At 36.3% G+C, this 144179-nt stretch overlaps 7 protein-coding genes, 1 long non-coding RNA gene and 1 other non-coding gene across 12 annotated transcripts; 5 read left to right on the top strand and 4 right to left on the bottom strand.

Annotated features, from left to right (window-relative positions):
* The first annotated feature begins 36785 nt into the window (after positions 1-36785).
* Positions 36786-58225, top strand: eprs1 (glutamyl-prolyl-tRNA synthetase 1). The gene is made up of 34 exons (XM_052580095.1): positions 36786-36952; positions 38705-38789; positions 38874-38973; positions 39062-39218; positions 39465-39598; positions 39784-39884; positions 39982-40108; positions 40322-40514; positions 40599-40770; positions 40867-41100; positions 41194-41278; positions 41680-41739; positions 44269-44379; positions 44492-44628; positions 45236-45443; positions 47481-47593; positions 47690-47807; positions 47898-48287; positions 48956-49168; positions 49344-49586; positions 49680-49931; positions 50012-50286; positions 50568-50619; positions 50717-50926; positions 51303-51375; positions 51467-51546; positions 51633-51734; positions 51824-51979; positions 53965-54162; positions 54244-54417; positions 54498-54658; positions 54751-54829; positions 54921-54985; positions 57770-58225. The coding sequence occupies exons 1-34, from the start codon at positions 36910-36912 to the stop codon at positions 57918-57920; spliced, it is 5052 nt and encodes a 1683-aa protein (XP_052436055.1). The 5' UTR covers positions 36786-36909; the 3' UTR covers positions 57921-58225.
* Positions 50341-50475, top strand: LOC127976863 (small nucleolar RNA SNORA47). Its single transcript, XR_008157984.1, has one exon. It is a non-coding gene; the product is annotated as a small nucleolar RNA SNORA47 (small nucleolar RNA).
* A 533-nt stretch (positions 58226-58758) lies between the features above and the next one.
* On the top strand, positions 58759-61996 carry LOC127976623 (uncharacterized). The gene is made up of 3 exons (XR_008157899.1): positions 58759-59089; positions 59220-59378; positions 60183-61996. It is a non-coding gene; the product is annotated as an uncharacterized LOC127976623 (long non-coding RNA).
* Positions 61997-62331: 335 nt separating this feature from the next.
* LOC127976174 (probable G-protein coupled receptor 132) lies at positions 62332-65964 on the bottom strand. Its single transcript, XM_052580411.1, has 2 exons — positions 65778-65964; positions 62332-64842 (listed from the first exon to the last, which is right to left on the bottom strand). The coding sequence occupies exon 2, from the start codon at positions 64827-64829 to the stop codon at positions 63870-63872; it is 960 nt and encodes a 319-aa protein (XP_052436371.1). The 5' UTR covers positions 64830-64842; positions 65778-65964; the 3' UTR covers positions 62332-63869.
* Positions 65965-66580: 616 nt separating this feature from the next.
* LOC127976172 (E3 ubiquitin-protein ligase UBR1) lies at positions 66581-100139 on the top strand. 3 transcript variants are annotated; one of them, XM_052580407.1, is made up of 47 exons: positions 66581-66664; positions 74081-74346; positions 74605-74683; positions 75247-75357; positions 76956-77083; positions 77166-77304; positions 77374-77436; positions 77534-77657; positions 78068-78175; positions 78285-78373; positions 78459-78557; positions 81116-81273; positions 81360-81459; positions 81537-81665; positions 82178-82358; positions 83232-83293; positions 83383-83493; positions 83868-83933; positions 84055-84156; positions 84338-84401; positions 84543-84667; positions 86114-86166; positions 86280-86382; positions 86467-86515; positions 86848-87002; positions 87231-87330; positions 88776-88879; positions 88959-89039; positions 89126-89307; positions 90281-90483; positions 90661-90754; positions 90847-90999; positions 91092-91189; positions 91277-91373; positions 91812-91960; positions 92094-92149; positions 92232-92328; positions 92410-92477; positions 95181-95328; positions 95419-95506; positions 95586-95719; positions 95892-96000; positions 96788-96844; positions 96940-97017; positions 97123-97293; positions 97646-97747; positions 98705-100139. In XM_052580407.1, the coding sequence occupies exons 1-47, from the start codon at positions 66623-66625 to the stop codon at positions 98844-98846; spliced, it is 5217 nt and encodes a 1738-aa protein (XP_052436367.1). In that variant the 5' UTR covers positions 66581-66622; the 3' UTR covers positions 98847-100139. The 3 variants fall into 3 exon arrangements, with proteins under 3 accessions (XP_052436367.1, XP_052436368.1, XP_052436366.1); XM_052580408.1 differs by lacking the exon at positions 66581-66664 and adding an exon at positions 71850-71933 and having other exon boundaries at positions 90664-90754; XM_052580406.1 differs by lacking the exon at positions 66581-66664 and adding an exon at positions 71850-71933.
* Positions 67595-71269, bottom strand: LOC127976173 (probable G-protein coupled receptor 132). Its single transcript, XM_052580410.1, has 2 exons — positions 71047-71269; positions 67595-70111 (listed from the first exon to the last, which is right to left on the bottom strand). Exon 2 carries the CDS (start codon positions 70096-70098, stop codon positions 69139-69141), a length of 960 nt encoding a protein of 319 aa, XP_052436370.1. The 5' UTR covers positions 70099-70111; positions 71047-71269; the 3' UTR covers positions 67595-69138.
* Positions 100140-101267: 1128 nt separating the features above from the next.
* On the bottom strand, positions 101268-105505 carry LOC127976002 (photoreceptor outer segment membrane glycoprotein 2-like). The gene is made up of 4 exons (XM_052580098.1): positions 105236-105505; positions 103869-104865; positions 103033-103279; positions 101268-102236 (listed from the first exon to the last, which is right to left on the bottom strand). The coding sequence occupies exons 2-4, from the start codon at positions 104447-104449 to the stop codon at positions 101970-101972; spliced, it is 1095 nt and encodes a 364-aa protein (XP_052436058.1). The 5' UTR covers positions 104450-104865; positions 105236-105505; the 3' UTR covers positions 101268-101969.
* A 7892-nt stretch (positions 105506-113397) lies between these two features.
* LOC127975877 (transmembrane protein 179) lies at positions 113398-118254 on the top strand. Its single transcript, XM_052579902.1, has 4 exons — positions 113398-113774; positions 115082-115219; positions 115607-115685; positions 115887-118254. The coding sequence occupies exons 1-4, from the start codon at positions 113473-113475 to the stop codon at positions 116067-116069; spliced, it is 702 nt and encodes a 233-aa protein (XP_052435862.1). The 5' UTR covers positions 113398-113472; the 3' UTR covers positions 116070-118254.
* Positions 118255-120139: 1885 nt separating this feature from the next.
* On the bottom strand, positions 120140-142215 carry cb17h14orf180 (chromosome B17 C14orf180 homolog). Of its 2 annotated transcripts, XM_052581148.1 has the most exons (10): positions 141768-142215; positions 140484-140514; positions 136825-136911; positions 132597-132708; positions 125513-125543; positions 125305-125413; positions 123377-123537; positions 122949-123078; positions 122232-122258; positions 120140-121705 (listed from the first exon to the last, which is right to left on the bottom strand). In XM_052581148.1, the coding sequence occupies exons 1-10, from the start codon at positions 141918-141920 to the stop codon at positions 121500-121502; spliced, it is 1047 nt and encodes a 348-aa protein (XP_052437108.1). In that variant the 5' UTR covers positions 141921-142215; the 3' UTR covers positions 120140-121499. The 2 variants fall into 2 exon arrangements, with proteins under 2 accessions (XP_052437108.1, XP_052437109.1); XM_052581149.1 differs by lacking the exon at positions 122232-122258.
* Between the last annotated feature and the right edge of the window lie 1964 nt (positions 142216-144179).

Genomic DNA, 144179 nt, shown 5'->3' with positions numbered 1-144179 from the left:
GTAACTCACTAATTCATTGATCCATTCAAATTAGTTAACAGTCCATTAAGATTATCATAGAAATTTCAAATTTCTATGTCAAATTTTAGTCTGATCATCACACAAAACTACTAAATGACTTCAGATAACATGCATGACTTGTATAAACAACTTTTGCGAATCTTTTATACTGTTTTTTTTTTTTTTTTGGCAATTTTCATGTGTTGATGCATTTATTACATGGCAAAAATATTGGCAAAGATATTCTTCAACACGTCACAATTTCTATGGAGGAAATAAAAACTGGTTGATTACGTAATCAAGCCAAAGACTTGAAAAAAAGGTTTGACAGTTTGACAGACAGTAAGGGATATAACTGGTTACTGCATAGGGACTTATGAACTCATGTTTTGATTACAGAGTTATGAACTCACGTTTTGATTATCAGTCAAAATAATCACCTAAACTGAAAACACAGTGGTTTTATAGTTACATCTGAATCTGTTTATCAGTGAATGGTTTGAATATTTGCATTAATATTCATGTATAGCTATCCCAAACATCTGCACTCACTCTGAGTATAATTCCGTTTGCTATCGCGGTGGTCGCAGCGCTGTCCATTCAGAAGCGCTCTGGGCGATGTGAGCATTCTTATGAAGCCAGCCCACTGTAATGAGCTCATTAAAGTCATGAAATCTGGTTATGAGGCATGACCAAGTTGAAATTGAAGAACATCTCTCTACTGGATTCTTGGCAAGCGAGCAGATTCAGATGCTGTTCTTCACAGTGACCCAGTCAAAAGTTTGGAAATGTTTGCCCTGGAGCTGTTATGATGTGAAGCTTGAGAAAGCAACCGCATAAACAGTTCTGATGAGCCCTTGCTTTTTGCAGGCGTCGGTGCCGGTAATCCTCTGTTCACAGAAAATGAGAGAGACACATTAGAGAGTGGAAATGTGGAGATACGATGTGTTTGAAAGGGAGAAAATAACCAAGGCCTGTGTGCAGCACATATTACAGCATTAAAGGCGACACATGACAGTAAACAGGATCTCATACTCTTTTACGTTTTTACAGTGGTTCATTTAACAGATGCTTTTATCCAAAGCATCTTACAAACGAGCAAAAGTACAACTTTTCATCTATTAAGCATTGTTTTTGTCTTGTTTTCTTCTTTATGTGAGAAGCAACATTTCTTGAATCAAGTTTTTACATGATTTGGTAACACTTTAGATTAGGGAACACATATTCTCTATCAACTAAGAGTTTTCCTTCAATAAACTCCTAATTTTCTGCTTTTTAATAGTTAGGTAGTTGTTAAATTTATAGATTGGGTAGGAATAAGGGATCTAGAATATGGTCAAGCAGAATAAGGCATTAATATGTGCTTAATAAGTAATAAACAGCAAATACACCAGTAAATGAGAAGAGTTAGTGAGGATTGGTCCTTAATATTAATTTATTGGTGACCTAATTGACTAAAAAAATACAAATAAAAAAGATTTCAGATTTTAATTTCAACTTTAAATTATAATTTTCTTCTTGTTTTCATTCATTCATTCATTTTACTTGAGAAACGAAATATCTTGAATTAAAGGAATAGTTCACCCAAAAATGTTTAAAAACGTTTTATGTTTATCTGCTTGATTACATTTTTTAAAAATTATTTGATAAAAGTTGCAAAATTTACATGTATAGGCAATACAACAGTGAAGCAACACTGAGACCATCAGTAATGAGTAATAATAATAATAACAATAATAATCAGCAGCAGTAGTATATCATTATTAATATTATTATTTTAAAATTACAGGACAAAAAATAGTATATATATATATATATATATATATGTATATAATTTTAGTGCAAGAAACATCATGTTGACTTCTGCACTTATTCGCACAGCAGTTCTGCTACAAAACTGAACTCTGCAGTGTTAAAATCAAAGGCACTCAAATTATTTTCTGTTATGAGTCTAATTACAGTGGTAGAACAAGTGTGTATGACATCCATGAAAAGAACCCTGACTGCAATAACCAGACCAGCTCAAACTGCCTAACCATGATTTTGTGTGAAATCATGTTGGAAATGCAGTCTCATAGGTATCATTACCACTGTATGACTTAAGAACTAAAAGCACTGAACCTGAAAATCAGGGTCCCTAAAAACCCCAGTCATGTTTCTCATCCACTTACCACGCCACAGTTCTGAGCTCAATTATTTACACCATTTTTATTTGTTGAATCGCATTAGGCACAGTTGTTGAATGCTAGCCTGCACTTATGACTAAATCTGTTAATGTTTGTCATTATGCAACTGAAGCTTTTCTAAAGTCCATTTTCCACAACTCCTATGCCGACACTCAACACATCTCTTACTTTGGAGCAGCTCAACTCAAAATTAATGATCAAGGCAAAGCATTTTGGTCTTTGTGATGGATTTTTTTAATTATGCAGTGGCCAAAACAGTACAGCAGAAGATTTGACATGTTTCTGGGATGATAAGTTCAGGATCAAAAGTGGGAATAAATGTGTTCATTGACATGTGACATGCTGAATAAAGTGCTGCTTTATACAGAGATATTTTCAGTTACTATTAACCCACACTAGTTGTTTGGCAATTTTAGATGCCTTTTGACTTTTTAACATTTTGAGCCGTGATATTGATCGCTCAGATCTTCAGCATGAAGAGGTTTTTCAGGAGTTTGGCCAGAGGTAGAGCAGCTCCTTCTGTGAATACACACTTTCTGTCAAAGTGTTCAAGAGGCAATCACAACAAAAACAAGTGCAATGAATAATATTGATCAGATCCCATCAGAAACATCACTTATCACATGACCTTAAACCATTTAATTTACTCCGCAAAGACCCTTTTCACAAAACACAAGGATTCAGTCAATAACACATAAGGTTTTTTTAATGGAAAATGTAATGTATACATCATGTGATGTATGCATCATTTTAGTCAAGAACATGTTTTAGTTTGTAAGACCAAGCTTTAACCACATTATATGTGTGTGTTATTTGTAATGCTGAAACATTTATCAGCATATACCAGCAGCTTTATTAGGTATACCTTTCAGGTTGGACCTCCTTTTGCGTTTAGAACTGATTTAATTCTTTGGAATAGAGTCAACAAGGTTTGACTTACTGTTGGCTTCCTATCGATTCGAACCAGTCTGTCCATTTTCCACTGACTTCTGGCATCAACAAGGCATTTTTTGTTCACAGAACTGTCACTCATCAGATATTTTCTCTTTTTCAGGCCATTCTTTGTAAACCCTAGAGATGCTTGCGCTTGAAAATCCCAGTAGATCAGCAGTTTTTGAAATACTCAGACCAGCCCGTCTGGCACCAACAACCATGCCACATTCAGGGTCACTTTAAGCATCTTTCTTCCCTCTCTGATGCTGTACTTCAGCAGACTGTCTTGACCATGTCTACATGCACACCATCCCCATTGAAATCAACGGATTTCAGCTTTCTGGCTAATGTGTAAACATGCACCCGAAGCCTGAGGTTTGAACTTTTCAATGTACCTTAACAAAACAGTCTACCTTGAAATGTATAAACAATAAGAAACATATTAATAGCCTGAGAGTGATTAAAGCTGATGTCATGTTGATGGTCCAGTGGCTTTTTCCCCACCCAGAGCTCCAGCTTTCATATTGAGATGAAAGTGTTTTGTGAAACGCTTCTGATCCCCGGCCTTTGCTTTGTGCCGAGAAGCTGCGGTTTGTTGTTCTCACAAGAAAGATTTCACCTTTCCAGAGCATATTCCACAACAGATTGCAGACTCCCACTATAACACCTGCAAACCAGGTGTCCTCCTGTAAAATATATAGTGGAGAACATAATGGAACGAAATCAATTTTATTTATAACAATGGATTTGAACAGAAAATTTATTTGACAGATTTTAGTGTAGTGTATTACAGAACTGCTTCCATTAGATGTGATTTAATCACTTTCTGCAATCTTAATAATTGCTATTCGATATTTTTGTTTTGTCATTTATTTTAGCATACATTTGCAGTTTATTTTCCTCTTTGCCTCTAATTGTACGGAGAGTTGGCACAATTATCATAATAATCCTCTTGAAAATGGGCTTGTTACAGTTCATACATATTTAACACCAATATTTTTACAGCTAGCTGACATAAACATCTCTGTAGCTGTTCCGTTATTAAAGGTTAAACTGTTATTGCCGTTATTACTGGTGTCCCAACAAACAAATATCTTGATAATTGCAGTATTCATGAAACAGTAGGCGTACAATACCTAATGAGATACAGAATGCTATGAGATTCTCAAGTGTGCGATTATAAACTGAAAAATAAGAATGACAGAAAACTGTGAGCTAAAAACATTCCACGTTTGTTTCTGATTCTTTGTAACATCCGTTTGCAGCTTCATTTTACTTGTTGACTGTATGGTGAGTTAAAAATGACCATAATTGCACAAGTGTTACAATTTATACAACTATATTTCTAAAGAAACTTTGAATCTGTGAAGTTGAAAATAACTAACACTTCATCCTTGGGTGTTGATGCCGTGCTTACAGCACTGAAGAAAAGATGCATTCAGCAGAGATGGAGTGTACATGTAAATTAGTTAAAAAAAATATATAATATATATTAGTACTGAATGCATGAGTGACGGTGAACTGTAAGGTCGATAATGATCGTAACCAGTCGATTAGTGCATCCCTACAGTTTTTGTCACTTCATCAGGGAGTAATAGACAACACTAGTGGAGAAGAAGTGGGAAGAATGGAAAACACTGCAGATTACAAAATGACGGTAACCGAAGGGTGCATACTTCTTTGGCTTCTTTTGGCTTAATTTCTTTACCACAGGAGGCTGAGGATAACAGAAACACAGTTTATTTAGGCACAAGCAGAGGAGCAAGCAGTGCTGGGTAAAGTGATGGTGTTGGAGGCAGTGAAGAATGGATCCGTTGATGAGGGGTAGTGACGCTGGAGGAAGAGGGTGTACCACACACATGCACGATTAAGAATGGGAGGTTTTGGGGATCGCTTGAGAGAGGTAAGTAGCGATAGCGTTAGTCCTTAGAGTTAGCATACAGGTAAGACCTTGCTGCGAACGAGACAGGACGCTGACTGAGTGCGTGTGTGGTATTTGTAGTGCTGAGGTGATTGCTGGTGGATGAGGATCAGGTGGGAGCGATTAGTATTCAGGTGAGGGTGTGCGCTGTGATTGGAAGGAGGTGGAACCTGGCGTGTCTGTAACAGTATTAGCAATACAGCATAGGACAAGAGTTTGTTTGGAAGACACATCAGCCATTAGAATCTGTTAAGAGGCTTCAAATGAAGAGTATAATTACTGCAAAGTTTGTGGAGTGTGTGATGTGCGTCTTTGGCATTAAAGGTGTGAAATTGTCCATAATGGAGGTCAATGGATGTCTTTTGTTGTCAAGAAGCTTTAAAGACCCTTCAGAATTGGAGTTAAAAGTGCCATATTAAAACTTTTCTACTAAAAGTTGATTGACTTTTAGAACTACGCTAGCGTATAGATAATCTTAAAGGTACTTCACACAAATATGATCAATTCCATCATCATGTACTCACCCACCACTTGTTCCGAACCTGAATTAGTATATTTTTTTTCTGTTGAACCCAAAGTTAACCAAAATGTTAATGATAGTCATCAGTTTCCATAAAAATCAGCTTTTGGCAGAAAAGTTTATGATACATATATCATGTGTGAGCAGAATACTCTTGTTTCTGTTGTAATTTTGTCCAATTGTAAAACGGTAAATAAATATAGCTACTTTTGTTTGCCATTGTTTGCTTTATTTTCAAACACACATTCGCACATTTGCACTTTCATTCTCTATAAGTAAATTTCAATTTTTATGTATTTATGGAAGTAAAAATATAGATTGCATTACATGTTAGAAAGCATGATCTATTAAAGTCCACATTTCATACAAGAAACATCTAAGAGCTGTAGGTCCAACCATACAACTTTACAAACTATCCGTGCATTCAAGTCCTTTTTTTAAAGTCTGTGCTTGAAATTATGACATCATTTTTGTTCTTGTCACTTTGTTCAGAGCAAAATGTGAATTTAGCATTCAACAAAAAAAATTAATAAAATAACAAAGAATACACATCTGATGGCACATCATTTTATTAAATTTATAAAAGCTGTGTAAGTCGAATAATTGCACGCATATATATATATATATATATATATATATATATATATATATATATATTGTACACTACTATTATAAAGAAAACTGCACTCTGCAATAGTGAGATGTGGAAAATAAATGGCATTTTCCATTTCAAATGATCACTCACTCCATCAACACATCTTACTAGTTTTCAAATCAGTACTAAGTCAGTAGTAAGCCTTAAAGAAATGGCTCAACTACAATGCAGTTTGTAATTATGGATAAAGAGCTTCAAAACACATTAATTTGCATGCATTTTCAGCTCCAGAGATGAAGTGAGTTATGGAAAGACACAGTGGCTTAGGGACCGATGAAGCAACCATCCCGTGACTCACTGGCATCAGGCACATCCATCGTCCCCCTCTGCATCACCTGCAGCTTCACCTACTGGGCCAAGGCCCCTGTCTATCCCCCGTCCATCATATCTTCACACACACGTACACACTCCCTCGGGGCAGTGCCACCAACGCACTCAGTCAGGGTTCACTGCATCCCTCTGACTGCACCGTCTGTCTGGCCCGGGCTGGAGATACACATACACACACACTTATACACTTCAGTGCTCTTCTTTAAAATACATCATGCAGAGAGCTTTGAGCAACATACCCTCTCTTATGACCCCAGCCAGCAGGAAGAAAGAGACACACGGGAGTCAGATGGGTCTGAAAGCTCTCCATCTCTGTCTTTCACAATCTCTCGTTCACTTTCTTTTTCTATTTGTGTGCTTACATTGGAGCTACAACAAATAATGATGAAGATAACTGACAGTGGATTTGATCATTGATTAAAATGTCTTTGTGATGTGCAGAAAGATCTTCCTTTCGGTGACTCCATTTTGATACTGTGAGAATTGTATTAATTTATTTTGCAGAACAGCACAAACTAATAGCAAGTGAGCACCGTGAGGAGCATAGTTATGACATGGCACACTGACCTTTTTAAAGTCACATTTATTTATATAGCACCTCATGCATATATAGATCGGTTCAAAAAGCTTCACATTAATAAAGAGGAATAACAGTGTTAATGTCATCAGGTATGAAACAAATTACATTTCAGCTGTAAAGCAGCTCTGCAGAAGATAATAGTCATTATTCAGCTCAGTTCAATGTTGATTTAATTCAGTTCAGTAACATTATTGATGGTGCAAGGGTAGTGTCATTATCAGATCAATTCAGTTCAAATTTGGTTCTCATCTAACCAGTGTCAGTGATGTTAAATTGATAATGATATTTGATAATATTACCAAATATAAATGGTCTTTTAAACCGAACTGAGCCGAAGGTGACAATAAAACATGAGGCAGAAATGTTTTTGTTGTGTGTTATTATTAAATTATCCAACATTAGGTTTCAAACCTCATCCTTACTGAGTGTTGACTTAGTTACTGTAGGCTAAATTTGTACATAAATTTAAAACTTTGCGTATTACATTTATTTATTTTAACTCAAAATAAATAAATAAAATAATTTCCTTTCAAATAGATGAATCCATCTGACATTAAACATTTTGTCAATTAAACATGTTTTGAAGACTGACATCGAAGAGAAGAAATCATTGAATAAAGTCAATATTTGTGTTCTTTGCACACAAAAAGTATTCTTTCAGCTTCATAAAAATAAGGTTGAACCACTGATGTCAAATTATCTATTTTAACAATGTCCTTACTGACTTTCTGGGTCATAAACACATCAGTTGCATTACCATTTTTGCAGGTCAGAAAGCTCTTGGATTTCATCAACAATATATTAATTTGTGTTCCAGAGAGATGAATGAAGGTCTTGCAGGTTTGGAATGACAAGAGGGTGAGTAATTAATGAGAGAAATTTCATTTTTGGATGAACTATCCCTATTAAACACTTTCTAAGTCCTTTAACAAGATTGGAAAACATGGATGTATTGCGTACATTACATAAACTTGAGTGTGCACATTGAAGTGCTTTGATGCAAAGCATTGGTAGTGACTTGAATATCTGATTAACAAAATTAGCTGACAGATTCATTGATTATCAAAATAGTAGTTACATTAGTTTCAGAGCTAGTCAACATCATCCCATCAGTGATGGGACGTCCGCACACATCTGGCTGTCGGACTTGTCAAGCTGGAAGAAAACGGAAACTTAAAAGAGAGCCAGAAGATCAAGCGTTTCAAAGGACCTTCCAGTCCCTCGAGAAATGACTGATGGCATGGTGGGAGAAAAAAGCAGAGATGGTTCTGAGGTAGAGCTCGAGATTCAAACCCTTCATCGGTGACACATCTTTTTTACGCTGTCTAGTGTTACCATAGCGGATGTCTGAGTCACTTACCCAGTGCATTCACTATTTTTCACATCTCCCTTAGCGGGCTACGTCAAGAGTCAAGAGCTTTCTGAAGTGCAGCTACAGTTTCTTTGACGTCGCATCCTCGGGGAGACGCGTGTTAACCTCCGCCACAGCCAACAGGATTATTTTAGGTATAGCAGCACGGGAGCCATTCACCCGAAAGTAAAGCCTTGCTCGACGTAGCGTTTAACATCTTCACAAGTAAGCCATGCGTGTGAGCTCTGGATAAAAGGGCACTTTGTGGAACGCTGTGAAGGAAAACACTTTTCAAAAGATTATAGGTGGGCAATCCGCTCCTCAAACAATGACAGGACACATTTTCCAAATGACCTTACAGGAGATGCAGTTAACAAAGCATTATACTTGCCCAAGAGAAACGAGAAAAGGCAAGCATGCAGTGAAATTGCTTGAGACTGTAAGGAAAACGTGAATTAAAGTCATTCCTTCTTGTAAAGCAAAGCTGTATTGATCCAGTTTCCATGCTGTGATTTGTGGTACTAAAACCTTCCCGTAAAAATCAATAATCATACAACATATATGAACTGGCTCTAATACACACCAATAAAGGTTATTTCCTCTCTACATGACACTTACATGGCAAATTCCACATGATCCTCAAGCACATTTCCTGTGGTGTATTTCCTATTGTTTGATTAACCGAATAGTTATCAGTTTGGGGCCAGTCGAAAAAACACCATGTTCATTTAATAGAATAAAAAATAAAATAAAAATAGTTTGTTGTGTTTGGACAGATGGTACATAAATGTTTGTGATTTGTGTAAGAATGTGTTATTTTTGTCTTTTTTCAGCTATTTCAAAGTATTGGTTGGTTGTATTACCTATTGTGGAAACATTAGAGAGTTTTGTGCACATTGTTTTGAGAAAATTCTTTGCATGATTTTTATTGTGTATAAAATGAATGAAAACATTCAGTCGGTTTAGGAAAATTACAAAGTATTCAGATCACTGTGTTACCTGTTTTGAGAACATTGAGCTGAGTTTGGAGAACTATATCAAATCGATTGAGAAAAACCGTAATGGGGTTCATACTGTTTTAAATCTCATCTCTACATATGTTAATTAGAATTAATTAATTCTACTCATCTGTAATGCATTGCCGACAGGCAATCATGTTGCATGGCAAATTATTCTTATTTTTGGTAAAAGCTCATTAAAAACAAATGGTAATCTATATATATATATATATATATATATATATATATACACACAAAATCTTAAGACCAGGGGATGAATTGCAAGTTTGACACATTTCACACTAGTGGATCATAACCGGGTTGTAAGTGCTGCTTCAAAATGCCAAAAGAAGAAACAGGAGTAAGAGACAAAAAATAGAGAGTAGCCAATTTATTGAAAACTGCATTTAAACTCAAACAGGCTGTTCATCAGCTGATCAAAAGTTTAAGACCATAGCCCAAAAATAAACGCACAACAGAACTAAAAGTGTCAAAAAAGGACTCAGTAGTGAGTAGCCCCATCGTTTGATCACTTTAAACACTCGTTTCGTCATGCTTGATGCGACTGTTTGCAGGAGGCTGGTGGGAACATTGCTCCATGTGGTGAAGATGGCTTCATGAAGGGCATCCACGGTCTGGAACTGACGTCCGTTTTGTAAACTTCCCGTGCCATCCATCAATGGGATTAAGATCAGGGGAACATGCAGGATGGTCCAAAAGAGCAACATTATTCTCCTGGATGAAGTCCTTCGTCAGGCTGGCGTTGTGAATTGCAGCGTTGTCCTGTTGAAAGACCCAGTCATTACGCACAGACGGGGGCCCTCGGTCAAGAGGGATGCACTCTGCAACAGATCCACATAGCCAGTCGCCGTTTGACGCCCCTGCACAACCTGAAGCTCCATTTTCCTATTGAAGGAAACAGGACCCCAGAGAACACATAGAAAATATGTCACATAGAAAACATCTCAGGTGGGATCTCCTTGCCATGCCAGTAACGTTGGAAGCCATCAGGACCGTCCAGGTAAAAAAATTTCTCGTCAGAGAATAAAACTTTCTTCCACCTTTCAGTGTCCCATGTTTGGTGCTCCCTTGCAAATTCCAAACGAGCAAGTTTATGTTGTGGGAGGAGACGTGGCCTTTGAAGATGTTTTTTGTTCTTGAAGCCCTTCTCTAGCAGATGACGTCTTATGGTTATTGGGCTGCAGTCAGCATCAGTAAGGGCCTTAATTTGGGTCGAGGATCGACCTGTGTCTTCACGGACAACCCGTCAGATCCTGCGGCTCAGTGCAGGTGAAGTCTTTTTGGGTCTACCACTTGACTTCTTTTGTCCCATAACTCTCAGGATTTTTTAAAGAAATGTCTTACTGTGTCCAACCTGTGCAGCGATGGCGCTTCGCGAGAGGCCTTGCTTGTGCAGCTCAACAATCCTGCCACGTTCAAAGAGAGAAAGCCTTTTTGCCTTTGCCAACAGGAGATCTTGACAGTATGACTGCTTGAAGAAAAATGAAAGCCATATTTTTGTGCAGATTTGATCTTTTTATGGCTATGGTCTTAAACTTTTGATCAGCTGATGAACAGCCTGTTTGAGTTTAAATGCAGTTTTCAATAAATTGTCTATACTTTATTTTTGTCTCTTGTCTCTCAATTTTCCAAACCATTAACACAGTTCCTGAAACAAAGACACATTTCTCAAAACTTTTAACACATTTCACCTGTTTTCACACTTGCTTTAGTTTGCTCAGTGTTTTCTGCAAAACTCCACACAAGAACGGCATCATTTTGCCCAGGTTTAACCATGCTCTCAGAAAACACAAACACACAATATAATGAACTCAAGCATCACAATATGAACTCAAACGGCGCACATTTATCCACATGTGAGCATTAAGTAGCAAAACTGATGGCACACCAGTCAGAATCTCAGGATAATATAAAAAAGGAGCACAGGTGATTATGTGATTTGGAAAATGAATCCTACTAGTGGAAGAAGAGGGGTAAAGAAAACTGAAGGGGATGGTGTAAAAGAACATTTATTCCTGATGAAATACTGTACACAGTGCTGTAGTTGATCATGTAAATACTGAAGCACAAGTTGTAAACCCTCAAACTCATACTGTAACTGTTGAAATTATTTGTAGTCAAGTACTTCTTACATGTACTGTATTTTTGCAGAACTAAGAGATGACTCTATATTCTGTTGTGTGTTCATATGCAAATCTTTGGTATTTGACCTTTTCCTTTCTAGTGCTTTTCATCTACTGTACTGAAAGATCTCTTTACAGCAGTGTAATTAAAATAATATTTTCTTACTGAAAAGCTTATTGTTGAACTTCACTGTATCTGCTATATATAATGTTACATGTATCTACTTTAATTATGTTGGATGATGTAAGAGATATTGTGCTGTAAAATGATACCCGATTGCCAAAAGAAGGTTTTTGGAACAGTGTTATGAATTGATCTCATTAGTGTGTAAGACTATGTTGTTGTGTGTGTGCTTCTGAAGGCTTGAGTGTCATGTCTGAGAGCAAAGTTTTTATTATTATTTTTTCAGCAAGATTGAATAGTTTTGAGTAGAGAGTTTCATTTTGACCTGAAAATATGGGGAATTGGGTGATAAGTTATGGATCTGTGTTTAGAGTTTCGAGAAAAGGAGTCACAATTTCAAGAAATGTGTTGAAAAACACAATCAAGAAAAACTGTAAACCTAATGTATTTTAATTTGTATCTATTGTATTGGTCTTATTGTTTGTCTTATTTGCTTCTTTATTTTTATATATTAAAAAAGCCTGTGTGTGTGTGTGTGTGCACGTGCACATTTTTGTGATTTATGAGGAAACAAATTTGTATAATGACGTGGTTATGACATAGGTATTGCAACAAGAAGGTGATTTATGAGGATATTTTAAGTATCCGCATACAAGGCTTATAAATCATTCATAATTTATAATTTTATTATTTTTTTAATCTAAAATGCAGAAATTTTTCTTACAAGGGGTAGGTTTAGGTTTAGGGCGATAGAAAATATGATTTGGACGCTATAAAAACCATTACGGATAGAAATATTCCCACAATTCACAAAAACAAACGTGTGTGTGTGCGTGTGTGATAAATCTGGTCACCCTATTTATATGTCAGTCAAACAGACCTGGGTTATTATTCTTAGCCAGGGTGAGCTGGACACAAAATAGACTCAAAGATACAGTTTACTGTTTGTATAAATAGCCCAAATTCTGCATAGACAATACAACAGAAATCCACATCATCTAGTGAGCTGCCTAATGAGACCTAATGAGGCATCACACTCCTGACATGAAGGCTTTTCCAAAGTTAGGCATCTTAATTATGTTGTTTTCTAAGGTTCCTTATTTGGCCAAATCCTAAGGATTTTGCAGTCCATAATGTATATCCTTCAGAATGATGGCAACCCCATAATGCACTGCAACAAACAAAATTTTACATGGCTGTGTACCTGTAACAACATTCATGATGGAAAGAACTACAATCTGGAATGGCTATAGCAGAAGCTTGGTTTTGAGCTCAGTGACCCATTTTTTTTTTTTTTTTTTTGTACGGTTGGAAGATCCAAACATGGCCTGTTATAATATTTCTAACAGAGTCAGTCACTTACTGATTTTTTATCCGTTGGTATTTGATAGAATCCATGATGCCATGTGTCTAAACAAGATGTCCAGGACCTCCAGCAGAAATATAGGCCCACAACATCAAAAAATACAGCAGTATATTTCATTGTACACATGGGGTAGTTTTTTTCTCTGTGTTCACCAAACCCATCCTGATTGTTTGCTGCTAAAAAGCTCATTTTTTAGTATCATCTGATCACAGTAGCCAGTCCCATTTGAAGTTCCAGTCATGTCTGATATGTCATGCCTAAGTTTTGCCAGGAAGACTCAATCACTTCGTCACTAATTAGCTTCATCATTATCCAATCACGTCTTTATACTCCCGTATAAAAGATCGTACTTACACATGTTTGAGTTCGCAGATACCGACGCGACAACAACCTCCACCCTCCCCACCACCACCAGGATGGTCCAGTCCTTACCTTCCAGGGGGGTCGGCTGCGCCCCAGCCTTCGTCTTCAGGCAGGAAATGCAGATTCGCTACCCTCGGATTACGAACCATGGACGGGGCCTTCCGCCAAAGAAATTTATAATTGTGCTTGCTGAGCTGTCAATAAATGTATGCTTCGTACATCATTTTATCTCCCAAGTCTTTCTGGTAGAACTGAATATGCTTTAGTTTGTTTTTGAATGAGCTAGGAGAATTTTTCTTGTAACACTCCCAAACAACATGTGGTGATGTAGGTTCTGTCTGACAATATTTTTAAAGGTTTTCTGAACCAGAAAGTCAACTATTTTCTGCAATTCTCCAGCTGTGATCCTTGGAGAGTCTTTAGCTACTCAAACTCTCCTTCTCTCCATGCATTAAGTCGCCGTCCAGGCACTTTTTTTTTATCATTTTCTGTTGATTGGAAATTCTTAATTATTGCCCTGATGGTGGAAATGGGAAATTTCACTGCTCTAACTCTTTTCTTAAAGCCACTTCATTAATTTGTGAAGCTCAATTATCTATTGCTGCACATCAGAAATGTATTCTTTGTTTTTTTTTCCCGTTGTGATGGATGATTAAAGGAATTTGGGATCCCCCCCCCCCCCTCCCTTTATATTTCTGTGAAACAGGAAGCCAGAGCTGGATAATTTCATGTTCATAATCACACTGTTTTTTGAGTGCTCAAAATTGTGTATACAGTATGAATACGAATATACTTCAGAAACATTTTACAGATAAGAATTTCTAGGGGTGCAAATAATTGTGTCCAATGAGTATTTGAGAAAAACATTAATTGCATGATATTTCCCCTCCGTTTTAAATTCTTATTATCCAATGAAAGGATACATTTTTGTGAATTTTTTAATAAAAATCAAAAGGATTAACAATGCAGATGAATTTTCACAGCCTTATTTGATCATATTTACCAAGGGCGCCAATATTTTGGGCCACAACTGTAACTGGAAATCTGCTGTTGCATATATAACATATGAAATAACCCCCATATATAGCAAAGGGAGGAAGGTGGAGGGTATTTGAATAGTGCTGCAACAGCTACAGCAACACTAGCTATGTTGAGCAGCTCATTGGCTGCTGGCGAGAAAGAAACCAATCAGCGGTGTAATGTGAATAATGATGCGATTATATCAGATTGAATTAGAACCTCATGGCCTACGCCATCTAGAGTTTCATGACAGAACTTCGTATTTAATTAGTTTGAGAACGCAGGGAGAGAGTGCCTCATGGGCAGTGCCTGAAGTGGAAAAAAAGAAGTGTTGGTACTCAATATGCGTTATAGCCTCCTACAGTTCACCCATGAAAACACAGAAAGCCTGAAATTTCTGTCAATGATAGGGAAGTGTTTACTCATAATTTATGGAAAATTATGTCAGTGGTGGGGAAAGAGTTAATGGTTGACAATCAATCCCCTGGTGGAAAAACATTAATGGGATTTTGGGATTGCACTCCAATAGAGCTTCACACCGTTAACTCTATTATCTCTAATGGAATCAACTGAAATGACAGTGATGAAGTTGCAATCTTGCTCAAACAGTGTAGAGCTTCATTTGAACTATGCTGTGTTGAGTATCATACAATAAATTTAGCAACATGCTAACACCATGTGCCTCCCATGTGGAGTGTTTCTTCTGTCTATGTTGAGTATTCAACATAGTGTTTGTATAAGCATGCTCGCTAAATTCTGGAACTGAGCCATCGGCTGGTCTGACATACTGTGTAATGCTAAATTATAAGGAGAGACATTATAACTGAGATCATTAGAGCACATCAAACTCATGTTCGCTCTCTCTTCCAGCATTTGCAATGTAGTCTTTAGGGATTTAGGAGAGATCCCACAGAGCTGGTTTGTCTGGATGCGGGGTGCATTCTTCATGCGTCCCCATGTAATGGTGCTGTAATAGAGTTGAGTCCCTGCGGGAGCTCCTGGAAGAGTGGAGCTGGAAGTTGGCCTAATCAGTTGGCATGGTGCGATGCTATCACCCCAAGTCACATGCTTTCTACAGTCACATAAAATCCTTCTACGTTTGCACATGACAGAAGGAAACCCATTTGTGTGGCTGAAACTATTGTTTGCATTCACAACAGATATCTTCACTGATTATGTCAAATGCATTTTCCACTTTCGTCTGTTATGTGCTATTTACGGTGGTGCTGTAGTGTTTAGAAACCTGTCTCCTGTCGTTTCCACTGTACTAACATTGATCATGCTGATGACACGTCTACATTAAAAGATAAAGATACTACACTTAACCCCATTAAGCCAGACACTCAATCAGCTGGGTGTCAGAAATCCTTCCTTGACAAAATTACACTAAAGGAAATGGTCTGCAAACAAAAAAGAAAAAGAAAAAAGAAAAGAAAAGAAAAAATAAATAAAAGAAAGAGAGATGTCAGTCTATGTTCTGTGAGGTTTATAAAAGTCAGGCTCACTTAATCTGGCTAAAGTGAAACCCAAGGTCTAATACAATACCTAGAAAAAGATATCTGTAACTCTACAGCTGAAAACCGCCTAAAGTTCTCGGTATTAAAATATATTATTTGAAAGAAGTTGAGAAGAAAACTGGTAAAAAATATTACCTATAAATGCAGTTTGCTCCTCATAAAAGCATCTGCTAAATTAATGTCAGCAATTTCAGGTCATAAAGGTTATGAAGACTTTGTGCAAAAATGCAAAAAGGTTAATAAAAAATAGTGCTGTCAAACGATTAATCGCGATTAATAAAAGTTTTAGTTTTGCATAATATATGTGTGAACTGTGTATATTTATTATATATATATATATATATATATATATATATATATATATATATATATATATATATATATATATATATATATATAAAGACACACACATACATCATATATTTTGTAAATATTTTCATGTGTTTACATGTATATATTTATAATCATAAAATTATATCACATATAAATATATTTAATATATAAAGGTAACACAGTTTTCTTAAATATATTCATGCATGTGAATGCATACATAATAAGCACTAGCCAAGTATTTATATATATATATACATATACATATACCCTTGAAAAAAACTAAACCAAAAAAGTCTGTATTTCCATATTACTGTATGCTGCCTATTCTCTTCTGTATCAGCCACACCACAAGGATTCTACTGTTTCTACGTGTATTTAGCTTTAATTTAAAAGAAAACAGTGCATCCTTGTGGCGCGGCTGATACAGAAGAGCATACGCAGCATACAGTAATATGGTGAGACACAGAGGAGATGGCTGACAAAGGAATTGTTGAACAAAGTTGTTATTTTTGTGTTCTTCCTGTACAAAAATTATGCAGATGGAGTATTCTGACGATGTCTTTCTTGTCTGGACCTTGAGAGTGTAATTTACTTGTCAGTCAATATGACAGTCAAAAGCCTCCCGGTTTTCATCCAAAATATCTTAAATTGTATTCTGAAGACGAACTGAGCTTTTACTGGTTTGGAATGACATGGGGGTAAGTGATTAATATTAGACTATTCATTTTGGGGTGGAGTAACCCTTTAAGCAACAGTTCAATAAACTATTTATATAAGACAGTCGCTTATATTTTCCCTTAATGAATCAACTATTTTAACCAAACATCAGAATAACAATTAAATTACTTATTATGGCAATGACTTCTTCTCTCCTACTTAGAGTCTTTTTGCCTCATAATTTCATATTTCTATATTTAAAATGTTATATTTAAAACATTATTCTTGTAACATAATTAATGCAATTCTAACCGCCCTACTCTGTATTATTATTCCAATTTAATTTGATTCGGTTTAAAATTTTGATATAAACAATTTGATGAAACATTTTCACAGGAGGGAGAGATTTTCAAAAGGAAAAGAAAATCTTACAAACTAATTCAAAAAAGTTGTGAATTAGTGTGTGTTAAGGGATTTTGTTGCATGGAATCCTGGATGCAAATTGTAAATTGATGGTGCAAGTTGACAATCAGAGTCGATTCCAATGTCGTCACGCCTGCCATTTTCATACACATTCTTATCTTTCACTATTCTCAGGATGAGAGCGGTCGGTGCATTTAAGCTGTTTACTTCACAAGTCTTTTGGCTTTACAGATAAAGGGCTCTGTTAGAATGGACCATCTCCAAATGTGCATGGTGGATATAGTAAAGCCCCTGAAAATGTACATGTAATGTGTCTGTGGGATGCTAGAGTGGTATTCGCTGGATTGGAATGAGTACGGCTGGTCATATGGAACTGACCCTGAAGGGATGACAGGGAAATATGCAAAGCCGTCCCATCGTGAGGGTGAAGAGCGTTCCTCTTGACACTAATCCCTTAGCTTTCCATGCAAAATAAACCATGGCTGTTCGCTGCAGGATTTTACAGTTTGTCAGTCTAATCTGACCCCTGGTAACAACATGCTGACCCAGCTGCCTGCATTTAACCACACGCTGATTGTGCATATAGCAATCACTATTGGTTTTAAGGTGATTGTTAGAAGATGTCAGTTCTTCTAGAGTTCACACAGGTGTCCAACAGAGTCACTAAAGGTTTACTCTGCTCGAACACTTCTAAAAAAAAAAAAGTCCAAATGAAGATATTCAGAAGATATTCATTTTTACACTAATATCAGAAACTTCACGTCATTTTTCTAAACTCTTGACTATGAATTGACAAATGCTTATCAAAATACACCGAACACTTAACACTTTTTCCAAATGCTTGGATACAATAGACATAAACCAAAGATCTTTTGTTCATTGAGCTAAACTGACCAGTTCAAAATTACACAACGTAACATCAAAGTATTGCTGTTTCAAAATGCAACTCACAGGACTGGGTATGAGGACTGAGTATGTTCAGGTATGACTCAGGTAAAACTCTATTAGCAAATTAGCATTTGTCTGGACTTTTTATTACAGTTTTTCTCGATTGCTGACAAACAACTCATGAAACTTCACCATTTTCTCACAACTATAAACACACTTTTAAAACTACACACCAACTTGTGCAAACTTCAGACTTCCAGGTCAAAATCCAAAACTTTAGTCAAAGACATGTTCTCCTTTGTCAGGCCTCAGATGACACACAAACCTGTCAAACACACAGACTACATCACTGCCTAGAGAACACTAGTGAGATCAATTCAAAACACTGTTACAAAACCTCCCTTTGGGAAACAGGAATCCCTTTGCTAGCCACTGACTTTTACAGTATACAACATAAATAGAGGGGTGAAGATACAGTTAAATTCTAATAAAAATTTACTTTCATTACACTTCTGTAAAGAGATCTTAAAGTAATAAAAAGCAATAAAAGGGGAAAAAAACAACAACTGATTATACCCCCCCCCCCCCCACCTTTCCTCTTTGTTTCCCACTACCAGGATTCATTTTCCAAAACACACAATCACTTGTGCCTCTGTGCATATCATCCTGAGATTGTGACTGGCCTGTCATCAGTTTTGCTACTGAATGTTCACAAATGGGTAAATGTATGCTTTTTGATACTAAAGTTGAGTTCATTATATTGTGTGTTCGTGTTTTCTGAATGAGAGCATGGTTAAACCTGTGCAAAATGATGCCGTTGTTGTGTGGAGTTTTGCAGAAAACACTGAGCAAATTGGAACGTGTGCAAACATGTGAAATGTGTTAAAAGTTTTGAGAAACACGTCTCTGAAAATTGGGCCAAATTAATCAGTTATAGTGTGTTAGCAATCGAGAAATACTCTAAAACAGCATTTTTTTTTCAATACAGCACTATATATATATACCAGTATATATAAAATCTAATATTTGTAGCATAATAAAAACATATTGCACATTGTAAATAATATGTCTTTTTTTAATGCAATGAAAGTAATGCAAATTTGTTGAGGATGCCACCAGAAAGGTCTTCTTTACATCTACATAACACACATCCTTCCTAATCCTATGCACTGAATCTCACACAAACACACTGAATCGCACCCTCTCCATTTGAATCATCTGCTCAGCCTCCCCTGGTTTTAGACAGAGCTTTTAGATTGTCTCTGAGGGAATGACACGCTTCCTCAGCCAACTTGATATTGAAAGCTCAACCATCCCTGCAGGCATGTATCCAGAGAGAAACCCCACTGTGGCAGAGCTGTTTGCTGTCCCTGGCATGTGCTTCTCTCACGACACACATCTTCAAGTCCTCCCCTGCCCTCACCAAAACAGCCCCTCACTTGTTGAGAACATATGTCTGTTTCCCGCTTTCAATTATCACCGAATTGTGAGAGATCTTAGATTAGTGAAACCTTTCCGTTTGTATCTAATGCATAATGAATGTTGGGCTTCCATTTTGTACTCCAGTAAAAAAAAAAAAAAAAAAAAAAAAAAAAAAAGATTTTCCATATGGAGACCAAAAATGTTCCCATAAGTACAAGTATTTTGGATATTGCATCCCTGTAGTGTTTACCAGGACCACAAACACACACATATGCAAAAATGTTTTGGGGTCTGTAATATTATTGTAATTATTTTGAAAGAATTATATTGTGCTCATTAAGACTGCATTTATTTGATCAAAACACTGTAAAAACAGAAATGATGTGAAATATTAGCACAATTTCAAATAGCTGCGTTATATCGGAATATATTTGTAAATGAAATTTATTTCTGATAACAAAACGTGTTTTAGCAAATTTGTGCTCTAGAAACATTTATTATTATTAATATTGAAAACTGTTGTGCTGAAAACAGAAAAGTAGACTTAACATCTGTACATCAGCTGAAATATATTTCACGACTCAAACTGTTTTATGGAGTTCTTTTCTACTGAACGTTTTTTCTCTCTCTTTTCTCTCTCTTTTCTCTCTCTCTTGCTGAAAGACGTTTATTCAGCTGAATAATTGGCATTTTGGTAAACAATAGTACAAAGCTGTGTTTCTGTCCTTAAGAGCCTTGTTATCATTCTTGTTAAAAATGAAATATTCTGCAGCCCTGACGATGGTTTATAGCAGAGCTATTCCACCTTCAAGGTGGAAATGAACATTGCACCTAGCTCAAGTTTTTCAGTCTCCAGGTTAAAGACACTCTCACTCTCTCTTTCATTCTTGAAATGGCATTTTCAAATGAACAAGACGAATAAAATGCATGAATACAATACCAGTGCACCTTGGCTTTTTTGTTGGAAGCGTTTCTTAAGCACACAACAGTGAGGCTGTCAGTTGTCCTTTGTGATAATTGTGTTCCAGCCCAATGCTTCTGTTCCTCCGCATATGAGCCCTGGAGACGATGCTTTGATCTTTTCATGTTGTGCCTGGTACACATGGGAGCATACCTGTATTTCATCACTTAAGCTGAGCAGTGGTGACTGAATCTTTACTGTGAGGAGTGACAGAAAGAAAATAAGGTATCAGCAATACAAAAGAACTTGGACCTGAATGCCAATCTGATGAACGCTGCGTTTCTGGGTTGTGTTATCATCGCTTCCTCATTGTATTCCTGGGTGCTTTTCTGTATCACTTGATGACCTGAAGAGAAATGAAGTAGTGACTTATTAAAAGGGGTCAAATACTTGTTTCGTCTGTGATTTACTTGTACTGTTAAAAAAGTTCATCATATTAACTATTTAGCATTTTTGCAAATTGATAGTCAATAATAAATATGAATTTCATTTGTATGCTTTCATAAGATCTAATTACAGCCGGCTGAAGGTTATTTAGAGGTGAAGCTTCATGCTCAGTTCATAATTAATTGAACTCATAATTAAAATCTCTTTTAAGATTGGTTTTGGGTCAAAATGATTCAGTCAAAAAAGAGTGTCCAAAGTTTCATCTTTTAGGTTTTAAAAAGCATTTTCCACTAACTGTTTAACCCATTAGCACTGGCTGTGGTTCTCTGTAACCAATTCATATTCATACCATGACTGATTCGTTCTGAAAGGCTTTTTAAAGATTCCAAAACAATATGCAAAATTTATGAGAGTAGAGTATTCAAATGAATCACGCAAGTTTTAATCATGTTTGCGCTCATCAAATTATTGATATTTGCACCATTAATTACTGTATGTCTCTTATTGCAAAGAAAATGCTGCTATTTTTACATAGTGTTAAAAGGATTGTTATTTGCTTTGTGTAAATATAACTGTAACTTAGTTTAAAATAGCATCTGTTGCTAAGAATATAGGCTATTTTTGCTTATTTTAAACATCTATCCCTATTCGCACTTAGAGCAAATCGCCGCCGTCTTTCAATTAACTTTTTGAGAGAGCCGTGCAGGACACTTTGAGCTCTGAAAGTTACAATATGTTTTCATAGCGCGTCAAGTTCTTTTATCTCAAAAGATCAAGGAAGATTAGATTTCTCATATAACCCCTTTAACCACAGGAGAGGAAGGAGAGTTTTTGCATTGAGCAGGTTAATTAAAAGTATGTTCAGGCTCTGATGACTGAATCCTAAATCAACTGTAGAAACTCGAAAAAGGCTTAAGAGAAAATAGCATCCCATCTCGACATGAAAACTCTCTTTCTGTCTTTCTGTAGCACTTCCTCCCTACCTTTATCCCCTTCGCCTTACCTTCACCTTTATTCGCTCTTGTGTTATCAATCTGTCTGACATGATCGACAGCCGGTTCTGGGGGCGGAGCTTGGGGATGCTGATTATGTAGGTCGAGCTGGGACAGTAGAGGAAAAGTGCTAATGTCAGTGAAACTGTCTGCTTCATTCAACCAGAACCAAAACAGTGGCTTATTACATAAGACTGATTGAGGATAGAGCGTTCAGGAGACCTTGAGGACCTGCAATGAAGGTAACAGGACTTCATACAGTAGAGTCAAGCATCCTCATAGAACGATCTCTTAATCGAAGGAACTCAATGCAAGTTTCGGACATTACTGAAAATAAAAATTATAATAAAAATGACTTGCATGACTCACTCCTTTCAAATGAGGAACAAAAATAAAGTGATTTCGGGCAAATGTTAATTGCACGCTGTCATCTCTGAATCTCACAAACCTAAAATAATCATCACAGTAACAGTTCCCGGGGTCATTTTTAAATGCTGAAATATGACACTCACATGACTCTCTTTCGTCATTTCTTCTCGGTAACAACTCTGAACGTTGAGTGAGTGTGTCTGATGCAAACTGCAAATGTACAAACAAGTGTGAGAACAATTTGTGAATCATTTGAAATAACTCATGAGAGATTCAAATGAACTAACGGCACCACGCACACAAGATGATATCTGACAAAACCGCATTTAGTTTCTGAGTCATTATTATTTTATTTTTTTCTGGTTTTGTTTAGTATTGAGAAGGTGAGTATTTTTTTAAGTCAACATGTTGCTCTGATAGCTTTGTTTGGAAAACAGGCTGAAATGTATGGATGTCCCTTTATTTATTTAAAAATAAATGAATAAAAAATATGCTTTGGAATATCTAAATTATTACATAAAAATGTAAAATTATGAGATGCTAAATCATAATTATAATTTAAAAGTGTCAATAATGGAATTAAATGGTTGAAATTATTCAAATAAAATAATTAAATTTTTACAGTTGACATTTTTTTGTCATAATTGTGACACTGGACCAAAAAAGTCTTAAGATTTATATTTATCTGAAAGCTGAATAAATTAGCTTTCCATTGATGTATTTATTAGGATTGGATAATATTTGGGAGAGATACAACTATTTGAAATCTGGAATCTGAGGGTGCAAAAAAATCGAAATACTGAGAAAATCACCTTAAAATTGTTCAAATGAGTTCTTAGCAATGCATGTTACTAATCAAAAAATATGTTTTTATATATTTACAGTATGACATTTACAAAATGTCTTCATGGAACATGATCTTTACTTAATATCCTAATGATTTTTGGCATACATTTATATATATATATATATATATATATATATATATATATATATAGAATTAGACTTTTTCTTTTTTTTTCTTTTTTTTTCTATTGCTAAAAATATACCCCAGCGACATAAGACTGGATTTATAGTTCACAGTCACAATTATGACTTTCTTTTTATGTCAGAATTATGACTTATAATTTTACCTCATGACACAATGTCATATCATAATTTCAACTTTTTATCTCACAATTGACTTAAATTGTCGTAATATTTGCTTTATTTTTGACTAATAATCTCATAATTCAGACTTTTTCAGTTGTTATTTTGACCACGTGTGTCATAATTAAGATATAGCAAAGCATGACTTTTCTCTCATGTGGTGAAAATGAGAAATGCCTTTTTCACACTGAATATGACGTGGCACACCAAGGTTGAAATGTGCATACATGAATTAAATTACAGATTTTTTTATTGTTGTTTCATGAATTATTCATAAAAAAGACATTGTGACAAGAATGTGCAGTTTAAATGCAGTACATTTTTTTAGAAGAAAGAGGATATTCATGCTTATACTAGAATTTATGAAAACTCACAAAGCAACATTGTTTGCATCGTATGTCCCTGGTTCAGAAAAATAACTTAATCTTCCTAAATTTTCATCTATAATGTACTGCAATCTTCAGACCAAATTATTCCTGTGAGAATGCTGTGCCTTTGCGGATCCCCCAGCAGGTTTAGCGGTTGGCGACAGATGTGAACTGACAGCACTCTTTGGCTGTCCTCAAACATAAACCCTTCATGGTGGAGAAAAGATGACACATCACACCATACTGGGCAATGTGATTTTGTTCTTTGGATTTGAATGTAAGCAATTTGCCGAATGGCAGCCCTGCCACAAATTCCCCAGCTCCATGAAGTTGACAGTGACAGTTTTAGATTCGGATGAGTTTCACGTTTCTATCAATCTGAAAGCATCTGAAAACTTCAAGCGATGGAATACAACATCAAATGTAAGGTGTGATCAACTTTTGACCTGCATTCTTTCTTTTTACTTAATTTGTTCATTTTTGCATGTTCTTTATTTCACGTGCTATTTTGTAGCTTACAATTTTAGCATCACCTTTTTACCTCGGTTCCTTCATGTGGTTTTGAAGACTCGCCTGTCACAGTGTTAATTGTCACACCTCTTCTGTTGCTCACATACACTAATTGGCAATCACTGTGACTGAACTTTGTTTGCCAGGTTAAAGGCATCAAATCTTTGAATAATATTATAAACTAGATATCCATAAGCAGATCTCTGTATTCCACTTTTTTATGTTGCCTGTGAAACAATCAGTATTAGGCTACTTTTAGATGGACAAAAAAATACTGATTACAAAATCTATTGTCCAGTATTTTTTTTATGTGTTCTCTACAGATTTTTGTGGGTGTGAATAATTATACATCAAGTAGCCATACATTAAAGAAATCTCATATGTGCAATCATGATGTTTGCTTAATATCAGAAAAGCTATGCTTACCTGCAGCATGGAGCTTTTATACAACAATTCTGCAAATAAGAATACAAAATACATTTTAGACCCAATATTGCCAGTACATTACATTTTTGTGACACCAACAAAAACAAAACCAAAGCTGATGGATGGGTCAATTCAAGGTCAATTTGGGTCAGATGAGCGAGCGATTAAATTAGTTTCTTTCATTGACTATGTTTACATGCACACGAAAAAAAGTTATTATTTCCAATAATCAGAGTTAGGACTTAATCACATTATAATGGTTACATGTCAAGAGCAAAGCTCTTCACTCCCATAATTTCCATTAATCTTGTTATTCGCTAAGAATTCAGGTTATTATTTTACTGCCATTATCAACATCCACTGCACAGCACAAATGACGGACACAGAAAGTGCAGGTGTGTTACTGGCTGCTGTTTTAATTCATTTGCGTCTAATTCAAAACACTTTTGAATAGCTGTATTCAATGCTTTTTCAACGCCATAGAACCATGATGGCAATTTGTTTGCCCACACTTCTGCTGTGTTCTACTCGCTGTATCTGGATGAGGTTTAGGAACAGAGACGGGTGGCAGCGAGTTGTGTTTTCCCCAGTAATGTGCGAGGCATTCTGCCCCACCATCATTTCTAATCTGCATATTATTGCAAGAGTGTGTGACATCGTTCATGTATGTCATAAGCACATCCACATTTTGATTAAAATCGGACACCTATATTCCGCTGTGAAAAAGGCCCATCAGAGGCTGTACTTCCTTCGTGAGCTGAGGAATTGTAACCTGCCATAGGAGCTGCTGAAACAGTTTTACTCCACCATCATTGAATCCATCCTCTGCACTTCAGTAACTGGTTCAGCTCAGCTTCTAAATCTGACCTCAGAAGACTAAAGAGGGTAGTCCCGACTGCTGACCGAATCATCGGTGCAACCCTCCATTCTATTCAAGAACCGTACTTATCCAGAGTGAGTAAAGGGGCTGGCAAAATCACTCTGGACCCCTCACATCCAGCACACTCCATCTCTGAACTGTCGACGCTACAGAGCTCTGAACACTAGAACGACTAGACACAGGAACAGTATCTTCCCTCAGGCGATACATCTTATGAACTGCTGATAATAACTGTGGAACACACTACACTATTTACATTTATATAGACATAATATACCTGTACATTCATAACTGCTTTTTGTAATATACTTGTAATACAATTGTCAATTTGTATATTGTCATTCCTTCCCTACTTATTTGTATTTTTTATTCTTTTATTCTTTTATTATGTGTTTTTTGTTCTGTTGCTATCATTCTGTTCTACTGCGGAGCTTCTATCATGAAAACAAATTCCTCGTATGTGTGAACATACCTGGCAATAAAGCTACTCGTACTCATTGATTAATGAATCAGTGTTTTGAATAAATCAGTTGAGTGAATGATTCACTGACTCACTCATAAAAAGAGTTATTTGTTTAATTAATAAAAGAATCAGAATCGGTTGAGTGAATAATTCAATGGCTTGGTAGTTTTTCCATTGATGAATGAATCTGTCAGACTCTGTTCCATGTTCCCATTGTGTTCTTTCCAGGTGTTCCCCATATTCAGTTAATTTGTCCCAGGTGTTTTCTATGACATTAGTCCCAATCAAGTCACATATAAATAGTTTTCTAGTTTAGATTTCCTTTGTCTGCTGTTAAATGTTTTATTTAAGTTCCTGCGGTTTCCACATCTTTGAATTAAAATTCCATGTTTAAGAGATCTCCTGCATCCCCCTGTTCTCGCCCTTGTGTAGCGTGACAGAATCAGTGTTTTGTAATTAATTGGTTGAGTAATTAATTCAGTGGCTAACTCATAAAAACAGTAGTTTACTTCATTGATGAATGAATCAGTATTTTGAATGCATTAGTTGAGCGAGTGATTAAATGACTCATTTATAAATTTGTTTGTTTCATTGATGAATGAATCAGTATTTTTAGGTTGACTGAATGATTCAAAGCTTCACTCATACAGTAGTTTTGTTTTATTGATGAATCTGTTTCGAACTAATCAGTCGATTAGTGGCTCACACATAAAAATGGTAGCTTGTTTCATTGATGATTTAATTAGTGTTTTTGAACTAGTTGGTTAAGTGAGTGATTCAATGATTCACTCATAAAAACAGTATCTTGTGAATAATGCTTCACTTTGAAAGACAAATTTACTTGGCACCACCTTCTGCCATATTAATGTTACCTCCAGAAAAATACAGTCTATCTGAAAACAACCAGTCAAGTAGAGTGATAGAAACATTGAGAAGTCCCAGAGCTGTCTGCTGATTGTGACTGCTAATTCTGAAAGAAGAAAAGTGCTACCTGAAAGAGTGACATTAGTCTAATGATGTTGGTATGCTAATTTTTCTGGGTTCTGGGCTTTAACAAAGAGGTTATAAGTTCAGCCCCAAATTGGTGTGAACCCGGGACTGAAGTTAATGAGATACCAATCCTTCTCCATCATCACTGTGCCCTTCGCACTCATTTAACCCTAGGTTACTCCAAGAAGTCTGCCAGTGCAATCAGTATATTGTCATTTTCATTGGATTAATTAAGAGAAAATAGCAATTGGCTGAATGCATGGTAGATAAGAGAATAAATGATACTGTAACTAAACTGTTTAAGGCAAAAGATAATGGTAATCTATCTTCTATTTAGTTTGAACAGATATTTGAGGCATTCAACAAAACAGACTACTGTCTTCTGCTTCTTTCATTCCACACTACCTATTCTCATTATATGTCAACACTGCCAGAAATAGAACAATAGAAAGATACACGTTTGTGTATCAAATACTTACTAAAGACATCAACAAATTCTAACTTTGGTGAAGAGTGAATTGAGAATATACGTCTTCACAATTGCTCCAGCTACTGAAGAAATGCTACATTAAATTATATATATATATATATATATATATATATATTCCAACAAACTTTAAAAGCAGCAGAAAAGTCTAGGCTCAGAACAGCTCTTGGATCCAGCTTTGATTTAGATGAATTTTGCAAATATAAGCTGCTCCATTTTTCTTTGTGGATGTTTCCCACGTCCTTTTACCCTTTCTGGAGCATGATGAAGATTAAGTTAGACAGCGGAAGAAGAAAATGGCAAATTATTGCTTCAGAGTAACTGATGAACACGGGGCTGCATGTCTGCTATCCTACTGGAGAAATAAATACAACCAAACACTGTTAATGGGAGAATTACATGCGTGCCAACAGCCAAGTCATTTAATGATATACACAACGGTAAAATATTTAAAATTAGACCCTAGAGAGTTGCTTATATTTATGGTCACCTCACATGAACATCACAGACATTCAGAGATCACATAAACCTAAAAATACTCAAGACATTATACACTGTGGCATCTGAACAGTTGCACAAGCAAAGGTGACAGACAGCTTAATTAAATTGCATTTTTCATACTCAACACAGAGACAGCCAAAGTGTTACAGATCAGTCTTGCATGTTACTAAAAAGTTTGTGTGGCTGAAAAAATATTCTGTTGAGAGTAAAAAAGAACAAAGGAGATAACTGTGAAAACACATATCTGCAGTTTTTAATATTTATATAAATACAAAGACATTAAAGCTGAAAAACTTGCATCTAACAATGTTGTATGGACAACAGCACAGTTTTGCCTGAGGATCTTCAGCTCTGACTAATTTTGAACTATGCAAAGGAAAACTGTATTTCTTAGACTTTGCTCTTATGTAGCTTGGGAGAATTAATACAATCCCATTTAAGTGTCTTTAAAGTATCGACTTTGTCTGAGATGTTACTTGCTAAAATACCTTTGGAGAAACAAAAATAGACTCAAATGAGATGATTGTTGACATACAGTAAGACTGATTAACTGATTAAGACTGAAGACTGTAGAGCTGATTAAGCATCAGAGGAATCTGATGAGAAATGTAGCAGCTTTTGATAGCAGTCTCAGTATATCGGCAAATCTGAGCACAGTGTTAGACGATATTGATCTTCTCTCTTACTCTAAAGCTGAGTCTTTTTCTCAGGAGATAAGTATGAGACGCAGATTTACGCAAATCATTTGTTCCTCCATTTAATCTTACTGCTGGCACAATAGAGATATAAGAGATTTCGTTGGTGGGTTTTTCTTCACTAAGAGTATAGCTGACCGAATCATTTAAAATGAGTGAATCTTTTGTATATCTGTCAATTGTGCAACTGAATGCAATTGAATTGAATTGCTATTTTCCTCTACCTACATCACACTGAAATGCATATAAGAAGCCATTCACACAGAGCGCATATTTGCATTTGAGAACAGAAAAAATGCTGTGTCATGCAAAACCCTCAAAAAGACAAAAGATGCATTGGTCAAAGATGACTGTATTGCACTGGTTTGCAGAGAAAAACAATGCACTGAAATAAAAAATGCAAAAATGTCAATAAACATTGAAAAGTTGAAAATTCCCAACAAAACATAAGCGTTTGAGAAAAAGGAGGTCTAACACATGAAGCAAGGTAGGCTATTACTTAGAATTAATCTCCCATTTATGTCAGTGTCACAATGGCTGCTTGGCTTGATCAATGGAGTTAATCGGTAAAGGCAACTGCCAATCAGTTAGTGCCTGTGTGAACAAACAGACAGTGTAACCTTCTTGGCACAATAAATAATTCTATTTTTTTTTTTTTTTTTTTGACCCCAAATACAGTGATTATAGCCTGCTAACACAGCCACAAACGGTACACACAATAGGGCAATATTCACTACTAACCAAACGCTTTTCAACTGTATCAGTAAACAGATGTTGTTTACGAGCATATTCCCACAAATATTCAGCAACCGTAATGTAAAACGGAAGGACGTCTACACTGCTTTGCAGAAAGGCGGAAGTTCTATGACGTCACTGTGAAAAGGACCTATTTCACGCATTGTAAACAGTAATGGTGCTTTGAATACACCTGGCATCCTAGTTTTCCTCATCTACATTGTATTTTGTGTGAAAACAAGGAGAATTTTGACGCCATTGATGAACTTGTGGTGGTTTTAGTGATGGGGAACAAATGTAAGCTATTAATAAGATTAGTATTGAACGGGTTCAGAGGCTGTCAAATGTGGATCAACTTTGTTGTGTATTTTCAACAGTTTCAATATGAAACCTTTTTTTTTATTTTTGAAGGGGGGGTATCAGTATCAGTTTTTATTATAAATCTTTGAAAATCTAAATCTGGATTAGAATGTTTCATGTTATTATAACCTAAAGATACTATGTGAAAGTTTTTTGAAACAGAAAATAGTGTTTTCATCTTGCTGCATTCTTGGTAAAGAAAACACATTTATACTCAAATGAATCAACATGGATTTATAACGGATGATGAGAAATTACTTAAAGCTGCGGTAGGTAACTTTTGACGCTCTAGCGGTTAATAAACAGAACTGTTTGCGTTTTGCGGAAGAACATCGTAGCCGGAACTACTTCTCTCTGTTTATGTCTATGAAGAATCACAAAGGTACTGGGTTACTCCGCCGCGGTACCCCCGAAGCAATCTGAAATAGTCTGAATATAAACACTTATTATAGGTGCACCCTAGTGATTCAGGGCAAGCTAAAAACACGGTTTGGAAAATGGATTCATGGTGTACTCGCTTATTATATACTTTTTTCTACATTTTGAACACAAACAAATTACGGACCGCAGCTCTGATTGGTTGTTTCTTAACGGGAGTGGATGACATTCTGCAAATGGCAATAGGAGCACTGGGAGGAGCCAGAGGAGCTTGATTTTTTCCACAGATTATCTGTCTCATATTCTACTGTCAGGACATAATGACAGGTTTAACAAATATGTATAAAAATATATTTTTACAAAAGTTATCTACTGCAGCTTTAAGTATAAATAAATAAATATTTAATATATAAATAAATATGTTTATTCATATAATACTGCACTTACACATTTATTTATTTATTTATTTATACTTTAGTCATTTCATGACCTCCATAATTAATAGTGTTTTAGAACCAAACTTTCCAAATACCATGTGAATAATCACTTAGACTGGTGATGTCATGACAAATCTGATTGGCTGATGGCACAACAAGTCCCATGTTTCTTCAATAGCAACATTACTGATCTGTGATGTGAAAAATACCAATTTTATACAATGTCCTTCAATATTAAAAAGCCCCCAGAATGAGTATAAAATATTTGCAATATGATGCTCGTGATATATATATATATATATATATATATATATATATATATATATATATATATATATATATATATATTCAGGTAGTATTTATCAGCACAGGCTGACTGATGCTAACCATCCAAATCTAGCCCATGAATGAATTCTGAAATGTACTATCATGCTTTAAAATTTAAATCTCCTCACTAAACAGTAGATGTAACAGTGAACAGGAGAAAGTCTCACTCTGTACCAAGATAAGTTGAGAGTTGATCTTTTAAGCAACTGACTTCTGAAATCCAGGGCTCATGTGATAGGCCTATTGCCAGGGCTTGGGCTGCATTTTTGTGTTAAACCCTGCTGTAGGCGACTGTACAAACTCAATGCGAGTCTCTTAACACCTCGCTGTCAGGCAGAATTTAAGTTTAAAACCTGTATCCGTGCCAAATAAAGGTCATGTAACCTGTAAAGTCAATTTTACTTTGCTTGAAATTGGATTACTGCAGCTCAGATGGATAGCTTTAAGAACACAAAAATATGTGTTTTTTTTAGGCCAATTAGTAATGTTTCAGGAGTTATATTTTACATTCTCACCAAGAGATTTGTGGGAGTTTTAGGTATTTGTTGTGTGTGTGTGTGTGTACACATATCGTCCTTCAAGCGATGCTGTAGTGTGAAAAAGTACCGCGAAAACCAACTGCCATACAAACAAAAGCCACACACCGCCATCTGCTGTTCATGTTTGAGGATTTCAATTAGGTCTGTCAAAACGAGACTGAAACCTTGTTCAATCTTTCTAAAAAAAAAGTGAAAACCTGAAAGTGAACAAGTGCATTAATGTCTTCGAGTGACTCTATTATTACCAGATGAGAAAATGACAAAGTGTAGCTGACAAAGCAATTTTTCTCTCCTTTCACACGTACCTCCCATCTGAATGAGATGACAAGACAATTACGGTGCCAAGATTGATCTTTCAAAAGGCTCTTCACTTCTTCTGTAATTACATACTTGATATGAGGTCTAATGAAGATGTTGTCAAGTTTGCAATGTAGTTAACATGGAAAAGGAAGGATGAAAGCAGCTCTTCCCACTTTTTATTTTTCTGTCTCACTTCTAAAATGCTTTTTTTATATTATTATGGAGTAATCAATACAACATATCAAAAGACAGATTACTTTTAAATAAGACATTTACATAATAAATAACATTTAGGAAAAGAAATAAGGAGAGCAAATATATTTTCCTTTTTCTTTAAAGCAAATTCAAAAATCATAGTAGGCTAATTAGGGATTAGCAAAGAAATAACATTGAAAATATTTTTTCACTGTTGTTGTTGTTGTTGTGAATAATAATCACTAAGGACTCTTTCAGTTACTCCATTTCTAGTAAATATCTAAAATTGTGTTATGCAGTTAGCAAACTGATCATTTGAACATATTAATTTATTCTGTTAAACACAAAATAAGATATTCTGAAGAATGTTGGTACAGTTGACTGACTTCTATACTACGGAAAAAAATATTGTCAACTGTTTGGTACCCACATTCCTTCCTGCAGAAAAACAAAAGACAAAACAACAACAACAACATATCTATAAAGAATATCAGGTTTTAGGCCTTTATCATAGCACAGAAACTGCACTTGTTAAAATTACAAATGACTTGCTTGTTGCGTCAAACCAAGGCTGCATCTCATAGCTAGTTTTACTTGATCTTAGTGCTGGATTCGACACCATTAGATCATGACATACTCATAGATCTATTACAAAAACAGGTATTCAAGGGCAGGCTTTGGTGGTTTAGATCCTACCTGTCCGATCCTTATCACTTTTTAAACAAAGAATCACCTCAATTAACGCCAGTAAAGTATGCCACAAGGATCTGTTCTAGGCTCTCTGCTATTTTCAATAAACATGTTGCACCTTGGCAATATTATTAGAAAATACAGCATTAGTTTCCATTGTTATTCTGTTGATACTCAAGTATATATTTCAACAAGAAACTTCTAAATGATCTAAGCTAAAAGAGTGTCAAAATTTTTTTATGTTGGATGACCAAATAATTTTTTTAAATTAATTTCAGATAAAACAGAGATATTACTTATTGGACCAAAACAACAGTAGACATAATCTCTAAGATTATAATTTGCATCTTGGATGTACTGTAACTTCCTCTACAGTCAAAAATGTGTGTCTTATATTAGACAGCAACTAAAAGTCATATCTCACATGTTACAAAAACAGCATTCTTCCATCCTAGAATCATTACCAAGCTATGGAACATGCTACTTGTTTCTGATGCAGAAAAGCTCATGCATTCATGACCTCTAGACTGGACTTTTGTAATGCACTGCTAGGTGGTTTTCCTGCATCTTCAATAAAATGCAGCTGCTAGTCCTTACCAGGTCAAGAAAATATGATCATATTTACTTCCTGATAATGTTTGGGGTTCAGACATACCCTCTCTGTTTAGATTAAAGAATCTCTTTAGCCAAGCATTCACATAATGTATCTCATAACCTTCAGTTATATCTGATCAAATATACATTATCATTCTTTTGCTTGGTTGGAACAGCAGCTACAGTATGCTAATTTTGTCTCTATTTGCTTTTCTGTTTCTGCCACGAGATTGGCATCCTGAGGCAACAAGGAATTACACAAGCTTCAGTCTGGATCCAACCCTTACAATGATCTGAGATGACGAACACATCATTGCTGTTAATAGTGTTCACCTTCTATTTGATTATATGTCATTAACTAACTACATGATTTTTACTTTAAATTCCTGCCATATGGACATAGTCACCACTGAAAAGCTATTAAATATAAGTTAGAAACGCTGATTTTCTGTAAAGCTGCTTTGCAATGATTTGTATTGTGAAAAACACTATACAAATAAACTTGAATTGAACAGAATTGAAATGAATGAAGAATCTTTTGTGCGAAGGAAATGTTCCTTGATTGTTAAAGGTTCTTCATGAAACCACTGATGATGATTAAGAACCTAATTTTTAAGCATGTGCGGTACATTTGTCCGTGAATAAGACGCTTCTGTCTTGCAGCTATTAGCTTTGCATTCATTACGCAGCAGTCTTGCGCAATTCAGAGGGGATTTTTTTCCTCTCTACCGCTTCTGTGATTTCACATATGGAATCGTTCAGGAGATTAATAAGCTTACACTGGCTTTATGTGTGAAAATGTCAGCTGCGACTGCAGACCTGACTGAACAAACAAGTCACATTTCCATATTTCATCAGTCTGGTGTAGCCTACTGCCATGGCATCAGACATTATTAAGATTTTGTGTCTCTGGCTTTTGGAAAAAAAAAATCTGATGCTGCATATCACCACCAGAGTCTCATTAGGAGTCAATGCAAATGCGCTTCCAACCTGTTAGAGCTTTGATGGTGGGAGTAAAGCATGTGCTGGATGGGCTCTAATGAAGTACGGCGTAGGAGAGACACTTTCATTGATGGAACTGACTTACCCACTTGCGTAAAGAGCACTTTATGTCTTTATCTGATTAATCTTCAACCAAAAACAATGGGAAAATAACGTCAGTTTCCCACAGAAGTACTCAGACAAATCCGTCATGATGGACATGAGAAGTAAGAGAGCTGGTCTGAGGAGTTATTGCACTGTCAGGTAGATTAATGACCACGGATGAAAACAAATCAGGTAGTTATGGTATCAGCTGGATAGAGGTTCAGCATCATGGCGTGCTGTTTTCTGACAGCTGTACCTAAGCTAAGCTCAGGGTCATTATGTCTTCATAGTTATTAAGGTAAAATCAATACAGCTAGGCTGAAAACAAAAGTAACCTGAAAACAATACAGTTGTAGAGATCGAAAGCTTTTCAGCAAACCATATTGAATCTTGAATGAATGAATGAATGAATGAGGCATTTATATTGCACTTTATAGTGTATTGCTGTACACTCAAAAATAGAACAATTCAATGGATGGGGATTATTAGGAGGCCATGATTGACATGGGCCAGTGGAGGGAATTTAAGCAGGACACTGGGGTTACACCCCTACTCCTTTACAAGAAGTGCCATGGGATTTTTAATGACCACAGAGAGACAGGATCTTGGTTTAATGTCTCATCTGAAGTCAGTGCTTTTTTGTAGTGTCCCCATCACTATGCTGCGGTGCTGGGACCCACACAGTGAGCACCCCCTGCTGGTCTCACTAACACATCTTCTAGCAGTTTACCCAGGAGGTCTCTCATCCAGGTAGCCTACTGACCAGGCTCAGCCCTGCTTAGCTTCAGTGGGCAACCAGCGATACTGTGATTTATTTGTTACTTTGCATATTATATATATATATATATATATATATATATATATAAAAAGAAAACTCCCAGAATCTATTTTAGAGCCTCTAAATGATTATCATCATGGTCAAAGCTTTCTTGAAAACCTGTTGTATGCTACACAGTTTACATTCCTTCAGTCATCTGACTGATTTTTAGCACGTAAAGGGCCATTTCGAATAATTCTAAAAATATTGTTCAGGAAGTATATATAAATAACTTTTATACTGACTTTTATTGATTTATTTACTTAATTATATGACTTTTATATTTATATTTTCAGTATTTCAAGATTAACTGGACTGTAGCAAAGTTATGTTTACGTGATCTATACTTTTTTCATGCTAAAATGTAAGATATACGTATCAAATATGATAAGATATTTATTTGATCTCACAATAATACATATACTTACATATATATATATATATATACACACAGTACAGACCAAAAGTTTGGACACACCTTCTCATTCAAAGAGTTTTCTTTATTTTCATGCTTATGTGTGTTTATTTTCATGAGTCACACTGAAGGCTTCAGGGGCTATTTGAGCAAGAAGGAGAGTGATGGGGTGCTGCGCCAGATGACCTGGCCTCTACAGTCACCGGACCTGAACCCAATCGAGACGGTTTAGGGGTAAGCTGGACCACAGACAGAAGGCAAAAGGGCCAACAAGTGCTAAGCATCTCTCGGGGAACTCCTTCAAGACTGTTGGAAGACCATTTCAGGTGACTACCTCTTGAAGCTCATCAAGAGAATGCCAAGAGTGTGTAAAGCAGTAATAAAACCAAAAGGTGGCTATACTTTGAAGAACCTAGAATATGACATTTTCAGTTGTTTCACACTTTTTTGTTATGTATATAATTCCATATTCCACATGTGTTAATTCATAGTTTTGATGCCTCCAGTCTGAATCTACAATTTTCATAGTCATGAAAATAAAGAAAACTCTTTCAATGAGAAGGTGTGTCCAAACTATAAAATATATATATATATATATATATATATATATATATATATATATATATATATATATATATATATATATATATATATATATACACATATACACACACATACGCACAAACGCGCACGCACACACACACACACACACACACACACACAGAGTATACAGGTATATATACTTTATTGACACTTTAAAATCGATCAATGTGTTTTGAAGGCTTATAGCGCCTCCCTTAGGAAGCATATTGATTTACATGTTTCTTTTGCTGAATTAGGCTTCATACAGGGAAATTCTCATACATGCAAATTTGTAACCATTTATATCGTATTTCTATTCATTTTTAACTTAATTTAATAGAAAAAATACAAACCTGATTTACAAAAAAATCATTCCGTGTCAGAGAGTATAATGTCCGGAACCATAGTTCCGGGGTTCAGTGTTTCCCGGATCATTCTCGCGCGGGACTCTCACAGCAGGCGGAGCTCAGCAGCTTTGTGGCTTGCGAAGTAGTTTGATGCTGAAAGTGTGACAGGGCCATTCCGAGCAGACCAGGAGGAACGACATGGCGCTAAACTTAACTATCAACAGCAGCAACCCACCTCTAGGTAAGTAAACCTGAGATGTGTTTAATAAACTCTAAAATACATTGCATTTTGCAGCAGCGCTCGCGCATCGGTTCAATCGACTGACATGCAGACTGTCCTCGTGCCATCGTGGCACATCTAAAATTACCTCGGTCCCTCTCCCACCGTTTAATTGACTTCAGCTGCTTTAATTGTGAATAGATTAAAAACTAGAGAGATGACAGTAGTAGTAGTTTGGTACTGCTTTAGTTAAAGTGATTCAGAAGTATAATTTGTGCGGGTTTTCGTGATTCTGGCGGCGTTTTGAAGGTTTGCAGACACATACAGGGAAAAAACGAAGAATTAGTTTAAGCTTCTTTGATTTATGATGATTTCAGATGCGTTTCATCATGTATTTAAGATCGAAAAATGCTAATAAAGCTGCTGAATGACCTTTATTGTTGGCCAGCTGAATTGTAGTGCGCCATCCAGTGCTGGAGAGCAGTGTCACTGGCTGATGCAAGTCATCTGAAAGATCTGAGTCTGTTTACCACGCACCTGTCTTCATGAAGCAGGATTATCACTCTCTTTTGGCAGACATATTTGTTTGTATATGTGTGTAATCGTTCCATGTGATGGAATAAAATCTGAAATTAAATGGCCTTGTTTTCTAATATTTGTGCAAAACCAGTGGGAACATGGCAAACCGAAATCAAAATGGGTGTGACTGGTTTAATGCCCTAATTGAGTGTCTCAAAGATGTGTGGTCAGATATTAATTGTCAAACCTGTTTTTCATCATAAATGAAATTCTCAGACCTTGCATTTATATATAAAGCAGAAAATGGGAATTTATGTAAGCGCTTTATGGAGGTTTCTCAGTACACTCTCAATTTTAATAAATATATATTAATAAGTTCTGTCAGCAGTGCTTATTTATACGATCCAATGCGGCTTAGTGTTTGTCATTTGACTGTATAATGCGATATTAATAATTCCTTCATGTTAATGCTGATACAGATTATAAATTAATACACGTAGAATGAGCATTTAATACCAAATATATAGTTTTTAATAATATCAAATTCAAAATACACATATAACAAAGCCTTAAACAAGTGGAAAATATGTAAAAACAGTGAGACATTTAAATGCTTAATAATATAAGAATAAAAATAATAATTTTAAAACCTTAATCTCATCATTGATGAAAGGTAAAACTTATGGTAACGTTTTCAAAAAAAAGTATGTATAATTTAACTTCTATACTTTAATCTAACTAAAAAAAAATCGTAAAGGTTTCTTCAGGGACACTGAACTAGATAAACCACACAAAACTAAGTCATATTTAGAGAATCTAGATTGTCCTGTTTAAGCAGTTCACTTTGATTTAATGTGATCTTATAATGAAAGCATTGCATCTGTTTTTGTTTCGTTTTAGGTTGGGCTCTTTATTTTAATTTTTTTCACAATTAAGAAAAAAAAGTGTACAGTATGGTTATAGTGTTTTGACAGTTTGGTTGCTGCAGTTTTAGGAGTATTTGTCGGCATGCTTTTTATTTATCCAATGAATTAGGCAATATTGTACACTTACGGGCATAGTTTTTTTTGTTTTTTTGGCAGTAGTATATTTTGCATTTATGTACAGTATACTATTAAGGGTTTGGAAATAAATTGGCAAATGCAGGAGCATGTCGTTTTCATTTTAGAATTGTTTGCATGACTTTGCATACAGCAGGTACAGAATTAGATCTGCATCGACGGTTTTCACTGTAATTGACCTCTCTGCCTGCAGGGGCGCTGTTGACTGCTGAACATGTGAAGGGCAGTGTCAATCTCTCTGTGAAGGAGGGCAAAGACACCATGCTCCATGTCTCTGAGTAAGTATATTGCCTTGGATACATACATGAATGCATATACATTCTGTCTTATTTCCCATTGCTGCTCTTCTGTGTCTCTTTCAGTCAGGTGCAGTTCAGTGATGTCAACTCCATCACACGTTATCTTGCACGCGTGGCTCCGGCGTTGGGGCTCTATGGTTCTAACATGATGGAGCAAACTGAGGTTCGATTTGAGAATCATGTACTGTGTTTTCACAGGCTGTCTATAACGAATGACAAATATTTAATTGGTTTATGTTGATGACTTGCAGGTGGATCACTGGCTGGAGTTCAGTGCCCGTCGTCTCGGTGCTCAGTCAGATCTCTCTTCTGCTCTGGGGGATCTGGATAAAGCTCTGGCACTGAGAACCTTCCTGGTGGGTCACAGTGTTACCCTGGCTGACCTCTGCGTCTGGGCTGCTCTTAAAGGTCAGTCATTTGGCTTTAAGATTTTTTAGTGTTCCTGTAGCTCAATTGGTAGAGCACTGCGTTATCAAGCGCAAGGTTGTGGGTTTGATTCCCTGGGAACACATGATAGGTAAAAATTGATAGCCTGAATGCACTGTAAGTCGCCTTGGATAAAAGCGTCTGCTAAATGCATAAATTTAATTTAAGATAAATTAGAAGAAGTTTTATAAATAATTCCCTAAAGTCTGTTTGCTGCTTCATCCACAGGAAATGGTGAGTCCCAGGCCAAGCCGAGCTCCTACCCTCATCTGTGCCGCTGGTTTTCGTTCCTGAGCTCTCAGGTGCCATTCAGTTCAGTGGGCAGTAAATGGGCTACAAAGATCTCTGCCATCAAAGCCACTGTGAGTATATCACCCACTGTAAATATGGTTGACAGGATTTTGCGGTTCAATGTGTTCTGTTCGGGGAAAAACATTTGAAATGTTAATTTCGCCATTAAAATGAAAGTCAGTCTGGCAAAAATGTTGAACATTGAACATACCGTTTGTTAATGAAGTTGTTAATTAGTCCCAAACTATATTTTTAGCCTGTGGAGAAGGAAAAAAAGCAGGATTTGGGAAAGTTTGTGGAGCTCCCTGGTGCTGAGATGGGAAAAGTAGTGGTGCGTTTCCCTCCTGAGGCTAGTGGGTAAGTAGATTTCTCTATGCAATGCAGGTCAGTCACAATATACATAGTCACTTATGTTCACCAAGGCTGCATTTTATGTATCTTGACAACTCCTCAGATACCTGCACATCGGTCATGCCAAGGCAGCTCTTCTCAACCAGCACTACCAGCTCAATTTCAAGGGCAAGCTCATCATGCGCTTTGATGATACCAATCCTGAGAAGGAGAAAGAGGACTTTGAGAAGGTATGATAATTTGCCCCCTTTTTATACAGAATTATGGTCTTTGTACTCTATAAGTGACCCATTACATAAAAAAAATAGGGTTATCCTTTCACTAATTGACAGAAAACCATATTTGAACCAGCATCTCTGGGATAAGCACCAATCCTCAATGCACGCCTGCAACATGCACAGTATCCAAATATCCTTTGGCTAAGCTAACACCTTTTGCTACAGGTCATTTTGGAGGACGTGGCAATGCTGCAGATCAAACCGGACCAGTTCACCTACACAAGCGATCACTTTCCCACAATCCTGCGCATGGGAGAGAAACTTCTACAGGAGGGCAAGGCCTACATAGATGACACTCCTCCAGATGTCATGAAACAAGAAAGAGAGCAAAGGGTTGAGTCTCGCAACCGCAGCAACTGTGAGCGTCACCAGTACTGATCTTATTATTTGTCTTCAGCACAGGAAATGTGATGAGCGCTGAACACGTTGTCTGTCTTAACAGCTGTGGAGAAGAACATGCAGATGTGGGAGGAGATGAAGAAAGGCACAGAGTTTGGCCAGTCCTGCTGCATGAGAGCAAAGATCGACATGAATTCCAACAACGGCTGCCTGCGTGACCCCACACTCTTCCGCTGCAAGAACGCTCCTCATCCTCGCACCGGCAATACTTACAAGTGAGTGAATATCACACTTGTAGCATGCTACTGAATATTGCCAATGATGGCTTTCTCTGACTGATGGTCCTCTTCTTCTTCACTTCCTCCACCCAGAGTGTACCCCACATATGATTTTGCGTGCCCCATTGTGGACAGTGTTGAGGGGGTGACGCACGCCTTGCGTACCACTGAGTACCACGACAGAGACGAGCAGTTCTACTGGGTAATAGATGCCCTTGGTTTGCGTAAACCGTTTATTTGGGAGTACGCCCGACTCAATCTTAACAACACTGTGCTCTCCAAGAGGAAGCTGACTTGGTTTGTCGACCAGGGCTATGTGGAAGGCTGGTTTGTATGCCCTACGCTTTATTGACTTTATAGAAGATAGCTTTTTTGGATTATATGGTTAAAGTTGTCTCTCCTTATCTTTCCTGCGTGCAGGGATGACCCTCGTTTCCCAACAGTCAGAGGTGTGCTGCGTAGAGGAATGACTGTCGAGGGACTCAAACAATTCATTGCTGCTCAGGTATGAGATTATTTTTTATTTTTATATTTATTTATTTTTTAATATATGTAGAATGGCTTTTTATCAAATTCAAAATCTTTATGCAACAAGGTTGTTACACACTGATTTTACTGTAGTAAGTGCTGTTCTTTGGCAGGGTGCTAGTGTATACACTGTAAATCCCACATTTTATTAACAGTACTGACAGTAATAAACGGTTATGTTTAACCATTTTAATTAATGAATTATTATTATTTTTAAAAATGCAACACTGTCTTTTAATTTGTAACTACACATTTTTTGATATATACATTTATAGCTTTATCCACTTGCAGTCTTTACACTTCAGGTTTGTTTATTTAATCAAACTAATTTTGATTCACATTCTTTTTTTGTTTTCGGCCCATTCCTCTCTGTCACAGGGAGGCTCGAGATCTGTAGTCAATATGGAGTGGGACAAGATCTGGGCATTCAACAAGAAGGTACATTTGAAAACTTTGCCCGGGCTCTTCATGGCTGCACCTGATCTCCAGCTGGTCCTTGTCATCCCATTCATTCACTAGTTTCAAAACCTTAAACTGAACAGCTGGGGCTAACATCTCTGCACTTCGCCAGTGATATTCTGTCGAGCAAAACTGAGTTTTGAAATGAATTTTCAAAACTTAAACCTCTAAACTCACCAGCCTCTCAGAGCGCTCACCTTTTGTGCTCTACTCTGTCTTTCCGTTTTACATTTGCACGTCTCCCTCTGTCCCATTGTTCTCAATCTCTGTGACTAACTTACTAAATGCACCTGCATTTGATTTTTTTTAAAGACAGAAAAATTTATATTATTTTCTTTAAATTAATTTAACAGGAACAACTGTTTCTGTGTTGCTTTTTATTGTTTATTCAAGTCATATAACCATCATCTTTCAAGAGCTGCACACATGTTTGTAATGACACTGATCATCTGCACTTCATTTCTTGCGTCAGGCATGTCCGGAGCTCTTTAACACTGTGCTCATTACGGCAAGCTTCAGCCTTCTCTTCTTTTCTTGCTTTGGCACCATTTATTGTCTCAACTTTTCTTTAATGAAAGAGTTCTAAAACAAACAAAAAATCTCATTTACATACATTATCATTTGAGGGTAAGTGATTCCTTAAAGGGATTTTTCACCCAAAATTGCTAGTACAAGTGTCTTTCTGAACCAAACCCCAGGACTTTTTCATCATCTTCAATGAAACCTGAGAGATTTCTTTCCTAACACTGACAGCACAGGCCACTTCTATGTTTAAGAAGGTCATGAAGATCATGTAAATATAATCCATATGAATCAAGCAGTTTAATCATAATTTCATTTTATTCACATAGACCTTGATCAGCACACAAACACAGTTCACAGAAACTCAAGCATGCTTGTTTAACATGCAAGAACAGAGTTTTTCATGTGTTTTTTTTTTTTTTTTTTACTTGTCACACAAGTATGGTACAACTTGTGTTGACCATATTTGGTGTATGTATGCGCATACTTTTTGAAGCTTGGGGTGGAATGGACTTCCAGTTTAGATTTAGAAGAAAAAGGAGTTTTATTTATACATCGCCTTTCCATAGCTCACAGTCATTTTACTTTGCTATACAAAACATTTGCACAAACACATAATGCCACATATTCAGGAATGAGGCTTCATTATTTTAAAGATTAACTAAATCTTGCGGGTTTGGAATGCCATGAAGGTTTGTAAATGATAACACTTCTCATTTTTGGTTGAACTTTCCATTAAGCACCATCAACCCTTTGTACAAATTTGTCTAAGAGCAGGAATGTTGTTGTTTTTATAGCCAGGATCTATAAAGCCTCTTAATTTGTTCAGAGACATTATAGCCATTGGTTTAAGGTTTCTCTAATAGAGTTGTCTTATGATCAGAGTGGCCTGATTTAGATAATTGCGTTATCACATTGAAACACTTTGCGTTCTGTCTGTCTCTAAGCTCTGTGTCCCTTGCTCTACATTAAAGTGCATCTCACTCTTCTGTTTACAAGCTGCCAGTTAGCTGTAAAAAGGTACTCCTACTCCTCTTCCTGAAGTTTCCCCTGCCCCCTGCATTGTCTGTTCCTCTTTTCCTCTAACTTTCTATTCCCTGATCTATGGCTTTCACAAAAATCCAGATTAATCATCTGGCATAAATTATTATTATTATTATTATTTTATCCCAACATGGATTCTATACTCAAAAAATTTTTAAAATATCTTTCAAATCTTAGAAGGAAAAAAAAACTCAAGTTTGACCTTACAGAAAAAAGCCCACAATAATGTGGTAGGTCTGTCTGCACTGAGAATCATAATTCTTTAAATAAAGACCAGGTTTCAAGTTAATTTTAGACAATGAATATGACACAGCATAGCTTGAAATCCAGGATTTCAAGTTTGTGGCTCGTCCTGTTGGACACCCTGGTCTGTAATCATGCACCTTCAAATCATCCAGACACTGATTTCTTTTTTTTGTCTTCTTCTTTCCCTTCTGACTTCCTCACCTATGCAGCTTGTTTGTGCTATCGCTCATTTCCTCCGCTCATACAGCTTCTGGCAGATTCTATAGAAAGTGAAAGTACATTTAGAACAATTCATGTTGTTCAATAAAACTTAAATTAGCTTTAGCACTCCCCACTGATAAGTAACAAACCATTTGCTTTTGATTTCTTTCTGAAACCCTGTTAATGGTGATCAATCCTTCATGTCCCACTCAGAGAAAATAAATACTTAGACTCTTGTTGTTGTAAACCTTCCTTAATAAGGGTTCTAAGCAGTTATGGGCATCAGTTCTGCACCTCTGTGGCTGTAACGGTCTGTTGGGTGCAGTGTTTGGCTTTCTCTGCTCATCATTTCACTCTTCTTTACCTGTCCTCACTCACCCGTTTCATCTGTCGATCCATACAGAGCAGTGTGACAGCAAAGAAGCTTTAGTGGTTTTATGTGGGCTGTTATCTAAAGAATTATTTTCTCCCCTCTCTCTCGCCCTCCCTCTATAGGTGATTGACCCAATAGCCCCAAGATACACTGCCCTACTAAGCTCGCAGGTCGTTCCAGTCTGCATTTCTGAGGCCAAGGAGGAGATGAAAGAGGTCGCCAAACATCCCAAGGTAATAAAATCGGCAATCACACACATGTAAAGACCTTGTCTGTGCCATAAAAAATATTTTTAATAACTGTCACATTGAGAGAAATATTAAGTGATTCACATCCTATCTCCAGAATGCAGATGTTGGAATGAAGCCAGTGTGGTACGGGCCAAAGGTCTTTATTGAGGGTGCGGATGCAGAAACTTTCACAGAGGGCGAGATGGTCACCTTCATCAACTGGGGAAACATCATCATCACCAAAATTCACAGGTAAAACGCTCAATTTAAATTTTTACAGCAGACAAGCATAGTTATAAATGTTAATTATTAGGGTGAATGAAAAACAAGCAAAATGCAATTTCCGAACACATTTCCAAAAATGTACATGTCCCCTTACTTTTTGTGCTCTGGCATCAACAGTTTTAAAATTCAAAATGACTTATTTTAATATGTATTTTAAAAATGTAATTTACCATATTTTCCGGACTATAAGTCACACTTTTTTTCATAGTTTGGCTGGTCCTGCGACTTAGTCAGGTGCGACTTATTTATCAAAATTAATTTGACATGAACTGAGAGAAATGAACCAAGAGAAACCATTACCGTCTACAGCCGCGAGAGGGCGCTCTATGCTGCTCAGTGCTCCTGTAGTCTACACAGAAGACATAGAGCGCCCTCTCGCGGCTGTAGACGGTAATGGTTTCTCTTGGTTCTAAATAAATGCGACTTATAGTCCGAAAAATACGGTATGTGTGATTGCAAAGATTAATTTTTAACAGCCGTTAAGAAAATGGTTTACATTTAGCTCCATTTTATTGTGTCATTGCTTTATAATTACTGATCCCAAACTGAATAATTTTTGTCTTTGTGTCTGCAGAGATGCGAGTGGAGTGATCACGTCTCTAGATGGTCGTCTGAACCTGGAGAACACTGATTATAAGAAGACCACTAAGATCACTTGGCTCGCTGAGTCCAGCCGTGCTCCATTTGTGCCTACTGTCTGCGTCAACTACCAGCACCTCATTACCAAACCGGTTTTGGGCAAGGATGATGATTTCAAGGCTTACATCAACAAGAACAGCAAGGTGTGGTACTCAAGTCTGTTGGGGTGTTGACTGTGTTTCTGTGGTAACGCATGCATAACAGTTGAGCAGATATTTAGTGCTGTGAAGTAGGACTGCACGATATTGGGAAAATATTACATTGCGATATTTTATTTTTCTGCTATATATATAATATAATATAATATTGCGATATGAATTATGGCTCATAAGAGCTCTCTCTCGCTCTCTCGCTCTGCCCTGTTAAACTGACAGGACTTAAAAACACATGCAAATGATAAACTTTCACTCTATGATGGTTAAGCTGTACAATTAATTCACGAATCACATTCGTCAAGGCCGGGGAGCAGCTGGCCCGTACAGTTAATGAATAACGGATCAACTACAACAGCCTACAACGCACATCCTGCGATGTGACTATCGTGGATTCGTACATCGCGATATCGATGCTTAAACGACACATCGTTTTGGACAATAATTGGTTTAAAACATTAAGAATCTATAGCAATGATAACCATATCATTAACGACAACCTTGAAATAAGAATGCAAGGTTTGGATGGAGAGGAAAAGTTCAATACTAGCATTTTATTTTATGTAAATGAGAAAAAGAAGTTTTTGCAATGAAAGAGAAGCGATCTCGAGCTTCTACAGTATATCTGCAGCTAAACTGAATAAAAAGCAGAACGAACTGTTGAAACGTTAAGACAATAAGGCCATCCTTAAAAATATTTTGGTTTGCAGTAACAGTAAAACATTTAAAAAAAAGGGTCTGTAGGTAGTTCTATTTTATTTATTTTTTTCAAGTTTCAATTTTGGTGATGGTGATTACATAGTTATGTATTTAAACAAATTAGCATATCGTGACATCACTGACTGGGTTTTCAACCCGTGCATTAGGGCGCATAATTGCAAACCTCATTTTGATGGAGGCTAAATAGACCGCAAACAAATTTTAATCTTTGTCAAAAACATCTTTATTGCATAAAGATCAATATTTCTGATGATTTATTGGTGTGAAGTTTCGTGCACAATGACAAACAGAACTGCAACATTCTCGAAAAACAATAAACGGAGTGGACTGCCATAATGAAAAACATTTACTGCAGGCTTCAACATGGCTGTGTTTACGATTTGAAATTTCAACAACAAAAAAAATTCACATTTCTGTTGTAAAAAGAGAAACATTGTGCAGAAGTATTATTTGCTTTTATGCGTGTGTGTCCGAAGCTGCAGTTGCTGTGTGACGCGCTCCCAAAAAAAAAAAAAAACGCGCTCCGAGAGAAGGTCATTAAAATCAATTTCCTATTTTCATTTTTGAAACTTGTGTTGGTTTGTCCAATAGATTCGTGCAATAGATTTTCGAACATAAAGTGACAGTCGACATGGTCACGGTTTTAGACTAGACGGGAAAAGGGATGGTAAAAGATATGGGCACAGTTTTTCCAGAACCTCGTGCCAAGTTAAAGTGGTGTCGAGCTGTTTTAATGAATTGTTTTGATGTATTATTGTGCCCGAACCCTTATGACTTTGAACGGTGACCGCAAACATTTAGTTTACTGCAGCCGCAGCCATCATTATCAAGTGCGAACCGTTGACTCTGACAGTGAATGAGAGGAGATGAAGTGAACGCACAGGCCATAGTGTGACATCCGTGTAAACACAGATGACGTCATGGGTTTTTTTTTTTTTTAAAGGAAGAACGAAATCTTCGTTTGTATGTAGGCCTAGGTAATTTATATATTTACAATACTAAAATATAATTAATATAATTTTATTGCTTTTGTATTAGTTGTTTGAGGAGTTAAAAAAAAGTGGTCGTTCTTAATGCAAATTTACAACCGGCAAGTCGGTCAGACTAAAAGCAAAAAAAAAAAAAAACAAACATTTTGAGTCGGTCCTAAATTGACAGGGTCGGTCGGGTTACGGCAAACAAGAATATTTTTAAGGATGGCCTAAATGCAATAAATAAAAAGTATAAATGATGCAGTGCTAATTGACATTTATTACAATACAAAAACTTTAATGTTGATGTGTATTAAAGTGAATATTTTGTTTCCAGATAGAGGAGAAAATGTTAGGAGACCCTTGCCTGAAGGACTTGAAGAAAGGTGACCTCATACAGCTGCAGAGACGGGGTTTCTATATCTGTGATCAGCCTTATGAGCCAATCAGGTTACACCTCTTATCCATTTACCACAACCTCTTATGAAAAATAAACTTTTAACTGTCTGTTTTGTGTTTAGTTTATAATATAACCTTTTTGTTCAGCCCCCACAGCTGCAAGGAGAGTCCTTGTGTCCTACTCTACATCCCAGACGGACACACAAAAGAAATGCCCACTGCTGGCTCCAAGGACAAGAGCAAGAGCCAGACAGCTGCTAAACCTGTGAGCACAAAACTGGATCATCCATTCATTCTCTTAATTCCTTTGTTTTCAGATGTTGAAGAAAATGATCACTCTATTCCTATTATTCAGGTGAAGGCAGAGTCTGTTCCTCTGAGCAAAGCCAAACAGGCCCCTGTCTCCAGCCCAGCGCCGGCAGCACAAGGAAACTCTTCTGCTCTATTCTCCAGCATTGCGGCTCAGGGAGACCTGGTCAGACAGCTCAAGACAGACAAGGCCCCTAAAGAACAAGTGGACGCTGCTGTAAAACAGCTCTTGGCTTTGAAATCTGAGTTTAAACAACTGACCGGACAGGAGTACAAACCTGGCATGGCTCCACCTCCATCTGCCCCAGCACCGAAGAGCTCCGCCCCCACCTCTGCAGCAGGAAGTCCAAGCCCTGCCTCCAGCGGCTGTCCATTCACTCGTGTTTCTGAGCAGGGTGAGGTGGTCCGAAAACTGAAGGCTGAAAAGGCACCCAAGGTCTGTTTCCCTCGCTGTTGCAAGCTGTCTACCTAGACTGCATTTTCTAGCTACACATCTGCATTTTAAGCATTTTCAGTTGCTTTTAAGGGTCTTCTTCATTGGCATGCTATCTTAGGGTGTGGACACATTCTCAAAATGATGCAGGCAACAAAACAAAAAAAAAAACCTATAGTTGTTGCAATTCTGTTCAGTTTCTTTCTTCTGTAGAACACAAAATATTTGAAAGAATGTTGGTAACCAAATATTGGGGACCAACAACTGTTTGCTTACCAATATTTTTCAAAGTATCTTAATTTTACAGCTTTGGAACAACAGAACGTTACTTTTGGGTGGGCTGTCCCTTTAAAATTTTGCCATCATCTAGTGTCACACAGAAGTAACTTTCATTGCAAGCTGCTTTCTCTCGATCGGGAATGTTGTTGACAAACTTGAACAGAAGTGAAATCGGTGTTGGGAACTTTTTCACCCTCACTCAAAAAATGAGATTGCATGGTTTTAAGCGATGGATTTTGCCACTGTATTTTCACAGCAGCTGTAAATGTGTCTGCACCTTTGAAATGTATAAGTAGTTTATACCATGGCATCGTGACATGTACGTTGGTAGTTTAAACCTGTCTATAACTGTGGTGAATAGCTAAATTCAATATGTCTTCCTCATTTTACAGGAGCAAGTAGATGCTGCAGTAAAACAGCTCTTGGCTCTCAAAGCTGAGTTTAAACAGCTCACTGGTCAAGACTACAAACCAGGCATGGCTCCTCCCACAGCGTCTCCCCCAAAACCCGCCCCTTCATCTGACTCCTCCCCTGCTGCCATATATGGGCGTGTGACTGATCAAGGGGAGCTGGTCAGAAAGCTGAAAGCTGAGAAAGCACCAAAAGTGAGACCATAGTTGCATTTCGTTTCTATTGACATAAAACCATTCTTAAAATATATCTTTAATATTCCATATGATGACTGTTATTAATAACGAAAACGGATTTTGCTGTGGTGATTTCAGGAAACACAGTGTAATCGTTTGTAAAGCAGCATGATTTTTTTTCTTTTCTCCCCAGGACCAGATTGATGCAGCAGTAAAGCAGCTTTTGGCTCTGAAGGCAGAATATAAGCAGGTAACAGGGCAGGATTACAAACCTGGAGTTCCCCCCGCTGGTGCTTCTCCATCAGCTCCAGCTCAGCCTGCTGCCACCACCCCTGCTGTGTCCGACTCCTCTGACAGCTGTCCTAAGGCTATTTACGATCGGGTCTCTCAACAAGGAGACCTTGTGAGGAAATTGAAGACAGAAAAGGCACCCAAGGTTTTAAACTTATATCACTTTTGCTTAGAATTTAAGTATCTGATGTTTAATCAATCAGAAGTAGTGTTTTACAAATTGCTCATGTTTTTACAGGATCAGATAGATGCTGCAGTGAAGGAGTTGCTGAGTGTTAAAGCCAAGTACAAGCAGCAAACTGGACAGGAATACAAACCAGGCGTGCCTCCATCCTCAGTCCCCGCCCCCGTACAATCCAGCCCCGCCCCACTCCAATCTAGCTCCTCCCAGCCTCAGTCCAGCTCCTCCCCTCAGGCTCAAGCGCTGTTTGCAGACATAGCCCAGCAAGGGGAGCAAGTGAGACGGCTTAAAGCAGAGAAAGCACCCAAGGTTGGTTTGCATTTGTTCGCAAAATGTAATTTTTAATGTGGCTTTGTTTTTGTGCTCATGTCATTCTAATCTGTTTTCAGGAGCAAGTTGATAAAGCAGTGAAAACTCTGCTTGAACTGAAGGGTCAGTATAAAGCCCTCACTGGAGAGGAGTACAAGCCTGTGACCACTCCGGGAACTTCAGGGAACACGGGAGGAGAAGACAAGAGCCGTAAAGAGCGGGAGAACAAGTCTGAGAAGCAGGGGGGAGGAGGAGGAGGACGTAAGCAGCAGAAAGGAGGAGAGAAGCCTCAACAAGGACAGGACTCTGGAGCAGGTGGAGCAGGAGACGGCCAGGGTCCAAAGAAACAGACACGGTGAGAGACAAAATCACAACTCTTGCTGTGAGATATATGTTGATAACTTTTGAATGGAGACTTGAGAAAGTTTTGCAGTTGTTTTTAGTACTGCCACAACTGGTTTTGTTCTCCAAGACTAAACCCTAAACGCAGTCTGTAGTGTCTGAATGTCTTTTTCAGACTTTAAGCTGTGTTTATGAACAATTCACTGAAAGATACTCAGTTTTGCATTAAGGAAATGTGGCATTCGCAAGCAGGGACAGTAGATTCACTCACTTATTTTGCGTTTCTCAATATAGGCTGGGACTAGAGGCAAAGAAAGAGGAAAACCTGGCTGATTGGTACTCGCAGGTACACTTTGTTCACACAATATGGTCAACCCTTTTTTTTTTTTTTTTTTTTTTTTTTTTTACAAAAATCTTCCTTTTTTTTTTGTTGCTGTTTTCAGGTGATCACCAAGGCTGAGATGATCGAGTATTACGACGTCAGTGGCTGTTACGTGTTGAGGCCCTGGTCTTACTCTATCTGGGATGCCATCAAAGAATTCTTTGACCGGGAGATCAAGAAGCTGGGTGTGGAGAACTGCTACTTCCCCATGTTTGTCTCTCAGGCTGCCCTGGAGAAAGAGAAGAGCCACATAGCAGATTTTGCTCCGGAGGTGAGGAGAGGGAAATAAAGGAATGGAAGGAAATAAGCAACACAATGCTACGGATACTTCTGATACTTTTATTTTCTTTATTAATATTATTCAGCGAGGATGCAATACATGGATTAAACTTTCCAGCAAAGACATTTATAATGGAAAAGGATCATATTTCAATGCTGAAAGACATCATTAGAAAATATATTTTTTTATTGTGATACTATTTCACGGTATTATTGTTTTCCTGCGAGTTTTAATTAACGCATTTTTTTATAATAGATTATTGGAATGAGATGTTATGGTGGATCGAATCATATATTGAAATATTTGTGGTTAACAGTGTGTGGAACTTAAACCCAGATTTGTGTGTTTTATCTTCAAATGTCTGTAGGTTGCTTGGGTGACTAGATCAGGAAAGACAGAGCTGGCGGAGCCCATCGCTGTGCGCCCCACTAGTGAGACAGGTGAACTACTGCAGCTGTATCTTACATTGACTGGTTTATCATCTTCTTATGATCTATTTAATAAATTAAATCCCTTCTTTCTTTGATGCAGTCATGTATCCTGCCTATGCCAAGTGGGTCCAGTCTCACAGAGATCTGCCAATCAAACTCAACCAGTGGTGCAATGTCGTGGTCCGTTATAGCCTCAGTCGTACACTTTTGCAAACACATCTAAATTAAGGGCCTGTGTCTTCACTATGCTTTTTGCTTTTTCTCAGCGTTGGGAGTTCAAACACCCCCAGCCCTTCCTGAGGACCAGAGAGTTCCTTTGGCAAGAAGGACACACAGCGTTCGCCACCAAAGAGGAAGCCGTAGAGGAGGTACGATGTGATCTATCACCGCATAACATCTAGAAGTAATTTGTACCATGGTTCAGACCCTTCTACTCTTTTATCCATCATGTGTGCAGGTTCTGCAGATTCTGGACCTGTATGCTCGAGTATACGAGGAGCTGATGGCCATCCCTGTGGTCAAGGGCAGGAAAACGGAGAAGGAGAAGTTTGCAGGAGGAGACTACACCACCACTGTTGAGGCTTACATCTCAGCAAGCGGCAGAGCTATTCAGGTTAGCCTTTAATTTACAAAACCTCTAGATACTCCTAATTTCAAGGGGTAGTTCACGTAAACATGGGTTATTGCTACCCTCATCTTGTTCCAAATAACGATTTTATTCAACAATTTCTTCCGTGTCAATCAGGAGTGTGTAATTAAAGACAGGATTTAAATTTTTGGGTGAACTATGCATTTAGAATAATAAAAAAAGAATAAGAATAAATTCCAATTTGATATTATTATTATTATTATTATTATTATTATTATTATTATTGATATTTTTTTCCTGACATTTCAATATGTATTTCAATATTTATTTAACACATTTAGTATTTTATACATTGTCTATTGATGTCCTGTATGTTGATTTGTTTTACAACTTTAAATATGTTGTATTTATAAATATTACATAAAATAATATAAAACATGTAAATAAATAATTTAAATAAAAAAATTTAAATAATAAAATAATTACAAAAGTACTGTTTAAAATAATAATTCATATAATTAACTTAAGTGTTTTTCAAAATATATATAGTAAATAAGGTAAAAACATTCTCATCAGGGGCCCGTTCTTCGTACGTCGCTTATTACATCCGAGATCAAATGACACATCCAAGATGATATCATCGTGCTAATCGTGATCCGGCTAATTGGGTTCTTCGAACACACCTGTAGTGTATGATTAGTATCGCTGGATTGAGTTATCGGAGATAATTGCGCGTTCATGTGTTGTCTTAAAAGGGGATATGTATCGATACTTGAAACCATGATCAGCAGTGCAGCGTTTGGCTGGTGGCAAGACGGCAATGTAATGACGTCATTTAATTTAAAATGACACCCGACGGAAAAACTTGACAAATTTCTGGACTTTTTTTTAAGGAAACAGCCAAGCAAACAAAACTACATAAATGTTATAATAGATACATGAAACAGAGAATAGATACATGTTTTATTGTATTATAATTTTTTTTCATGATTCCCAATTATTTAGATTCGCAATTTATAATAGTTGTGCTGTCTTTAAATTTTTATTTCAATGTAGAAATTATCTATTCATTTCATTTTATATTTGGACAGATTTGTTACGTGACAGCATTAATGAAAGTTTCTTAAGGGTTAATATCATGTTATCTGCATCTCCTGCGCTCCATCAAGCCACTCTAACAATAGCAGTCATTATTCAAAATAATGCACGACTCTATTATCTGTATAGCATGTGTGTAAGACTACAATTATGAAGTAATAATTTTATGACAAGTAAATATTTCAGTGAGTAAAACTGGCTGACAATAGGCTTTTATGGACGACACAGCATTTTTATATTATTTTTAAATAATTTTTTTAATGATTATTATTTTAAATTATTGTCCCTGGATCAGTACGATACTCTTGTAATAAAGTAGCGGTGGTAGCAGACATATTTTGAGTATCAGTTCTTGTTGAAAAGAAGCGATCGAATCCTGTTTACATGAAATAAGCTGCTCCCGAGCAGGTTTAAGTTTACGGACCTGTTGCTATGACAGCAGCTCCGGGATGAGCTTCGAAGAACCAAATGATCCAAGATCACGCCAAATCGTCAACATTCAAATCCAGCTAACTGAGTTAGCGACGTACGAAGAACGGGCCCCTGTTCACTAAACCCTTAAGAAAAAAACAGATGTTTATACAAGTTGCGCATCATACAAACATTTTAGATTTTTTTTTCTTTTCGTAAAGGACAATATAAAGCATGTGTCTTGAGCCGGGCTTCGTTTAACTGGATATGGCATCTTAAAAACACCTGAGACACAAACACAATGGTCAAAGTTTTCCACCGAGCACATGTACAAAAACAATGAGAAACATCTCTGAGTTAGACCATACCTCTACTGCTGCAGAGAAGTGGTTACTTTTTATTGTATCAATTGTATTATCATAACCTTAGCATTTAGGATTTATTGTAGCTGCATCGAAGTACTGCAATAAGATCTGAAACGCTCCTCGTCACTCTCACAGGGTGCCACATCTCATCACCTGGGCCAGAACTTCTCCAGGATGTTTGAGATCGTCTTTGAGGACCCTAAGAAACCAGGTGAGAAGCAGCTGGCCTACCAGAACTCATGGGGCATCACCACACGAACCATCGGGGTCCTGACAATGGTTCATGGAGACAACATGGGCCTGGTGCTGCCACCCAAAGTAGCATGTCTACAGGTGCGCTGGAGATTCATTATTTCTTCTCCCTGTTTATAATGGATCATAGCACTGTTTTCAAACTAACACTGTGATTCACAGGTCATCATCATTCCTTGTGGCATCACAGCCACTCTCCCAGAAGCAGAGAAAGATCTTCTGTTGGCCCAGTGCTCCAAATATCTCTCTAAACTACAGAAAGCCGACATCAGAGTCAAGGCAGACCTACGTGATAATTACTCACCTGGCTGGAAGTTCAATCATTGGGAGCTGAAGGTATGGAGGTTCTCTCTAGCTGCATTATCCCAACAAAGACACAATGGCTTTATGACTGACTTCCTGTTTTCTGAATGCAGGGTGTGCCCATAAGGTTGGAGGTGGGGCCAAAGGACTTAAAACAGGGTCAGTTTGTAGCAGTAAGAAGAGACACGGGAGAAAAGCTCACTGTGCCAGAGGCCGACACTGAGAAGAAAATCATAAATCTTCTGGAAGAGATCCAGAACAACCTCTTTAAACGGTACAAACACCCGCTGAGCTGGTATCACCACATTAAAGCTCTGTCAGTTCCATCAGATGCAGAATGACTTGAGATTTGTTGACTTGTCACAGGGCCTCTGATGATTTGCACAAACACATGGTTGTGGCTGATACGATGGAGCAATTCCAGAAAGATCTGGACCAGGGAAGAGTAAGTAAACATTGTGGATCCAGAGCTTTCTGGTCACTTGCTTTTTCCATCAAAACCAGAATTTTGACTAATTCATATGATTTTCTCGCAGATTGTGCAGATACCCTTCTGTGGAGGCATTGAGTGTGAGGACTGGATTAAGAAGACCACAGCCAAGTAAGAGATTTGTCCATTTCACCATGCTTTTGGGTTGTTATTCCTAGATGACCAGTATGTTGTTACCTACAGCATCTTGGTGTCAAGGACCATTGGGACATAATAAAAACATAATTTCCAGGTCTTAAAATATGGAAAATAAAACCTCAGTTGAACAACAACACATGACACATTGCACCGTGAATGGAACCAAAATGGAAAAGCCATGGACAAAATTAGGACACTCTTACTGTTAACATAAGAATTAAGAGGGTAAAAGTAGCAGTCTGGCACTGCTAATCAAAAGCCTTTGATTAAGTGATCATCAGCAAGTGTGAGCACCCGTTTTAGCTGTTTGCTAGTCTGGAGCCTTCAGGTGTGTGTTAACACAATGGCAAGTAGGTAAGACATCAGCTATGATCTTAGAGAAGCAATTGTTGCTTCCATTAATCTGAGAAGAGTTTATATGGTAATAAGTTAGTTGCTTCTATCTAAAAAAAAAAAAAAAAAAGCAAGGTTTAGGTTTTCAAAGTTTCATCTGAACAAACCATAAGACTTCTAGAACAATGACCTCTGAACAGATGATAATGGCCATAATGCACAGCAGCACGTTTGGTGAAAACCTAACAAGCATATCAGCACAAACACCTCATACCATCCTGGTGGAAGACTTGTTTTGTAGACACAGGACCTGGGCACCTCACAGTCATCGAGTCGACCATTTACTTCCTCCGTATGCCAAAGTATTCTAGAGTCAAATGTGAGGACATCCGTCCAACAGCTAAAGAGTGGCTAAGATTTGGTGATGCAACAGGACAATGATCCCAAACACCCCAGCAAATCTACAACAGAACGGCTGAAAAGAAAATAATCCAGGTTCTGCAATAGCCCAGTCCACATCCTGACTGAAATCATGTGGTGAGAGCCGTCTATAAACAAATACCCACAAACCTCAATAAACTGGAGCAGCGTTGTAAAGAAGACTGAGCCAAAATTCTTCCAGAACGACGAGTGACTGCTCAAGTCATACAGAAACTGACTTGCTTCAAATTATTGCTGCTAAAAGTGGATCTGCAGGCAGCTGAATCATAGGATGTCCTAACTTTGGCAGGACCAGATAATTTTTTTTATTATCTCCCGATATAGAAAACCATGGAATTCAATAAGGTGTCCTAACTTTTTCACATGACTAATATAGGGGTTGCACGACTACTGATTTCTACCAGTAGATTTTTTTAAATTAAAAAAATACTCGAGTTACTTGACTACTCGTGGTTCATGCTACTGTAAATAAAAAGACATAAAAACATTTTTTATTGCTTATTATTTCATAGCCTGCAACAATTACATATATAAATTGTCAAAACTATTATGACATTACATATTAAAATTTTCATGTAACAGCCAGTATTTGTATTTGTGTCTGTAACAATCACAACATTTTTCGTATCTGCATTCGGATACAACGTCGTACAGTACTTGATAAGACCGTTGTGGCTATCTTCTTTCATAGTTATCACTGAACAAGTATGCTGTGTTAAACTAAAATAATTATTAATTTCTAAAATAATATTTATGCAAGCAGAGAGATGTCAGGACAAACGTTTAGTGATCATTTGAACACGACTGAATCAATTCAATGCGCACATTTTCATTACATTAACTCTTTAAGCGAGTCTTAATGTTTAGTGAACTTCACTTGTTTTTTGAGAGACTGAGACGCGCAAACGCGGCTGTTTGATTGGTGAGCGCGCTGTGCTTATTCCCTTCATTCGTATCATATCATAGCCTAAATTTTAAAGCATTGCCTTTTAAATAAATGCAATAGAACGTGTATGATGTTTTATTATATGTGATTTTATTCTTGCCAATCTCTGATTTCTGAGAGATGCACAGAGAGACAACAGCAATGTGGTGTTTGATTTGCACTCTTTTCTCTCAAAAAGTTTACATTCCTTCACTTCACACTCGTGACTTTAGAGGTCTCCGTATAATACTGCGCTGATCCCCTGCCTCAGCTGTTATCAAACTCCGCACTGTGCCAGCTTCAGCCGAGTATTCAGGCAGAATTATTCCTTGTATGTTATTCATTTTTGAAGCCATTATCCGTGCCATTCGGAATAAGGTATTCGGCTTCAGACACACCCCTATTTACATATTAAAATTTTACATGCAAAATAGATAAGGTCATAGAAGTAACAGCTACACGCAATATTGTAATCCTAAAATTCACATCGTAATTGTAAACTCTTTATACGCATTATGGTTAATGCATGCTCGAGTAATCGATTGTTTCTGACAGCGCTGACTAGTGTTTGAAGTAGTCGATCCCTCAACTACTCGACAAGTCTGTGCAAACCCTAATACACACACATACACACACACAAATATCCCTTTAAATGTTTTAAATATTAAAATGTTGTTTTAAATATATACATTTTTTAAAGCTCTTTTATTGTCACTACTTAAGGCTAAAATGATAAAAATTGTATTTAAAAAAAATATTTGCCTTCACTGTATTCTTTTGGCACCATATCTCTTTTCTACACACTTTTAATGTTTTAATTATTTATATTGGTGTAAATGAATGACAATCTCATGATGATAGAACAGAGAAGAATTAACAGTACAAACCAATATATCAAATATCATATTAAAATTTATATATATATATGTGTGTGTGTGTGTGTGTGTGTGTGTGTGTGTGTATGTAAGAAAATGTTTGGGATTTTTTTGGAATTATATTAATTCCATTTTTCATGGGAGATGGGGTTACCATTAACACTCTCTTTCCTGTGTCCTCAGGGATCAAGACCTGGAGCCTGGTGCACCCTCAATGGGAGCCAAGAGTCTGTGTATCCCCTTCGAGCCCTTGAAGACCCTGCAGGCCGGTCAGATGTGCGTCAGCGGCAAAGAGCCTGCGCAGTTCTACACGCTGTTTGGTCGCAGTTACTGAGAGTTTTTCACCCCTAAAATAATGACTCCCCTTCTTGTCAAATGTACTTGCAGAATAACGAAGACATCCATCACCTCCTCTAACCACTAAAAATACTGCTTTTTACTATATTTTAGAGGAATCCCCTCTATTTTTCTGGTCACAGGTTTACTAGCTGACAGGCAGAGTGTTTTAGGCTGAGATTAGATGTTCTATGCGGCCATATCTAAACCTTTGCACATCTTTGTCCTAAATACATGTCTGACAATTGTAATGAACTAAACGTTATCTGTAACATGATCTGTAATAAAGGGATTCTTAATTTATATCATTTTTTGTGCTTGTCATGATTGTCGTGTCTGGTTTGTGTACATGGGGATTGGAGATTGTTTTCTAAAATCGTGTAACACTCCACAATCCAAGGCATTTTACTGGATGTGTATTTCATAATGCAATGCTGATTAACAATTTACCAATATTCTGAACTTTTTTTTTTTTACTCCAGAATCAATGTTTTTGACCTTTTGAGTTTAATTTTACAAACATAAAGATATATATATATATACTGAATAAACTAACATATATGTACATTAGTTTAATTATACTTGATGCAGATTAAGAGAAAAACAAGTACTACATTAAGTGTAGGTAAAAATATATATACTATAATCTGAAATAAGGTTTTGTAACATTATACACTGACTATACCATTCAAAAGCTTTTATATATTTTTATTGTATTTGTTCATTAATTCATAGATGGGTAGATGGTGTCTAAACAAAATACAAACTTCATGTTATTTTAATATTTTGCATTTGCTTCTCCCTCTCAGATTCCTCTTCCTGGTAATCGAAGTAAAGCTACTGAGGAAATGTCTTTTGTAGGAAGCATGTGTATCTGCCTCTGAAACACAATGGGTACCCACTGCCTCCTGTGGGACACAGAGAACAAACTGCTCACTGCCAAAAGTGTAGCTAAGTACAGACAGACTCTCAGGTTATGGTGAAGACGGTTTTCAGAGTTGTGAAGGCTTTAAGGATTGGTCCATGTTCTGCTCTGCGGACTGGACAGAACCCCAGCAGGATGGCAGTGGGTTTTCAGACTGGGGTGCATTCCAGGACAGAACCAGAAAAGAGGAATAATTAACGCTACCCTTGGCTGAAGCAGGAACTTCCGAGCTTCCTAAAAACGTATGTTTTATAGTTTTGCACATAGTATTTGTTTTCTTCTTCTGTGGTTGCATGACTTATCTGGCCTACGTTTAAACTGTTATGTCTGTGTTGAAGTGTTATTGTGGTATTTGATGCTTGTGTTTCACAGACTGAAAATGGTGAAAACGGGAATCCCCGTTTAGTTGTTAATGGCTGCTTTCAAGTTGGGGGGACCGAGAAAGACCCTGTCATGATGGAAATCCCTACATTTGTCTGTGCTACATCAGAGCACATTAGACAAGCCCTCTCGGTCTGCAGCGATATCAAGGTACTAGTCTATGGCTCTTCTTACTGTTCACTATGAAATAATGAATTCAGTTGTAATGAGATTGCATCCATCTTGGTAATGACTGTTTCTCAATCTATTCATTTTTTCATCAAATTAATTATGAATGCAATTCATACATTTAGTAACTAATAAATATTCCTTTTCCATGACTTGCTCTAATGTTTTATTGTTTTATGATTATTTCTTAAAAGAAGAAAGGTGAAGTAGTTTTGTTAAAGCATAATGAATGTTTGACATTATTTTTTGTAAATACTGATTAGTAATTGTTTATTATTAGTAGTCAAATTACAGATGCATACACACAAGGTGATGTATTTAAGGTGTATAGAAAATGTACTGAAAATGAAACCAAAAAAATTAATTATAAATAAAATAAAAAACTTGTAAAAGTACATTATATGACACAAAAAACTGTATTATTTACAAAATTCTAGTGGGCTTGGGTGTCTACCATGTCACTTGCTGTGAGAAAATTTGCAAGCGGAGTAATACAAACAAACTTTTATTGAAAACAATATGAATACACAGATACATTTCTAAAAACACAAGATTAGATATACACCAATAGGCATTCCCTTCTCTTTTTTTATAGTCACTCTTATTCATCATTGACTCTGTAACAGTGTAAGATCAGAGTTCTAGAATGTGTAATTTGTCAATTTTTTCCCCTGATTGAAGTGTGCTTAAGTTTGCACCATAAAATGTTGTGGTTTATAATTCAATCTCCGCGCACGAGTCTGTTTTAAGACTGAAAGACTTTCGCACTCTCTCTTTTTCCATCAGCGAAGCTGCAAATTTCTGGTGTCATCTACAGTCTGGGTCTAAATTTCTCCAGCTTCACCTCAGCGACAGCACTAGCCAAACGAGCACACAAACGGTAAAGATGACGAGGAGTTTCAATAGAACAACAGAGAGCTGTGGTCAGAGGAGATGTTGTCACTTGTCAGTAAAAACTAATTTTCCTGGCAGCTGTTATACTGCGTGTGTGCTGTAGCTTGTATCATTTCATATTAAAGCGCTAATGAAACTAAGAATATGCATGTAAGAGCCGCATCACATCACATTCAGGAGGGGCAGATCTTAAAGTAATAGCAGCAAAATAACAAACCAGCTGCTGGGATATCTGTTCATCAAAAAACAAAAGAAAAAAGAGGAAATCAGTAACTTAACTATTAACTGTTTGACCTTTGAAAAATGTCAATCTGGTTTTAAATCCTGTCACAGTACTGAGTCAGCTCTTTTAAGAGTTTTGACTGATACTATGGTAATTACTGACTCTGGGCAGTCTATGGCTCTGGTTCTGTTAGACCTTGGTTCTGCCTTTGATTGATTTAGTTTATCATAATACACTTATATCACATCTTGAAACGTGTTGTTCAGGGCACAGTGTCTTCATGGCACAGTGTTGAAGTGGTTTGTTCACATATCACTAATAAGAGGTATGTTGTTAGTATTGGAAACCAATCCTCATCTGAGATATATTTAAAGTCTGGTGTCCCTCAGGGCTCAATTCTTGGTCCGGTACTGTTGTCTCTTTATATGCTTCCTCTAGGATCTATTTTTTAAAAGTATGGGGCCTCTTTTCATCTGTATGCTGACGACACACAAATCTACATCCATTTGAAGCGCAATAACAAACAGGCTTTAAAGCCTATTTTAGTCTGGACACACAAAAACTTTGGCTTACAAGTAATTTCCTAAGCCTCAATGAAAGTAACACTGAATTTATTTTATTTGGCTAAAATGAACACTGTGTACATGATTTTGAATCTGAATCTTAAATTTGATAAGCAGATAAGTGTGGTGGTCAAGTCCTGTTTTTATCATCTTCATCTCTGACAAAGGTGAACCCCTTTTTTTTCTCTAAAGAAGTTTGAAATGGTTATGCATGTTTTTGTAACATCTCAATTGGATTACTACAACTCAGTTATGTGTTTCTCGCCTGCAGTTGGTTCAGAATGCACCAGCTCGGCTTCTTTATGGGAAGTGCAAACATGAGTCTATCACACCAGTTTTGATTTGATTGCATTGGCTGCCAGTCAAACAGAATTGATTTTAAAATGTTACTGTTTGTCTATAAATCTCTCCACAGTTCCTACATTATCTGATTTGTTACATCCATACACTCAGTCAAGAGCACTCAGATCTGCCGATTCTGGTTTATTACAAGTCCCCAGGGCACGTCTCAAAAACAGAGGTGATCGTGCTTTTTCTGTTGTTTGCCCAAAGTTGTCCCAATTCATATCAGAACTGCCTCAACTCAGTCTATTAAGTCTGCTCTAAACTTATTTCTTCTCCTTGGCATTTAATTTTTTGACTTGCTGTGCAATAATACTTTATTTTAGTGAACCTCATCCATTTCACAGTGTCTGTGTTTTAGAGTTTGTGTTTTATTGTTTATTAACTTTGCATTCTCTGTGCAGCACTTTGGTTGACTTTGGTTGTTTTAAATGTGCTATATAAATAAACATTATAATGCATTGTAACTTTTGTAGCTGTAAGGATTCATCTATATTTAATTTAGAATTTAGTATTTGATAACTTTATTAAATTTCTGTATATTTATTTCTTGCTGAAGGGCACAGGTAAATATGATATTTATCATAATGAGTACATATGAAGATTAAGTTCACTTAATTTAAGTTATTTTTGAAAAGTCTAATCAATGTTAAAATTTATAGCTCTCAATTATACAGTGATGTTGAATGGCTATAGTCAATTATTAAATATTGGGGGGGGGGGGGGATCCTATAGACATCTGTAATAATGGTATCAGTGATCGCCTTCAGTCATAAAAAAGATGCCATTAAATAAATATAAAAAAAAAATGCTGTCTTTATGTTGTTTCTACATTCATTTGAAGATTAAATATGAAATTATTCCAGTCTCTCTTTTTTGTTTTTGTTTACTTTTTACTACTTTTAAAACAATTTTTATTGATGTAATTGACTAATGAACAAACTCAACAGTGTTCTTTTTTCAACAGTGTTTCTGTTGTTGTTGTTGTATCTGATGCCATCATCACAATGTCCGAACACACAAGTGTTCTTTTAGCAGATCTCACACTGGTGGCTCAGCCAGTACAACATGAGCCTCCTGCTCTACCAGAACAAGAAAGATCCTCTGCAATAATCAGCATCACATGCACAGACACTCACACACACACTCTCTTACAGTTGCACTGACACACACTACTTCAGAAAACTGAACCTTTGCAAAAAGTACGAACTACTGCCTGCATTCATGTGAACGGAAACAAGCACAGGTAAAGTTCTCCAAGCACTTTTTATAAATAAATCCAAGCCTGTTAAAGTCTGCTTGACAAAAGCACTACTACTGAACTAACAAGTGTGTAAAAAAAAAAGAAAAGGAAATCACCATAAACCTCAAGTACAGGAAGTTAAATGCAGCCATTTACTTCTATATCCCACTGCCTGCTGCTACTGCCTAAGCTTAGCTGGTGTCCACTTTAAAGCAGTTTGTCTTTAAGTAATAAAAAGAGAAGTTTAAAGCTCTACAACAGCATATTTTGTTTTATTTGTTTTTCCCGTATGGCTTCTGTGGTATATCAGTTTATATATCTATATATAATTTGTCAAACACAATTTTTTTATGAAGATAGAATCTAACTTTAATTTCATACCAAGACCATTTAAATACATTTAATTTTTATCATCATTTTACCATCATACTCCTTTCCCTTATTGGTACATGTAGCTTTGTGTGGCAGTCCTGGTTTATGATTCTGTCAAACTTCCTGTCATTCAGTGTGTTCGCCTAAAAAAAAACAACAAAAAAAAAACAGACCTGCTCTATCTTTTATTACAACCAAGCAGGTAGCAAGTTCACAAACAATTCAAGGTCAAGGAAGGTACAAGTTATAAACATATTTGAGCATCCGTTCTCATGCTCCGTCATAACCACAACAAAACATCTCATGCATCAAGTCCTGATTCTTTACACTTACCTTTAAATCAGTACCAAAAAAATAAGCCATTCTCAAGCCCATGTGTGTAACTACGTGTCATAATGCAGGCACACAGTCCATAAATGTCTAGACTGTCACCTGCAAACAGAAAGACATCCTCTTGTTCTGCACATCAGCACCTTAACCTCTAACCATTTCCTCGTTACGTGTCTGTGGCTGCATACATTTCAAACCAAACTCAAAAACATCTATTTCACACTTGGACTTTACTATAATCTAAGATAACAAACTGATGAAAAGTACTGATGAAAAAAAAAATCAGATTATTGGAGAAATCTGCCATATGTCACCAGAGAAAAGTTGTTGATGAAAAATAAAATAAAATAAAAAAAATACATAGTGAACACAGATGAATCTTCCACAATAAGTTGAATAGCATTTCATTTTAATAAAAAAAGGATAATAGAAACATAACACATTTATATTCAAAACATTGAAATGTTGTACAGGCTACACAATCTCAGCTATGGAAACTAAATAAATCATGTAAAAGAAGAAGATCTCGAGCTGCTACGTAACCCTTGTAGGCCTTTGTGGATCTTCTTATGAACACTGTTGCTGCTAAGCACATAGAAAACAGGGTTTATGGCACTGTTGATGGTAGACAGACCCAGAGAGATCGTATACGGTGTATAGACACTTCTCTCAAAGTCACATTTCCCATTGGAGAAGTGGAAATTGATGGCACGTAGCAAAAGGATCACATGGTACGGTGTAAAGCAGACTAAGAAGAACAAGATGACGGCTAAGGCCAGGTTACGAATTCTGACCTTGGCCTTTGGCTTCAAACCAGTGCTAGCTCGAACTTTAGCTATGATGGCCAAGTTGGTGACTATTAAAATGCACAGCGGGATGAAGAAACCGATGAAGAAGCGGGAATAGTTGAGTCCCGTCACTACGACAGAGGGGTCACTTGGTTCGAAGCACCGCTTCTCCTCCATTAACTCAGAGTCGCCCTCCGTCATGGTGAAAACCGGCACGTGTCCGACAGCAACGACCAACACAATCACAACGCTGATGATCACGGCATGCCTCATCCTTCTCAGACCTCGAGACTCCACGGCGTAGACCACCGCTACGAAGCGGTCCACGGAAATGCAGCACATCAAGAAGATACTGATGTACATGTTGTTGAAGAACACATAGCCGGTGAACTTACAGGTCAAAGAGCCCCACTCCCAGTGGTGACCTCTGTTGATGTAAATGGCCCAGAGTGGAAGTGTACCTAGATACATCAGGTCACACACTGACAGGCTGAAGAGGTAGACTCCTAGGACGTTCTTCCGGCACACTTCGAGGAACGTGAGGAAGACTGTGATCAGGTTAGCAGGCAGGCCTAATGTGAGGACTGTGCTGTAGAGAACCACAAGTGGAATTGGGTTTTCTTCCTCGTAAAATGGTTTACAGCTGTTCGTGTGGTTTGTTGGACCAGTTATGTTCATGGTCACTGGAAAGCTGAGAGTGGGATCCAAAATGATGGGGGACAAAAACATAATTTCATTTAAAAAGCATGGAGAGGACCATGAAAAACAAAGGTAATGTCAACAGTAATGCTGGGAAACAATCCTCACGTGCTACTTTAAATACATTTATAGAAGTATTTTGTTCTCGTTTTCCACTCAGATTACTTCCTAAAGCCAAGTCAAATATTATAAAACACTTTGTGGGTGTTTTCATATTATCACATAGCCTAGTCTTGCTATGTTGGATACATGGAATAAATTGTAAAAAAAAATTGATGGACATTTTAAGATGACATTTTAGTGAACATTGGGATTTATTTTAGATATTTTATTTTAAATGTAATTTTATAGCTCACTTATAAATATGACGACCACCGCACCACACTTGCATACATTTTTTTGTAGGAATATCTGTCATATTTTACATTATTTGTGTTAGTTTAAAATGAACCAACAATAAAATACTTTTAATAATGTTAATGCATTAACTAACATTAACTAACGGGATCTTATTGTAAATTGTTACCATATCAGTATAACATGATATTTTTCATATAATTGTAATACTGATAGACCAGCTCGCTTATATATCAGGTTACTACAGGTTTCCCTTTCAAAAATTAACCATGGTTTTACTACAAATATAACAAAACAAAAACATGGTTAATGTAGTTAAACCATAGTAACCACACATTAACAATGGGTTTGCTACACTAACCAACCTTGGTATTTGTAGTAAAACTCTGGTTATAGGCTACAAATGGTGTTCATACATTTTTACAATAATAATAATAATAATAATAATAAATAAACAATGGGACAATATTCTTAAGGGTTTGACTTTACACAACGCAGCAATTTGTCGTTTCCCTCTAAGTTTTGATTCCTTAATGAAACTTTACATAATAAAACGAATAAAAGAGTTACCTAATATTCCAGATGCTCGCGGAATCACGACTCAGTATAAATGTTCATGTCGTCAGTCTCCGTATCTATTTGTCAAATCAGCCACAAATCTCTTTTTCATGCTCGCGAGCTCGCTGATAAACGCTCAGCTGCACGTGAAGGAAGTGATAATGTGTGAGATGCTGTCTGCTACAGACTCTTTGCTACAGACTCAGAGGAAACAGCAGTTACGTATAGCAAGACATTTTTGAATAACGTTACCATTTAAAGAGCGATGGAACGTTGATTTCACTTTTGCTTGGGGTGACGTCATATGTGATGTGATATTATTTTAAACTTAAGGGTTTGGGTAAAAATACTCAACTCTCCCTTAGGCTACTGTAAATACTTATGTGAGAGGCAGTTTTATTTGTTTGTTCGTTTGTTTGTTTGACCTTGGACCATCATGAAAAAGTGAGTTCCAGAGGGCGCTGCAGGGCAATAAATAAAAATAATAATATGCATAATTCACTGAGAAGGGGTAATTTACGGCGTCCCCATTATTTTCTTTAACCACAAACCAACTCCAAATCACAACATTGTCTAGATTATAAGAATATAAATTACTTTCCATGTTCACTGTTAATCTTCAGGAATCTACATTTATGCTCACGTCTCATGTCGTGATTAGTAATCAGTTGTTAATTCATTAAAATGTGTCCTATTATTTTATTATTTGTGTTATGTAATGTCTATGCACATGCTTTTATAATTTGCCCACAATCTGAATTACCTGTTATGAATCCATATCAAGCCAAAAGACTTTTAAACTGTTGCAAATCCGTCCTAGTTGTGTTGCTGTGGTGACACTTTACGGCATTTTGATCATGGCGGTGGCGGAGTCTCTGAACGGTTTACAGTTGAGCACGGTAAATACTTGGCTTTAAATCATTTAAGACATAAATTCAGTCGCATGTCACGCGTTTTGCAGTATATTATGATTTCGGGAGGGAAATGAACATGCTGAGTATGCGTGGTAAACCCATAGATTCTGTGTTATCTACGATTTGATGATGAACATATTGGTCAGATACTGCATTTTGTTTACAGGGTTGTTGATCACGATCAAGCACGCAGACACGAGCAGATTCAACACCCGCTTTCACTGCGTTTTCTTCTTGTTTTATTCGCAACACGAGCTCTTATTGTTTAGTGTTAACATGAATAGTTTCTTGTAAGTTACTGCAGGTAAAACGAGCAGTTTTTAATCTGAATATACGAGGTGATGCTTTAGTAAGTTAGGTTTGTTTACGAATAAAATCTTTCATTTATCATTTTTATGTAGATTGTGTTGAATACGACACAATTTCACCAGCTGTTTTCACCTTTTCATGCAGACCCTTCTATAATCAGAATATACTGTTTTTATTTATTATTATTATTACTTGTTTATATTTGCTAAATTGATACTACAGAATGTAGACTTGCGCAATATAACCAAAATTTGCGTTTAACCATTAGGTTTTAATGCTTATTTAATTTTTTTTCTTAAATAACTTTTTTTAAGTTTATATTTGTAAGATGCGTAATTTGAAACGCTAGCTTAAAATTTATAGCTCTCAATTATACAGTGATGTTGAATGGCTATAGTCAATTATTAAATATTGGGGGGGGGGGGATCCTATAGACATCTGTAATAATGGTATCAGTGATCGCCTTCAGTCATAAAAAAGATGCCATTAAATAAATATAAAAAAAAAATGCTGTCTTTATGTTGTTTCTACATTCATTTGAAGATTAAATATGAAATTATTCCAGTCTCTCTTTTTTGTTTTTGTTTACTTTTTACTACTTTTAAAACAATTTTTATTGATGTAATTGACTAATGAACAAACTCAACAGTGTTCTTTTTTCAACAGTGTTTCTGTTGTTGTTGTTGTATCTGATGCCATCATCACAATGTCCGAACACACAAGTGTTCTTTTAGCAGATCTCACACTGGTGGCTCAGCCAGTACAACATGAGCCTCCTGCTCTACCAGAACAAGAAAGATCCTCTGCAATAATCAGCATCACATGCACAGACACTCACACACACACTCTCTTACAGTTGCACTGACACACACTACTTCAGAAAACTGAACCTTTGCAAAAAGTACGAACTACTGCCTGCATTCATGTGAACGGAAACAAGCACAGGTAAAGTTCTCCAAGCACTTTTTATAAATAAATCCAAGCCTGTTAAAGTCTGCTTGACAAAAGCACTACTACTGAACTAACAAGTGTGTAAAAAAAAAAGAAAAGGAAATCACCATAAACCTCAAGTACAGGAAGTTAAATGCAGCCATTTACTTCTATATCCCACTGCCTGCTGCTACTGCCTAAGCTTAGCTGGTGTCCACTTTAAAGCAGTTTGTCTTTAAGTAATAAAAAGAGAAGTTTAAAGCTCTACAACAGCATATTTTGTTTTATTTGTTTTTCCCGTATGGCTTCTGTGGTATATCAGTTTATATATCTATATATAATTTGTCAAACACAATTTTTTTATGAAGATAGAATCTAACTTTAATTTCATACCAAGACCATTTAAATACATTTAATTTTTATCATCATTTTACCATCATACTCCTTTCCCTTATTGGTACATGTAGCTTTGTGTGGCAGTCCTGGTTTATGATTCTGTCAAACTTCCTGTCATTCAGTGTGTTCGCCTAAAAAAAAACAACAAAAAAAAAACAGACCTGCTCTATCTTTTATTACAACCAAGCAGGTAGCAAGTTCACAAACAATTCAAGGTCAAGGAAGGTACAAGTTATAAACATATTTGAGCATCCGTTCTCATGCTCCGTCATAACCACAACAAAACATCTCATGCATCAAGTCCTGATTCTTTACACTTACCTTTAAATCAGTACCAAAAAAATAAGCCATTCTCAAGCCCATGTGTGTAACTACGTGTCATAATGCAGGCACACAGTCCATAAATGTCTAGACTGTCACCTGCAAACAGAAAGACATCCTCTTGTTCTGCACATCAGCACCTTAACCTCTAACCATTTCCTCGTTACGTGTCTGTGGCTGCATACATTTCAAACCAAACTCAAAAACATCTATTTCACACTTGGACTTTACTATAATCTAAGATAACAAACTGATGAAAAGTACTGATGAAAAAAAAAATCAGATTATTGGAGAAATCTGCCATATGTCACCAGAGAAAAGTTGTTGATGAAAAATAAAATAAAATAAAAAAAATACATAGTGAACACAGATGAATCTTCCACAATAAGTTGAATAGCATTTCATTTTAATAAAAAAAGGATAATAGAAACATAACACATTTATATTCAAAACATTGAAATGTTGTACAGGCTACACAATCTCAGCTATGGAAACTAAATAAATCATGTAAAAGAAGAAGATCTCGAGCTGCTACGTAACCCTTGTAGGCCTTTGTGGATCTTCTTATGAACACTGTTGCTGCTAAGCACATAGAAAACAGGGTTTATGGCACTGTTGATGGTAGACAGACCCAGAGAGATCGTATACGGTGTATAGACACTTCTCTCAAAGTCACATTTCCCATTGGAGAAGTGGAAATTGATGGCACGTAGCAAAAGGATCACATGGTACGGTGTAAAGCAGACTAAGAAGAACAAGATGACGGCTAAGGCCAGGTTACGAATTCTGACCTTGGCCTTTGGCTTCAAACCAGTGCTAGCTCGAACTTTAGCTATGATGGCCAAGTTGGTGACTATTAAAATGCACAGCGGGATGAAGAAACCGATGAAGAAGCGGGAATAGTTGAGTCCCGTCACTACGACAGAGGGGTCACTTGGTTCGAAGCACCGCTTCTCCTCCATTAACTCAGAGTCGCCCTCCGTCATGGTGAAAACCGGCACGTGTCCGACAGCAACGACCAACACAATCACAACGCTGATGATCACGGCATGCCTCATCCTTCTCAGACCTCGAGACTCCACGGCGTAGACCACCGCTACGAAGCGGTCCACGGAAATGCAGCACATCAAGAAGATACTGATGTACATGTTGTTGAAGAACACATAGCCGGTGAACTTACAGGTCAAAGAGCCCCACTCCCAGTGGTGACCTCTGTTGATGTAAATGGCCCAGAGTGGAAGTGTACCTAGATACATCAGGTCACACACTGACAGGCTGAAGAGGTAGACTCCTAGGACGTTCTTCCGGCACACTTCGAGGAACGTGAGGAAGACTGTGATCAGGTTAGCAGGCAGGCCTAATGTGAGGACTGTGCTGTAGAGAACCACAAGTGGAATTGGGTTTTCTTCCTCGTAAAATGGTTTACAGCTGTTCGTGTGGTTTGTTGGACCAGTTATGTTCATGGTCACTGGAAAGCTGAGAGTGGGATCCAAAATGATGGGGGACAAAAACATAATTTCATTTAAAAAGCATGGAGAGGACCATGAAAAACAAAGGTAATGTCAACAGTAATGCTGGGAAACAATCCTCACGTGCTACTTTAAATACATTTATAGAAGTATTTTGTTCTCGTTTTCCACTCAGATTACTTCCTAAAGCCAAGTCAAATATTATAAAACACTTTGTGGGTGTTTTCATATTATCACATAGCCTAGTCTTGCTATGTTGGATACATGGAATAAATTGTAAAAAAAAATTGATGGACATTTTAAGATGACATTTTAGTGAACATTGGGATTTATTTTAGATATTTTATTTTAAATGTAATTTTATAGCTCACTTATAAATATGACGACCACCGCACCACACTTGCATACATTTTTTTGTAGGAATATCTGTCATATTTTACATTATTTGTGTTAGTTTAAAATGAACCAACAATAAAATACTTTTAATAATGTTAATGCATTAACTAACATTAACTAACGGGATCTTATTGTAAATTGTTACCATATCAGTATAACATGATATTTTTCATATAATTGTAATACTGATAGACCAGCTCGCTTATATATCAGGTTACTACAGGTTTCCCTTTCAAAAATTAACCATGGTTTTACTACAAATATAACAAAACAAAAACATGGTTAATGTAGTTAAACCATAGTAACCACACATTAACAATGGGTTTGCTACACTAACCAACCTTGGTATTTGTAGTAAAACTCTGGTTATAGGCTACAAATGGTGTTCATACATTTTTACAATAATAATAATAATAATAATAATAAATAAACAATGGGACAATATTCTTAAGGGTTTGACTTTACACAACGCAGCAATTTGTCGTTTCCCTCTAAGTTTTGATTCCTTAATGAAACTTTACATAATAAAACGAATAAAAGAGTTACCTAATATTCCAGATGCTCGCGGAATCACGACTCAGTATAAATGTTCATGTCGTCAGTCTCCGTATCTATTTGTCAAATCAGCCACAAATCTCTTTTTCATGCTCGCGAGCTCGCTGATAAACGCTCAGCTGCACGTGAAGGAAGTGATAATGTGTGAGATGCTGTCTGCTACAGACTCTTTGCTACAGACTCAGAGGAAACAGCAGTTACGTATAGCAAGACATTTTTGAATAACGTTACCATTTAAAGAGCGATGGAACGTTGATTTCACTTTTGCTTGGGGTGACGTCATATGTGATGTGATATTATTTTAAACTTAAGGGTTTGGGTAAAAATACTCAACTCTCCCTTAGGCTACTGTAAATACTTATGTGAGAGGCAGTTTTATTTGTTTGTTCGTTTGTTTGTTTGACCTTGGACCATCATGAAAAAGTGAGTTCCAGAGGGCGCTGCAGGGCAATAAATAAAAATAATAATATGCATAATTCACTGAGAAGGGGTAATTTACGGCGTCCCCATTATTTTCTTTAACCACAAACCAACTCCAAATCACAACATTGTCTAGATTATAAGAATATAAATTACTTTCCATGTTCACTGTTAATCTTCAGGAATCTACATTTATGCTCACGTCTCATGTCGTGATTAGTAATCAGTTGTTAATTCATTAAAATGTGTCCTATTATTTTATTATTTGTGTTATGTAATGTCTATGCACATGCTTTTATAATTTGCCCACAATCTGAATTACCTGTTATGAATCCATATCAAGCCAAAAGACTTTTAAACTGTTGCAAATCCGTCCTAGTTGTGTTGCTGTGGTGACACTTTACGGCATTTTGATCATGGCGGTGGCGGAGTCTCTGAACGGTTTACAGTTGAGCACGGTAAATACTTGGCTTTAAATCATTTAAGACATAAATTCAGTCGCATGTCACGCGTTTTGCAGTATATTATGATTTCGGGAGGGAAATGAACATGCTGAGTATGCGTGGTAAACCCATAGATTCTGTGTTATCTACGATTTGATGATGAACATATTGGTCAGATACTGCATTTTGTTTACAGGGTTGTTGATCACGATCAAGCACGCAGACACGAGCAGATTCAACACCCGCTTTCACTGCGTTTTCTTCTTGTTTTATTCGCAACACGAGCTCTTATTGTTTAGTGTTAACATGAATAGTTTCTTGTAAGTTACTGCAGGTAAAACGAGCAGTTTTTAATCTGAATATACGAGGTGATGCTTTAGTAAGTTAGGTTTGTTTACGAATAAAATCTTTCATTTATCATTTTTATGTAGATTGTGTTGAATACGACACAATTTCACCAGCTGTTTTCACCTTTTCATGCAGACCCTTCTATAATCAGAATATACTGTTTTTATTTATTATTATTATTACTTGTTTATATTTGCTAAATTGATACTACAGAATGTAGACTTGCGCAATATAACCAAAATTTGCGTTTAACCATTAGGTTTTAATGCTTATTTAATTTTTTTTCTTAAATAACTTTTTTTAAGTTTATATTTGTAAGATGCGTAATTTGAAACGCTAGCTTAAGGGTTAAATTTGCAAAGACGTAGCAGAGATTGAAAGTATATTCCTCGCGATTTCTCTACCTTAAAATAGATCAGGATGTAGATTTTCCAAAAAAAAAAAAAAAAAAAAAATCTGACAGAAACAGGGGGAGACAGAACATAAATCAGCTTTCCTAATGTGTCATAATGCAGTTATGCCAGAGTTTCCTGTTTAATAATGCATTGCTTAGCACAGTCTTATTCGTTAGTCAGTTGACATGGGAATAACCAGCGGCACTGACCCTTGGTCCTTCTTTGACAGATCTTGCTGCACACAATGCGGTTAATTCATTCAGACAGGAGTAGAATTTATTTAAAACATTCAGTTTTATTGGTATGGATAGGAATGCACCACAGTTTTGATTATGATGGCTAGCGGTCAAAGGGCATTTATGATAGGTTTATCTGTGCATTAAGAAGCTCTGAAACGTCTTTGTTTGATTGATGCATATTATTACAGTGCACTTAGTGTACTTTAAAAACTGGGAATATCTTTTAGACATTGTAAAGATTCTGAATACTGACAGAAATAGCATGCTGTTCATGTGATTTGGTGTTTGAATATGAGCATATCACCATATATGAGCAATAACCACCAAAATTTACATGCATAATAGCTACCCACTTATTTATTCATTTATTAAAAAAAAAAAAAAGTATAAAAAATACTACAAATATAGTTTTAAAATGTTATATATTACTATTCTTTTATAAATATACAATTACAATTAAATATGTATTTAAATATAATATTATAATAAAGAAAATCTTCAGACTGTATTCAGGAGTTTTATTTCCTCTTTTTTTTTGCTTTGTGGAAAACAAAAGGATATATCTTTAGTTTACTTGTTGCTCTTTTCCATGCAATTGCAGTGAACTGAAGATTTCTTACATATTGCTCTTAAATGGTCTTTTTGAACTGAGGAGGAAGATTTTTTTACTAAAATAAAACTTTTGAGCACCTTTATTTCAAAATGTACAAGACGATTTTTTATTTATTTTTTAAATTCAGATTTATACATCATCTGATTGCATCATTCTATTGATGTATGGTTTGGGAGGATTGGACAATATTTGGCCGAGATACAACTATTTGAAGATCTGGAATCTGAGGGTGCGCAAAAAAAGTCATAATGAGAAAATGCAAATTGCCTCTAAAGTTGTCTAAATGAAGTTATTAGCAATGCATATTACAAATAAAAAAGTTTTGCAATATTTACAGTAGGAAATGTACTACATATCTTCATGGAACATGATTTTTACTTAATATCCTAATGATTTTTGGCATAAAAGAAAAATCAATCATTTTGACGCGTGTAGTTTTGTATTTTTGGCTTTTGCTACAAGTAAACCTGCGCTACTTATGACTGGTTTTGTGCTCCAGAGTCACATATGACTCTTTAATGTATTTAGTTTGTTATATAATCAATGCTGTTTCTCTTTTGCCATCAGAAATGGCAGGAAGATTCAAACAGAGGGGCTGCCATACTCCGCTATTTAGGGGAGCAAGTCCCTCTAATTTACTGTCTGGAGACGGAGCCACAACAAGGGGAGGAGGAGCGAAAGGTTGAGCAATGCCTCCTGTATCCTCTGGAGTGCTTCCTTTTTGGAGAAGAACCCTGTGTTGGCCTGCAGAAGCTCCAGCAATCCAACAGCAGCTCCTCAGCTCTGCAGTGTGGACGCGTCTTTAAAGAGGGCGAGACCGTCTACTCCTGCAGGTTAGACCAGAGCCCCTTTGATAATATATACAGTCATCGACTCCTATAGGAGAACATCAGCGAGACTTTCAGCTTGTGCACGGTCCAAACTTAACTGTTATTATAAATAGCAGAAAATAGTAATAATAAAGAATGTGTGTTTCCAAATCTTGTTTTTATATATGTATGTGTTTATTACCTGGAAGTATATATCAACCCAACACCAGTCCCCATGCTTTTCTGAAGTTGTTATGCTGAACTCTTTTATGTATGTCCCAGGGATTGTGCAATAGATCCCACCTGTGTGCTCTGCATTGAATGCTTCCAGAAGAGTGTGCACAAAAGTCATCGCTACAAGGTACATGCACTTATTACTTCTAATTAGTTTTTTTACTAAATCGTTTGTTTTTCCTTTCCCAAAATCTCAACCTTGTTCTACAAGTTTTTATTAGATTTTTTATTTTACCATTACCTGAAGTACCGTATTTTCCGGACTATAAGTCGCACCTGAGTATAAGTCGCATCAGTCCAAAAATACGTCATGACGAGGAAAAAAACATAGATAAGTCGCACTGGACTATAATTCGCATTTATTTAGAACCAAGAGAAAACATTACCGTCTACAGCCGCGAGAGGGCGCTCTGCTGCTCAGTGTAGTCTACAGGAGCAATGAACAGCATAGAGCGCCCTCTGGCGGCTGTAGACGGTAATGTTTTCTATTGGTTCATTTTCTCTTGGTTTGTTTCTCTAGGTTCATGTCAAATTAATTTTGATAAATAAGTCGCACGTGACTATAAGTCGCAGGACCAGCCAAACTATGAAAAAAAAGTGTGACTTATAGACCGGAAAATACGGTATTATTATGTTTATTACTGTATATGGTTTATTTATACGTATTCTTCATTTGCATTGCTGGCACAGATGCATGCCTCAGCAGGAGGAGGTTTCTGTGACTGTGGAGATTTGGAGGCTTGGAAGAGCGGACCCTGCTGCTCCCAACACGACCCTGGCACCTCAGTTTCTATGGAAATGGTACCGTTTATTTTCCCTTATCGAAGCAAAGATTTTTTTTTTCCATGAACACTATTGTTGAGCTAACTTCCTGCCTCGAGGTCAGAGGAGCCGTTCTGTCCATGCGTTTGTTAAACCCTTCCCTCCCTCTGTGGGAAAAACACAAAGTGTGTGGGAAAGTGACGCGCAGCAGGCCTGTGATGCAAAACCAGCTGGACTGCAGGAGTAGAAAAAAAAAAAGTAGAGTCTTTAGTAAGAGGGTTTGTCGTACAAGGAAATGAATGTACAAAATGCTTAGAAAGAATGAAAGACTATCATTAGTAGATTTTGGGTGTTGAAGGGTATATTAATTCATCTAAAGAGCGAGGGTGTTCTGATATGGGCTGGTTTCTTGCTGTGTGCCTGGATGGTCTGCTTCAGTGTTCTGTGAACTCCATAGATCCATCATGATAAGATCAGGCTCCAGATCCACACTCACTCATGGCCACCTTTGTCGGAAAACAGCAGGTGCCTTTTTGTGTTTGACAGCCTCTGGCAAGATCTAAACATACACATAGTGAACATGTATCAGCAAACATCATATCCTGCGCAAAGGGCCTGTCGTGTTTTATCATCTTTTTGCTGCTTGTCCAGGCTAATTAAGCTCTTTTGGTAGCTAGTCACTATTTTTGGTGTTTTAGGAGATGTTAGAGATTGTGCTCTTCTGGTGAAGTTGAGGAAACTGAGGATATTTAGTTACGCAGTAGACCTTTGGGAGCTTGCATTCTGCCAAATAACAAACAAAACATGCGTGTGAGAATAAACAGCAGTGAGTTCTTGTGAGGATGGGTTTGCTTATCTCTATGCAAGCCTACTTTCCCTAAAATAATAATAATAAAGCCATTTGAAAGAATTATAATAAAAAAAATCTCAAACCATTGTAGGGCTGTCAAATGAGTAATCATGATTAATCACAACCAAAAAATAAGTTTTTGTTTACATAATATATGTGTGTATGGTGTATATTTATTATGTGTATATATAAATGTATTTATATGTATATATTTATAATCATATAATCTATACATGCATGTGTATTTATATACTTTTTTAACTCCAGTATATACTAATGTTTAAAAGTAAGATTTTAGTAAAAAAAAAATGATCAAGTGACATTTAAAGACATTAATAATGTTACAAAATATTTATATTTTAAATAAATGATGTTCTCAGAACTTTCTGTTCATCAGAAATTGTGAAAAATACATTTCAGCTTGTGCAAAAAATATTAAGCCGCACAATTGTTTTCAACATTGATGAAATTGAAATGAATAATACATTAAATTAAATCAGTCATTGAAATCATTATTGATGTGAAACCTAAAGCTTAATCTTGATGATTTATGTCACTTTTTTTGTTATTATTATCATCATCAGTTTTGGAGCTAAACAGTTCCCGTCCTTTCCTTATTTACTTTTATCACATGGAAATGAGCAGCTGGGACATTTCACTAAATCTCTATTTTTGGGTGAATTAATATGTAGATGTTGGTATGTGAGTACAAATCAAGTAAAATCAATCTGTGAAGAACTAAAGATGAGCTGCCTCTCAGTGACAGCTGCTGTTATGTGTGTCACAGGATGAGTGTGTGATGGATCCAGGCCTGCGAGAAAGGGCTCAGATGCTGTTCCACCTGCTGCTGCGGTACACGACAGACATGCTGGTGTGGGAAGAAACCTATGAGCTATCAGAGGAGCTGAAGCCAAAGTGAGATATACAGAAGATGGAAAGTCTGAAAGAGGCTCCATCTTCATGTAAGAAAGTTAACGTTGTTTAATATTGTGTTCAGAGTGAAAGAAGACACCTACTTCTGTGTGCTCTACAACGATGAACACCACTCATATGATCACGTCATCTACACACTTCAGCGCGCGATCGCCTGTGACCAGAATCAGGCCCAGATCTACACTGCACTTATTGACAAGGAAGTGAGTATTCCACATAGTCTTAGTGGTCAGTGTATAGACTCTTCATACCTCATGTTCTCATGATTTCAGGGGCGGAAAGCTGTGAAGAGAGGGACTCTCAGATCCTGTCAACAAGCCAAGGACAATATCAGGGTAAACAAACTGGCTACACTCTTCAATCACACACATTTGGTATGCCTCTTGGACGGCGTATGTAGATGTCTTAAGCATCTTTCCATTTCCTCTGCAGCGTAACTCGGAGCACATTATCCAGATCCCATTGCGTGTGGAGATCCTTCACACTGCTGTAATGGCTCATCAGACCTTCGCCCTCAGACTTGGCGCATGGTTCCAGAAGATCATTGGCTACTTAGGTAGATGATTAGGAGCAGAAAAGTGAAGAGAGAACTGTTTTTTTATTTTATTTTTATAATAGTTCCGTTTTTAAAACAATATAGTATAGAATTATTAGTATTTTAATCATTAGCAGTAATACTGACAGTAATAAAAAATCCAAGAACAATAATTTAAATCTGATCTCATTTAAAAAAATAAATAAATAAAGTAAAATATATATATGTTTTGTGTGTGTGTGTGTGTGTGTACTATGTCCTTGCTGAGTATAGATATAGATAGATAATATACAAGACATTATTATAATTGTTACTTTAAATTGCAATAATATTTGATGATATGGCTATTTCTACTGGTCAAAAGAACATATATAACTTGAAGCAAACAAATGGATAATTTGGAGGTTGTGTTCTTGTCACTGCTTGTGTAGTTGGCCTCAGGGAGGTGTTCTGTCAGGTGGCTTTGGAGCCAGGTGCTGACAACAATCAACTCTGCCTGATCAGTCGACTCATGCTGCACGACGCCAAACTTTATAAAGGTCAATATTTCAATCTCTACCATTAGATTGTGCACTTTTTAAAACCCTGCAGACTTTTTAAAATCTGGTAAAATAGTCTTAAACCTGATTTCCTGTTACTTGTCCCCAGGAGCTCGCAAGGTTGTCCACGAGTTAATTTTCAGTAGTTTACTAATGGACACAGAATTCAAGAGGCAGTTTGCCATGAAATTCACAGAGGTAGAATTTCACAGCTGCTTATAATTTCACATACATATACATCATTTTAATGTTTGAGTATTAACGGGAGTATGTCATGTTTCAGCACTACAAGCAACTTCAGGAAGACTTTATCAGCGATGACCATCAGAGGAACATCTCAATCACAGGCTTATCTGTGCAGATCTTCACTGTTCCCACTTTGGTATGATGAACAACCTGTGATTTCTGCGCTGTGGAAAACACTGTCTGAATCACGTAATCCAGTCATTAAAATGGAATTTACTGTAAAAGGCAAAGGTGAAATGAAAATGCGATATGTAGTAGTGTCTCGCAGTGTTTTCAGTTTTTTTTTTTTTTTTAAACAATTATTTAGTGATTATTACTATTTAATGTAACCATTAAAGAGCCAGTAAGATGAAAATTCTAAGCTTCCTATCACTGTGTATAAGTCCTGTACATTAGGTTTAAATCCATCCAAGGTTAAAAAACATTGTCATTTTGTCAAAATATCATTTTAAAATTACCTCAATTCTCAGAGATCCCCAAACGGTTCGCGCGAAGCTGTTCAAAAGATTCAGTTTCCTTAAACCCCACCTTTCGGTAGCATACTGTTTTCTGATTGGTCAACCGACATAGTCAGGTTTGATTGGTTGTTCCGCACACAACTTCACGGTAAACTATGCGTTAGCATCTGTTTGGGGTGAACTATGTCTTATTCCTCTCACCGCGAAGCAAACAGTAAATAAGAAACTTGAACAGTCTCGCTGCTTTTTCTTCTGTGTGTGTATTCAAACCGCGCGCTTCAGTTTGAATCTGAATAGCGCGTTCAGCGCGGGGGTGTGGTCACATTAGATATAATGAAGGGAGACATGAAAAACTGACATCGCGTTGTTTTCATATGGATTACTTTATCACAGAATATCTGTTTTCGGCAGCACTTGTTTAGTTTTAAAGTAGACATGTCAAGCTTTCTATAGATATCTCTCTCATGTCTCTTCGTTGAGTATTCACGGAGTTACACTTCATTTTAATGACGTGTTTGTACATGACGATCAGCGCAGACAGGCTGCAGACAGCACACGTACTGATAAGATGCTCGGGAGAAAACAGACACATAACTTCATAATCATACTTCGCGTTGTGATTCGGAGATGCTCGTTGTTCTAAATAAAGTTGGTAATGAACCATCTTTTATGGCCAAACGCTTTGAAAATCCCGCTGTACTCACCGAGATTAGAAAAGCAGTCATCAGTGAAATATAGTGAACACAACAAGGATTTGTTGTACTTCTCTGGTATTGTGGTAAAAATGAATTTTAGCCATTGGTTCTTCTGATCTTTATTCTTTAGCAGTGAAAATAAAACAAACTTGCCCTTACAATTTAAAAATACACTGTCTCCTCGACATGATGCTATCACACCAACCAGAGCGTCTGTGTGTGTGTGTGTGTGTGTGTGTGTGTCTGTGTGGGGGGTGGGGCAGGTCAGAGTTCCGTTTCTCTCAAGACGGTAGGCGGAGATTATTATGCAAAGTGTTTCTAGTGACGTACATAGAGATGGGCAAAAGATTTGAAATCTATAACGACTCGTTTCAGCGATTCAGAGTCGACTCCTAACTTTAGAAGCCAATAACTTTATAAATCGTGTACTTTTTGGTTTAATTACTTTGCACATTGTTTACACAGATGGACAGCTACATCATACACTGTAATACAGGTAATTTTTGATTTCCCATCTGTGTGGCTCTTTAAAATGGAGTCCAGAAAAGTAATGGAAAACACAGAATTTTGTAATTATAAAACTAAATTTGAGAAAAAATAAATAAAATGTATTTCATGGGGCCTTGATTTTTGTTAAACTTTAAAAAAATTAGTTAAATTGTATAAGCTTCGTGATTTCAATTAATTTGACATGCGTAACAATTTGCTTAAACCATTAAACGCATGTCAAATTAATTGCGTGATTATAAACTCACAATTGCAAGTTAAAGTCCAATTTTGAGTTAATGGGGGGAGATTGATATGTTCTCAGAATTGCGAGTTTATATCTCACAATTTTGACTTTTTAACTCGCAGTTGCGAGTTTATATCATGCAATTCTGAGGGAAAAAAGTCAGAATTGTGAGATAAAAAGGGCCCTAATACATTATGAACTGCTTTCTGGTGCTTTTTGGAAGAGGACAGATTTTGTACTTTAAAGCATAAGTGCTTTCTCTTTATTTCTTTGTAGCATATGTTTTGACTTTATTGTACTGTAGCTACTATTTGTACTTGATGCACATCAATCTTTAGGGTTAAGAGTTTGCTGTAATTCTGTTATCATTTACTCACCCTCACATCATGTAATACAGTATCTTTATGACGTTCTTTCAGTGGAACACAAAAAAATATCCTGGGATTTTTTTTTATCAATATTATGAAAGTAAATGTTAACTGTGGCTATCACACTCTAAAATGTAAAATGAAAAAAAAAAAAGTATTTAGTCATTATTAATGCAGCAGTCCATCTAGTTCACAAACCGTGTGTAAATTGATTGATGAGCCAGATGTTATTCATTGCAATGGCATTAAAAATAACCATATTACTTAAAAGAATGCTAGTCCTTTTTTGTTTTATAAAAGAAAGAAAGTCTTACAAATTGGAATTATATGACGCTAATTATAAGTACACGATGCGAACTAATATTCAGGGAACTAACCCTTTAGGTTAATTTATAGGTTGAAGGTACATGTAAAGTTTTCCATCTCTGTGTCTCTCTCAGGCCAGGCAGCTTATAGAGGAGGGCAGCGTCATCAAGGTCATTATAGAAACTGTAATGGATATGATGAGGGCACATCTGGACAGCAGCAACCGCTTCCAATTCCAGGGCCACAACCCTGACAAGTTCTTCCGGGTTCAAGTTACCTTCCATGACCTCAGGTCTACACACAACCCTTGAATTCTGGAAAACAAAAACATCTCATTCAGTGGCTCAATGTTGATTGGTTCCATTTGGATGTTATCAGGTACATTTTAATCAGTAAGCCCTCCGTGTGGACTGAGACGTTGAGGGTGAAGTTCCTTGAAGGTTTACGCGTCTTTCTTCGCTTCTTATGTTGTATGCAGGTAAGACTCTCTCTTGGCACAAGGATCTTAATTTGGTTTGATCTGTAGCCTAATTGAATCACATTCTTTGGTGGCAGGGGATGGAGGAGGTGAAGAGGCAGCTTGGTCAGCACGTGGAGGTGGAGCCTGAGTGGGAGGCGGGACTTACCCTCCAGATGCAGCTGCGCAACATTCTGGCCATGTTTCAGGACTGGTGTTCTTCTGATGTGAGTCACAGCTAGTCAGGGGCCTTGCTTGTCTGCATTGCTTTGTTGGGGTAAAATACATACATAAGAAATAGGTGATTATGGAAAATGAATCAAATATGATATAATACGAATACATACAATCGATATACTTCTGTTGAAAAATATTTTTTATTTTATTTTTAATTCTATGCTTATCAAAAATGTTAAATAGCTTTTTTATATATAGTCACTGGCCACTTTATTAGGTACACCTTGCTAGTACCGGGTTGGACCCCCTTTTGCCTTCATAACTGCCTTAGTTCTTCATGTCTCCTCTGGCTCCTCCCAGTGTTCCTATTGCCATTTGCAGAAATACACCGCTCCAGAATGTTAAACTAATGCTGAAACAACAACACTTAAATTGACAGTCTACTTTTAAAGCCATTTCTGCTGCTTTACTGATTAGCTTCCAAATCTTGTTTATCCACAGGTTAATGAATGACCTGAAACTGTGACTGAGTGTGTGTGTGTGTTGTGTTATGTACCCACAGGAGAGGGTTCTGTTACTGGCCTTTCAGGAGTGTCACAGAGCTCTAATGTCCTGCACCAACCAGCCCTTCCGCAGCGAGCCGACAGACAGCTACATGTGCAAGCAGATCCTCCACGCACGGCCGTATAAAGTCTCCCAGGAGCCCGTCTCCATCCATCTGCCCGTCTCCAGACTCCTGGCCGGTTAGCAGAATTGTTGAATCCTTGTATCAGAAGTCAGACTTTTTAGGGTTCGTAAACGGTTTTAAAATGAAACAGGAGCTAATGTCTGTGGGATCCACAAAAATGGGGTGTTACATGGTTACATTAAAGAGAAGGTTAACTAATTTTCAAAAGTGAACATTGTGTCACACTTTATTTTAAGATCCAATTCTTGCTATTATCAAACCATTAACTAAAACTTTTGCCTCAATAAACTCTTAACTTGCTAATTATTAATAATTAGTAAAATAAATTATTAAATTGAGGTATTGGGTTGGATTATGGATGTTCATGCAGAATATGTGCTTTATAAGTAATAATAAAAAGCCACAATGTTAATAATTGGAATTCTAGTTAGTAGCAAGAATTGGTCCTTTATACTACAGTGTTTTTTATTTATTTATTTATTTATTATTATTATTCATACATTTAATAGTTAATTATATCACAATAAAAAAAATATTTTAAATAAAAAATATTTAAAAAATCATGTGAATTTTTATTTTTTTATTTATTTATTACTAAAAAAAACTTATTTTTTAAGCAGTTGTACTGCTTAATATTTTTGTGACAGCTGTACTTTTAAAAAAAAGAATTAATGACACTGTTTTATTAAATATAAATATTTTGTAACATATTTTTGTAAAATCTTTTATAAAACGGTTTACTATTGCTTTTCCTCGGTTTAATGCTGCCTTGAATAGAAGTATTAATTTCTTTCAAAACCGATAAAGATCTGTAAATCATTGGAACTCATGAAAGTGTGATTGTGGCTGTTTTATTCTTCTATTTTTATTTAGTATTAAATTTTTTTGGTGGTGGTCACTTCAATACTCTGTCTGTATCTGTTCTCAGGTTTATATGTGCTGCTGTGCCAGACTGGAGCCATCCAATACCTCCCTGACTTTGTGGATCCTGTGAGTATATCATTAATTAATGAGATGAAGTTGTAAAGTGTGAATGTCTTGTTCTGTGGTTTACAGTTGTGTGTGTGTGTGTGTTTCAGGTGCAGCTGAACTTCACTGAGCTGGCGGAGCAGCCTCTGCGCTGTGTTGTGCTGGCGGCTCAGGTGTGTGCTGACATGTGGCGCAGAAACGGCCTGTCGCTCGTCAGCCAGGTGAGAGGGTCACCAATTTGTAAAAAAAAAACATAATAAAAACATGAAAGTAGAGAACATTTGTAAATACAATAATTCGCTAGTCTCTGAAAAACCTAAATGTTCAAAATCTGAACATGGAAAAAGTCTCCAAATAAGCTGGTGGATCATCAACTGATGTTTCCAACACATCAATTGTTTCACTGTAACATCTTAAATATGGCACAACATGGCCTTTAATGGTTATTGAAGTTATCTAAATTGTATTTATTTTGAATGAATGTATTTATGTATTGTATATTGGAGGAGTGAAAAAAAATGCAAATATGTAACAGAATTAAATGTCCATGTTGTGTTGCGTCTTGAACATACTCTAACTTTTGCTGATGTTTTAGGTGTATTACTATCAGGATGTTAAGTGCAGGGACGAAATGTTTGATAAGGATGTTATCATGTTGCAGGTATGTCCTTAAAATCATAAATGTGTATGGAATATAAAAGAAAATACTATCAAATAAATAATATAATTATTAAATCAAGAATATATTCATTCAATTAATACAATTTTCTGTCCCACCACAGATTGCTGCTTCCAAAATGGACCCCAATCACTTCCTCATTCTTGTTCTTTTGAGGTTTGAACTCTTTGATCTGTTTAATGGCAACTCCTCCAGTAAAGATCAGGTGAGTAAGAGAAGGAGAGGTGAGATCAAGTGGAATATGTGTAGTTCTGTAGCAGCTTCTCCAAAACTGAGCAATGCTAATAAACAAATCATTTATATTGAAATAATAAATCATTTTTTGATACTTTTTGTCATTGATTATGGATTTTTACTGGTTTCTGTGCATTTTGTTCAACACACAGGAAGTACTGAAACAGTGGAACAGGTTAACAGAGGAGATGCTCTACCTGATAATCATCATTGCAGGTAAGTTCTGACTTTTTTTTTTTTTTGTCGTCATTTGCTGCCCGTAGTTGATGTGTTATCAGTTGTTTTATATAAATGGGTTGACTGGGGTCACTGCCTGTGTTTTGCCTCTGATATATATTTTGCATGTGAAATATTTAGGTGAACGGTATGTGCCTGGAATCAGTCATGTGACTAAGGAGGAAGTGACTATGAGGGAAGTCATCCATCTACTTTGTATTGAACCCATGGCACATAGCAGCCTGGTTAAAAGCCTGCCTGAAAATGTAAGCATTTTTATTTTGTTATATATATATATATATATAATTTTAAAAAATTTGAATATCATGGAAAAGTTCTTTTTTTTTGTCATTTAAAAAAAAAAAAAAAAAAACTTATATTCTAGATTAATTGCACACAAACTGCAATATTTCAATATTTTGCACTATTTTGTTTTAATACTTATGGTTATGACTTACAGCTTAGGAAAATAAAAATTTCAGTATCTCAAAAAATTTGAATATTTTCTCAAATATCAATCAAAAAAAGATTTACAAAACCCTTTAACTCATTTAACCATTAATTATACACTCAATACTTGGCTGGGGCTCGTTTTGCATGAATTAGTTGCAAGCACAGTAATATCATGGTCATCAAACCACTTGGAAGTCGTTTTGGCACTTGTGGGCATGTGCTAAAGTCCGGCTGCAAAATTAAAGCTTGTCAGCAGATGGAAGCATTAAGTGCTCCAAAATCTCCTGGTAGATGGCTCATTGACTTTGGACTTGATCAAACACAATGGAGCAACACCAGCAGATGTCAGAAATCATCACTGACTTAGGAAACTTCACACTGGACTTCAAGCAGTTTGGATTCTGTGGCTCTCCAGTCTTCCTCCAGACTCCAGACCTTGATTTCCAAATGAAATGCTAAATTTACTTTCATCTGAAAAGAGGACCGTGGACCACTGAACAACAGTCCAGTACTTTTTCTCTTTACCCCAGGTGAAATGCTTCTGACTTTTTTTTTCTGGTTCAGGAGTGTCTTGGTTCTAGGAATCTGACAGCTGTAGCCCTTTTCCTGAAGACGTTTGAGTTTGGTGACTCTTGATGCGCTGACTCCGGCTTCAGTCCACTCCTTGTGAAGCTCTTCCAAGTTCGTGAATCTGCATCTCCTGACAATCTTCTCAAGGCTGTGGTCATCCCTGTTGCTTGTGCACAATTTCCTACCACACATCTTCTTTCCTGTCAACTTTATATGAATATATTTTGATACAGCACTCTGTGAACAGTCAGCCCTCTCAAGAATGACCTTCTGTGGCTTACCCTCCTTTTGGAGTGTGTTGATGATTGTATTTTGGACAACTGTCAAGTCAGTAGTCTTTCCCATAATTGTGGTTGCATGTTCTAAACTAGCCCAATAGGATCCCAGAATTTATACTCAAAATTAATAAATCTAACCAAGCTCAAAATGGAATATTCTATTTTCTTGAGACACTGGATTTAACATTTTCCTAAGATGTAAGTCATAACCATCAGAAAAAAAAAAAAAAAAAAAAAAAAAAATCTTTAAATATTTCAGTTTGTGTGCAATGAATCTAGAATATAAGAAAGTTTTTTATTATTCATTTACAAAAATATATTGATTAAAATTTGTTTGTGTGTGTGTGTGTAACTAAGCTATGAACATTCTTTTATAGTTACTTTATAAACCTCTTTTTTATTGCATCACAGGAAAACCATGAAACAGGGCTTGAAACTGTCATCTCTAAAGTTGCCATTTTCAAGTAAGTACATTTCACCAAAGGTAGTTGTTTATACAAGTTATTTCAAAGTTGTTACACTAATATTTCTATGCAATGCGAAATGTACTTCACAATCTTTATTAAATGTGGCTTAGGAAACCAGGAGTGTCGGGCCATGGCTTGTATGAGCTGAAGAAGGAATGTCTGAAAAAGTTTAACCCCTTCTTCTATCATTATTCCAGAACACAGCATAGTAAGGTTTGTGATGCACCCATTATCTCATCCTCATTAAAATACAGATTAGTCTTTAAAAAGAAGGAAATGTTTATTTGTTCATATTAGGCAGAAGAGGCTCAGAAGAAGAGGAGAACCCAAGAGGGCAGCGATAAAGGTCCGTACTGATGTTAAATATCGTTATATGAGTCTCTTTGGAACATGAGTCGCTGCACATTTCAGATGATTAAAAAAGCCTTTTAACGTTTATGAAATTATATTAACTTCATTGATATGTATCAATTATATGAAAATAAATATGGAGAGGTCCTTTGCTGTATAGCTTCTACAATTGTGTATTTTATTTTTACTCTAGTGTTGTATTAATCATTTAAAAGCCAAGGCTAGAACTGCCCCATTTATGAATTTTAAATACAAATTTTTAAACCAAAGCATCACTGTTAGATGACATTACTGCACAGGGTGTGATGTGTTGTCACTCTCTTTTAGCCCTCCGTCCTCCAGTGCCCCCTCCCTTCAGTCCAGCGTTCTCAAACATAGTGTACCTGCTCTGCTGTGACGTCTTCATCCATATTCTGAAGAGAATCTTCCGTAGAGCAGCAGAGGACCGTTCCAACCGATGGACTGAACCCATGATCCAGAGGGTATGACTCTTACTCTCCTGCATACACCATTTCTCATTGTTTTTTGCTCTTTTTCAGTAATGTAAATGTAGTTATTTTTTAAACTTAAATAATTATAACATTTGCATTAAGAACATGTTTCTATTGCATGGATTCTTATTGGCTGTTGCTGTTTTCATGGTGAGTTTGTCTGATGTGAGATTTGACAAATGAGATTTTTTTTTTTTTTTATCACTTGTATTACTTTAGGCCCTTCACCTCGTAGGCCAGGCTCTACTGGAGGAAAAAACGCAGTTGGAAAGCAGCAGTACTGAAGAAGTGACCTTTGACTTTAGCCTGAAAGCACAAAGTAAGATCTCACCTCTTGTTTTTTCCTGAAATGGTGCAGACCCCGTCCTGCTGCCAGTTCCATTGATCTACAATGTCAAAGTTCAGACTTCATGGATTCAGAAAAAAAATCATGGATGAATTTGTTTGCTACAAATAGTAATATTATCAATCAAATTACAATACAGTACATTAAGTTTATGGTTTACAATAGATGCCTTCAAAGTATGCAGTGTTGGGAGGCTCCAGAAACTGCATGTTAAGAGAATCAGCATTATAAAGGCAATCACTGACATGACAAATAAACGCTATTTATGGATTAGAATACTTCTCTTTTGGTTCTTAGGCTTAGGGGTTTTTTTTTTTTTTTTTTTTTTTGCTCTTTCAGCAATTAATTAAATTTGTTTGTCTTTCTTTTTTGCATTTCTCTAATACTTTAACTCCCACTTTGTTTTTTGTTTATTTATTTTTTATTTATTCTTTTTCCTTTTCAATTACTTTGCCTATCCATTGCTGCACTGATTTTTACTTTCACTTTCTTTCTTTTTTATAATGTTGTATTATATCTGGTTTTTTTTTTGTTTTTTTTGATCTTTCATTCGGTTTTGCTCTTTCACTTTTCTTGGCCAATATCTTGGCTTCTTTTAGTGTTCTATTCTATTCCTTTTTTTACTTTCCCTCCTGTTCCTTTTCTATTCCTTTTTCTTTCTTTTCACTTCATCTCTGTTCACTCTTCCTCCAGTGATTTTATTTTTCTACTCATTCTCTTTTATTCTTTTTGTTTCACTTTTTTCTTTAAAACGGTTTCACTTTCGTTTTTCGTTTCTGTTTGTTGTAGGATTTTCTGGAGTGCAGGGTTTGTGCTTAACTATTTATTTTTTTAGTTTACTTGACGCTAGCCACGCATCCAGTAATTATTATTATTATTATTATTATTAATCCAGCAAATTATTTATATTATTATTTATATTTTATCAGTATATTGTAATTTTTTTGAGTGTTTAAACAAGTATTTAACAAAAATAATAATATTACACTTTATTTTAAGGTTTCCTTGTTATAGTGTAATTATACATTTAAGTATTGAGTAATATTAATGTACTTACTATATGGTTAGGGTTATGATTACGGTTTGGCTTAGGGTTACTTGCATGTAACTATGCATCATTTATTGTAATTATAATAGTAAGTACATGTAATGTGTGTAAAAAGGACACCTTTCTAACAATGAAAAAATACTTCTAGAGCAAGTAAGTCTTAGTTAATGTAAAGTTCAATATTTATAAATACATTATTAAAATCAAAAGCTGTATCTGTCCATATGTAATTGACCTGAGTTTTTTCAGTGTGTGTATATATATATATATATATATATATATATATATATATGTATATATATGTATATGTCACGCAGCCCTACTATTAGTGCTTTGCTGTTTATGTATTTCGATGTGTTTGCATTTTCAGAAACTGGTACAGAACACGGCAAATCTTTGTTCCACTTCCTGACCGAAATTAAGTCTTTACCTTCTCTGAAAGCTCAGAATGACATGATCTTGTGGAACTTACAGGTATGAAGGCCATTTGATATGTATTGGGTTGTTTAATTCATTGATTTGCTATTTAAGATCTGTATGTCTCTCCTCCAAGATGTTTGAGGTGGTGAAGTGTCTTCGAGAGAAATCCGGTCCTGTAGCTTCATTTTCTGTGGATCACAGCAAGCTGGAAGAGGTAATGAAACGGATGCGAACACAGAGGGTCTCCGTCACAGTGCCTCCTTGTCTTCGAGGTGTTTAAAGTGTGTGGTCTCTGCTCAGTGTGTTCAGGATAAAGAGAAGGCCGAGCACAAGAGGAAAGCTGAAGCTGCTAAAGCCCACAGGCAGAAGATCATGGCTCAGATGTCGGCCATGCAGAAGAACTTCATAGAGTCCAACCAGATGCTTTATGACAACGTTCCTGAGAGCTCGAGTCAGAGCGACACCGCCGCGTCTGTGGACAGGTCTGTCTCTCTTTTTCTTGTGACTCGCTATGTATTTATTTACTTTTGTTCTTTCAGTCTTTCTCTCTTGCTTTTGGTTTCTTTCATTTTCTCTTATATTTTTACATTTTTCACTGCTTTTCATTCTTTTGCGCTTTCAGTTACTTTTGCATTTATTCATTGTTGCACTTTTACTGTTATTTATTCTTTTTTATGTTCTGTTGTGATATAATTTAGTTCTTATTTATCTTTCCTCTCGTTTCTTTGTTCTTTGGACCTTTGTTTTCTTAAATTTTTCCCTTTTTGTTCTTTCATTTGTACCATTTGCCAGTTTCTTTAAATTTCTTTAAAAAATTTTTTTTTTAGCCTTTTCATTGAGGTCTTTCTTTCTCTCTTTTGCTTCTTATCTTCACTCCTTGCCTGTTCTTTATTTATTTACCAATGTTTTCATTTGTTTCAGTTTATTTCACATTCTCTACTATTTTCTTTCACTATTTTCGTTATTTTTTTCTTTTCGTTTTACTGATTTTCTTTCTTTTGTTCTTTTTATTACACCTTTTCACTTCCATTTGTTGTTTTTAACACTTTCCCTCTCCTTTCTTTTTTTTTTTGTTCCTTTTAGTTTTTTTAATCATTCTTTTTTTTCATTCTTTCGCTTTCTTTTTTGTGCCTTTCACTTTTTCACACTTGCTCTCAGTTCATCGCATTTATACTTTCACTTTATTTATTTATTATTTTTTGTTCATCTTTTACTTTACATTTTTCCAGTTTTTGGACCTGTCAGTATTCTAATCTCTCTTTTGCTGTTTAGTTCCTTTCACTGTTCTTTCTTTTGCATTTAAACTTTTTTTATGCTTTAATTTTTTTCCGTTTTCCCACTATTTCATTCTCCTGCTCTTTTGGCCCTTTTACAGTAACACCTGCGAACACCCTTCAAATGTCTCTATGTCTAAGTCCACTCTCTGTGTGTGTGTGTGTGTGTGTGTGTGTGCAGCTTGAGGATGGATGTGGATGAGAGCAGGGTGGCTGTGGGCCCTCAGCAGGGCGTTTGTTCCACAGACTGGGAGGCTCAGATCTGTATCCTGTGTCAGGAGGAGCAGGAGGTTCAGGCTCAGGCACCAGCCATGGTCCTCACAGCATGTGTGCAAAGATCTACTGTTCTCACCCAGAACCGTGGAAAGACACTCTCCCCTAACGGTGAGTGATGCCTCATACTTGACCTCTCAAGTACCTTTATTATGATGATAAGCAGGAAGTGTTGACACTAAGAATGTATGAATTCCTTGCATATTTTCTGATGATTTATCATTCATTTAAGATTTCAGCTACCGTGATACTGAATCAGACAGCTTTCTCTTCTTTCTTGTAAACCAGTAGGCAGCTATCCCCTGTTCATGCCCCCTGATCTGGCTGTGGGAACACACACCGGCAGCTGTGGGCATGTGATGCACGCCACCTGCTGGCAAAAGTCAGTCAATGCATAAATTGTTACATTTGGGATGCTTAAACCAAACCAATCCACTCAGCCTTTACATCTTCATGTCTTTTTGCTGTTTGTAGGTACTTTGAAGCTGTGCAGAACACCACTAGGAACCGGCTGCATGCAGATCTGATCATAGACCTGGAGAACGGCGAGTACATGTGTCCGCTCTGCAAGTCCCTCTGTAACACGGTCATCCCACTGATCCCTGTGGAGCCCAGCAAGCTTAACTAGTACGGCACCATTCCTAACCTTTTATTATTTTTAATTTCAGGTGCTTTCACTGAGATAAGTCAAATCTCAATACTTTTTGTCTCCCTTTCAGTGAGAGTGCTGAGTTAGTTGGTCAACATCTCACTCTGGAGCGCTGGATTCAGATTATGTCTTCTCGGATCAGAGGGCTGAGAGGTACATGGCAAACGGGTGAGAGTCCAAACTGATTTGTGCTTCCTGAGTTTCATTGTCAAGATACTGTCTCTTAAATTCAGATTGATTTGTGTGTGATTACAGACAAAAACACTAAGGAAGCGGCGAGGGAAGCAGCGGCAGTTTTTGATGAGAGTCAAGCTGAATTCCGATCCATTCTCAGTTTTGGAGTTCAAGAGTCGTGAGTCTCTAAACAGACAAGTCTTTATTTAAGTCAATATAAAATAAAAATGTAAATATATGCTTCTGGTCTAGGGCTGGGTGATATACCAGTAGACACTTTTGACCGGTAGAAATTTGTCAACTAGTAGAGGTTTAGGACTATCATCTGTATCACAGTTACACGCTCATGTGACATTGCTGTGCTACATTGTGATAAAAAAAATATAGTTTGCACTTGCTTTTAAACATTGCAGTTAAAAGACAAGTGAGTATAAGCCTTTGAAATGCAGTCTGCATATATATATATATATATATATATATATATAAAATCTGGATCTCCATGTCTGCCATGCAAATCAACTGTTCATGCTCATCTGCAGAATAGATCCCTTCTCTCCACTTTCCCTAATTGCCGATTTTTATTTCTAAATATGATGTAAACTCTGTTTGTGATCAGGCCGAAGTTCTCTCGCAGTATCACAGAGATGTTGGGGGTCTGTGGGACCACCGTGCACAGGGTGGGACTGCAGACCGCTCCCAATGACCTGTGCCCGTACGTGCCCGTCATGTCCTGGAACACGTGTGCCTACACCATCCAGGCCACCGGTAATGATCTCCTCCTTTGACTTGCTCAATTGAGTTAATTCATGTGAACGGTATGTCGGCGCTGTCTGAATGTAGGCAGTCAGTCTTGTAATATTGTCATGTGTCGCCTCATTAGATTTCTCTCTTTCTTTAGAGAATATGTTAGAGGAAGAAGGGAAGCCTCTCTTTGGATCCCTCCAGAACAGACAGGTCTGGTTGGACTCTGCTGATATAGGTCATACAGCACACCGTTTAATGTGAGATTGATTTCTAAATTGATTTTCTTCTCCAGCTGTCTGGACTCAAAGCATTGGTGCAGTTTTCCGCCGCTCAGAGGCTGAAGAGCAGTCAAGCTGTCATTCAGAAGCATTTTGCTGATATGTTAGCAGGTATGTCATGTTTAGAAGAGGGTGGATATGATTGATCGTTTATTCATGCAGGAATTCGCTCAATTCTCTGTCTCTTTCTAGTCCTGGTACCTGTTCCTAATGTAGAAAACACACCATCAATATTAGAAGTGGACTTCTTTCATCTACTGGTGAGTGTCTTTCTCTTTACTGGGCATTATAAAAAATAAATGATGTGATTTTCTATACATATGCTTTTATCATAATCTAGGCTAGCCAATCTAAGTCAATACAAATTTTTGTGTAATTTTTTTTTTTTAACAATAGATTCGTTGTTCCACAAATATAGAGGTGTGTATATATATTAGTGCTTTCAAACGATTAATTGCGATTAATCACATCCAAAATAAAAGTTTTTAGTTTACATATGTTTGTACTGTGTATATTTATGTATGTATATATAAATACACACACATGGTATATTTTTTGAAAATATGTACATGTATTTACACGTGTATATAGTTATATTCATATAATTTATATTATATATAAATATTTAATATATAAACAACACATTTTTCTGACATATATAAATACAAACACATGCGTGTGTGTGTATATATATATATATATATATATTTATTTATTATAAACACTACACACAAATATTATGTAAACAAAAACTTATTTTGGATTAATTGTTTGACACCAGTATTATATACATCATATGTATGTATTATATATAAGCATCTGCTAAATAAGTAAAATGCTAAATGAATGCAAGACATATAATTAAAGACATAATTTATAAATCATATAAATGATTTTGCCTGGCACATGATAAAACAAAAAAGGCTTATAGACTTTTTTCTAAGTAGGGATATCTAGAAACCTCCCGAATGGCCCTTTTGTATATTTAGCGATTTATTTGTATTTTTATAAATGTATATTGCAACCTAGCATTATAGTTGTGACTTGTGCACAGCCAAACGCCACTAACAACTTCCCCTGAAAATTTAAAGTGGTCATATGATGCTCTTTTAAAGATCATTATTTTGACTATTTGGTGTAACATGTTGACATGCTTTAATATAAAAAAAAAAACACATTATTTTTCAAATACTGTACATTATTGTAGGTCCTCTATGCCCCGCCTCTCTCAAACACATTGTTTTTTTCTACAAAGTCCCTCCCTCCGACAAGCACAGTCTGCTCTGATTGGCCAGCTGACCCAGTGCATTGTGATTGGCCGAACACAGCAAGCACTCGTAGGAAATGTAACGCCCCTTTCCATAATCACGAGCTTCATTTTTCAGAATAAATGTGAAGACCGTTGATAATGTCCTTAGTCTTACCATCAGTTCAAGCCCGAAAGGGGAACAGAGTCACATGACAGACACAGTGATTTGTGTTTCAGTACACAAGTCAATTAAAACCGCTGACTTCACTGAGATGTGACGATGTCTCTCTCTCTCTCTCTCTCTCACTCACTCACTCACTCACTCACAGATGTGCGCGCTCACACACACACACTACATGGAAAACTCTGCATTTGAAAAGTCAGTAGCAAATACTTCAACTAATAATAAAACACACATACAGTAGCTGATTCAGAAGCACCAGATTGTCGTAGCAAAGTCAGAATTACCTCCTCTCCTAGGTTCACAAAGCAGTTGGCTATAGACCCTTTTACAGTTGGTAAACAAGGTGACGTATTTGTGTGGGCGGGGCTTAGCTGGAGGCAGAAAGATTCCCCTCAACACTCGACACAAACGGTAGCCAGCAAGTTTTCTTAGCTTGTTTTTTTTAACAGTGGCTGGAGAAAATCTGAATATATCTGCTTTATCTGAATATTTAAGGTCACTCACTGTCCGGGACCGCGATAATTATTTGAAAAAGTTAACTTTATCGGACGGAACCAGATTGGTCGACCCGTACACAATCACTCATTGGATGGACGATCTGACAGGATTAACGTTACCTCCGATTGAGTGGCCTGACATCTACACTTACCTGATAGAGAAACCGAGCGTGTAAAGTAAAGATAAACTGAGGTCGTATAAATCCTTAAATAAAGACTGACATTACAGTAAAATTATTATTAAGATGTAAATATTTTCTAGAAATAAAAATTCCGAAGACTGCAAATTAATTATAAACTTTTTGTATTTATTCTTTCTTACCCTGTTCTTTAAATTCCGGTCACAATTAATCACAACAATGTATATAAAATGTTCTCCGTCGATACTGGCAACCAACAACACAACAAGATGACATTTTAAGCTCCTTGAGTAGCCGACCCTGTGTTGGTTTGTATTAGCCGCCTCCAGTTTTCCGTTTGTTTTGCCTCCAGCTAGCGCCGTGACGTACCTGTGACGTCCGCGCAAAAGGGGTCTATAGAATGCATTGCTGTTCTGTTGTAAGTAATCTTAAAGATTCCTAAATGCATCTACTTTCAGAAGGCCAAATAAAGAGCTTTTGCTTTCACTGAGATACACACAGCATCTCCCTGAAATGACCGCTTTAACACTAACTGCGGTTACTGAAACCACGCCTTCTTTTTTTGCGTGAACATTTGGGCGGCATTATGCAAATATTTCCACATAGTGATGTAGAGATGTGGGGGGCGTGTTTGAATGAGCCGTTTTAAGGGGGCGTGGCAGAGTCTTAACTTTTATAAAGAATATCTCTGCAACTTTACAGATCTTCTTCATGCACCAACAGCTTGTAACACTCCAAAGAGAAAGAAAACATTTTGATCTCATATGACCCCTTAAAAAAAAAAACCTTTTTAAATGCACTTAGTTTTCATTTTCAAGCATTAGTTAAGTCAGAAGAAGGTTATTGAAGACTTCTACTCATTTGTGGGACTATGTGTGTGATGTTCTGCTCAGGTGGGGCTGGTTCTGTCCATCCCAGCGTTGTATCAGGAAGAGGCTGTAGACCTGCAGCCTTCAGCAGTCAGCACAGCGTACAATCAACTCTACCTGCTGCACCTGCTCACTATGGCACACATGCTGCAGGTCCTGCTGGCCTCACACGGTAAACACACACACTGCCAGAGTCCGATGCAAACTCTAAAGTATAACATTTTGTATGCATAGCGCTTATTTCCAATAATATTGTGTGTAGATTGTGCTGTAATAGGAGGGCGGGGGGAGGGCGATGAGGCCCAGGCTGCAGCCGAACTCTTCTCTATTGTGTCTCAACACACAGACCGGTGAGTTTAAATGCGAGTCACACAGGGAAAGGCTTCCGGTTTTTCTCTTGCGGTCTCTCAATGTCTCTCTGTTTCTCAGGTTAAGGGCTGGTGTGACTGGTTTCTGTGTAGAGGGTGTAAAGAGAGGTGTGCTTCCCTTCCTGCGCTGTGCTGCACTGTTCTTTAATTGCCTTACTGGAGTGCCCCCTCCAGAGGAGCTGTCCGGTACTGCAGGTCGCTACACTTCAGATGTTCTTTAAACATGCCACACTGCTATGACATGAAAACATTTGAATAATGGATGTGTATTTTAATTGTCTGTCATTGTACACATAGTAATTGTGCGAAGTACTGCATGTATATAAATCTAACAGTTATTAATCATAATTCTTCTTCTTCTATGCAGAATCACCTGAAAGTCAGCTGCATCTGTTGTGTAGTTACCTCTCTTTGCCCTCCAACCTGTTTCAACTCTTTCAGGACCACAGGGATGTTGTAACCACCTTAATAAAGAGGTACAAATAATTATAATAGAAGTAATAAACAAAAAATGCTGTTTGGTTTTTTATTATTAACAGCATTATTTTCATTATATTGTTGCTGCTGTTTAATTTTTCTTGTTGTTACTAATACGTAATATTATAATTTTTTGTTTGATTATTTACATTATACTGTTTAAGATAAATGTTATGTTATTTATGTCTAACTATTATATTATAATAACATTGCTAAAACAACTGTTCTTAATATTTTTGTTGTTTATTATATTTATTTTTTGTCACTATTATATTATAATAACTGTCATTAAAAATGGTTTATTATTATGTTAAAATATTGTTTTGTTTATAAAATAGTAAACAATAATATTTTAAAATTAAACCTAAAAGTGGAATTTATTATGTTATTGTTTTTTTATAATAATGATCATCCTCATGTGTCATGTATTTTTGTTTTTCAAATTTTATAATAATTATACATAATTCACACATCAACAGAAAAAAAACTAAAGCCATAGCTTATTTTACATAGAAGGATGATTAAAAAAAAAAACAGCTACAGATTTTATTTATATTAATCGATTAACAGTTAATAATAATTTGAATTATTTATTTTTTTGTAGTAAGATATTTGTTAGTATTAAATATGTAAATATATTTTCATTAATATTAATATATTTATTATGTCTTCTAATATTAAGAGCTCCCCTTTATCATGGTCAAATCGCTGAATTGTATGGCCTCTCGTGGCTTATTGTTTTCTTTAAGACAGTAAATTCCTAATTTCTGTTTTTCTGTGTTTCAGGTGGTGTGAGAATACAGCCATATCCAAAGCCCTCAAAGGTGAAATGCAGATCATCAGGTTAGACGCCTATTAAATTATCCTGTTTGATCGTATACACACTTCCTTTTTAATAAAATCAATAATTTTAATGGAATTCCCCACCTGCTGTTCAGGTATCCTCATAAGAGAAACAGGCTAATAGATCTTCCAGAGGACTATAGTGTGTTGCTCAATCAAGCAAGTCACTTTAAGTAAGTACTTTTAATAAAAGATTGCCTGTAATGTCCATTATGTGAATTGTATATTTAGTGCCGATTAATCGGACGTTTCCTGTGGCTTTCTCTCTTCGCTCATAGATGCCCAAACTCATCAGATGACGAGCGAAAGCACCCGACTCTGTGTCTTCTGTGTGGGGTCATGCTGTGTGCACAGAGCCCCTGCTGTCAGGAGCAGCTGAACGGGGAGGAAGTGGGCGCGTGCACGGCCCACGCCGCCATCTGTGGGGCTGGAGTGGGAATGTTTCTCAGGTGAGAGGATGACAAGAGAAAACATTTATTCTATGGCTGTATCTGAAATCACACATTTATTAGTATGTGTTTAAAACAGTAGGCAAAAAGTAGCCGAATTACCTACTAGTGCGGTCAGTTTGGGCACACTGGTGAAAATGACAACATCATAATTTCGATATATATTATATAAAACATACTTTTTTAGTGGTGGTGACTTAATTACTTATTCAAATGATGTACCTACCTAGTAAGCCATTTTAGACGCAGTCAGCGTGTATCTTATTCTATAAAAGGAATATGTAAATTATGTAAATAAAGAAATACAAATAACTATTGATGATAACGCTCTTGTTTGTGTCTTTCTGAGCAGGGTCCGAGAGTGTGAGATCATCTTGATGGCCAGTAAGACACGGGGCAGTCCCTATCCAGCACCTTATCTTGACGACTATGGAGAAACAGACCCTCAGCTTGGGTAAAGTTCATTGTTGTGAATTTTTACTCCAGCTCCTTGCAATAGAGTTTGGATGTTTGGTTAATTGTGGAGAAGGGCTGGGCGATTAATAGGCATTTCCTGGATTTCTTCTTTGGGACATGTTTGGATTTTCAGCTTGAGAGCGCCCTCTAGCCTTTGGACGGAGATTTACTGCTTATCACAGAACTGTGCTTTAATTTCGATTAATTGTGCTGCCCTATTTTGGAGAGCCATTTCTGCATATGGTGAAAAATATATATACACACACACACACACACACACACACACACACACACTGTTGGGAACGTTACTTTAAAAAAGTAATTAGTTATAGTTACTCACTACTTCTTCCAAAAAGTAACTGAGTTAGTAATTGAATTACTCTATAATAAAAGTAACTATATATATATATATATATATATATATATATATATATATATATATATATATATATACATATATATATATATATATATATATATATATATATATATATATATATATATATATAAATGTATAATATATATATATATATATAAATGTATAATATATATATATATATATAAATGTATAATATATATATATATATATATAAATGTATAATATATATATATATATATATATAAATGTATAATATATATATATATATATATATATATATATATATATATATATATATATATATATATATATATATATATATATATATTATTTTATTTTTATTTTTTTTGCAGTTTTCACAAGTCAGTTGAAATGAGTAGAACAGACAGGTGTTCATACATAACTTTGACTTTTGTCAAAATTACTGTTCCACTGATTGGGTGGGTAAGGGAAACATAATTCACATCCAAAACATAAAGATATCAAATATGATCAAAATCATCATCAAACACGTGCCTTGTCAGTTTATTCTGGATTATCAATAATGCTGAGCTGTATTTGTCTGTGCTTTGCTAGGCGTGGGAACCCGCTGCACTTGTGTCCAGAGCGATACCGCAAGTTGCTTCATATGTGGCAGCAGCACTGCGTCCTGGAGGAAATCTCTCGCAGTCTGGAGGTCCTCAATGTCATGTTCCCCTTTGAGTGGCAGATGCTTTGAGCTCCGAGAATGCCAGAGGAAGCGCAAGACACGCCGACTGTAAGGAGTAATAAACTCCCTCACTTCTCTATGTACTGCTGTCCGTGTTTTCCAGCAGCCAGTGCATCATGGGTAGTCACACTAAACAGCCCCGTAGAAGATATTAAAGAACAGAACGTGTTCTCTTGGTTATGTCTTTATTTATCTAGCTTGGGTTGCAGATCTACGCTCATTTTAGCACTGCAGCTCTTTCTTTTCGCTCATTGTGGTGTTTTGCATTTGTTTTCAGGGTGTAAAGATTTAATGCAGGGCTTGTGTCTCTACAAAACGCAAACAGTTTTTTTGTTTTTCTTTTTTTTTGTTTGCCTATGTGAAATATTTGTTCTGTCACCTTGCCACAGCCTTCTATGTGAGAATTGTATTCATTTGACCATAATATATCTGTGTACTGCTTTATTATGTAAAGCTGCCCTCAACATTAAAAAAAAAAGTATATTCAGTGTTTCTGATTAAAAAGTGGTTTTGCAAATTATGTTCTCAGGTGACTCTCACAAAAACATGCCTGGGTCACCTGCTATGCCTAAACAATAAGTCATATTTTTCATAAAAATTGTTTTTCATTAACTTTTCGTTTTCTTTTAAAATTATCATTATTAGTACAATAAAATTACTCTATACTTTTTTTTTTTTTTTTTATTAAATCAGCATGAAAACCAAAAAGACAACAAACATAATAACACAAAAAAATCGTAAAATTAATATATATTTTTTTCTTACAGTGACAATGAGATTTGTTACAGTAATGAATTTGGGAGAAAATAATCTTGATGCAAATTATGTTAATATTTCTAATAATAGACATCATTTATACGTTTTTTATTTTTATTTTTTATTTTTATGGGTGAAATATCAACCAGGCATATTCTTGACAGGCTTCATGAGGTTCACTCACTGTGGGTCTCATATGAACATGTAAATAAACAATAATGTATAATTAGATGATGCTATTTTACTATTAAGAACACAGCTGTGATTTAAATTAGGAAACCAAGTGTCAGTCACATACTGTATAATCACATGCAACCTTGTAAAATCCAGTATAATCCACTTGTCAATATATACTAACTCAACACAAGTGCTTTATTTGAGCGTCAGTCAAAGTCCAGATATCTTTTTTCTGTTTTTTTGTCCTCCACTCATGATCTGGTTCAGGATATAAGAGCTTTTCATTTGCACTTGGCTTCAAACTTCTTATGTACATGAAATAAACTACAGAGTGACATCACTATTCTGATGGATCTCTTTCACCTCTCATTCTGTGGTCCTGTCAAATCACTGTGTTCACCAATTACCTGGACTTGATCATTTATTCAGGTTCTAAAATTATTTTAATCATTTCCAAACTATAACTGATGGGTGTTTCTGTTAGATATTAAAAACACAAATAAGAACTGCTTCTCTTGTGTGTATGTTTTGAGATTTCTGTGTAATTCATGTAGGCATCAATGCAACTTTGATCGTATGCAGATCAGCATATTAGAACGCGTAATAACTGCTGAATATTCACATATGTATTCATACAAAAGTCTACTAGTTAAAGTGGTGTTTTTTTAAAACAAACACAACTGATAAGATATCATAACAATTATTTATGTATATCTATCTATCTATCTATCTATATATAGATAGATAGATAGATAGATAGATATAGATATAATTTTAAAAAATATATTTTATCAGTTGTGTTTGTTTGAAAAAAGCACCACTTTAACTAGTAAACATTCGTATAATGAAATATGATCAGCACCCATTTCTATAATGCATTATGCTCTTTAAAGCTGTAACCATGAAAGGATATTAGAGCTGATTTAATATAATACATTACATATAATGTTACATTACATACATTACATATAGTGTTCCGGTAGCTCAATTGGTAAAGCAAGGTTGGGGGTTTGATTCCCGGGAACAGATGATAAGTAAAAATTTATAGCCTGAATGCACTGTAAGTCGCTTTGGATAAAAGCATCTGCTTAATGCATACATTTAAATTTAACAATGCATGTGTATAATAAGGCACTGCTATACCTTTACAGTGCATTCTGTATACATGCTTCAGATTCAGTTACCCCAGAATTTTCAAATCAGTTTGTTCCTTTAGGATGCGTTATCTGGCTTTACTTATAACAATAACATATCAATGATTAAGTTTTTTCTTTTTTATTGGCATATGGTTCCATAAAGAACCTTTGACATATAAGGAACCTTTCAGTGGTCCTTCGTTGTCCTTTAAATGTTCTTTAGATTTTTATGTTAAGTAATGTTCTTCACAAATAATCGGTTCTTTCAAGAACTTTACACTGAAACGTTCTTTGGAACAGTAATGGGGGAAGAATAATTCAATAAGGCAAGTGATTCAATGAACGTTAGTACACTTGAAAGCACACTTTAAGCCCTTTATTAATGTATTTATTAAATGTACATGTTGCTTTTATTGTCATTACATATTCATGATATATTTTAGACACGGGTCTGGTTTGTATAAAAAAAATAAAAACATTTTTTGGAAAATGTGTTTATAGAGGCAGTTGGTATCATGTTTTCAACTGTGATTACGATACCTGGCTTTAGGCATGAGACCAAGGCATGAGATAAGAATTTTTGCTGGCTTGTAATGGGTAAGCTGACAGTTTGACTTCATGTAAATATTGATAGAGAGAGAGAGCAATCATATGTAGTTCGATTTCACAGATATAGACTAAAATGACTAATGAACATCCTAATGAAACAGTGAAGCTCTAAATAATTCCAGTGATAGCTAGCAGGCCTACTCTCCAGTAATCACATGATTCACACGCGAATCTAAAACACAAAATAATTGAACGGTTGTATTCTTAATGAGAGGCATGTTATACATATTAAAAAAAAGGCCCCATGATGCTTTGCCTTTTGTGTTAAAACAGTAGGCTACTTGGTTTAGTTCTTAAGTGTTAATTTACAACAGACCTCAAGTATGTTGTGTGTTGTAATATCACTCTGTTCTTGCTTTACAATGCCATGCCAATTTTTACTGAATCATCATTTCTAGTCATCTTCTGTGGCTTGTAATGTAATGTTTCTGGCCAAAAGGAGCATTCTGAAGACCTAACTGGGCATTGGAAGAGGCTTTGGAGGCACATTGTCTGGACCATAGTGTGCTGTAGGTGGTTTGTCAAGGTTTGGATCTCCATTGCTTGATATGTTGATCTGATTGAACTTGCCCAGGTGTTTGATGATGTTGAGGTTAGAGCGAGCCGTCTCCACAAAGCTGTTCTCCAGGAGCCACCCGTCTGACTCACACTCAGGGTCCCCCTGCCGCAGCACGTTCTCCAGAGACGTTTGGAGGTAACGGACCCCCGTTAACACAGAGAGCTGTGAGAGAAGAAATCGATGCCTTACTCCTGAGCTGGTTTTCACTCATCGCAAACACATTTAGACAAAACAATTCTTACTGAAGCTTCACGTCATCCTTGTAAGCAGTCATGTGCTTTACATAGGACACTGAGGGATTGGAGTGACTGGTGCATAGAACAGATTATAAAGTGAAATCAGATTAGGTCACGCAACCGGAGCAGATTTTTAAAAAGATAGTGAGTTGCCCCTTACTTTTTATTAGTGTAGCGTTTCCTAGTACAAAAAAAGATAAGTAGCTTAAATTTTAGATACAGTTTTTTGTTCCACAGGTGAATATGTTTCCAAACGAAGCAAAAGTAGAAAGAACCCTGCACGTTCCAGTGTGAATAATTCAGTGACTTCCTCATAAAGAGGGCCACTTCTATCCACCTACCACTGCTTTTCAACTGCCAGCATCTGTGGAACACAGCTAAGCCAAAGCGTCTGTTAAATCACTATGTGAATGTTTTCATATTTGCATATTCGAGGCAATAAATATACTAGTATGCTGCGCAGTTAAGGAACTAATTTACAATTATACATAATATCTAATTTAGTTTAAGAAATCCATGGTCATATTTACGTGTTTAAGACATCATATAGCATTAATCTAATTTATAGGTTCTCTAATATGGCAATGAATAGAGTACCTATTAAAAAAAAAAAATTATGGCTATTAATAACTAATATGACGACCGAATGTTAGAGTACTATATAGTAGGCTACTTAATTCAATACTTCCCTACCTATTGCTGAAGCAATAGACACAACCAACCTCAAAGAGCCAGATGATCAGAACCGTGAGGCCGACAGAATGCATGATGTTGGTGTAATAGTCTCGCAGAGCCTGACGACATCCTCTCGTCCACAGGTTCAGCTCCTCTGTCTGGAAGTCGTAATTAAAGTGGGCGGAGTTATTGGTGATTTGGTGCTGAATGCATGGCCGAGGAGAGTTGACACTGCAGCAGCTGAAGGGAACTCCGTCCATGAGGTACTTTCCCTCAACGTTGCTTCGCAGACGACTAGTGAGAAAATGCAGCTATTGATTATATTATTACTTCACCAAAATCAGAAGACATTTAGAAGACAATCAGAATATATATATATATATATATATATATATATATATATATATATATATATATATATATATATATATATATATATATATATATATATATATACATACTTGTAAGACCCTAAATGGATTAGCTCCATCATATTTATCTGAGCTCCTTCAGGTCTATAAGCCACTTAGGTGTTTAAGGTCTGCAGACAAAGGGGCTTTGCTTGTTGCGAGGACGAAATTTAAGAGAAGGGGTGAAAGGGCCTTTGCTGTAGCTGCCCCTTAGTTATGGAACAACTTCATATCAGATCTGCTCCTACATACACTTCCTCTCTATAGCCTTTGCGAGTGTAGAAGAATGAGTTTTATGTTTTTATGGTTGTGTGTGTCGTTGTTTTATGATGTGATCTTTCCCTTAATAAAATGTTTTATTAATGTCTGCATAGCACTTTGGTGCAACTCCTTGTTGTTTAGAAAGTGCTTTAGAAATAAATGAACTGAACTGAACTGAGATTTAAATAACTATTCTTCCAGACCCAACTTACTCTACCACTTCCCGTTGAGACATATCCAAATATCGGTTGCTGACCCACTGGATCTGGAACCAATCTCTGTAGCCCTCGTTCCCACAGCATTGGAACTGGATCTGGAGCTGGTCCACTGTGCGCTTCAAGAAGCAGCGGCCTGGTGTGTCTGTGTCCTTATAGTGACGCATAGCATCACGTAGCCCCAGTGTTAGCGCTTCCTCCAGCTGTCCGTGCATGCTGTAGCACATCAGTGCACCCACGAGCACGCTCAGAGTGAAGAAAAACGTGCAAATGATGTACGGGAGCATCACCAACTTCCAGCGTAGGAATTTGTTGGTGTCCACACAGTCATAGCAGATCTTTCCTCCCAAAAAGTTAATCAGGCAAGCTATAAGTCCCACGGCAATTAACATGTTTGGCACGGATTGGAGCTGACTCTCAGCCATTAGATCCTGCCGCTTGTTAATTTCAACTTTTAGAAAGATGCCCAAGCTAAAGAGAATGATGCCTGTTGCAACGGATATCCAGTTTAGTACCCACAAAACCTGGGCCAGTTTGTCTCTCTTGGTTTTGGTAAATTTTATTGGCAGCACAGCCATCTTACCACTGTTTCAGAGAACCTTTGATTTAATTGATCTTGTGGAAGTCTACTAAAGTTACTAGTACAAAAGATAAACTAAATTAGTTTTAGATGTAAGTCAATGAGGTGTACAAGGTTACTATGGAAGATAACATGAATGGACTTCTTAGCAATTAGCTTCTTAAGCTAACTTAGTGAGTGTCAATCAATGGAAAGACCTTGAAAACAATCTCCAAAAGGTATTCATGGAGCTTATTCATTTCAATTGTGAGAAAAACTGGATATCAATGAAAATTTACTTTAATTGACTTATAAAAAGGAGCTTTTGGGGAAATCTAAACCATTCTGGTTCCGTCAAACTGTTTGGTGAGGCCATGTGAGGTCCTTTACAAACACAGTAAAACTGAAATTATTTCCAGTTTTGCAAATGTATACCTAAGAGGACAAAAAGAGAGGGAAAAGTACTTAGCAAGAAAAGTACTTGAGAAAAACACGATTGCATAAATTTGAGTCTGATAAAAATAGAAGGAAACAGACTCAGTCATATTAAAAGAAATGAATCCAGTTCATTTAGGTCTTTCAGTATGCTTCATTCTTAGGTTAGTGTTGTACCGTTTTTATCATGCAAATATTTTTAGCCATTTAAAAAGCCAATAATAGTCCTGTTCTGAGTGTGGAAAGCTCAAAATAGGTAAAACTAAATAAGTTCATCTGGACAAACAGCCACATGGCTTGTTCTTAACCAGGCATGTTGAATAAGATGATCCCAGCATAAGGGTATAGTAATAAACAGCTTATTACTCACCCATCCATGCCGATCCATCACTCAATAGCATCCCGCCCTGTTCCAAGTGATTCTTCTCTTGGTCTCCATCAGATGCCTTACATTTTTGTGAAACAATCTGAAGGCATTGTTTGCTGATGAAAACTGATATGTGTTAGTGTCTACCGCAGACTCAGCTCTGACCTCTCTCATAATTCCTTCTAATCAGTAAACAGCCCGGGTGGATTTGGAAGAGTACCTTCTGCCACCAGCACAAATCTCACTGACTGGGATGTGTGTTTGTGTGTGTGTGTGTGTGTGTGTGTGTAAGCTAGAGAATGAAGAAGGGGAAAGAGCTACTAAAAGTCATATAGTTTAATTGTTGAATCATTATTGTGTTAGATTACACATTCTTTTAATGTATTTTGATTAGTTTTTAATGATCCAAAAATAACCTCTGTTTATCAATTTGCACTGGCTACCAATAGCTGCTCACACAAAATTCAAGGCATGCCTACAAAACCACCACTGGCTCCGCACCCCTTTACCTAAATTCATTACTTCAGACTTATGTGCCTCTAGAAGGTTATATTGTGCCGTCTCAAAGAGGCACAGATCTCATTCACAGACTTTTTCATTAACTGTTCTCTCCTGCTGAAATGACCTGCCCAACTGAAACCGAACAAGTGAGCCATCTTCAAGATTAAAAACGTTTGCTTTCATTGCTTTGTTTGCTTTCATTTTCCTTACTTGTACAGTAAGTTGCTTTGGATAAAAGTGTCTGCTAAATTATTAAATGTAATGCAATTTACCTTTTACATATCCTATTTAAATACTAATATTAAATATTTTACTTAGTTACATAATGTACTTTGACTAAGTAATTTCTTTTAAAATAAGATTTTAAATCAATCATTCAGTAAATCAATAAATAACATTGGGATTAAATTTGCCCTTTCTACTAAAACAAAGGTAATATTTATGTGTGCTAAAACCATGTGACCTACATCAAACACAATCTAATGCCTCACACAGTCTGCACCAGACAGACCCCTATCTTATCTTCTAAAATTAAATATAAATATTTGGAAAAAAATCAAATAAATTAATAAATAAAAAACTAAACATGTAACAAGTATGTTAAATAAATAAATAAAACCCAATAATAAAAAAAAACAAAAACAAAAAAAACAATGTCAAAACAAAACAAAATCAATGGCAAAGTAGAACAAAGCTACAACAACAACAGCAAAAGCAAAAAACAAATAAAATAAATAAAAACAAAGGCAAGACATAACAAAACAAAAAAGTACAGGTAAGTCTTTTTGCACTTCAAATATATATATATATATATATATATATATATATATATATATATATATATATATATATATATATATATATATATATATATATATATATATATATATATATATTACTATACATTGCAATTCCCATTTATAAGTAAACAGTCTTGTGACTAATAAGGCTGTTTGCTGTCATAAACCATGGGATTCTTTATATGAATGACTCCTGTTTAAATATGCATATTTTATGTAATTCTACATGCACTGTCAGCCAATGAAGTCCAAAGGATTATTCAAGACTAAAGGGGATTGAGTCAGGGGAAAGCACATACAAACCAGTCAGCAGATCTGAAGGCAGGGCTCCCATATAGGACCACTAGTAAAAAAAAAGCATGGTCCTATATTACATTTTTCACAATTTTTTTTTTGAAGCGGCCTTGTTCTGTTAGTAATGGTTACCACAGTGTTTATGAGTATGGACCAAAGCATGGACAACTTACTGTACAGATGAATGAATGACTGTTACAAGATGACTATTTAACATTTAATTTAACATTTAAATACATAGTCACAAGGTAAAACACCACAAATGATTGTTTTTATGTTCTCAGTTGAATATGTTTCAACCAAGGCCTTGTTTGTAAGGCTAAGATTTCTGTTATTGGATAGTTGATGTCTTTAATGTTTCTTGAAATGTTCTTTATGGAATATAAGGATGATGTTTAACACAGAATTCTCGTGGAATAAAGCTTTAACAGACAACATTGTCAAAGGCCTTATTGGCTGAATACGAGACCTCTATAATGAAGGTAAGACTTCAATGTTGTACCTGAGCATACTTTCAGTCCAATGTAGATTACAATGATGGGACATATATGTGCTGTTTCTCTTTGGGTGAAAGGGATGCGAGTGAACGTGTGGCCAGTTTTAACTGCTGACTTCAGAGGTCAACAGAACTGGCCAAGAAAGAGCTGTTAATGTTCTGTAAGTGAAATCTTATTAGAGATTGAGGTTTACCGTTTTAGTTTGGGGTATTCAGATGAAGCTCACCTGGCTCTTATATGATTGAGGATTGTCAAGCAAAATCGATTAAAAAAATTGAGTGAACTAAACAAGGAATGGACTGAGGCTGGGGTCAAAGCATCAAGAGCCACCACACACAGACGTGTCAAGGAATTTGCTGAACCACAGACACAAACTTCAGAGGCGTCTTACCTGGGCTAAGGAGAAGAAGAATTGGATTGTTGCCCAGTGGTCCAAAGCCCTCTTTTCAGATGAGAGCAAGTTTTGTATTTCATTTGGAAACCAAGGTCCTAGAGTCTGGAGGAAGGCTGGAGAAGCTCATAGCCCAAGTTGCTTGAAGTCCAATGTAAACTATGTGATTTGACTGTGAGGGTGATGGTCATGAAGGACAAACCCTCCATCCAGCTATAGTCATAGTTTTTTCTATCCATCCACAAATGAGGAGATGTGTGATTCACCGCCAGTGTTCTCCTCTCCCTCCACATCTCCTGACAGCATGGAGACCTCTTCGCCATCTGCTGTCTGCTCTGAAGCTCCATCTGCACAGGAACCCATCCTCCTGAAGCAGAACTCTTCTGCTGTGCCTGAAGAAGAGGACAAACACGTCACATATGTCCATAAGGTAACTGAGACTTTATTTTATAATTCAGATTCAAAATGTGAACTCAAGCATAGCGTTAGTTCTGGCAGGTCACGACAATCAAGCTCGAATCAGCTGGCTTTCAGCTCGGGGGGGATCACTGTTCTCCCTGCTCTCACCCATGCTATGCTGCATGGATGCACAGTGAGTTCTTGCCCAGAACAGAACCATACCGCTAATCCAAACTGTATGCTAATTGTCTATCATCTTTGACAATAGAGGTCCTGAAAGTATCTCACAAGTCTTGCGAGACGTTACATCTTGCAATTCTTACTTTTTTCTCCCAATTTTGTATACATTGCGAATTTCTTATTTTTCTTTCTCTAAATTATGAGTGTACATTTTGCAATTCCAGATTTTTTTTCCTCAACAGTAAATTCTTAGTCAACATACAGCTCATAATTCTATTTTTCTCGCAATTCTGAGTTTGCTAAATTCATATTTTTCCTCTAAATTCTGAGTTTACATTACGCAATTTTTATTTTTCTTTAAATTCAGAGTTTACATCTCGCAGTTCTCACCTCTTTCTCACAATTCTGAGTTTACATTATGCAGTTCTTAATTTTTCTTTTATTTATGGGTTTACATCACACAATCATACATTTTTTTTTTAATTATGACTTTTTTCATGCAATTCTTTTTTTTTTTTTCTCGCAATTTGCAATATTTTTTTCAAGCATTTTTTCCCATTTAAATTTTAACCTCACAATTCGGAATTTGTTCCCTCAGTTTGCACCTCGCAATGGTGAATTTTTTTTTATTTTGCATTCTTTTTCTTCTCACAATTGTGAGTTAATATCTCACAATTTCGACTTTTCTTCTTACAACTGAGTTTACACGGTATCTAGTAGTTGTGAGTTTACATCTTGCATGCAGAGAGGAGGTTAGCCACTATTCATCTCACATCAAACCCTCTGAAAAGGTTTATACACAGATATAAACATTCACTTTAATCACATGCTCATCACTGGCTGGAAAAATGTGGCACATGATAATAAACACTAGGTCATTTTACATTACAGTTAAAATGGTCTTAAAGTCGTTATGTTATAATGGGATGATTTCATGTAACTAGAATTGTCATTCAGGTAATTTTGGGATGATTTTGTCAGCTGGTTATGGTTTGAACATTATGTTTTGTATGTTTTATAGTACTGTATAGTCAGGCTGAGTGGTTTGCAAATGTTACTATAACATGATTTCACATTGATGTTGATGTGCTATTTAGCTGTCTGAGGCTCTTGAGCACACTTAACCTTCACCTTAACTGCTACAGTAATGAGGACGGTCCGTCAGTGTGCTCAGTTCCCCAGATCCCGGCGGAGGGTCATAACTTTTTATCACCCAATCATGGCGAGTCAATAACATTTATGACTGGTAGTTTTCTAATCAGTTGAGTTTTTCCTCGTACTTTAGAATCTAGTTAGAGAGGAAGTCTTGTCCCACAGGACAGGTTAATCACAGAAGAGATCACATCTGAATCGTTCCCCCTTCTACAGCAGTGCGGTTAAATTGAGCACAAATGGAGACTTTTTAATTGTATTATTATATATATTTTTTATATATTTTATATATTTATATTTTCTGGAATTTGAGATTTTCTTTTTCACAGAGAAGGTTACTTACTATAAAACAGTGGAGGATGCTGTTAGCATCAAGCCCAAGAATCTGACTGAGGCTGAACAGTGGATCATTTCACCCTGTGAGCCAAAAACAGAGTTTCTTCGTCTGCTGGATTCTGAGACGTCAGGAACCTCCAGCTTTCTGCAGCGGAGTGATGTCTTGACTGTATTGCAGATTTTAGTTTGAAGCGTAGATTGCCAACTTTCCATCATACTCCTCAGATTTTAAATACAGTAAGCATCAATGGCATACCTTATATATTGTAAAAAACAAAAAAAGTTATCTGATCATGTATTGTAGCATCAATAATGTGAATTGGATCAGGTGCACTTTTTTTTCTGTAATTTTTATTTTATTTTTTGATTGGTTGGTTAAGCTGACTGACTGCATTCTTAAAAAATATATTTTTATGTGATATAGGATGAAAAGAAAATATGATATTTTTATAAATATATATTATGAATAATATTCATAAAATTCGGAAGCATCAATCAATGTGATTTGGATTGAGTTGTAAAAAATCTTTATTTGTATGTTTGTTCATTTAATATGAACATCAGCTTTAGTAGTGTTTCTGAAATACCCCGAACTAATAGAATTAATTAAAATGAATTACCAAATGAACAAATGTGATTTGGATTGATTCATTGATATAATTTATTATTTAATTTATTCAATATGAACACCAGGTTTCTTAAAAAAGTGGACTGAATTATTTGTCAGTTTCAACATTTGCATTTATGCATTTAGCAGACACTTTCATCCAGAGTGACTCGCAAAAGAATAATAAAACCAAATGAAAAGTTATTTATTAAATCTATATCAATCTATCTGGTCCATCTGGATAAATCAAACCGCTGATTAATAACCAATCCTCTTAGCTTCCTTCCTCTACAGAAAACTGACATGCCCTGTCCCGTGACGTCCCCAACCTCATGGCCTCGGAAGCTTCTTAGATCCTCCTCCAATCCAAGAGTGGAAAAACGAGAGGTCACACAGGTATGACACGCATATTTATCTACGATTTGTTCAAATCTATATAGAATAAATAAAATACAGCCCAGGCTTCTGACCACGCGATGGCAGTATTGCATCAGGAAAGTGAGCCGATTTTTGCATTGCAGGTGTGCATTGCATAATTATTTCAGCACTATTTTTTCACATAATCAGTATACAAAGGGGCATTTTTGATACAGTATATGACTTATCAGTATTTATTTGACCCTACAATGGTTCCATCATTAATTGTGGCTAAACCAGCACATGCATCTCATTTATTCAAGGACTATGATATTTGTTCTTCTTGGAAATGTTCTTGTGACAAATGAGAATGGTGAAAAACCTCTGTCATAGACATTTAATTACAACCTTTATCAGTTGCTTTTGTCCTACTACTGCATGCACGAGGATATTGATTCTCTTATTCCATCCACATAATTTTACATTTTAAACAGCCACATTATTTTATTTTATTCATTGAATTTAATTTAAGGGTGAACTCTTAGGCTAGTGACCATTAATCAGATCGAGGATGTGGAGTAAACAAACTAAACGAGCTTAAACCAAAAACAAATTGGCATTTTGCACATATGGAAGACAAAGCGAGTGTTGTAACATGGTGAGTTGTAATCATCAGCATATTATAAATTAGTTCAAATTTAGTTATTAAGTAGTAGATCACAATAAATTCATGTAAAAATGTAAAACAAAATGTGTACACAGACAATTATAAATAGAGTTTCTATGCTTCTATGCATTTTTTAAATGATGAATCTGCTGTTCAATGCTATTTTAAGGCAAGGTATTTGAAAACTCAAGATTTTCACTGTTTGCTATTGTTATTTATAAAACACTTGATAATATGATCTCGTCTTGTCCTGTCCAAGTGATCTAACACAGTATCGGTTATTTTATGATGCACATCTGTACAGGTCAGTGACAGTGGCTGCTTTTCAGAAGGCGTCTTTGTAACCAACCGTTTCAAACGTGCACTCATTGCTTCAATGGACTTTCTGGCACTGGCTGTTACTCAAAGGTAAATGGACCCACATACTGTAATTTCCTCGGCTTGTTGCCGTTCCGAGAGAATGGTTTCTTGGCTGCTCTGCGCCTCACAAAACCACTTTGTAGAAAATAGCTGAAGCGTGTACAGTATGTAGTGCTGAATGACTCCTAAACGCTGAGCAAGCAGCTCAGTGGATTTCCTTCTGCACTTTAAAAAGCTTTATGTACAGTATGTACTGTTATGCAGTAAATTTTCCTGTCTTGGATAAAATATAATTAATAATATTAATTTAATTCATTTTCATCTTTGAGTCATGGTTATTGCAATTTTGCCTACTTAAAAAAAGCATATTTAGAAATAAAATAGGTTTCCAAATTATTTCAGACCAAAATGTTTTCTTTTGAAAGCTGTTTTAACTGAATCATAAAGGTTTTCTTATATTTCCAATATGACTTTTCATCCCATTACTCAACTCTGTTATCTATTCTGTCTCTATAACTAACAAAAGCAAGTCCTATCATTATCTAGGAGGTAACATAATTTTTTAGAGGGGCATCAACAAACATGAGAAAGTATCATCAGTGCTTTGATGAATTCTGGGATGTTTTGCAGGTTTAGCTGAATAACTTCAAGCTGGACATGCACACCTTCATGTAAACCTGTTATAGAGATAACTTAAAGTAAGTGCCTGAGCTTGACAGAGTATATCTTTCCTGGAAATACTTCCTTGAATTTACATGCATATTCATTTTTTATACCTCACATGATACACAGGAAAGACTCATGTTTATTTATGCATGTATTCACGAAGCACAGTGTTAAAATTTTATTTTAAAGGAATAATTCAGCCAAAAAGTGTATTGAAAATTAACTCATTATCAGGTAGATGGATGTGTTTCTCCATTTGAAGAGATTTCTGAGAAATGTAGCATTACATCATTGCTCACTAATGGATCCTCGGCAGTGAATGGGTGCCGTCAGAATCCAAAGTCCAAACAGCTTATAAAGACAGCGAATAGCTGTGTGTTTTTAAGAAACAAATCCATCATCAAGATGAATTTGATAAAGGAAAATCAAACTGTTGCTTTTTTTAATTTATTTTTCTTGTCTACAATATGAGCCCTGCCTCTTCCATTAAAACTTTGTCTTGTCTGAATCAGGAGAGAAATAGGACCAGATCAAACACCGTTTACAAGCGAAGACAGAAATAAATATTTCAGTGGATTTTGTTTTGAGAGAACAAGAGTGGGTTGACTTGTTATCAGCTTAATCAGATTAATAATGTTAATTAATAGTGCATTTAAAACGTAAAATATAATTATATAAATACAGAAATGTATGTACATGTAAATATTTGAAAAATGTATAGCCTACTGCATGTGTATGTATTTATATATACATAATAAATATATTGTAAGTTGGCCTAAAAGCCAAATCCATACGTAACTAAATATTCTCCCCTACTCGTATCCGATTTGCTACTGATGAACTAGCTTACTAATTAAAAGTGTTACCCGCTTTTGAGCATTTGCATGGATTAACCTTTCATAAAACTACAGCTAATGAAGTGTAGTGGGTTTCTGGTGCTTTTTCTGAGCTGTATTTCTCCGCTGTGCTGCAGAGTCCGAGTGCGCAGCTGCAGCGAGAGAGAGAGACGCAGAGACAGCACAGCTCAGACAAAATGCCTGTGGATAATTTCATATTCGCGCAATGCATCCTTTATTTTTTAGCCTTCGTCTTTGGCTTTATAGCTATTGTACCTCTATCGGAGAACACGGAGGATTTTCGCGGGAAATGTCTGCTTTTCACGCGGGGGATGTGGCAGAACGAGAACATCACGGTGTCTAAGCAGCGCTTCATCATTGAGGAATGGGGACCACAGTCCTCCTGCAGCTTCAGCACCGCCGTCGGCATCGCGTCGCTCGTCCTGTCCGCCGTGCAAGCCTGGAGGCTGCTGTTCTTCATCTGCAAAGGCCACGATGAGTGAGTGATCGTTTCTTTCATGCTATTTCGATGCTTCGCATGTATTAGACCCGTGACAGTGCAGTGGATGCGATACATGGATGCTGTTATGTCATAGCACAGATGAGCTAGCTACTAAATATTTAGCTTTAAATTCTTTTTTTTATATGGGAAACATTTTTAATAGCAATACACTGTGACAAAATTTGTGATTAAGTAGTTTTATTGGTTTAGAGAAGAATGTGTGACCTAATATAAAGTATGAATCAGCTGGTAGTGGCTATACTGCATAGTTTAGATCTATCTATCTATCTATCTATCTATCTATCTATCTATCTATCTATCTATCTATCTATCATCTATCTATATTTTTGTATCATTTTCAAATCATTCAAAAGGGTTATTTCATACCAAATTCTAAATTATGTAATCATTACTTTTTTATATTTTGTTTCATGGAACACAAAAAGAGATATTATGTGGAATGTCCAAGCTGATTTGATCCCCCATACAATTATATTAAATGGTTATATACTGTACATACATGATTAAAAATAAATAAATAAAAAGTGCACTATACTCCAGGTCTTCTGAAGCTATGTATACTGTATAACACTGTATGTATGCCAAAATATACAAGTTGTAAAGTTATAGTAAATAACTTATCCAATCCTACCCATGCTTGTGTAATCATAATGGCATCAAACATCATGTTCTTACACATCTCATAACCAGTCATGACAAATAAGTTTGAATGAGCAATCATGAATGACATTTATATAGCTCAGAACAGGGTTATTAGTTTACTCAAACTAAAATTAAACTATAAAAACATAATTACTTGCAGTAAAATAAACGTTAACTGCAAGTTGTAAACTTTCAGCAAGTTTTCATTGCAAAATTGCTCATCATAATTTAGCTTAAAGATGTACTAAAATAAACTAAAACTGAAATAAATACTAATAATAGGGACACAATGATTTACTCTACTCACAATGTGATATGACTTTTTTTATTTAACAAAACATTTAAGACAAATTATAAATGAACAGGTGAATTGTCACATATTTGGATGATTTTCAGCTGGCTCAGGGTGCATCGTTAAATCCCTAATTAATAATATAAAAACTACATAGATAATAATACACAGCTTTTTGTGGAATAAATAGTGAATTACTGTCCTTTGTAATTTTATGGAAAAGATCAGCTCAGCACTCTGCAAAATATCTTCTTTAGTGTTCCACAGAAGAAAGAAAACAGCACAGGTTTGGAACAACTGGAGAGTGTAAATGGTGACTTCTGTAAAAATCTCTTTATTATTTAAACAGCTCGATCTTCAATGCCTTCCTGAACCTGCTCATCAGCACGCTGGTAGTGTTTGCTGTGTTCCTGTCCAGCACGATAGTCAGTGTGGGCTTCAATCTATGGTGTGATGCTATCACAGAAGGAGGCAGTATGCCCAGCAGGTAAGCATGATGCTCAGCTATCCCACTATTTCTGCTTCTACACTGTGCATAAAAACACTACAATGTATACAAGAACCTGAAAACAATGACAGCTAGTTGTTTTCAGACTGTATTTATAGCTTGGAAAGAGCCACAATCAATTGGTTAGGTCTTTTTTCCTCTGTCAGAGAGGGTTTGGTGACATTGAAATTAGCCAGAGGCTTTTGGCTCAGTTCACTTCAGTGACTGTCCAAGTTCATTCATGCTTTAGTGTCCACAGACTACTACATTATTTCATCACAAACTATAAATGTGTCTGACGAGCAGCTTTGTCCTTAGTTCTTATGAGCAAAATCTACTTGATAAATGTCTGCGAATCATTTCTAACAGACTGCTGTTGATTTCTAGCTGTGAAGATCTTCAGGACACTGATCTTGAACTAGGGTTGGACAACTCTGCTTTTTATGACCAGTTTGCCATAGCACAGGTTGGTCAATAAAAAAAAAAAAATGTGTGCAATAACTACATTAATGTTTTATATTAATCATTGTGTTGGCTTAAAGGGTTAGTAACTAATTTCATTCCTGCAGCACTTTATCAACCTTCAACATCAGACAACATTCAAACTGTCTTGGATTTTCCTGTTCTAGTTTCTGTTTCACACGGTTTATTACTCTGCTTCCTCTAGTTTGGGTTGTGGGCTGCCTGGCTGTCTTGGCTCGGTATCACCGTCATGGCCTTTCTGAAGGTCTATCATAACTACCGTCAAGAGGATCTGGTCGACAGTTTGATCCACGAGAAAGAGTTCCTACTCGGACGCTCGTCACGCCGGCGCTCTGATGTGGTAGATGAGAAAAGTGGCATGATATGATCAACTCAACGTTTTCAACGCATTGAAATATAGTGTCAAGTAAAATGTGTTCATAAGCTTCAAAATTTGGCTCACTAGGTGGTCTTTCTCAACTTTAGATTGACTGAACCAAATGCTTCTGAATAACATTTTATTTGACATTCGACGATGACTAAGAAAAAGACATTCACATGCACACAATTGTTCGGATGGAGGTCATAGATCGTTTACTCGCAACATTTTTTGATGTTGAGCTTGAAACACAAGACCCTGGACAGAATAAACAGTGAACATCAATAACTTAAAGGGATAGTTCAAGAAAATTTCATTTCTTTTACTACTTCATGTTGTCCCAAACCTGTAAAACTTTCATTCATCACCAAAACACAAAATTAAGATACTTTCAATGAAACCAGAGAGATTTCTATGGAAGCCTTTTTCAACCACAGAATAAATAAATAAAAAGATAATTGCGATGTTTTCTCTCACAATTCAGACTTTATAGAATGGCAAGTTTAAATATAGCAATTGCGAGTTTATATCTCATAACTAACTTTATTTGGCAAATTTTGACATTTTTCGTAGAATTCTGAGTTCATATCTGAGTTAACACCTCGTAATTCTGACTTTTCTAGAATTGCGACATTATTTCTTGCAGTTCCGAGTTTGTAGGCTTTCTCGCAACTTTGACTTAATTCTCACAATACTAAGTTTGTATCTTGCAATTCAAACTTTTTATTAGAATCGCAAGATATAAATGAGCAATCGCAAGTTTTTGAACAGAAGATACAAAGTCGCAATTGCGAAAAAAAAGTTGCTTCCCCGCAAGCTTAGATTTCTGTCCCTTCAATGAAAGTCAATTTCACAATAGCTTTAAAAAGTTCATAACATTGTAAATAATCCATATGCATTGACCAATTTAATCCATGTCTTCTGAAGAGAATTACATAACTTCATATGTGAATTAAAGTGTACATTACGTATTGTAAACATGCTCGAGTCACATGCAAGAACAAACCTCGTTGGTTCTCGTGCATCAGGCAAGCATATTTTTACACCATATGAACTTTTCAAAGCATCAGAGTATTAGCGGAATTAACTTTCCTTGGAGGGATGGAAATTTTGTCAGATTTATAAAAAAAATACCTTCATTTGTGTTTCACGATGACAAATTTGGAATGATGAGGATGTGTAATTTGAGAAAGAATTTTCAATTTTGCGCAAACTATGTCTTTAAGGAAGTGTGCTTAAATAACGTTCTTCTAAATCATGTTTGACATACAATCAACGTCTCGTTGCCAATTATGCTTTTACTCAACCAAAAGATTCTTTCCTTCTAAAGCATATTTAGAGCAGCATTAGAAATGAGCAACAGCTTCCAGTCAGTCTCTATTCCATCACGGCTCTATACATTAGCTGAGGAGTTGGACTTAGTGCATACATAGTAGCTCAGGTAATACTAGTTTAAACACTATTTAAAGTGTGTGTGATCCATGTCTGGTTTTCTTTACAGAAAGAGCACTCCCTTCCAGTACTGCCTCTATGTGTAAGACATATATAATGATGTTTATGACTGTGGTAGTATCCTTATATGTAAAGGGATTGCTCTTGAAAACATGCTTGCATGTGCATACATATTAAAGTATATTAAGTAATTCAGACAGAAGAAATCTAGGCTCTATAAAAATATTGAAGAACTAGTCTTCAGGATTTAACATTTGATGAGATATGACATATTTGGAGGGATAATTTAATGATTTTCTCCATCCAGTTTACTTGCTTTCCTAGAATCACCTACAAAGTTAATGTCGTAGTTCACTATGTTTTGAAATATAGTTGCGCATGCTGAAATTAAATTTGATGTATGTCTTTTTTGGTTCAAGCTTCCTATGATAACTAGTCCTCCTAACCCTAAAGGATTGTGTTTTAGTTTTACTAGTAATTGAGTCGTGATTCTCTGTAACTCTGTAACACACTCAGGCCCACCTTTCTGATTATAAAACATTATGCATAAGATTGTTTTGTGCATCATGTTATTTATTGTGTAATAGTGTGAACATCCCGGCAGCTTCCAACATTATAAGTCTATGGCTTTTATTTAATAAAACCAGTTATAGCAGTATAAACAGCAAATGATGATGAAAATACAAAGCAATTGTTGATTCTTCTGATCATGAAAACAATAAAATTCAGACTTTAAACTATAGTGATGATTTAGAGCTCTTTTTGGTTTATGAATATTTGAAACAAAATAAATGCTGTGCATATACTGCCCAAAAGCACCTCTATTGAATTACACATACAGAAAGATAGAGAATGCCTACTTGTCCTTGGGCGTTTTTATTGCTTCAGCGATCGGCTAGCTTAAAAGTACAAAATAATTAGTATATTTCTGTTTTGTCATCTGAATTCCCCTGAAATGGGTACAGTAAGCAAGTGTGCTAATTATATATTGCATAAATGCAATACGTAGACATACAGTGAACAAAATATCATGATATAATGAAACATTTGTTTTGTGTTTTGTCGTTTTCAGGTGTTTCTATCCAAGTAACTCACAGTGATTTGATGCAGGTCACAGTAGTTTTGTTAATAATCTGTGCACCTTTAATTTTCTTTTCTTAATCAGTTGTATTGAAGGGGATTAAATCAAATGCATATATATTTGGAGTCAGAAAGATTTTTAAAGAAAGCTCTTACCAAAACCGAATTTATTCGATTAAAAATACAGTGAAATATTATATTACTACAATTTAGAATAACAGTTTTATATTTTAATATTTTAATTATTCCTATGACATTAAAGCAAATCATTCTGAAAAGATATATATATATATATATATATATATATATATATATATATATATATATATATATATATATATATATATGTGTGTGTGTGTGTGTGTGTGTGTGTGTGTGTGTGTGTGTGTCTCTTTAATTCAAGCAACACATGCCAACTTGTGTGCTAATGAAAAAAATAAGTAATTTTGACACTAGAAACCAAAGGCTGATAGAACTTGATAGAAAATGCTTCCCCAAAAACTAGAAAAATAGATACTGAACAGCTGTTTCTATAAAGCAAGATTAAGAGACTAAAAGTGTAAAAAAACTTGAGTGGAACAGTAAAAAAAGATAGAAAAAGAAAATTCTTATAAAACATAGTAAAACAAATGACTGCACCATTATTAGGCTTAAGCCAAAATGCTGGTACAGGTTTATGTAAAACAGAAACTTAAATAGTGCGAGTATCATAAAGCGTTTAGCTATTTAAAATGACATTCTTTTTCATTTGCCAGTCAAATCTGACACTGCATGACACATTAAATGGCCGACTCATCTTTCTACAGTCTTAAATCTTTCTGAGAGAATTCGTGGCAGATGGAAACGTTTGTGCTTAACAGAACAGCTTTGCCCTTCGTTTCTTGTAAAGAGAAATGCTAAAGGTGTCGTCATTGTGCCAGTTCTCTTTTCTCATTTACATTGAAATATATTATTTAACAATGATTAGTGTCATTTACTGTACATAACTGATAAATGCATAAAACGCATATTTGTATTCTAAACCTATTTGATTATTAGTTCAATAAATAGCATTTTCTTGCATTCCACAGACACATTCAACCACATTATGTACAGCGAGTGCATTAAAAATAAAAGCATTGGATAAATGAAGTAGTTTTGGACATTAAAAGGGTCATATAATGTGATACATTGGTTCATAGAGAATACAGTGTGCACAATACAGTATGTAAAGCCTGACTGATTTCGGGTCTGATAATAATCAATAATGAGTCAATGAGTGTTCACAGTAAAGAGAATAAATAATATTTTATAAAATTAAATTATAATTAGGTTTTTGGGGAGTTGCTTGCAGCACATGACATCTTACTCATAATAATATAACATTTCAATTCTATTATGAAATTACTTACATTTCGGGAGAATCCTCAATAAAAATGAGGATCATGTCTTTGCTCTCATTTTTTATTCAACTAAAATGACAGGGTTGCACCAAAATCAAAATATTAAGATGTTTTGAAGCTGGATGAAAATGAATGCATTCTTGGATATGTCTGAGGATAAACATATTTCCAACTCAATTCTGCCTTTATTTTTGTAATACAGTAAAATTATTTCAGCAGTTTCCTAAATTCACTCTTTAAATCAGAGAGCCCTTATGTTGCTACTTATATCCCCAAATTTTTGACAGAAAACTTGGAGGTAAATATTATATAAAGCAAATGAACAAAGAACAGCACTAGCAGGATGCGTTTACTCATTCTATAAGCACATGCGATGTGTCTACGCTTTCTCTGCACTAAAATGTCACTATTTGTGACAATGCACATGATATTATGCATGTACTCACCGTTACATGTGGCTCTTTTTCATATAGCTTATTAGAGGCTTGTAAAAGTATTCAAGGTCTTGCATGCCTTATTTTACTGATAATACTGACCTATTAATATATCAGTCGGGCTCTACCTGTGGATGGAATTCATTCATTTGTTTTCTCTCTCAACAGTCTAGTATAATTCTGAGTGCTAAAGGTTTTAATTAATATTGCTGCACAAGTATTCTTTGCAAAAGGACCAAAAGATGCTTTAAAGGAAACATTCAGCCACAAATAAAAATGTACTCAAAATGTACTCAACCTCAGAGTGATATGAGTTTGTTTCTTCATCGGAACAGATTTGGAGATTTCTAGCATTACATCACTTGCTCACTAATGAATACTCTGCAGTGAATGGGTGCCGTCAGAACGAGAGTCCAAACAGCTGATAAAAACATCACAGTAATTCACAAGTAAAAGGGTTTTAAAACGTCTTAACGATGGATTTGTTTTCTCACAAATGCTTTTTTGCTTCACAAAACGTGTGGAATACTTTTGAATCATGACATTTTTCTGACGGCACCCATTTACTACAGATGATCCACTGGTGAGCCATTTATCGAATGCTAAATTTCTCCAAATCAATTTCAATAAAGAAACAAACTCATCTACATATTGGATGACCTGAGGATGAGAAAATGTTCAGAAAATGTTCATTTTTGGTGAATTATTCCTTTAAAACATTTCATCCAGAACCGCTATACAGGAAAAAACAGCTACATACAGAGATCTAAATATACACGGCTCAGTATAATGAGGATGTGGCATTAGCTATGCCACCATAAAGGGCAGAAATGCACACCATACCTTAATGGTGTGAAAAGCACATGGCCTTTAATCAACCACAAAATCAAAGAGGTGGATGTTGAACATCCTCAGAAAATTTGACTGGTGGCCAGTCTGGTTATAACAGTCAAAATAAAGCAATAAAAAAAAAACAAAAAAACAAGAGGACCATTCTTTAGCTCTAATTTCCTCCAAAGTCCTTCAAAAGACATCCTGACCTTTTAAGGGTTTTTTTCCTGCCTGTTGCTGCCCCCTGTGGTCAGTTATGGTCATTGCATGGTCAGCCAGATCCAGCAGGCCCAAACAATCTGTTTGAACTGAAGTAGGTACACAGCCAGTGCCGTCTGCAGCTCTTCGCATGCACGCTGGGGTCTCCGGCGGTCCGTGCAGTACAGTGCCAGACCCAGCGCAGACAGAAGCAGGAACAGGCAAGTGAGCAGGGCCAGGTGCAAACGGCTCTGGGGAGTGTCATAGACTGGAACACAAAATTTGAAATGCTAAAACAGTGTAAAGCAGAGCCATATGACATGCAGAAAAAAAAAAAAAAAAACATATTTAGCATGGCCACAAATTAAGAATGAGTTAATTTTCACAGCAATTAAAAAGTAGTTATTATTGTTATTATAGTTATTATAGCAATTTGTTAATTCACTCTTTATATATAATTTTATTTTCCCCTACATCTCTTGTGCAGGGCTTCGAAGTTTCTTTAAATATGCTCTATTTTTATTTTTTTTTATATATAGTTTTTATTCCTTTTATACTTAAATTTGCACATTCACAGGTAATTTTCTTCTGGTTATACATGCATTATATACCTCAATGTAATATTTAATAGGCAAAGACAAACAAACTGTAGTTCCATTCATGTAAACTTATGAAACCACAGAAATGGGCTACTTATACATGCTCAGGCTGTTCTGAGTCCCAGCTTTCATGCAAGAAAATCATGCATCTTTTCATGCATTTTTAGAGACCCACCACATTTCTTATCTACTTACCTCCTAAACAGTCATAGTATGGAATGTCTGGAAACCCAACATAACAGGTAAGAATGGTTTAGATTTGAGATAAAGTCAAAATCACATTTATCACTCCACAAAATCCAGGCATTTCAATAGTAATCCACATCGCATGAGGGCTAAAGTTCAAATTGGTCAAGCTGATTTCGCTTCACTGAGAAACAGAATGCTGCTTGGTTTATAAGCCTCTACAACAAAGACAACTGACAAAAGAGCTTTGCTTGTGAAATTCCTCTAATGTGACCGCACTTAAATCTTTGGAAACACAGAAACACATGAGGTTTTGCAATAAGGCCTTTCGAAATAAGCTCTTGAGAGAAAGACAAACTGTGCATCTAAACAAACTACACTGGCGACCCTGAATAACTACCTTCCTAAAATTGTATTTCTTGTTTCATTAACATAACAGTGTTGTTGGCACAGATTGAACACTACCTAATTTGCATGCATAATTAATTTGGGAAGTAAATCACTTGGGTATGTTTGTGCATCCCTTCTTTTCTTTTTCAAAACGAGGGGATTCATTAACCGCAGACCTCAATGGAAACAATATTTTACAACCCACTTCAACATGTTTAATTTACTTGACTATTTTTAAGTGCCAGCTCTTAATAATGCAGGGATCCACTTTAGAGAACAGTTCAAAGAGTCTCTGGAGATTTTAGGGATTGCTAGAGCAGGTTGGTTTGAACTCACCATGAACAGTGATCTCCGGCTCTCTGAAGCGAACCCGCCTCTCGGTTTTCCGCTTGCGTGATGAGTCTGACTCCACATTGCTCACGTTGGACCTTTTCAGAATAGAGGTGGGCAGTTTTTCATTTATGACCTGAAATCAGAAAAGACAAAGCTACTGACTTCCAGAATGCGTGTAAAAAAAATAATGTCAGAATGATACAAATCTTCTATATCAAAATGAAGAAAAAATAAAAATCTGATAATACTGGTTACTCCAAGTTGTAAAATGTAATTTGGTGCAACTCATAAAATTTCTCAATTATTTACTTTAAAAAACTAATACATTTAAATGTACTAATATAAACCCTTAAAGGCAAAGAGTACTGTACATTTCTAAGACATTAGTTTTTTGTTTATCTTTATCACGGTGTCATTGGCTGCAGTATTACCTTTGTGTTAGGAGTTTCCTGTTGTATGTATGGCTCTTTTCTGTGTCGCAGCTCCGAGTGTCTGTCTTTATGGCTATGAGAGATGCTACTCAGAGCGTCGCTGAATGACTCGGTGGCTGAGAACCTTTTGGAAAGAGTCGACACACACTCTCCCAATGAATCTGGAAAATAAAAAGCACTTCACAAACTGCAAAACAACATATTTGACATCACATCAGCAAAAAGCAACATGCATATTTGTTTCTAGTCGGACCAGTTTGCATGACGAAACTCGTTTAGCAGAGAATAATTTAGCATTGAAGCTATGACACAGTGGCACGCAGGTGATATGTTGTGGCGAAAGCATTTTCTCCCAGAAAGCTGACTCTGCAGCTGAGTTTGACGTTCATGACACATTGCTGCGCTATACAATACATTTTTCATCGTCCATGCAAAAGGCAATAGGGAAGATGCAGAACGACCCGTCCCTCCAGAAACTAGCAAGGCATTTCTGCTTACAAAAATGCCCTGGCCTCAAACTGTCAAAGACACGACATGGCTTTTCTGCCTGAGATCTAAAACACCATCAGCTGCAGACAGAAAGTGCATTCTTGGAATAAATGTTTACTCATTCAGGCGATTTAGCTCTGCAGGTTTTTTTTTTTTTTTACTGCACAGTATGTACAGTAGATGTAGTACAATTTCTTACATTCTCAAAAGGGGAAAATAGAAGCTGCTTTCACTAGAACGTGGATATTTTACTATGGCAATCAAATAACTTTACTTAGAATGTAAAAGACTGTTGGGTTGTATGGGCCTAGAGTGTACAGTAAAGTAGGTATGTTTGTATAAGCTTTGGTTCTGGTTCTGTTTGGTATGGTTCTGTAAATAGCCACTACTGTCAAAAGAAATATAAAGAATACTTTAACCAAAAATGTACATTTTCTGAAAATGTACCATCCAAAATATAGATTAGTTTGTTTTTCGAACAGAAGAGATTTAGAGAAATTTGGTACTGTAATACATGACTTGCCCACCAATGGATCCTCAGCACTGAATGGGTGCCGTCAAAACGGAGAGAGTCCAAACAGCTGATAAAAACATCACAATAATCCACATTTAATCCACACGACTTTTGCAACACCTTGTAAAGATGTCTTGAAGTATTTGATTTGTATAAACGCATCTTCGCTCTACAAGCCATTAACCAACGGACTGCAGTGTTGTGGATTACTTGTGGTTGACTGTAATGTTTTATCAGCTGTTTGGACTCTCATGGCACCCTCTCACTTTAGAGGATCAACTGGTGAGCAAGTGATGTAATGCTAAATTTCTCCAAATCTGTTCCAATGAAGAAACAAATTCAACTGTATCTTGGATGACCTGATGGTTAGTAATTTTTTTTACCATTCTTTTAAACATTTAAAGAAGAATCCAAAACCATTTACTGTATAATAATTTTACAGCATTAACAAAATTTGTAGTAAATATGAAGGATTTTCTCAAAGATTTAGCTTCAAAGGATAGTTTACCCAAAATAGAAAATTCTCGCTATCATATTGTCCCAAACTCTTAACACAAATTAAAATATTTCTGAGGAAATCCGAGAGCTTTCTGACCCGGCATAGACAGCAAGAGAACTATAACATTCAAGGCCCAGAAAGGAAGTAAGGACATTGTTAAAATAGTCCAGGTGACTTTAGTAGATCAACCGTAATTTTACAAAGCTACAAAAAAAAAAAATTTGTGTGCAAAGAAAACAAAAATAAGGACTTAATTCAACAATTGGAATGACATGAGGGTGAGTAATTCATTTAAGTTTTTGGGTGAACTGTCCCTTTTTAAGGTACAATTTTATAAGCACAATTAGCCTTCTGTAACTGATGTACTGTAATGTTTTGACAAATCATGTTTTAGTGCCAATTTGATACTGAAGACATTTCCAATACTTGTATATTCTGTTTTGCCGATCTCTGCATAGACAGTGGCCAGCAGCTCCAGACTCCGGGCTGTGATGGGGTGATCGTTACCAAAAGCCCTCTGGTGGATTTTAGTGGCCTAAATGAAGAAAAAAAAAGTATATATACATATTGTATAGATTAGAGAAGGGAGATTACTATAACAAAAAAATAAATAAATAAAACACAATGTACATACCTTGCCACTGTATTCTAATGCAAGGTGGGGTCTGAAAGCAATGGAGAGTGACACAAATGTTAGAAATTAGGGCCCAAAATGGTTATTTAGCATCCGTAAACATTTTCTTGAAATAAAATTTTATGTTATTACAAATTAAATGTTTAAAAAAAGAAAATCACAACTAATATTATCTCTAGAGGTCACTCTGTGGGATACAATATTCCTTTCGGGTAGGGGTGCTCCGATCACGATCGGCCGATGGTTAATGCGCATCTCGTCAGTAAAGCCGGTTTTCTAATCAGCGGTTAATTCCATCAGGTGCGTGATTTCACATAGAGCAGCTGTTACTACACAGAGCCGTTGTTAATAGAGAAGATGCGCAAATCCACTTCATTTTCGGCGTTTTTTGGCGCATCTTCTCAGTTAACAACTACTGATGAGATGCGCATTAACCATCGGCCGATCGTGATCGGAGCACCCCTACTTTCAGGTTGTTTCATGCATACACAATGTGTAGTGTACATCCATAGTGCCCTAAACACATGGAAACCCACAAGAGAATGTGTCTGTCTGGGAGAGAGATTCATGTACATGTTATCTATCATTGATCAGCAAATCTATATCATTGATTACGCCTTCAGGACTCGGTTGACCTTTTCCTATTTCCACAGTCATAAAGAGTGAGAGAATAAGAGTGTATTTGCAGACCGGGTCTAGTATAGTATCACATATTTCAACATAATAAACTAGACGGATCATTAATATTGACGTGTTCTGTGAGCAACAGAGTAACAGTCCATCTAATGGAATATATAAGAGGAGATCAAAGCAAAACCCATAATACTTCATAACACTAGTCAGTACAGTAAAACATGTTAGGACATAACTATCAGCTTAGAATTAAGTTTATTTGCTTATCAAAACTTATTACAGCAGATGGGTGGATGTAAAAGGAAGTGGGGATGAGAGAGAGTCTGTTAGACAAACACTTGACATTCACTGGATCTCTCACCCGCTGTAAAACCTTATATAACTACTCTCTTGACACTGGAGAAAGCCTTGACAGAGAGCACTGTCCCCTTGTCTGAATTCAAAAAGGAATACTAGCATACTGCTAACTGTGCAGTTTATACAATATAATGCCTACTGGTTTTAAAAAAGTATGTGGGGGGTGCAAAATGCTAGTTTAATCAACTCAATTATGTAACAGTATATTGCAATAATTCCCAATGAGCAAATGATAAAAAGCTTGCAAAGACTTTAAATAAATGCATTAATTAATTAAAAATATATATTATTCTTTTTTTTTAATCCAGTTTTGAGTAAAAATATATCACTTCATCATAGTGGCAATGGAAGGCCAGGATGTTGCATTGTGGGATACAGTATACAGCATGCTCTTGTTCATACAGATTAATGTTGCATACTATACCCTTGTGAAAAGGAAGAGCACTTAATTATTTTGAACATGCTTTTGTAGTGCACTGAAACATATATAAAAGTATTATTTAAAAAACTGCTAAAATAATAAAAATTGTGCCTGTGTCCAAATGAAAGATTAAAGAAGACCTACATCTTAGTTGCCACAAATGGCTGTCAATACTTTCAGTAGTTTAACAATATTTCAAAATAGAAGTAATTATAAAATTACACAATTATATATAAAAAAAACAATTCAGCTAATTGCGTTTAAATTAAAATGTAGACTATAATACATTTTATCATTCATTGCAATTAACAGGCAGCGCTGTAAGTGTCTGAAAACATTAGATTCACAATGTTAACTTTTTTAAAGTATAGCATTTCCATAATAAGTATTATAAAAAAAAAAGAATGCTAAAATTTACATGGACTGTGTGCAGTTTGCATACTGTATAAATAGCACGAGGAGTAAATATGCTCTACTCCTGTAAGTCATCACATGGTAAACACATGACTCATAGGGTTCAGTACATATGAGCATCTGTTACAGAAGCCCTAGGCTATGTGTAAAGCAAATACAGACGAATTTAAATAACAAAGACATGCACGAAGAACTACTCCGGCACCAAAGAGGAGCAAACAATGTGCGCCCTTCATCAAAAATCCTCTGACTCACAGTCAATAGCATGATTATTCATGTAGATTCTGTTCTTCTAAGTCTATTTTAACTACATTTACAGAAAGTATTGGGAAGTGGTTGTTTAAAAAAAAAAAAAAAATAGAGCACATAAGCATTAAGCTCCATTTGATCCCTCTGGCCTGCACCTTTGCTTTATTTAAGCACAGATACAGAAAGCCACAGACATAGCCCACCTCAAGTCAGGCTCTCTGAGGCATGCGGATCCATTACCGAACCCGTCACAACAAATCCGGGCACACGTGTGCTGTTATTGGAAATGTGCCGCCCGTGCCATAGATATGGCATTCTCTCCTTTTTGGCTGGAACTCCTGGCATGTGTGTGAAGAACGTTGCTATTTGGATGGATGACAGTTTACCCTTGTATATTGACAAATTTCCTAGGGATTTGGGATGGAAATTTTTCCTCATGTGATCATTTAGCACTACATTATCTTGAATGCATCATTGTTTGGTAAAATTATTTGTATTGTACATTATTTAGCTTTTTTTTTTTTGATATAGGATGTGCATTTATTATTGAATCATTCACATTCTCTTAATGTTCTGAATGTCATGTTTTTATACTCTTCCACACTTCTTTCTTGAATGTCCAAAGCTTGTTTTCAAAGCCAATACATATGTCAGCATGGTTATTATGGTTCTGCTTTAATTAATAATGACTAGGTGTTGGTTTGCACTGTTTTGGATTGTCCTCAGAGGACATTTGATCGGACACAACATGGCAAAGCTCTCAGCTACAAGAGCATTTCCTGCCCAGACACTGAAAGATTCAAGAGGCACAACCACTTCCTATTCACTCCATAGGGCTGCAATTTTGTCTCATTATTAAAGGTCCCGTTCTTCGTGATCCTATGTTTTAAACTTTAGTTAGTGTGTAATGTTGTTGTTAGGGTATAAATAATATCTATAAAATTCTAAAGCTCAAAATTCAGTGTCAAGCGAGATTTTAACAGAATTCGCCTACAAAAAACGACCCGTTTGGACTACATCCCTCTAGACTACATTCCTGCAGTAATGAAGTCACTAAAACAGTTTTTTGACTAACCTCCGCCCACATGAATACACAAAAAGGGAGCGTGGCCTTGTCCGACGGAGAAGAAGAAGAGCTGCGTTTGTGTTTGTCACCATGTCGTCGAAAAGCTGTTATTTTCATCTTGGAGTCCAATCATCCTTGTTTGGGCTTCCCAGAGACGCTGTACTTGGAGATTAATGGTTACAATTAATGTTTAACTCGGTTCCCGAAAATTATAATCCACATGTAAAACTATGTGCAGCACATTTTGCTGAGGACAGCTTCCTCAATCTCAATCAGTAACTAGATGGTAGGGCTGTGCAAAAAAAATCGAACGCGATTTTCATGCGCATCTCGTCAGTAAAGGCATTCTGTGATCATAAGTACATCTCCAGCACGTGCGTTCAGATCAGGGTTGCCAGGTTTTCAGAACGAATCCTGCCCACTTGCTTCTCAAAACTAGCCCAATCTTGTTTCCAGGAGGGTAGCGCGCGCTAAGCTGGTGTCGAATCACAACACAGGAAACGCTGTGACATTTAACAGAACTAAATGTATTATGGCATGATTTGTTCATTCATGATTATTTATTGTAAAAGTAGTAGTAAGGAGGAAGGGATGATTGAGCTCCAAGCTACCATCAGAGCTGAGGCATTCATAACAGCGATTATCAAAACGCCATTTATTATTTGAATTTTTGAAAAATCAGAATGATTTGTTTGGTACATATGCATACCGAATCTATCCATCTATCTATCTATTAGGGGTGTAACGGTTCACAAAATTCACGGTTCGGTTCGATACGATACACTGATGTCACGGTTCGGTTCGGTTCGGTTCGATACGTTTTAGATACAGCAAAATGTAAAAACATCTCAACTTTTCAGAATGCCGCAAGCGCACCGCGGGTCATGTGACAAGAACTAACCAATCAGCTTCATCCTTTCCCGTAACAAGGTTGAGAGCTCAGCCAAGATGAAGGAACAGCTGATCATAGTTGTATATGGATTGCAATTTTGAAATAAATTTAGTAGCAGAGCTACTGCAAGCGATTTTTAGAGCTGCAAATCCATTTATCCTTCGCTGAAATTTCCGCGTCTCATGGAGAGTGCACGTCATTGTTGCTTAGCAAAGACAGACGCCTCATGAGCGCTTCTGCCCGAGCGCTTTGGAAAGGAGGAGAAAGACGTGCTTAGCGTTTTCCACGCGTTTTTAGGAGCGATATGTGAACGGCCCCTAAGGCGCTCGCTCACTCAGCACGCGCTGAAGGCTCGTTGCAAAATGTCTAATGCATTTAACAGACCAGAAATATAAGATCCTAAAATAACCAACAGGTCTGGTGTTTGGGTTGGATTCCCTGTAAGCTATAGTGTCTAAATGCTGCAGGGATAGTTTGCTGCGTGCATGTTTCTCCTTTTTTTCGTCTTTTCCCAGATAGTACTGACGCATATATCCCAGATATTCCCGCTGGTGTTTTTTTTTTTTTTTTTTTGTAATCCCGCTGGTGTACCCTGTCATGTTGCAGATGCGACATACCGTTGTTTTTTTATCCACCACTCTCTTGCCATCACCATTATAGCTTAAAGGGAATCCAAAGTGCACCCAAACACCAGACCTGTTGGTTATTGGGGGATCTTCTCATTTCTAGTCTGTTAAACGCATTGGCTATTTTGCAACGAGCCTTCAGCGCGTACTGAGTGAGCGAGCGCCTGCTGAGTAGCCTAACATAAACATATAAGATGGTGTTTTTTTCTTCTTCGGGAGTGTCAGGGGCGTTGCCTGTTACGTTGTTTGGGTTATTGGGCTACCTTGTTGAACGCATATCATTATATTTCTATCTCTCTCTTTTTTTTTTTTTTTTTTTCAAATATAATTAATTACTCCAACGAACCGTTCGGTATACATAATGCGTACCGCGTACCGAACCGAAAGCGTCGTACCGAACGGTTCAATACGAATACGCGTATCGTTACACCCCTACTATCTATCTATCTATCTTTCTAAGAAATAATGGTAATAATATTATGCCAAAACACTTATAAGGTTTTCTGTTCAATAATTTCATTCTGTTATTTATTTATTCATTATGATATCAGAACAGTTGATCAGAACTGTTTTCAGGACACTTTTTAAGCTTTATTCCCCTCTAAATATGAATATGATTTCTTACTAACAAAGTCATGTAGTCCAACTAACAGGTCAATAAATAAGTGTCATGTCATTGACCCTTTAGATGATATTATTTCATAATTGGAGACATGATGAGGTTATGTGAGCTGGCTTAGTATTTTGGGTGTTTTTAAGCTGAAATACCTACGACTTCAACCATGACTGCTGTCCGACTTGACCGGCAGACCTTGAAGATCTACTCTGTTCAGGTTTCAACAGTAACTCAATCCAAAGAGTTTAAGGGATTACATACAAATGGTGTGGATACCCCCTCAATTCATTGTCCTGTGAAACATTATCTTATTGGGGCAGCAATAAAACAATCTCGTTCTCATTCAAGTTTAATGTCATGCTCTCTCCTGCGGCACCAGCAAGCTGTCTCTTTGCCTGGGACAATCAGGTTAAATGCTTTAAGTCCCCAACCAGTGCCAACTGGGGGTCATAAATGTCCTCAAGCGTATGTGCTAGTGGCCTTACAAAAGAACGCCTCATACCCCGGAGGAAAGAGGACACCTCACTCAGAGTGTCCCAGTAACATTTGAAACCTTGAGACTCACATAACACAAGTCACCTTTCTCTTCCTCTCTCCCAATGGGTGCTCACTTAACTCAGTATAATAGGGGACTCTTAATGCAGCATAAATTAAATGTTATTTAAATCCCAAAATATTAACTGCACTTCAATAACATACATATATATGAATGAAGACATATGTGTGTATTTTTAAGGGCCAAATCAAATAGATGATCTAAGACATACAGGTCTGGAAACAACTAATATACATGTATACACTGTGTATATACTGTATATATTAGAGCCGTGAAACAATTAATTGTGATTATTCGCTTCCAAAATAAAAGATTTTGCTCACATAATATGTATATATATGTATATATAAAAAAATATGCTATGTGTATATGTTAAATATATTAAGATATAATGTAAATTATATGAATATACTGTATACATGTAAACAAAAACCACATAAATATTTTCAAAACATATACTGTATGTGTGTGCTTTTATTTATACATAATAAACACAGTACACACACACATATTTTGTAAACCAAAACTTTTATTTTGGATGCGATTAATCACGATTAATTGTTTCACGGCACTAATATATACAGTATATATATACATACACACACACACACACACCATATATATTAAGTTTTTAAGTCAAATCAGAATATGCTAGAATATGACATAATGGAATGTTATTTGAATTTTATGTAGGTAAACTGTATATATTTCAATATTCAATTCAAATTAAATAAGTTATATTAAATTTACAAGGTATTATATTTAGATTATAATATTTATATATTTTTATAGTACTCAAAGGGTCAAATTAGGTAGAAATTCTGCCCATACAAAAAAAAAAAAAAACTCTGGTTACTCTGGATAATACCAAATGAAACAATTCACTCAAGAAATGCAGATAAACGTTCTTTTTTGGCATTTGTTTATATTTAAAGAAAAGTTACTACAGAAGCAGTCAAGTATTTCTTGAGTGAGACATAAACAAGACATTTAAGTGTGGACAGTCACCACAAATAAAATGACGAAGTATTAATTCTGTGCCAAATTGTATAAGACTGATTGAATGCATCTTCTGAAGTCATGCAACTAGACTATTAGTGGTCACTAAATTCCCTCTATTAATACACATGCTTCACAGAAATTACTCTTACTTACTAGATTTGGCTTGCCAATTTTGTCACAATTATTCTGCTGAAAACTATTTTCAATCTGTGAATATGCAGTATCATTTTCACAGTCAGTTTAGTCTCCTACCTTTTGCTCATGATGCAGAGATGAGCCAGTCTCTCAAGATCCTGGGCCTGTGAAGCCTGTTCTGATAACTCCTCTTGAGACAGACATCCTGATGTTCCTTCTTCCTGAGACCCTGATTCACACAAAGTCTGTCAGAAACCTCACAGAGACTCACACGTACAGAGGCAACAAGACGGAGACAAAAGACAGAGAGGGAGGAAAGGAGGGAGGGAGGGAGGGTGTGAGAGGAGAGACGTCCGATCACTGCCAACACACCCACAGATTCAAATGTTCTTACAAGGAAATGAGACGTATAAAAAAACAGAAGCTTAGGAAGACCAGCTGGAACCAGCAGCTTTGACCATTCAAAGACAATTGCAAGAAAATTGCTAAACGGTTATATTGTCTGCCTGACTACCAACGAAGACCTGACGTTTTTTGTTTTTCTTTTCTGAAATTTAGCTTAATAAAGAGCAATTCCTTTCCAATTTTCATTTTGTTCTGAACTAGCATGACTTTCTTTCTTCAACCGAACACAAAAAGGGATGTTTTGGAAAATGTACTGGCCATTCTTCCATTATCGAAATTCTCTGAAGTTACAAGAAGAAAAGCAAATTCCAAATCTCCTGAAGTCTAACAATCATTCTGTGTGAGGAAGAGACAGAAACTGATGCCACTGTCACTGAAATCGTGACACCCGCTATACACTAGTTCTCCCTGGAACACTCATGTGAGTGCCAGAAATAGTCATGTCTGATGCATGAATGAATGGTTCCTCTCAGTCATATCTTTGTCTCCTCTTGTGTTCCATGAAAAAAAAGTCACATGGGTTTGCAGTGACATAAGGGCAAGTGACTTCCAGTCACACTTTATTTCAAGGTCAAATTCTTGCTATTAGCAAACCCTTAACTATGACTTTTGCCTCAATGAACTCCTATTCTGCTCCTTATTACTAGTTAGTAGTTGTTACGTTTGGGTATTGAGTAGCATTACGGATGTAGGAAATGGTCAAGCAGAATGTGTGCTTTAAAAATACTGCATATATGTTAATAATAGGCATGCTAATAAGCAATATTTAATAGTGAGAATTGGTGCCTATACTGAAGTGTTACCAAACTTTCAATGCAAAGTTGAGTTCAACTTCTGTCATGTAAACTTCCATTGTAAGGTCTCAAATGTCACCGTAACTGGAACATTCCTTACTCATTCCTACTCAAAACATTAGAGAAGTTGGAAGAGGTGAGTGCAGCACTCAAGCACATCCTTCTAGTGAATGTTTACATAGAAAAACAATGGCAAATAGGCACAATGGGATTCAAAACCACAATCTGTGTGAACTGCCCTTAAGAAACACACAAAGCTAAACAAGATTCAAGAATCTGTTGAATATTGCAGACACCATATCACGACATATACAGAAATCTTCAGTTTGGTGTATACTAAGGCCATGATGGAAACTGAGCATGGTTAAGGCCAGAGGTAGGAAATCAAAGCAGCATGGGCTCAAAACGCTGAATCATGCAACGTTTCCAGGGTACTCATCATCTCTTTAATGAGGTAATGTATAGCGTGGTCATATATCTCCCTAGGCTCCTGTACTTTCTGCCCATGCTAGAGATCTATGCTGTCTCAGCAGCATGCAGACAGCCAGGGGAATGGCAGACATCCACTATATGGAAGGAGATCGATGGGTTTCCTTCATCCATAAATACTGGTGCATCTCAGGGCAAATAAAGTTAAACCTCTGTTAAAAATATTACTGCTCTCTGAAAGGACCTTGGGGCAGGCTTGGGTATCGAGTATAGATTGGAACCGGAACTAGCTTTGCGATTTTCCGGAATCGTTCAAAAGTTTAAATTTCGATTCCTAGTATCAATTCCTAGTCCGCCGACCGGAAGAAGAAGAAACCACTGAACACCAACAAAGAAGCGAGTTGAACATGGATAGCGTGCGTACGTGGTCCTAAATGTGGTTTCACTTTCCTAAACAGATCGAAATCGAAATGGTTAGCTAGATCATTTAAAATATCCTAAACTTTTTTTTACCCTGCCTTTTAAAAGAATCGGAATCGAGATTCGTTAGGAACCGGAATCGAAACAAGGAATCGAAATCAGAATCGTTCAAATTCAAACGATACCCAACCCTACCTAGGGGACAGGTTTTTTGGAACAAGGACAGTGTTTTGTGGAACAAGGCTTCAACATTTGCTATTCAATTGCTGCAAACTTTTGTCAAGGAACTAAAGTTTGGAATGGACAGAGATGCTTTTTAGTATGCCGACTTCATTGATATATCAGTAGATAACTGGGTCTCATTCACTAATAATTTTGTGGATTATTTAGTTATTTGTATGCATATTGCAGCCTAATTAACCATATGCATGAAAGTAACCTTCTTAACCTTGTTCTAATTATAAAGAATTTGCAACTGTTATATAGAGAAACTGCAACGTATAATGCTTATGATAGATCTACATCATCACTGGAACGGCACTCTCTCGTGAATACGAGTACAAAACTAGAGATTGCAGTTAGTAAAGTTTTAAAAAAGGATATTTTTCTTACACAAATGCATCAGTTCATTTCAGAAGGCTTTATTAACCCCAGGAGTCATGGATGGATGCAATTTTTCTCAACTTCCCATTCACTGCCATTATAAAGCTTGGGAGAGCCAGGACAATTTTTTTATATAACTCCATTTGTATTCATCTGAAAAAAGAAAAATAAATAAATATTGGAGTAAATAATTGGCTAATTTTATTTTTTGGGTGAACTATTGCTTTAAACATGATTACTACACTGTACCTTTCACATTTTCTACTCTTTTTACTGGCAAACATATCTAACAAATTTAACTCGATGCCATTTTATGCCATTTGCGAAGCCCTTTAAACTGAACATTTATGTGCCCTTCTCATTGGAATTTTGCTTAAAGGCTGTTTGTTCGCTGAACAGATTTTTAAAACACTAGGCATCGGACACTTACAGACTTTGTAAATATTGACAGAGGAAAGCTGGGCATCATACACTACACAACTGAGGATTGCACACTACCAGACTACTGTACAATAAAATCGTACAGAAATGTGTGCCTTGTTGCTCTAAATTCAGCTGAAAACTTCAAACAATATCAATATCATCCAACTGAACCTAAATATGATGGTCAGAGTCTATGACAAATACACTTTGCGGTTTTCTATTAAATCTGTAAGCTCGAATCTGCAGATTGGATCTGTCTTTCAGCAACTAGCATCAACTTCTCCAGACAGTAAATCAGGCAAAAACTGGGGCACAAAAACTTGTAGTGTATTCTTAAGTGTGTAAGTGTAAGCTTAAGATGGCAGAATACTCTAGACTACTTCACAGGGTACTTACAGTCAACTGGAATGCACCTACTTATCTTTATGACCATTGAATCAATCACTGAACCGATTTGTTCATAAACACAGACTCATTCTGGAATTAAAGATCAGTACTGTTTTACTAGATTGTTTCAGATTTGGATTTGTTTGGAGCTTTTTCACTGACTGAGCAAAAATACACAAAATAACAGAAATGTAGGTTCTGTCACGACAACTCTCAGAGGGATTGGCATAGTAATGTACATGACTGGTTAATGTGTTAGTAGTCAAATAATGGGGAGATAATCGAAATCGAATCAGTCTGAAAAAATTAATCGTTAGATTAATTGATGCATCGAAAAAATAATCGCTAGATTAATCGTTTAAAAAATAATCGTTTATCCCAGCCCTACTGCTGCCGCACATTTAACACATATAAAATAACCTTATATAGCATACATGAATCACCCTATAACTGATCTATACAGGTGGAGCTGGGGAAGGTGGAGGGTTTCCGAAGGGCACTGCAACTGCTACAGCAAGCACTAGTCCAGTATTTGAATGGTGAGCAGCAAGCTGCTGATACAAAAAGAACCAATCAGCTGTGTCAGGTGGTGATTGAGTTTGACCTATGGGACTGTGCCATCTAGAGTTTCATACCAGAGCACTCGATTTACACACTATTAACTTTCTTGCACCACTGTATAAAAGCAGATGTATAAAACACACTCTCCAAATCATGCTGCTGTTCTGAATGTCTTGTTTGTGTGATGTTGCCAAGTACATTATTGTACACAGCTATGATGAGAATGTCTACATATTATGATATGTTCTAATCAAACAGTCACATGTCCACTCAATAGCACCATAAAAGAAGCATTAAAGTAAACCCATAAAAAGTGGACTTGCCTGTGCTGGCCTGCAGAGAGGTGAGCTCGATCAATGCCACTTCGTAGAACATCTTCTCTGCCTGAATAAACTGTAGAGCTTTCCCATCTGATTTTATACGGGTGAAGGATTAGACACGCTTGTCACCAGGAATAGTCTCCTGTTATGATCGCACACATCACCCAGTTACTCAATTACAATTACTTAGCTGCTAGTATCACAAAAGACAATAAAAAACACTGTTGTCCACTGAACCTTTAATGTATCGCCTAAACAGTCAAACAAAAAAAGCACTATTCTAGCTCAAATACTGTTTGATACTGTGATTGGTTGGTGACACATTCTCTTTTTAGCTCTATAGAAAGACACAAAGCTTGTAGCTGTTCTATAAATAGTGACTAAAGAGTTTGTTTAGTGTTTTCAAAGGCATGCAATTACAATCTCAGTGTAAGAAGATAATATTTGCTCTTAACAAGTGTTGTTCCAAAAATCTGACCAGCAAGGAAAACGTTCTTAAAATAGCCATGTATGACCTCGATAACGACAGGATTTGTTATTTGTATGGGCAGGAACTTGCTGATGTTTCTATTTTGGTATCACAAAGTACAGCTGGGCCTGTTGTTAGAATGTGAAACGTGACAAATATGCTTTAGCTACTTTTTATTAAACAAGAAAACAAAAAGTCTGATGACAGAAGTAATGATGCTTAAAAATCCGCTTTGCGTCACAGGAATAAATTACTTTTTTAAAATATATAAAAGTATAATAATTTTTCAGAATATTACAGATTTTACGGTATTTTTGCAGCCTTGGTGAACATAAGAGACTTCTTGCAAAACAAGAACAAATAAAAAAAGTCTTACCGACCCCAAACTTTTGAACCATAGTGAACTGTACATTGCCTAATGATTTTTTCCTTCTTTTATGTTACAGTATGTAGATTGTCTTTTTTTTCTGTTAGTTTGCATTGTTCGATCTAGTGTGCATCTCATTGTAGGCAGTGCTAAGTTACAGTCTGACGTCCCTCTTAAAATGATCTTTTCCACGAATGAGCAGCATGTTCCCAGGTGTCCCAGGGAATATTTTTAGATCCCAGCTGGCTGAGGAACATCTGAATTTGCTGACTAACAGCATAATAATAAAAACAGCATAGATAAATCTATTTGTGGTGCATGTGATGCTAACCCCTGAATTAGCTGTGGAGGAGATACTAGGTACAAATGTATTCTGTATTGATTTTGTAATAATTTTTCCTGTTCATTTAGCATCCGCTTAAAAGCCTGTGTCCCAATGCTATATCTTTTTAAAATACTATATAATATACAGTATATATTCCGTCAGTGCCATTCACTGAGATACTATTATAGTTGTTTTTATTTTGATTAAAGTTAGTTAATAAATAATAAATGTTGCCTTGGCAATAAAACAAGTCAAGTTTTTATACATTTATTCTATTTCATTTTATGTTTATTTAACTTTTTTAAGCAACATATCTTTTATGGTATAAGTTCTAGTTTAACTTGAATAACCCTGTGGTAAGTATTTTATATGTAGATTAAATTGATTTATATTTTAAATGCAATTATATTAAATACCCTAATATTGTTTTTTGCAGTTACAGTATGTACTATGTATTTTCAACCAGCTGATCCCGGGGTGATTTTTAGTGTATACATCAATATTTTATTATCTAACAAACTATATATATATATATATATATATATATATATATATATATATATATATATATATATATATATATATATATATATATATATATATATATAATTTCTTTTTTTTTTATTCCCTGTCAACAGTATGACTCTATTTTAGTCAATTATGCAGCTTCAAATCTCAGATACGCAGCACAGCAATCTAAAGAGCAGCATCTAAAACAAAGTTGTGCATGCTAGCTTTAGTAAAACAGAATGCTCGGCAATCCCTCTTAGTGCATTGCATTGGCAAAGCAGATGTGTGCATTAATAATCACTATACTAGCTTTGGTGCTTTAGAGGAAAAATGCATGCAGCGCTTTATCAACATAAAAATGTAATGGCTGTGTCCTTCTGCTTGGCATGTATATATCCATCTACCTCAGCATGCCTGTGAAAGCAATTTCTACATTTGTGTCCCTCGTTGATCTTGCCGGCTCAGAAGTGTCAATCACAGTATGATCACAGCTATTGTACTGACTTTCAGTCAGAAAATGAGTACAGGATGAATATTTTGTTCCTTTCATCTTCTTCTTAAGCAAAGAACTCAATCCATCTGACATACATACATGTAATTGAAGAGATATGAGAGCCTGGTATCATAAAATATATGTTTTTTAAGTGGGTTTTATATAATAACTGAGCTCACGGTTCTCTACAATGAGTGCTTTGGAGAAAGAACATACACTATATTTAGCAAGTTTGTAGCTGATGTTGATATGATGCATTTATTTATTTATTTATTTTGAAATAAATATATATATATATATATATATATATATATATATATATATATATATATATATTATTATTATTTTTTTTTTTTTTTTTTTATATTACAACCATTTAACATACATTTTTTCCAATGTAATGCATGTTAAAATTTATGTTATTTATTTTTTTTTTTTTAAGAAAACTAAAATCTTACTGACTTTGATAATTTGTATATCACTGACTTCAAATTTCTCAAGCTGACTGACTTACTGTTGGTCACTTGGCATGTCAATCAAATGCTCTTTTCCTGTGTACATACAGTATGTGGCCGATTCTGCCAAAATAAGATGCAATGTGGAACAAAACAGTCTTCATGAAAAAAATAATTGCCACAGCAAGTAAGTTTATGGATTTTCACCTTATTTTACCTTATTGATACATAGGCTATGCATTAGCACTGGGCCATGTTGTCCTGAAGGATAAGAGAAGGGCAAAACATTCAAGATAAAATCCTCTCTAACCTTTGATTTCACAGCTTTCATTTATCCGGGGCTCCCCAAATCACCTATTCCAACGTCCCTTGTTGTGCACTGATAAAACAGAGTAATGTTTTGCATGTAATTAAATAGCTTATTCCATTAAAAGATAAAATCTACATCAATTATTTCGGTTTTATGTAATTACACAGAGATCGCCACTATTTACTAGCACACTGGTTAAGACCAGCGCAAATATGGTGAAACCAATTCACATGTACAGTATTGTAATTGGATTTTAATTGGAAAAGAGTTCATGAATGCTCTTGGTTAATGAATTAGGTCACGTAAATGACCCGTTTGAGTTGAAATTGCTAGCCTTGAGCCCGTTTAAACTCTATGCTTTAGTAATTGAGAGGCCATGGGTTTAAGAGGGAATGTATGTCATGTAACACTAGCCTGGATGTTAACGGCTGTCCGTAGATGAATAATGACAGCGGCGCTCATGCTGGCTCTGTGCAGGTTAATTAGCTGTGATGCTCTTTCAGCTAACATACGATAAGTGCCCACAAATCCTCTTAGGAAAAAGACCCACTCAAAATGATTCAGCTGAAAAGGCCCTGCGATAACACAACACGACGTCTTTGCACAAACAATATCAAATGTCAAACTGAATGCGAAATGCATATTTGTGCAGATAAAATAAAGATTTGTTATTTTATGTTCCTTACACAATTTAGAGTGAGAAGCTGAGCTGATACTTTATTGAAAAGGATACAGTTCTTGTCATCGATGTAGAGTTCAGCGATCTGTATGGAGGAAAAAAAAAGAGAGAATATTGTTAATTCAAACCTCAAGTGCATCATATTTCCTCAATTTCTTATTCCCATATTGCGTCCTGATGTCTTGATGTTTTTCTCATTATTCTGTGATGGTCATTACATTCACATTACTGTAATAGTTTTAGAAAATACTGTAATATTTTTGTAGAACACAGTAATGAGGAACATGTGCTTATACTGTATGTCATGGAAAAATTCTTAATGCTCCTAAAACTGTCAATTATAATTTTTTTGAAACACGAAATTATTAAATTTTTCTTCCTTATTTAGGCTGAAAAATGACCTGGGCGGCGTTTCCCAAAAGCATCGTAAGCCTAAGATCCATTGCCACCAATGGAGCTATGATCAACATAGGTTTAAGATACTTTTGGGAAACGCAGCCCTAAATGTCATGTTTTTGACGGTGGTTGTTCACTCGGTCTCACTCGAAAAGTAACACACTAGTTCTTATAACTTTCTGTATTGCAAAATGCCTCAGATTAAATATTACAGTTAATGTTAGCGATAAATATTAGCAAATTCAAGTATTATATTTTGTAAGGTCAGAATAAACTCTGTCTGGCTAATGTCATACCACACATTCCAGCACTCTTGTGTAAGAGCCACTGTTTATATTCTGGACACTGCCTGGGACCCTTGTGAATTTCTGAGAGTTTAACAGAGAAACCAAGGATCATTAAACAGGGCTGAGTTTTTTTATCTGATGGACTGTCAGTCTATGATTAGAAGTGAACACATAAGAAAAAAAAAAACTAAACAAAACAAGTATTAGAAGTGGACATTATAAGATAAACTGCCCTGATGTTTCAAGTAAACACATGATGGAAACAAAATGGTTATAGCTTGCAACACAACGATAAACACAAGATGCTTAAGACCACCTTCAAGCACATCTATCTCCTGCTGTGCACAGGAAAACAAGTGTGTGAACACACTCTTTGCATAGGAGAGTGTGTGTTTGCAGTGTCGGCTCATACGCTGTCATGAATGTTTCAGTATGCATTTGCCAGTGTAAAATATGCATTGACTGATGGCTAGTTTTAGGTTAGTGTGCCATCGAATCGAAAGAGAATTAGTTTTGCATGCAAACGAATGCATTAGTTGTGCATTCTGTTCAATTCTAGAGATTCTATTGATTTGCAAATGTAACGCCCGTTTAAATGGGTTCTATCCCACAATGCACCATGAGTCATGACAGAGCTCCATCCTGCAGGGCTCACCTGATGCAGGCAGTTGGGAAGCGAGTGGAAGCTCTGCACATGTGTGAGTCCCAGCAGGCAGCTCAAAAAGCAGTGCAGAGCAGCTTGTGAGTCTCCTTCCTGCTGGAGCTGCCTGCCCAGTTCAAACAAACCCTCTCGGCTCCCGTTCAGCATCCCGTGTTCGGGATGGCCCGCCAGAGAGACCTGCCGCGCGCGTTCACGTGCCAGACACCCGCTGCTGCGCTTAAGTCTCCCCCCATCTGAACTGCGGCTCGGGCATGGAGAAACAGTCCGGAGGCATGGAGCGGAAAACACGCAGATATCGGTCGCTGCAACCTCAAAACAGGAGCAGATTACGGCTTCTTCTCTCCCTACGATCCGTGAGAGTCACGGGCAGGGGTGCGTGGGAGGGAGAAGAGAGGATTGTGGATACGGTACCACGCAGCGCCGCCCACGCACGCACAGAGCAGAGGAGGAAGTCAGGACTTGAGAGGATTTGTCGATTGAGTGACGCTGCTCGCAGCCAATTGTGGTACAGCAGTAGAGCTAGATGGTGGACTATGGGAGCTTGTTTCCGCCACAAAAAAAAAAAAAAAAAAAAAAAAAAAAAAAGGTAATTGCGACTTTTTGTCATAATTGAGACTTTTTACGTAATTGTGAGTTATAAAGTCAGAATTGCAAGATAAGAACTATCGAACAGTCCCCCCCCACCCCCCAAGAATTGCATGATTTAAACACACGATTAAAGGTTATAAAGATAAAACTTGCAATTCTGTCTTTTTTTCCTCGCAATTGCGAATTTATATCTTGCAATTATTAATTTAGAACACAGGTCAGAGTTGTGAGTTCGCAATTACTTTTTATTTTTTTGATCAGTAGTGGAAACGGGCTTACATAGTGGACCCTTTTGCTCGGTTTTAAAGGAATTCCGATTCTTTGATTTAGATTAGTAGTGAGAAAGAAATATATTTCATATTCTGAGAGAATAAAGAGTTCAACCAAAAATGAAAATTTGCTGGCAATTTTATTGGCAATTTATTGGCAACATGGCAATTTTAATGTGTTTGGCACACATATAACATACATGTACGTGAAATTACCCTATAGCAGATCAATACAGGTGGAGCTGGGGAAGGTGGAGGATTTATTCTTATTGGCTGCTTATGTGAAAAGAAACCAATCAGCTGTACCATGTGAAAACAAACAAACAAATTATTACATTATATTTTTGCCATATTTTCAGCCATCTGGGTTTCGTGACAGAACTTTGTAAATACAGGCAGGACAAAATCAACACAATGGCTCCTGATAATATACTGAAGTCTCATGAAGCAAAACTATCTGTGCAAAAAACTGACATTATTTACAACATTATTACGTGTAATCTATAGCCTCAGGCTAATGGGAAAGTCAGATTTTTTTTTTTTCTGTGAACTGGTTTCAGTTGGTTTCAGTTAACTAGTTCAAATAATATTTTTTTTGTTGTTGGATATACTGGAGTGCTGAATGAGATGGTAAAGCCCATCATCATACAGTCATAATACGCTGGCACTATATTGGCTCATCTCAAATCGAAAGGTCAAGCTGCTAACTGTGTGAGAGAGTCATTTAGTCCGATTTGGTGAACTGGTTCATACAGTTAATTAAACTACAAAGAACCAGTTCAAAAGAATCATTTGTTTTCAAACCAGACACCACTCAGGACCGTTTGCCTGAGGCTATGGATCACAGGTAATTATGTTATAAACAACACTCAACTGATTTTGGCACAGTAATTTTGTGTTGCATGTACAGTATATGCTTTTTTTGACTTTCACGTGTTTCAAGTGTACACTGTTTGTGTAAATATCAGCTCAGCTGTGACCACCTTTAGTCATGCTGATCACTAAACAGTGCCCAGAATGTATAGTTTATTATGAAAAACATATTTTACTTCCTGATTTTTTTTTTACAGTGTAATAGCCATGAATAAATATTAATTACTAATAAGAATTGCAGCATAGTGTATTATATATGTGATTAAAATGATTTATGAGAGGATACAACTGATTATAAAGTTTATAAAGACAGTCTTTATAATGCATTATACATGTAAGCTTCATAGAAAGTGTTTGAAAAGTTGAAAAAAAAAACTGACAAATGTAATAATCATAACAATCTAGCATAATTATAAAAAGGCACATAAATCATGACACAGAGTATGTGTGTGTGTGTGTGTGTGTGTGTGTGTGTGTGTACTGCATGCACTGTGTATCTTACATAGATGACAAAGTCCTTTACTGTCTAAACAAGGACATGCACTATTTATTTACAGGGTGGGGTGACTTCAAATGTTTACTGTTCTCTCACAGTCTGGTTATAAACGCTGAGCTTCAGCCATTATGTCCTCGAAAATTAATGCAGATGATAGTCTTGTGTCCATAAACCATAATT

The sequence above is a fragment of the Carassius gibelio genome, chromosome B17 (assembly GCF_023724105.1).
Source record: "Carassius gibelio isolate Cgi1373 ecotype wild population from Czech Republic chromosome B17, carGib1.2-hapl.c, whole genome shotgun sequence".
NCBI lineage: Eukaryota > Metazoa > Chordata > Actinopteri > Cypriniformes > Cyprinidae > Carassius > Carassius gibelio.
Note: the sequence above shows the minus strand (reverse complement) of the source record. Positions and strands in the feature narration are given on the sequence as shown.

Coding starts and splice junctions, on each gene's coding strand:
- LOC127976002 (XM_052580098.1), bottom strand. CDS start 104,449: ATGGCTGTGCTGCCAATAAAATTTACCAAAACCAAGAGAGACAAACTG. Junction 103,280..103,868: donor TCTCAACGGGAAGTGGTAGA/GTAAGTTGGGTC, acceptor TTTTCTCACTAG/TCGTCTGCGAAGCAACGTTG. Junction 102,237..103,032: donor TGATCATCTGGCTCTTTGAG/GTTGGTTGTGTC, acceptor CTTCTCTCACAG/CTCTCTGTGTTAACGGGGGT.
- LOC127976174 (XM_052580411.1), bottom strand. CDS start 64,829: ATGAACATAACTGGTCCAACAAACCACACGAACAGCTGTAAACCATTT.
- LOC127976173 (XM_052580410.1), bottom strand. CDS start 70,098: ATGAACATAACTGGTCCAACAAACCACACGAACAGCTGTAAACCATTT.
- eprs1 (XM_052580095.1), top strand. CDS start 36,910: ATGGCGCTAAACTTAACTATCAACAGCAGCAACCCACCTCTAG. Junction 51,376..51,466: donor GCGCCCCACTAGTGAGACAG/GTGAACTACTGC, acceptor TCTTTGATGCAG/TCATGTATCCTGCCTATGCC. Junction 54,986..57,769: donor ATTAAGAAGACCACAGCCAA/GTAAGAGATTTG, acceptor CTGTGTCCTCAG/GGATCAAGACCTGGAGCCTG.
- LOC127975877 (XM_052579902.1), top strand. CDS start 113,473: ATGCCTGTGGATAATTTCATATTCGCGCAATGCATCCTTTATTTTTTA. Junction 113,775..115,081: donor ATCTGCAAAGGCCACGATGA/GTGAGTGATCGT, acceptor TTATTTAAACAG/CTCGATCTTCAATGCCTTCC. Junction 115,220..115,606: donor GGAGGCAGTATGCCCAGCAG/GTAAGCATGATG, acceptor GTTGATTTCTAG/CTGTGAAGATCTTCAGGACA.
- cb17h14orf180 (XM_052581148.1), bottom strand. CDS start 141,920: ATGCTGAACGGGAGCCGAGAGGGTTTGTTTGAACTGGGCAGGCAGCTC. Junction 132,709..136,824: donor CTCTCTGCAGGCCAGCACAG/GCAAGTCCACTT, acceptor TGTGTGAATCAG/GGTCTCAGGAAGAAGGAACA. Junction 123,538..125,304: donor CGGCAAAACAGAATATACAA/GTATTGGAAATG, acceptor TTTATTTTCCAG/ATTCATTGGGAGAGTGTGTG.
- LOC127976172 (XM_052580407.1), top strand. CDS start 66,623: ATGGCGGTGGCGGAGTCTCTGAACGGTTTACAGTTGAGCACG. Junction 78,558..81,115: donor TCTTCACTGTTCCCACTTTG/GTATGATGAACA, acceptor TGTCTCTCTCAG/GCCAGGCAGCTTATAGAGGA. Junction 84,668..86,113: donor TTAAAAGCCTGCCTGAAAAT/GTAAGCATTTTT, acceptor ATTGCATCACAG/GAAAACCATGAAACAGGGCT.